At 40.5% G+C, this 144179-nt stretch overlaps 2 protein-coding genes across 5 annotated transcripts; both read left to right on the forward strand.

Annotated features, from left to right (window-relative positions):
• Nucleotides 1–6321: 6321 nt before the first annotated feature.
• On the forward strand, nucleotides 6322–61141 carry SCIN (scinderin). Of its 4 annotated transcripts, none has more exons than XM_036406437.2 (18): nucleotides 6322–6401; nucleotides 8183–10841; nucleotides 11462–12321; nucleotides 16616–16770; nucleotides 18288–18449; nucleotides 30824–30973; nucleotides 46098–46190; nucleotides 47929–48061; nucleotides 49708–49796; nucleotides 49996–50211; nucleotides 51248–51369; nucleotides 51551–51641; nucleotides 53987–54157; nucleotides 54651–54828; nucleotides 55303–55424; nucleotides 57098–57175; nucleotides 58434–58494; nucleotides 59438–61141. In XM_036406437.2, the coding sequence occupies exons 4-18, from the start codon at nucleotides 16669–16671 to the stop codon at nucleotides 59569–59571; spliced, it is 1902 nt and encodes a 633-aa protein (XP_036262330.1). In that variant the 5' UTR covers nucleotides 6322–6401; nucleotides 8183–10841; nucleotides 11462–12321; nucleotides 16616–16668; the 3' UTR covers nucleotides 59572–61141. The 4 variants fall into 4 exon arrangements, with proteins under 4 accessions (XP_036262330.1, XP_036262331.1, XP_036262332.1 ...); XM_036406438.2 differs by having other exon boundaries at nucleotides 8183–8331; XM_036406439.2 differs by lacking the exon at nucleotides 11462–12321 and having other exon boundaries at nucleotides 8183–8331.
• A 15498-nt stretch (nucleotides 61142–76639) lies between these two features.
• ARL4A (ADP ribosylation factor like GTPase 4A) lies at nucleotides 76640–78901 on the forward strand. Its single transcript, XM_036378661.2, has 2 exons — nucleotides 76640–76977; nucleotides 77199–78901. The coding sequence occupies exon 2, from the start codon at nucleotides 77264–77266 to the stop codon at nucleotides 77864–77866; it is 603 nt and encodes a 200-aa protein (XP_036234554.1). The 5' UTR covers nucleotides 76640–76977; nucleotides 77199–77263; the 3' UTR covers nucleotides 77867–78901.
• The last annotated feature ends 65278 nt before the right edge of the window (nucleotides 78902–144179 follow it).

The raw sequence follows: 144179 nt of genomic DNA on the forward strand, positions 1-144179 counted from the left end.
CACCCAGGCTTACCAATACAGTGCAGTGGCTGGATCTGAAAATGCTGCTGATGATCCATTACAACATGGAGATTGAGAGGCTCTCCAGAGAGCAGTTCTGCTCGCACTGCAGTGTTGTCCTGGTGCATGGCAGCAGCATCCAGCAGAGCCCAGCAGGAGAGCAGTGTCACTGGCATTCTGCTGTGTCTCTGCATCATTGCCCATTGCACTCTTTTATAGGTACATGTGCAAGAAGTGCAGCACCTGAGCAGAGTGCTCTGAGGCTCTTCATGTTGGCCTCAGATTAGCATCAACCTGTGCCCCTGTTACACACTCAAACTCAGAGTCCAAAGGGGCCTGAGACTGCCCTGCAGAGATGTTTGCTCTTCAGGCTGATCTCCATCTCCTCTGAAGCACTTTGCAAAGCTCTTAAACCCCAGAGGAAGCAGAGTGTGGTTTTTGTATCAAGGGCTGGCTAAAGTGATGTTCTCATGCCTCAGCAGTTAGAGATACAGGCAAAAGCTCTTCATTCTTTTTACTTTTGCATGCTCATTGTGGGGGTGAAAATGCACTGTAAGTGCTGCTGACAGCTATGTCAGCCTTTGGGCACAGAGTCAACTTCAGTGTGAACACCTCTTAGCCCAGCATATGAGTAATGCACAGTAGCCATTACCAAAAATGTCACTGGTCTAAAATCTGCTCCAGTCAGTCAGTATTCTTCCATTACCTTCAGTGTACTTTGAAACAGGCTTAATGGTGGTGAATTACTTTGTTTTAGGCAGCACTATGGAATTGTTCCTTTAGAAACTGCTTTCTGAAAACCCCTACAGCTCATATAGATGCAGAGAGAATGTGGATGCTTTCTGAAATCCTGAAAGGAAGAAGCAGGTTTACAGGTTTTAACTGTAAATACTGTGATTTCATAAATGACCAGAAGGACCAAGTGTTACACAAAAGTATGTTCAGATCTGTCACCCATACATACTGACTCTATAGAGACAAAACAGTAGATTCTGTAAGATATTAATGCTAGTATTTTGCATATGTATAGAACTTATCCTATATATCTTTATCATAAGACAAACTTTATAATAAAACAGATTTCAAGGTGTCTACTCAGGACATCCTCTGCCATCCCCCATATACTTCAAATTCAATGTTATCTCTAAAACTGTTGTACTTTGGGTTAGATTTAGCCATGTCTGCTGTGATTTCTGGAACTCAGGAATGATTACCCTGCAGGTTAAAATCAGTGTTTGAATTACATACAGGACTTTAAGGAAAGATTGGATGTGGCACTTAGGGTCGTGGTCTAGTTTCCAAGGTGGTGTTAGGTCATAGGTTGGGCTTGATGATCTCAAAGTCCTTTCCAGCCTAGTTGATTCTGTGTTCCTGTGACTCCTCGTTCTAATCTAAGATCTTGCAATACTTCTGTAACTTTGATTACATTCTTTACCCTGAATTTATGCCCAAGTTCAACTAAAATGTACTTTTCTATATCCTTCCTCCATGACAAACCCATGCATTTGAAAATGTTAGCATAAACACCCAGAGTATTCAGGTGGTCATCAAATTTTAAGTAGCCTTTGAAATACCAAATTTTATGCCTTTCCTGTGGAACAAAGTCATAAAAAGACTCTAAATAATCGACTTAACAATGTACTAAAAATCTTAATTTAAAGAATTATTTATTAAAATCTTTCTGAGACCTGATTTACAAATGATAGTAAAGATAGCAGGTTGGTTTGCAATAAAATAAATCTTGTATTGACTGCAATTAAAATTAATATACTGGAAAAAACAGAAAAAATAATTTTCTGCTAGATACTTCTCTGCTCCATTGAGTATTGCTTTGAGCAATTATACCTTATCATGTTGTGCTGATAGCAGTGGGGTAATTTTATTACCTTAATAACACAACTGCAGTTAGCTAACACTGCACTATTTAGTTCATGTAAGGAAGAAAGATATTAATTTGTTTTAAATAAGGGACTGTCTTTAATAAGGCACTAACTGCATCCCAAAAGACACATAGAGACCTGTGCAAGGCTATATAAAGGAGTGAAGCCAAATGAAAAATATTATGGGATTCCTCTTTTCACTTAGATGAGAATAATGCCCTCTTTTCCTTTGACACCAACCACTGTAACAGCTCAGGAAGTGCTGGGACTGTTCTGGCTGAATTTTGTGCACACCATGGTGAAGGACAACAAGCAAGGGTGAGACTGGGAAAAGAAGGGAGCTGTGGATTCATGAGGAGAGGGCTTTGGAAGAGGCAGTGGCATGGTGCATAGCTGGAAAGGGAGCTGTGGCTGCAGGCTGCCTGTACACGGTTCTTTTCATAGAAAGTCAGTTTAGTTTCAGTACCCTGGGATTTCCTCAAGTTACAAACCAACAGACAGTGTGTGAAACACAGAAACTCTATTCCATAACTGCTTAAAACATCAAGCTTTATAACATTGGAGTGCTACTTTTCCTCCACAGAGGCCTTTTCTTAGCTGGAAAAAGTAAATCAAGGAAGTGTCTGTCATGCAGGTTGTGCTAAAAATATGCTTTGGAAAATAAACTTATCTGTAATAACGTGTTCTTCAACTGACCCTGCCTGTCATTTTTTACTTCGTAAAGAGAAACAGGTTATTTTCACTTGCTTCTTACTTGCTTATTTGAAGACTATGGAAGTCAAGCAGTGATGGTTATTTCTTGAATGTTCATCTCAAGAGATGGATAGGAAAACAGCAATTGCCTGACAGCCAGTGGAATGTCAAAACAGGGGAGCCATAAAAAGCTGCGTTCCTGTGTGTTTTTCCTGTGAGTATAATTGTTCTTGTTGATGGTTATGTACTTTTGAAAGTAAATAAAATGTTACTAGTGAAAATAACTAAAAACAGAGAAAATCAAAGGATAACAAAGGGATTTTCTGTTCCCAACAGAGGAAACTTTTTGACCTTGTGGAAAAGGCAAGGAAGGAAAGGGGATATAATGGCCTGTACTGGAACAAATGTTAAAATATGTACCCGTCCTTCTGATTATGTCCCTCTGATTATGCCTTTAAAAGCTGGCTGGCATGGCCTATGCAAAATGTGAACTCTACCATGCAGGAGCTGGGTAAGTGTGTCATGTTGGCTACCTTGGATTGACCAAGTGAAATCCTTCTCTCGAATTCAGGAAGGGCAAAGCCTTAAGTACCTTCCATATCTGCAATTTCAAGCACACTGTCCATGTACCTAGTTTTCTGTTGCAATGTCATTCAAAAAAAAAGAGTCAAAAATTTATAAACTTATTTATTAACTTAATTGTGATGGGGTTTGGGGGGGGTTATTTGTTTATTTTGTTTGTTTTGATTTCTTGTTTTCCTAGCATCACACAGTATATCACAGTTTTGCAACATTGTAGGTCTTGTAAGATTGGACATCACCCATTCTTTTGTGGTACTGTTTAGGATTTTATTTATAGAAGTAGAAATTTGAGAAATACACTCTCAGAAGTTATATAGGAAGGGGTATATGGTCGGGATACAGATCACATTTTTGTTTGGCCTCTAGGAGGTCTAGTAAAGAAGGCTTGGAAACATGGGACAGGAAAATGTCAGAGACCTCAGAGCATTGCACAGAGGGGGTGGGATGGGATTTAAGTTAGCAGGTTAAACTGAAGACTCAGGGAAAAGACCTAAACTACTGATCTGGAAGAAAAGCTAAAGGCTGCTTGATATCTGTTCAACAGTTTTATTCTGGAAGTAGTGAATGCTGTAGATCTGTATGGGAGCACATGTATATACAATATTTGTTATAACCTGCTCCAGAAGGGGAGGGTAAGCCAGGTACTTGATAATAGATCCCTTGGGGTGTGTTAGAGTGAAATGACGTTGAATGACCAATGTTTATAAATATATATTTCTGTAGGGTTTATTTTAGAACAATTTGATTGCAATGGAAAGCACTATGTAGACATTTTGTTATTATCTATAATAATAAAAAAGCATTAAGATAACACTTAAGAAAATGCATAAGGGAAAAGAAAGAAAGGATAAGAGTAGAAAGGTACATAGTTACCATCTGTGGGTCCAGCAGCAAGTCTTGGTTGCAATTTTGATGAGTGATGGTGGCGTTCCTTATCCATTGAGAATGGGGAAAGCCCACAAAACACAAAGTTGAATGGATTAACATACTCTCCTCTTGGGGTGAGGAGTTTTACACTGTATGATGTAACATTTTGAGGGTCTTTGATGATTTATTACCCCTTCTAAGACATTACAGCTGCCTCTCATCAGCACAGTTGAGTGAATTATGGCCTGTGGGTGAATGTTCCGGTACTTCCCCAGAGAGGAGTTTTCACATCTGAGCCAATTATCCAAGAGAGAGCACTGAAGTGATAAAAGCACTATCTCACCATGCAGGATCTGCTTGTTATTGGCCTCTTCCTTTAGCTGGCTCAAACCCCAGCTTGTAGCCCCTGTGGTGGAGGTGTATGCTCTCTGTATGTGGGTGTTATTTTGCCCCAGGTCAGCAGAGCACTCTGTGGCTTTTGCAAATGGCCAATTCTTTTGAGTCATTGCCATTAACATTACGGTCTCTCACGCATTATTAATGTAAAGGAAACAAGGGGATGGCAAATATCAGAGACATTAGGTTTTAAGTCTGTTTTTAGAGAGAAAATTAATTTATTCTGGGTGTTATGCCTAATGCTAGCTAGGATTGAGAGTGTGTAAATAAACTGCACATTTCTCTGTTTCAAATCACTTATGCATTTTACCCTGTTTTATTCTATTTGGTATCTGCCCTTTGTCAGTGGACAATCAAATAGGAAGAGGAATCAGAAGAACAGGTCTGCAAAGGTACTGCAGTGTGTCCCTGAGGACATGACTTCTCTAGGATAATAGGCTCCTTAAAACAAGGTACTGAGAAAGTGTATTGATTCCTATAGGAGTAACTTTTGCATTGGCACTAAGGCTGAGGGAAATGTATGATTTACTGATCAGACTTCAGATGATAGGAAATGTGTGTTCTTCAGACTTTTTCTCTTGTTCCTGATGAGTGGCAAAAAAGCCTAACGATATATTCCTCCATGCCTTTTCTTTCATTTAGACTTATGAAAACAACTTCAAAATAAATGTTGTGTTGATAGGTCAACATTTAATGTCAAGGCACCTCCATGCTTTCTTGCTATAGTGCTAATCAGAAAACAAAGAGGTTGGGTTTGTTTCCAGTAAGTATATCTCAGACTCTTGAAACAGGAATTTGATTTAAAATAGATCTCTTTCTGTAGACCTCTTGAGCAATATCAAGATCTCATCTTGAACATGGGCTACCATGAGATAATTATTTTAGAAGCTGCCTTCAGCAGGATTGCAAATGTCAGCAGCTTTTGGGAAAATTAGGATACTTTCAATACCTCAGAGAAAAGGAAGAAGTTAATTTTATAAACCTGATGCCCCTGATGTAAAAATGGATGTTTGGATGCCTTTGTTCTTCAGAGAACTTTGCTTTCAGATCTGTTAGATTCAATGGGATGATCCCCAATAAATGTCTGAGAAAGGACTCATTTAATTGGGGAAGGCTGATCAGGGAAGCTTTGCTGCCCCGTTGAAACTGAAGCAGTGCTGAAACTATTAACTCTAAAATGCTGTGACAGGACTTTTGTTAGTGATCTTGGTGTGGTGTTGGCAGCATGGCTAATACATAAATGCTGACACACAGTAACAAAGTCCATAATTCTCAAACGTGTTATTCTTGGAGAGTTTAAAACCACTTTTATTAATTAAAGTATAACAGTACACTTGTGCTTAAAAAAATAAATGTGAGGCATAACCACTTTCCTATATGAGCTTGGTAAGAACTGGATGCTTTGAACAGTCCAGAAAATGTTTATCTTTTTCAAGATGTGTACTAAATCCAAGAAACCTTCAAGCAGACTTTTTACACAAAGTCAGAAAAGAGAAATTCTTCCTCTTTTTCTCTCCTTCTTTTCTGCTTCAGATATTCTAGTGACTTAGGTAAGTTTTCATGGTCTCTGAATTAAAAACTGATGCAAACTTTTAGAAGCTGTTTCAAATTTTATGTGAATGTTAATGAATGTTTTTTAAAAAATTAGTTTCAATACATGGTTTCCAAATCCAGGATAAGTTTATGTGTGAGATTTGATGAAAATGAGGAGCTACTCTGTATTTAGAAAACAGCCATACCTGTATTTAGAAAACAGCCATTTTATTGCAGTGAACTGTGTTATTCTGAAAATTTTTAAAAGCTTAAAGAAGTTAAGCTTTTAAATTAGTTAAGAAGTAAAACAATCTTACAACTCTTTTGCCTGGAATACAGGATCTGGCCTATTCCATGGATATCTATCACTGAAATCAGCTACCATGAATTCTCCTTCTGTGATAATTCAGAGGCACTACTTGCTAAATGGGGGTAGAAGATGCACATGCTGTGAGTACTCTGCTTTTCACTCCCAGAACCTATAAATGCATTGGCATAGTCTTCATGCAAGAGAAAAATCTATCTCAGAATGACTTTATTTCAAAACACATCTACAACTAGAAACTTACAAAAATAGATCCTTTCCTGAGGATCTTAGCTTAACATTGCACAATGGTTGTTGCTTTCTATATTAATTTCAGACAAGTTAATATCAAGGAAATAATGAGGGAAACACTATTCTACTATTTAAGAATGCAGTTAAATAAATGAAACTGGAATCTTCCCTCAAATTAGATAGCTACTATCAGTTTTGCTTATTACCACTTTTCTATAGATTTGATTGTTACCCCTTCCCTCTTTGTGAGTAGACTTCTAGAAGAGCCACTGGTTTATACAGATGGAGAAGATTGTTTTCCATGGGTTCTCTGCACTCTCCATAATGCCATATCCAAAATTTCAGGCACTCCTTCAACAGATTAAAAAACCTTGTTGGAGAGTTTGACTTTAGTGGATTTTGCATATTTAATAAATGGGTCTAGAAGATGACTGTGCTCTCTTGAAATTGTTCTTGAATTCTTGTTTCTGAGTAAAACTCTCTTCCTCTTCTCTCTTCCTCAATTTTACTTAGATGCTTTTAACTTTAATTACTGCACTGATGGAAAATGGCAGTGTGCCTGTTTCCTTGTCCCTCTTTTCCAAATGTTTAAAAATAACTTAAGTCATCCAAACCTGTGGCTGCAATATAGAATTAAGAACCTTCCATTATCACTTCTTAACATGCAAAATATCATTAGGAAATCATAGTCAGACCAAACTGACAGTATTTTCAAATTCAAAATGGTTAATCATACTCTTTGACATTTACAGAATATCAGTCTATGCAGACAAATTCTGTAACTACCTTCTAGTAGCCCTCTTTAGGCTATGGTTTTGAACTTTTGTAAATAATTACATAAATACAGAAATCAGGGTTTGATTTCCATCCTTTGCAATATTTTTTTCACAAAGCAGTGTACACTTGAGTCCCAGCAATACCGTGGAAATTTATAAAAGCATGTGAAAGAGGCTTTGTATCAATAATCAAAGGTATCACCTGATACAAAATAGTCTTATTTTAATTAAACTTTCTGACTAATACCTTCTGGCCAGTATTTCTGAATATTTCTCAATAAAGAATGGCCTTTCCATTTTTCTAGTTTAAATAAACATACACTGATTCACTAAAATTTGAACTTTTTGAAAAGGGCTGGAACTTTTTCACCATGGAACTTGAGACCACTATATCTAAATACAAGAAAGAAAACTTAAGGATCAGTGGGATGGTCTTGGTGAAAGTTACTGGGCCCCATAGAGAACAGCATGATTTATTCCTTTGGTAGCCCAAATGAGCATGTAATGTGGACAGGATGATTAATCATTGATGGGAATCATGACAACATTATCTAGATAGTCAAAATAAAATTATGAGCCTGAGAATATACTTTTCTAAATCTTATCTAATCTCATGATCATCACATGAAATGTCATGTCACAGGAAAATAAAGGAGACCTGTCTTTTGGAAGATAGGTGATTTGTGAAGGAGTGCTTCAATTCCCTCTCTCTGACTTCTTGAAATACAATAAATAATGCCATAATACTGTGGCTTGAGATGAACAGAAGATCAGAATTTATTGGTTAAACATTTATGCTGTTCATTCAGTATTTCAAGGGAAGAACATAAGAAAAATTCAGGGAGCTGTAACGTACTTTATAAGTAACACTTCACTTCTCACTATCCCCGTGACAGAAGTGTTTGCCTAGATTCTCCGACTGAAGCCAACACTCAGAGTCACTTTCTCTACACGCCCTACTGAGTCCCATTGCTGGAAGATGTATTTGGAGAGTCAGAGCTGCTCAGCTGCTGGGCACGTGGTGTCCTTGCCTGCTCAGGTGAGAGAGGTGGGTACCACTGAAAATCCCTCATGGCCTGTCCCTGACAGGCTACTTCTTTAGTGACAGCTCTCACTAAGCAGGTAGGAGCCAAGTGGGGCACACAGTATAGCTGTGATCCTGCCCTCTCCATGCCTTAAACTCCTGCCTCAAAGCTACACACCAAGGCCCTTTATTTGCTCTGGACTTGAAGGACTAAAACTAGATTCCTGTCTTGAAGGTAAAGGAGGACTTCATTTCTTTATGCCAGGTTTTTCATACCTCTCATCTGGCAACCTCATAACTCAAACCTTGCCAATAAGGAGGAAAGTTAGGTTTCAGTCTTTCTTCAGCATGTTCTCTCCAGCTGAAGCTGAGTTACCCCACAGGATGGAAGGATGATGAGAGAATGAGAAGTGGTAACATAATTCTACAGCTTGTTTTGATAACATTGCTTTTAAAGGTGTATAAACAAATTCTCCTTCAGCTCTTACATTATCAGTAATCATTATTTTTTACATGAATATTGTAATAAGAAATTAGCTTAGATTTTTGAACTGACTTACTGTACTTAGAGTAAATCTGAAATAACTATTGATTTGTAATTCAGCAACAGAACAGATGAGAAAAGAGGTTGACTTCTGTCACTGTTTGGACAAGAGTGTGCTTTTGACACATACTCCATGTACAGCAAACTTTGTTATGTGAAACTAGAGGCAAAACCAAACATCTGTAATCCCCTTGTTTAGGTAGGGTTTTAGAGGTCAGGAGGTGAAGAAGAAATAAGCTTTGTTGAAGGAAACACATGAGACATTTCAAAATATTCTCTCCCCTTTCGTTCCTTTTCATTTTTTCCATTGTTAGCTCCTGGAACTGTAAGTCAGGCTTTGTAGAAGGACTTAAACCTTTGACTTGGGGTAAACTGAAAGTTTTTTCTGCTAGGAAAGATGCTGGGGCTTTACTTCTGGGAATCCTTTTATGGTCCTTGTGTATGTCACCTGGAAACCCCACCTTGTGTTTCTTTGAATTTTCCCCTGACTGGGGTAAAAACAAGAACTCAGATTGCATTCTGGTATGCTGGTGTCTGCACACACACTCTGCATATATGCAGTATATGACAACAGTACTTTGAGGGGGAAAGATCCCTTATTCAATAAAATGGAAATAAGTGAGCAAAATTAAATGGCAAAGTTTTTCATAAATCCTTGAATTCCCTGAGTCAAAGCTTTAAATTCAATATATTTGAATCTTCTTTTTCAAGGACTAGATGAGGAAGACAGACATCTTCTAACACTCCTGTGTGATCTATCAGGACTTGGGAAAAGAGAGGCATTTAAAGGTGGCCATACCTCAAACAGTGCAGTTGAGCAGGCAGAAAGCTCCCTCTTTTCCCCATAACTGTTCCTGGGCTGTGCCTGCAGCCAACTGCTACATCTGGCCTTCCCCCGAGGAAAATGTGTGACACAAAATTATATCTCTTTGCTACTACAAAGCTAAAGCAGTGCTAGGCCTTTGCCATCCTTCTCAGAAAGCCATGTTTAGTTTATCAGCAAGATACAATATTTAGTAAATTAGAAAAAAGTTATTTGAAGTCTTAAGGTAGTCTAAAATTCCATTACAGTGCAATTTCTAATGAGTGTAGTAATTGCTGTTTGACCAAGGACTTCTGAGTCACAAAGACAATGTTATTTTTAGTCCTCTCCACTTCAATTACTATGTCAAAGGACATGTAAAAGCACATAAAAACTAATTATATATATTCTTTCTGAATGTGCAACTTTTAAGATACTCCAAATTTTCACTAAAATTTCACTTTTGATTAACCATGTTAGAAAGCTCTTGATTATTTAAAAAATTTTTGAAAATCTGTCATGTTAACAATGTTAGTCCTTACTTTTGCTGCCAAAAAAGGATGGATCACAACAGGAGACAGTACAACTTTTATTAGAAGTGAGATTGCAAAAGCAAGATTTGCAAACAGTCAAAAATTAACACTGAAGAGTACAAACAAGTATCCTGGCACTTAGGATATAAACTTCAATCCAAGTTTTTCTCTGCCAGCACTGAGTAAGTGATTACATAATCCTAGTAAGACTAAGGCATGAGAAAACTCTGCTGTCACTACTAACATCCTTTCTGTCTGAATTGTGCCACAGACACTGAGACAAAGCAATTAAACTGTTCTTGTGTCTTTAACCTTTGTCCATTGGTGTGTGATACTGGGAATGGTCAATGCTAAACAAACAGCATGCATCTCATGGCAGCAAGAGGCATTCTGCTCAGAGCAGTATTTAGTCTCTAGATTTAAAATTTAAAGCTGTAATAAGGAGATATAAACTTAACCAACCTATTCTGTGCAATCTGTGCATGAACAATTTTATTCTGGCAAGACAAGTAAAACAGCAGAAGGAGGAGACATGAAACTGTGTAACACTGGGCTGGTTTGAGCTCCTGTGTGGGCAAAACAGCACAATTGCAAAGCAAGTTCACCTGGACAACTTCAGAAGAAACAGTAAACCCATACAATTATAGAGTACGTGGTAAGTTCTACCCTCGCTGACTGAAGCAAACTAATGCACAACAATGCAAAAAGGCATGCAATTAAAAAAACTGCTTAGTGTAATTAAGTGAGTAAAAGTGAACAGAAGAACAACTGGCATAAATGTGAGGACAAATTGGAGAAATCACTTTTGAGTATTTCAGAAAATTTTGATACCATATTGAAACTAGAACTGCTGGAATGTTTTGGCTACTCTTTTTTTTTCTTCTTCTTCACATGATGAACATTTTGAGAAAGGTAATTTATTTGGGAATTACACTGTTATCAAGCAGGCTTACTGCAGCCCTGGCAGAACGAGGGATAAAATGCTTGGCTGTGAACTTGTTAAGGTGAGCTGCACCATGTTCAGCTGGACCTTAGACAAAATAGAGCACACAGAGTTTACCTTTTTAAACTGTGAGGATAAAGCTGAGGGTGCCTGTGCACCTCTGTCTGGCAAACTGATGACAGGGTGCCCACCAAAATGGGAGATGATAGTGGGTATACACAATGCAAGGTCCTCTGTTGCCTCAAGACAGTATAAAGAGAAGATGGGAAGATAGTTACACAGATTTCTTAGTTGTGGTGTTCTTTTTTTAACTTCTTTTTTTTTTTCCCCAGCAAAGATGCTCTCCAGCTGCTTTGTTGCATTTGGCAGTGCCTCTCCCACTTGCTGAGGGAGCCCTGATCTGCCTGCGGGTGGATACTTGCACTCTTCTTGTGTTAACTTGATAAAGCAACCCAGTGGGGGAATTAGGAGCTTCAAAACTCATCCAGGTGGATAAGATGATGAAGCTAAACAAAACCCTTTCTGAAATGTATCTTTTGATGTACTGACAGCTTGCACTGCATCTGCTTGTACTGTACTCAGACTGAGCTGCCTGTCAATATCAGATGGAAAACAGTGATTTGCTATAATTTTCATATTGCAATGAAAACTGCAATTGCCATGTTGATGTGCCAAAGATTTATAAAGGAGACAGACAAGTAGGAAGTGGGTTTAAAACCTTTTGGACTGCTGCACAGTTTTGGAAAAACACCAGCAGAACTCTTAATTTTCTGAGAAAGGGAAATTGATATAAATTCTGGGCTTCATCTGGAATCCCAGATGAAAGATTCCCCCCGGCCCCCGAAAGATTCCTATCAGTATTGAACAAAAGAAATGAGATTACTGGGTGAATGAGAGCTGTGCTCTGCCATTCCAGCCGCGGATGGAAAAGCGCTCCGCCGCAAGTGCAAGCTATAGAAACTCTTTGTATTCTGGTATGAGCAGCATACAAGGCAGATGTGATAATTACAGAAGCAAACAGCACATCCGCAGACACTGGATTAGCCCACTTGTACTTTTTTTTTCTTGTCTTTTGTGGGCTTTTCTCCTATTATTTTAGAATAGAGAAACGTTCTCTGTTTGCAGTGAGGGTGGCTGATTTTTTTATAACAACCCTGCTACGGCGCTGGGCACAGACGCAAAAGGGATTCCGGTGAGTTTGTTTAACAGGCGTGTTAAAAACGAGTTACTACAGGACAGCTGAGCCGGCCCGGGTGCCGCTGGAAGGGGTGGGACAGGCGCATCCCCCCGCACCCGCCCAGGCCCTGGGTGCCGCTGGAAGGGGTGGGACAGGCGCATCCCCCCGCACCCGCCCAGGCCCTGGGTGCCGCTGGAAGGGGTGGGACAGGCGCATCCCCCCGCACCCGCCCAGGCCCTGGGTGCCGCTGGAAGGGGTGGGACAGGCGCATCCCCCCGCACCCGCCCAGGCCCTGGGTGCTGCTGGAAGGGGTGGGACAGGCGCATCCCTCCGCACCCGCCCCGGGCCGGCCCCGCCCGCCTGCCCGGCGCTATAAACGGGCGGTGCGGAGCCTCCGCGGCTTCCCCACTTCCAGCCATGGCTCCTGAGCGGTTCCCGCCGGCGTTCGCCGAGGCCGGGCGGCAGAGTGGGCTGCAGGTGTGGCGCGTCGAGCGGCTGGAGCTGGTGCCGGTGCCCCCGAGCCGCCACGGCGACTTCTTCGTTGGGGACGCGTACCTGGTGCTGCGCACGGAGCGCCGCGGGGACAACGTCGCCTACCGCCTGCACTACTGGCTCGGTAGGAGCGAGGGTAGCCCGCAGGGCCCGGCCGGCCGCTGGGGGCTCGCCGGGCTCCAGGGCAGCCGGGACAGGGCTTTCCCCGCCCTTCTCAGTAAGGCTGCGGGTGCGAGGCTGCCCGGAGGGGTACTCGAGGTGGAGGCAGAAGTGGGGCTGCCACCAAGGATCGGGGTTGTGCCGAGCGTCATCGCCTCCGATGCTGAGGGACTGAGGGGTGGGACTGTGGGCCGTGGCAGAAAGGTGAAAGCTTGCTCACTTTGCGGTGGTAGTTTGGGAAAGTACTGAAGTGTTAAAGGCAAATCTTGGCTGCACCCGACAGAGGTTCTGGAGTGAAATCCTGCCTTCACTCACATGAGTAGTTTTCTTGCCTTTATTTCCATCTAGATAAAAATGTCCTCTTGGCCATCTCTCTGTGGTGTTGTTGCCCTGATTAGCGTCTGGGTGTGCCTTTTCCAGCTAGATTAATTTTGTTTGCTGATGGTACAGAGATCAAGTTTTTGACACCAGGTTTTCTTTGAAACCTCGTTAATATCAGACTGACAGCCTACAGGGATTGGAACCGGGCTGATATCTTCCACCTTGACTAGCCCACTTTACATCAAAGTTGTGTTTTCAGTGACTTCCCCATCTCCTGGAGGTTGCATGTGACTTCCCCATCTGGCGACAGGTCATCCTGCCACAGTGATTGCTGTTTAGCTGCCTGAAACTTACTACGTTTTTCTTGTTTCACCAACAAGATTGTGTTTGTAGGCAATAATCTCAATGAATGCACATAAAGATAGGTGTATTAACGTTACCGTGCTTGAGCTGCTGCAGTTCTCATTGTACTTTTGCATGCATTGAAAAATAATTGCAGATAAAGCTCGGGTTGTTTCTGCATAAATGTTTGAGCGTTGAATTTTGCATGTCTTCAGAGTTTTCCAGCTGGCAAGAATGTTAGTGTGTTTGTGTCTGGTAAGAGTATAATCATAGATGGCAGTGTGAATGAATTTCTGGCAGAGACTTTTCTGTCAGCAGTGCTGCTAATTAGTAGCAGGGTTTGGTTTTGTGGATCTTTGTTAATGAAGCTGGAACTACTCATGTTTTAGTGAAGGTCTAGTAGACACATCACAGGGAGTGATGTAAGGGCTGTTTGCAGCTCTTGGGAAGGGAAGGTAGAACAGTGACTGACATTTGCAGCAATTAAAACTTCATTGCTGGTGGCTGAAGAGCTTTAGTTGTACACATTGATGCACACGTTGTGCTGATGTGGTGCTGTCTAGGTAGTCTAAATGGCTCCAGGTGATCTGGGCACCCACTGTTGTTGTGCAGCTGGCAAGGTGGCAGCAGGGAGGCTCAGTTCTGGCAAATCCCTTCCTGCTTGCCAGATACATCAGCAGTGGGGTGGAATAATCTCAAACATCGCTGCACACTTGCTAGCAACAGGAACCAGGACTTCAAATAAGGTGTATTGGGAGGGCCAGTCACACTCAGGGCAAAAACTGTGGAATCATGTTGGTATTTTTAACTGATTCACGCTGCTGTTATGTACACCAAATTTTTCCTTGTAAGCAAAGACTGTAATCTGTGGGGAGGAAGATCACAATAGGGTCTTTCTGAAGACTTTGCCTAAGTGTCTCTGGACAGCTGCAGCAGTCACTATCACCCAGACTTTGGGATGGAAAGAAAGGATTCTTGTGATGGGGGAAACACTGCAGACTTTGGTCATAGGTACTTACAAGGGCTTTGCCATTTGGTGATGCAGTCCTACTCCTGCTTGTCACCTGTGGTATGTTACTGTGGCAGCCATGTACAGTGGCTGAGTGTGCACAGATTCTGACCTGCAAAAAGGACCCCCAACGTCAAACTTTCCTATTACATAGTGAGAAAGGTCCTCCTAATTCCTTGCTTAGACACACTCAATGGGTTAAAAGAAGGTCTAGAGCATGGGACTGTGACCTCAGTGTGCTGACAGTCTTCAGCTGTGACTGGCATCAGTGGGGTAAGGTCACCCCACAGTTGTTTTGCCATGCTGCAGCTCCTATGGGGAAGCCACTGTTTACCAGGTATCTCACAGGCACTGAGATGCTGTTGAGGTTGGATAATTTCTGAGCAAGCTAACCTGGGTGTATCAACATTGTTGGCATGGCCAAGCAATCAGTGTGGATCTGTTTTGCTGCAGGTTTATCCACTTTTAACATTGCTCAGACATCCTGACTCAGTTGTCTCTACTGGCACTTGAGGGATACCTTAGTAGCTGTACGAATCCTAAGGGAGCTGTCTGGTCTTGAAACTATCCTTAATGGAAACAGCATGCACTGTGCCAGTATGAAAATACTTGTGCAAGTGAGATTGGCTGTACCCCATTTTGTATCTTTAATAAAATCATGCATGGTGTTTTTTAACTGTTTTGTAATCCTTGTTCCCAGAGATGAAGTCATAAGCTCTGTCCATGTTACCCAGGATCTGTTTGGTAAAAACTTGTTCTTTTTTCTTTTTATGCTCTGGCTTATTTGTAGCTGTTTGTGCCTTAGACTGTAAGGTAAATTTGGTTTTCCTACAAGCCTGAGTAACTTATGTTTGGACTGATGCTCACTTGATTTTTTATTTTAATTGGATTTTGCTGAGTATTTTATTGCGTAACAGCTGTGAGACCAATCTAAGTAGTTCTGATCTCTGACTCTGTTCAAAAATCATTTTTCTTTAACTCTGAACCCTGTTATGTGTAATTGCAAGTAGTAATTTAGAAAGATCTATCGTAATGGATATGATTACCCCTATTTAGAAAAAGAACAAAAAAACCTCCAAAACCACCCCTAAAACCTCCAAAACTTTATCACCAACTTTAAGGTGGTACCCAGTTCTGAGAAAGCATATGGGAACATAGCAAGTTCTATCATGGAGTGACTGAGAAACAAATGGAAGGCCTCACCTTTCCTTTTTCTTCTGTAATTACTGAGAAGCCTGGTTTATTAGACTTTATTCTATTTGTGCTTTTCTTGAAACAATTAAAACTGCTGAAAAGACTCATCTAAAATGTATGGGCTTGCATTAAAATCTTTAGTTTAATATACAGCCTGTTTTCAGCAAGTACAGGCATCAGCATAGCAGGTCAAGAGGCTATTTCGCCACAGTCTTGGGAATAGGCTACTCTCTGTAAGGTACAAAACAAAGTGTGACCTCATGAAGCAAATATCTTAACCCCAAAGCTGCTTTTCTTTCTCCCAGCTGTACCAGGCAAATATCTTGCTTGCATTGTAGTGTCAAGAGGACTGCTATTGAATTATTTTGGCTTTGTGGTTTGGTGAGTTGTTATTAGAATAAATACATGCTTTACCATCCAGACAGTCCTTTCACATGACCTTTCTTTCTTTCTTTGAACTTCAGCTGAAAGTCCAAAACTCATTACAGCTCATGTTTGCCATGCTAAACTCAATTAAATTATTCTTTTGTTTGAAGATTCTAAGAGAAGGTGGACTTCACTATTTTTCACCATTTTTTTCCCTTATGAATGCAGTTCTGCAAGTAGTCAAGAAATGGTCTGGAAGATCATGTTACTTGGTGGTGAACAAGGTTGTGATTCAGTGCTTTGTTTCCACATAAACATGGGTTATACAATCTGCTGAAGGCAGTGTCCAGTTGTTGCAGAAATAATTTCTCCAACAGAATTCAAAATTATATTAATGTTTTACTGACATGTTTCCCCTTATTTCAGGGAAAGAATGCACCCAGGATGAAAGCACAGCTGTAGCTATCTTTGCTGTTCAAATGGATGACTATCTAGGAGGAAAGCCTGTGCAGAGTAGAGAAATTCAAGGATATGAATCTACTGAGTTTGTGGGTTACTTCAAAGGAGGAATTAAATACAAGGTAAAGAGTCTGTCAAAATACATTCTGAAATTTTATGTCACATTTTTCCCTACATAAAAATAAAATATTTTTCTTTGTAAATGGAGATTTGAAAAATAGTTTATTAATGCTTTGTGGGTTTAGATCTGAACCACCCATCTTAAACTGTAGGAGTCCAGGGTTTGTACAGAAAGCAGCAGCTTGTTTGTCAGCGCCTCTTCTGATATGTGAAAACCTTTCCCATTTTTTTTTTTCCCAAAATAAAGCTGTCCTAGAATTTCATACTTACGTGTCTAAGAGAGTTCACAGTAGGGACTCTGTCTGGGTGATGTTAAATCTCACAGAAATAATTTGTCTTGCAGGCCAAGTATTTTTGTTCAAATGCAGAACCCAGTTTGCTTAAATGGTTGGAAACATTAATAGAATGGAAAAGACCAGAACTTCATTTGAATGTAAAAATTATGCTTTCACAGTCACCTACTGCATTTTTTTTCTGAAGTAGATAAAAACAATCTCCCAAATTTTTTTTGAAAAATTTTAGCATTTGGAGAGGTGTAGTGTCAGTGTCCTTGTGTCACTTCCAGAAGCTGAATAGCTGAAAAGTTACTTTTTTTTTTTTTTTTTTTTTTTTGCATCAACTGTCTGTGGGGCTTTTTTAAGAATAAAGTAATATATCTCCTGAGGATATCTCCATAGTAGATAGAAGCCCTGGGAGCTGTGGCTCATTCAGCCTTTTCCTGCCCATTATGGAGGTTTGTAACTTCTCTGTATCTATGCAATCAAGCTTTTAACTCTGCGTAAGGTTGGCAGTGATGCACCCTAACTTTTACATTTTAATTTTTTTTTTTTGTAATTTCAAGAGCCATTCTCTGTTCCAACACAAGGTGTGGGTCTCCCAGAGGAGTGGAGAATGCTGCCTCACAGAGGCAGACATCCCAGCCAGTTTACAGGATTATGCTTATGTTTACACTCACAGATTGTAAATCAGCAGTTTGTGCTCACTTCCACTAGTTTGCTACTCTTTGCCAGGTTGACTCTTAAGATGCAAATATTCCTTTCATGAAATTGCAAGCTGCTGTGGAATTATCCATCCATCTACATGTAACCAGGGACTAAAACCACCTGAACCTCTGAGATTCAAGTTTGAAAAACTTCAAAAGGAGCTGCATATATTATCTGCTTTTCCTCAGTTCCTTTTTTGTCCTAACAATGGCGTTCAGTATTATCTCATCCTCTGAAGGAGGCTGGAGAGTCCTGTAAATTCTGTGCTTTTACTTTTGCTATTTATCTGAAAACCCTTTGAAGGAGGGTGATATCTGCTCCCTTGGCTAAAGGTTCACACCTGAGAGTTCAGCAGCAGTGGTGTCTATCTGGTCTGTGGTCAGCACTCTTAAACAGTACATTACTTTGGCTTGCTTCTCGCTACATAAGCTATTTTTTCCCTCTGCTAGCTCCTCAACTGTAGCAAAAAAAAAAAAAAAGTAACTTGCAGAAATGAAGCTGAAATAAAGCTGACTGCTTTGTTTTGTTTCATTCAGGCAGGTGGTGTTGCCTCTGGATTTAATCATGTTGTTACTAATGATCTGAGTGCCCAGAGGCTGCTGCATATCAAGGGCCGGAGAGTTGTAAGAGCCACAGAAGTCCCCCTGGCTTGGACCAGCTTCAACAAAGGAGATTGTTTCATTATTGACCTGGGAAATGTAAGTATTTTGTAGAGCAAAACACTGAAAAGCAAGAGCTGTATCCCTTCCAAGGTCTGAGTCATCCCCTAAAATGCAAAACTGACTTTGGTCACTCATGTGAACCAGCAGAAAGAATCTGCTTTAGAAAATTGTTTTTAGTGTCACACCACTTGAAAGGTTTCAAACTGCCCTAAATGTTTCCTGAAGTGTGCACAGATTATCTGTCAAGAAACAGTTCTTTTTCCCAGAGAGGAAAGGCACTGGGGTTTTTCACTACTGGTGTTTGAGCAGCTTAAACAGTTCCCTCTAAGTCCAGTCTGACTTTGGCACTCTCTACTAGATGAATGGGATCAGTGCTAGTTCAGAGCAGAACACAGATTCAACCATTCTCTTAAGAGCATTATCAAACTTGATGGTAACAGTAGAACCTAAAGAAATGGCTACAAAAGTGATTATAAAACTACTTGAATATTTCAAGAGATCACTTGAGAAGCAATCATGTGCTTCAAGGCTTTCTGCTGAAAACAAGTAGAGACAGCACAGAAGAATATCGACACATAGGAGCAGATAATTCTGCTTGCTTCAAATGCCTTAAAGTGTGGTGTTGTCACCTCAGAATACATGAGATTTTCTGATTCTAGGAGATTTTCTGATTCTGGGATGTAGTCCACACTAATTGGATGCTAGTTACCCATTTGAAATTATACTCACATGTATAAATGGAAAGCATGTGAAAGGAAATAGTTTATCTGCTGTTGATTTTAACTGTAGTGTTTCACAAGGAAGTGGTCAGCTGCTTCAAGATCTCAGAGTTCCTCTGACCTATTGAAAAATGGGCTCTTCTGAATTCTTGGTGTGCATTTTCTCTGAAATAAGAAAATTCATGGTTCCTTTTTTCTCTGAAAGTGTCCCCTAGTGTGATAGTTGAAGATAATCAATGTAGCTACTTGATACCAATATATCTTTGATTTTTATTATGCTTCACAGCCTTCAGATGGTGATCAGTATCCAAAGTAATCTCTCAATGTCACTTTGCATAGAAGACCCAAATCATCTATTCCCTGTGAGAGTTAACGCATGGGAGATGGAAGGTTTGGAAGTAAACATTGCTAGATAATGCTGCTTTTGCAGTAAGGCTGTAATTGGGCTTGAGTTTTCTGGAGTCAGCCTTCCATGGACATGGTGTAGAACTGGGTGTACTCCATGAATTCAACTTGTTCTGACACTTACTGTGCTGCAGTTACCCAGATGACCTTGAGTAATTACTCAGGCCACACTGCAGGCATGGCAGTGACACTGATGAAATGCACTATGGATGTGTTGCAGTGTTACGTGTTTAGCTTGGGGCCCATCCCTTTTGGTGAGAGGAGAGTGCTCTCACTAAGCAATTTAAATGAAATATGGCTTTAGAGTCTTTACCTGATATTGAATGTACAGTGGGAGCCTTTTACTTTTTTACCATGTAACATCACTGGTTTCTGATTCACTGTTTGACAAGACAGAGGTCAAGCAGCAATGCAACACTGTGCCTTTGCAGGAAGAAAGATTAGATGTGAACAACACCTAGATCCCTTTTTTTCTTTTTTTGCCATTCTATGGGAAATGTCAGTCAAATCATGTCTAATACAGTTCTTGGTCTCGTCATGTCAGTTGTGAAAGAGAGATGGGTTTTTCTGGATGTACTGATAAGTTAAGGAAAAGAGTGTTTTAGCATCAAGATATTCATAGTCACAGGTTATTGCGTAAACCAGACCATGCTTGTGGGAGATGAAAATGGGTGACATAGTTCAGGATGATGATATACAAGTCTAGTGAAGTACCTCTAAATAAAGGAGTGTGGTAGAAAATACAATGTCACAGGAGAAACCTTGCTCAAGTTTCATAAGAACTGTACTTCAAACTGAAATAATTGTACTTCAGATTGACATTTTCCATGACGAAAGGCCCATTGTAAATGAGGGAGGCTTATGAGTCCTTACAGGAGCTCTTAATTGAATTTAAGGTTCCTTTGAAAAAAGTATTTTCACTAAAGTAGATTCCATTACTTAACAATTGAAATAAAATTAATCTTAAACAGGTTGCTTCTGAGTTTTGGTATTTATTGCAGACCACTTGCAGACTCATTGTCTAAGAGTAATGGGCAGTAATTGCATAAAATAATGAGCTTATGGTCAGTGCTTTTAATATCAAATTATTGTAGTGTATCAAATGAGAAATTTCCAAGATTTACTTTCCCCAGTCTCTTAGCTAACCAGAAGGATGGTCTCCATGGAACTGAGAAATCGCTTGTGCTGTCCATTTCCTGTTATATTTTATCAAGCTGCTTATCTAATATAATAAAAAATTATGTCAGTTTTCCCATTATTCTCAATTACTGCAGTATTTTAAACTCATGGTTTGAACAGATAAGGGAAAGTTATGAAAGATCATAATGAATAGGAATAAAATCTCCTTTACAGGGATAATGCTTTAAGCAAGAAGTGTGTGTGGGCATTTCAAGCTAGGTTCACATATTTACAGTTCAAGTTCTGATGTTTATCTCATACCTAGATCATAGAATAGTTTTGGTTGGAAGGGACCTTTAAAGGTCATCTAGATCAGCTCCCCCTGCAAAGGGCAGGGACATCTTCAACAAGCTGAGGTTGCTCTGAGCCCTGTTCAGCCTGACCTTGAATGAAGGTTATCCTATCTTGATCCAGCCTTCAAAGTTATTGGAGTCAAACCTTGGCTGGAAATCAGATCAAAAAATAGTGTTGTAACTGCCTCCTGATAGTCTCTCTCTCTCTCTTAAAAGTGGTTGGGATCCTTGGGGCCACGTCCCATGTGCACAACCCACACAGTGCCTTGGCTGATCTGCTACTAAACCACATTTACAGCACTTCAAATACCCTGCCCAGGTCTCATCTTGCCTCCTTTGAACTCTCTTGGCTGGCAGAGAAAAGAGCTGCAGAAGGCAGAGAAAGCACTGTCTGTGCTAAGAGGGGAGTTGTTATCTGTGGGAAATGCATGAAGACCTTTCAGTCAAGCAGGCTTCTGTAACACCATGAGCTGTGACTGTAGTGATCCTCCTTAGAGGGAGTGACCCAGGAGAGTGCTGGGGTGCCAGACCCTGATTTAAGTTGGGGTGTTTTTGCTACATGGGATTTCCATGGCATCTCTTTGGTGACCCCAGGAATCTCTCTGTAAGGGAGCCTTTGGGCAGGCAAGACAAGTGCAGGGCGGTTGCTGAGAGGGCCTCGAGTGGGGCACACCTTCCTTTGTCAGGTGCTGCTTAGAGCATCTTGTCCAGGTGTAGCTCTGCTCAAGGCCTCCCAGGAGCTGCTCTTTTCTGCCACACAATCACAGAATATGCTAGGTTGGAAGGGACCTGCGAGGATCATTAAAGCCTAACTCTTAGTCCCACACGTGGCAGCCCCAAGAGTCAAACTGTGTGTCTGGGAGCATTGTCCAAATTCTTCTTGAACTCTGTCAGGCTTGGTGCTGCAACTGTGTCCCTGAGGAGCCCATTCCAGAGCCTAACCATCGTCTGGGTAATGAACCTTTTTCTATATACAACCTAAACTCCTCTGATACAACTTCAGGTCACTCTCTCAGGTCCTGTCACTGGACACCAAAAAGAAGAGATCAGTGTCTGCTCCTCTTCTTCCTCTCAGGAGGAAGTTGTAGACTGTAGTGGTGTCTTCCCTCCATCTCTTCTTCTCCAGGCTGAACTGATCAAGTGACCTCAGCTGATCCTCATACAGCTTCCCCTCAAGGCCTTTCCAATCCTGTCCTGGACTATTGCTGGTATCCCACCTGAGAGGCACCAGGATGGGTTTGACAGTTCTTGGTGGCCTTAAACTGCCTGGCCTTGCTCTGTGCTGCCCTTTACCTCCAGATGCAGCTCTCCCTGTTTCACCCCATCCTCCAGCCACCTCCCCTTAGACACAGTCCTTTTTCTTCCTTCATCACCAAGACAATTCTCAAAACAGCAGGGAGTGGGTAGACATGGAAAATGGTCACAGAAGGCAAGGGGAAAGATGAATCACTGTGCCATTTAGTTAATAACACACAGTTTTTGAGGCTGTTTTTTAGTATTTATCTAGATGCATATGTAAACATACTGTATATGTGTATATTTCTGATAAGATGTGCTAAAGACTTTCATATCTTTTATCAATTTTCCTGGTTTAAAGTGGGAAGGAAACTTGTCAGTATTGTGAAATTAACCCTGTGTATATTGACATATGCTGGTTGTTTATGGAACTGGAATGTTGAGATGTGTCAGTAATTTGGGTGATTATCAAAACATGGAGCAGAAGTAATGGGAGTAACAATAAAATAAAGCAACATTAATTGATCAGCTGATTTTATTGAATGCTTCCCAACTCAGCTGTATGAAGGCTGTCAGAAATTGTATCCTTAGCGACCAGCAAAAATACTCTTTCTGTGTGTATTTGGATAAAGCTCTGTGAAATGTAAGACTTGACTCTCTCTGATTAATCTCTTGATGGGGGGGCAGCAGCAGTGCCATGAGCTAGGTGACTGCAAAGGGCAGGCAGAGAGCTGTGCACTGCTCAGCCTTCCCAAAGAAATGAAGAGGCAGTTGTTAAAATAAGGGGGTGAAGGGCAGTGTGTGATAACTACCACTGAGGTTTCAGGGCCTGATGGCAGCTGGAAAGTTTTGTCAGTACAATAAAAGTTCTCCAGGCAGAACATCATCCTTCTTCCAAAAGAAGAGTGCAGAGGTGATAACTACAGCTCAAGCTAAATGGAGTTTGAAGGTAAATTGTACTCAGTTGTCCATTCTTCCTATTCCTGTAGTGGTCCTGATTTGTAAACAGCCAAGAGGTTGCTGGTTTGAAATCTAAGAGTCCACAATATTCTTAGAAACAGATTGTGCCATATAGCAATCAGTGTATGTATTTCTCAAGGGCTTTGTGAATCCAAATGAAAATTATGAAGTTAGAACTCAAAAGTATGAGACTAGAGTTTTTATCATAATCTGTCAGTATGTTCCTAACAGAGCACATAATAAGTTTGTCCGAAGAAGAAAAGAAGACACTTGAAGAAATACAACAGGCAAAAAGGCTGGCTTTTATGACAGCTGCTTTTCATAACAGATGTTAATTTGGTGTAGATTAAATTATGTTTACAAAAAGAAATGTAACTTCTGCTTTTTAAAGAGCAAGATAACAGAAGCTTGCTTTATGGTTATGACCATGGGATGTGATTTAGCATCATATTGCAACCTTAAGCACAGTTGTCTTGGTGGTTTCTGTAATCTTCTTCCCTCACTACTTCTTTTAGGTGGCTTTGCTTCTCTTCCATTGGATAAAGCAGCTCACAACAGGCATATTAATTGCTTTCATAAGCAAAGTCACTGTTAAGGTATAAACAGGGCTGGAAGAGCAGGTTCTTGCATTTTTCCATTCATCACTGTACATTTTTAGTTGCTTTCCCTGGCTCTAACAACTGACTCATGTAGGTTTTCCATTCACATGTTTCCTCCCACAACTAACCTCTTCTCCAGTTTCCCCCAGCTGAGAGTTAAACTATTGCTCATGCTGCAGCAGGGAGCTGCCAAACAAGTAAGTAGCTGAGCTTGAAGAACTAAAGTGATTAGGTTCTTTATTAACTTATTAACAGCATTAAAATGTTGTTCTGTCTATAAAATGTGTATCTTGGTAAGCACACATCTTAATTTTTCTGTAATTCTGTGAACCAGTTAGCCAGCAGTGTAAATGCCAGCATTCTGGAAGTTGCTATAGTCTCAAAGTCATCAGATGGAGGGGGAAAAAAAAAAACCAAAACGTCCTTTTGCCCCCTACTTCAGTGCAAGTATTCAGAGTATGGATTTTTCTTCATACTCTATGGACTGGAAAGTTCCCCCTCACTCCCCCACTTGTGCACAGAAAGGTAGCTGAACCAGAGATCATTGTTTAAGCCTCAGGTGGACTGGACACACATGTATCCACAAGGATTCAGTTAAGTTACTGTTCTTCCTGATGTGGTAGGAAATCCAGATGTTTCGCTTGTTTTGCAGCTCCTGTTGTTTAGCATTGAGATTATTCTGGTATTGGCCCCTTAATCCACTGTGGTATAGCAAAAGCTATTCCTAGTGCATACTAGCAAAACAGGTTTGAGAGGAAAAATGAATGTACCAAGTGCATGACTCTGCTATATCTGACTTATTTTTAGTCTGAAAATTTGTTCATTTGAGTCAAATGGGACACTCCAAAGACTGGTTACAAAGACACTATTGTAATTTTACTAGTAATTTTAACTTTTTTTTTAGCTCATGGTGGCCTCAGAGGTGTTCTGGCTGAATGAATTTGGAGTTTGTTTTGGATTATCAAAACTCCACAACTTTCAATGGTTCACTGTATTGCAGTTTCAACAAAGTTAGATTTTATGGATAGGTGAAATGAGAGGAATCTTTTCCTTGCCTGTGTCAAGAATTTAACAGTCAAGAAAGGAAAAAGTGAATAATTTAAGGAGAAAAATGCATTTAGCAGCCTATATTAATCTCGTTGAATCCAAACATTCTTAATACATACATATTGTTAGTTCCTTAAAAATCCTGGATGTCAGTCAACTGACAAAAAGCGCTGCATTACAGTTGTTTTTATTCAGTAATTTTCCCCACCATGTGGATTTTGTTTTCTTGATTTAGCACTTTTCTGTACTTCAAAAAAAAAAAAAAAAACCCATAAACAAAATGCTCCACACTCTTGCTTTAGGGCTCTCTGTTTTATTTCCAAAACCTTGGCGTTTGAAATACAAATACCAATGTAATATGCCACCATTTTACAAATACTTAGAATTAAAGGCATTAGAAGTATTTCTGTTGTTTACAGTTCATATATATACTTTTTTCCCCCATTTATTTCTATTTTGTATTGGCATTTCTTCTTTGAACTTAATAACTTTAATCACAGAACTGGACTTTTAACAAGCTAAAAGGATCTCATGCCTTATCAGAGCAGCTGTTCACCAATGACTGTGAAGAGTCTCAGCTGAGTGCCTGCCCATTATTTTGTTAGTAGCATGATAAGATGTGCCTCTAGCTTTGCCAATATTTGTGTGTGTTCCATCTGCCTCTAGCATTGCTGGGCTTTTTTTTCTGCTTCCTTCGGGAGGTGAGTGCTGCCTCTTTTGGTGTTTCCTACATCACAGCTCTTCTCCTCCTGACCCACCTGTCCTGAGAAGCCTCATTAGCCTTTCTTCCTGTGTGGGCAAAGGTGGACAGGTTTAAAGTGTTTCAGGGCCTCCAGACAAAGAATAGAGGCATGACAGCTTGTGATGCTTTGCTTAAGTTCTTTTCTAATGAAAATTTAAAGTTTATTTCGATATTTTAAGGTTAATGAGACTTTAACATTTCACTGTTATTTTCTGCCTAAATGAAAGTTTCACCACAAATTATTTCTAATTAGAGTTTTGAAACCTTTTTAATTTGTTTAGCTTTTTAATATCTCTTCATGTAAGAGAATGCAAATCAGCAATTACTGTAGAAGCCTGGAAATTAGTAGATATTTCAAGAGACATACAGGTTTGAAACACTTGCATGTTTAGGGCATGCTTGACTAGAGAAAAACTTTGTGGATTTAAAAAAAAAAATCAAAATTACTAGTAAAATTACAATAGTGTCTTTGTAACCAGTCTTTGGAGTGTCCCATTTGACTCAAACGGAACAAATATTCAGACTAAAAATAAGTCAGATATAGCAGAGTCATGCACTTGGTACATTCATTTTTCCTCTCAAACCTGTTTTGCTAGTATGCACTAGGAATAGCTTTTGCTATACCACAGTGGATTAAGGGGTCAATACCAGAATAATCTCAATGCTAAACAACAGGAGCTGCAAAACAAGCGAAACATCTGGATTTCCTACCACATCAGGAAGAACAGTAACTTAACTGAATCCTTGTGGATACATGTGTGTCCAGTCCACCTGAAGCTTAAACAATGATCTCTGGTTCAGCTACCTTTCTGTGCACAAGTGGGGGAGCGAGGGGGAACTTTCCAGTCCATAGGTATGAAGAACTTTATGGATTTAAGCTTCTTGGCTTTTCCTATCATTATCCTGGCTAAGATCCACAGAAATGACCACAAAAGATCTAGAAAAGAGAGTATATTTTCATGTGCCTCCAGACTAAGGAGGCTGCCAGTTGAATACAGAGGTGGCTATGTGTTGGAAGGGAAAAATTTGGTTTTTATGTCACTTTTGAAATAAGTAATTTTTTGTTTGTTTGTTTTTTCCTCTCTTGCTCTGCATGCCATTTGGGGCTGGAGTAGGAGGCAGGAGGTGTACTTTCACAGTCCCCCTGCATACCAGGAAAAGTGCCAAGGTGTTCTTGCTCAGGGTTCCACATGAGCCATGCATAGTCATCCTGACGCACAGCCTCTGTGTAGAAGCTAAATGTTGGGTCATTTTTAATGTGCTGTAGAAATCTCATGTGACTTGCACAAGGTCACTCTGCAAGCCAGAAGCTATTTGGAGTAAGAGCAGTGAATGCTGACACTCTGTGGGTGGAAGACCAAACTGTTTCCCCAAAATGTGCAGTTGAGGGGAGGGCTCATTCTGACCACAGTGTGCATGGCATGAACACAGCTTGCCTTCCCAACCTCACTCAGGAGCTCTAGGGTGGTCACTGGTGTTCTTTATAACATTTTTCATTATAAGGTTATATTCATTACAGTGTTACTCATTATTTTATATTTATTCAATATTACTCAATATACTATATTCATTAAAATGTTAGTTTCATTACAACATTATTCGTTACAATGTTTTCTTGCCCTTAGCTGTTAATTGTCCCACCATGATACTATATTGGTATCAACATACATTAATATAGGGTATCTCTCTCAGAATTCTGTTTAAGAGGTTTAAAAAAGTAAATACCACTAGTGCAAACTTCTGAAAATAAACTGGGCTTGGCACAGGAATTACTGATGAATGAAGCTCTTTTATTTTGAGGGGAGTGAACACTTGAAGTCTGTTTTCATTTTAATGGAAACATTTTTTGTCAACCTGCCAATTCCAAATAAAGTTAGCAAAGGAAACCTAAAAATAGTGAAGGTGTAGTAGAGCTAGGAAATTCTGAAAGTAGTGAGTGAGCTGAAGCTAAGTACCATATTTTGCCCCTAGCTGAGCATTTTATATGTCTAAAAAATAAATACATGAATAACAAAGTACAACAGAAAAGCTCGATGATTTGTTGGATATGGTTAGATTACTAATTGATTGTATTTCAGGTAAATCCAGATCTAAATATTAGCCTTCTCAAGAAGTGGCTTTAACTTCTAAAACTATTCTCCTGGCTTTAAATTGTTGAAAAACTGAATCTGCCTAGAGGTTGACATGGATAAGTTATATCAGGAAGGCAAACTTGTAGATATTCAGCTTCTCTGCTGAGAGGCCTTAAAATTAGATACATTGAAAATGAGATTATTTGAGTTCAGAAGAGAAAATTAATTAAATCCAAGCTCCTGGAAGCTTCTAGCACTGAGTGCTTAAGATATTTTAGTGATCATAGTAAATACATTCCATACATTTTGGGACATTTTCATGGCCTGTGGCTGCTCATGTCCTTCTATTTGATTATACAGTACACAAAGTTTAACTTTCAGGCTTTTAATAAAGAATAGTGTCTTTATTCTCTAGTGCTAAAAAGAAGCAGATTATTATTTCTCTAGCTTTTAAAATCAAATAACCATGTAAAATGGAGCTTGTGAATCTCCAGATCAAGAATGTTTTCAGACACTGCTTGTTGATTCAAGTGGTGGTTTATGCACTAGAAGAAAACATGGAACACTATTTTTAAGGAAAATAATGAAGCCTGCAGTTTTAAAATTTGAAATCCATGACTGTAGATTTTTTAAAGGTCCTTCTCCTTCCTCAGGTTTATTTAAAGCCTAGAGCCTGTGGACTGTAGGAGAGCTGTTTGGTCGTTTGCTGGCTGAAGGCAGACAGGGAGAATAACTGTGATTGTGGAGTAACTTGGGTGCAGTGGGGCCTTTAGGAGAGGCTAAGAAAAGAAAATGTAAATTTATTGTCCAAGAAGTAAAGGTCTTTGTAATTTGCAGTGGCAGTTCAAGTCTCACAATATCCTTTGTGGTCAGTACAGCAAAAATACTCATTTTGTAGATGCAACTACTTGTTTGAGGTTCTATCACCAGTTTTACCAAAAAACCAAGAGAAGGCCCATGGGTACAATTGAAGCTGCACTTCCAGCCTCTCTGAATGAGCAATCTCCACCTCCATCTCCACCTCCATCTCCACGTCAACACTTAGATAAGGCAATAGCTGCCCTTACCTCTTTCCCTATTTCCTATGGGAAATAAAGAATCCCTGTTTCAAATAAGCTCAATTAGTGGGATGTAGGCCAAGATGAGAATGATGCTGAGGAGTCTGTGTTGTGGAAAGTCTCCGTGAATTTGGCAGAAAAGGGCTGAGGCAGTGCCTGGCAATAACAAAGGTATTAAAAAAATCTTCTCAGATTGGAACATTTTACTTTCTTCGCATTCAGTTCTTCAGAAAATTGTTTCCCTAAGTTTAAACAGGCATTTTGTTTTCCTGGGGAAATATAGAAAGTTGGATTTAAGATCAGGTCCAGACCTGACACCAGCTAGGTGTCCAGATTCTGGATGCTTGGTAAACTGACAGTATTTAAATGAGAACTTAGAAGCAGTTTTTTAATTTAAGCCTACAGTCAGGTTGTTAAAGGCAAGCTGAAAACCTCAAAAAAAAGCTTTCACTGCATAACATCTGCAAGTTGAAAGGGATAGAGTTCTGTGAATCTGTGGTGCAATCCTGACAAAGCTTAAAACTTTGTCTTTGAAGAGATGCTTTTGAAGGGGGGAAGAGAGGTTGGAAGGGAACAGTGAGATCACTGAGATCTCACTGTGGGGGGGGTTTGTGTCCATACTGGTGAGAAGTAGCTGTTGGAAGTTACTAGCTCTGTTTTGTATGCAGATGCTGTGAATGTTAGCTGTCTTCTAAAAATTTGCATCTGCTAGTACTGAGAAGCTGTGCTTCATCCCTCACTTATCTCAATCCACCCTTTCACGTACTCTTAAAGATCAACAGTGGTAAGCAGAAAAAACTTGATTTTTTCTTTTTATGAAGCAGATTTTCATCTGAAATCTTAAGTTTTATACAGTTGTATATACAACATAAAACTAAGCCCAAGTAATTTATTCAGTGAAGGCTCTGATTAAAATTTGCATTGCAGATGAACACAAACCAGTTGAACCTTATTAAAACTGAGAAAAACTGTGTACCTTTATTGCTGTACTGTTTGACAGAATCATGTGAAGAAGCAAATTACCTTCTTCCAGGAGAAGGTGGGGGAAACAACCAGCCAAAATGAGTAATTTCCTTGGACTTGCTCCTTCTAGCCCAGCCTCTAGCATCCCTGCAGCTTATGTTATGCCTTTCATTAGTAATTTTCATCAAGACCAAAATCTAAATTCTTTGTTCTGAAATGCTTCAAGTTTTGGCAATCCCTATTTTTCATCCAGAACTTGGAGCATTTCAGACTAAAGAATTTAGAGTTCTGATTTTAGATTCTGGCTGAATCAGGGTGACCTGTCTTAGGCTGGTTCTGGTGTCTCCTTTTCCTGAGAGGTGCCCTGGGAACATGCTGCATTCTGCAAAAGGTCAGCAAATAAAATCTGGATTGAAAGATTTAACTGTGTTTTAGTAATACATACAATCTGTTTCTTCCTTGAGATTTTGAAATGAATTTGTTTCTTACACAGGTGAGTACCAGCACTGCTGAAATACCATAGAAGAGGAACTGACATGTATAAAATTTGTAGTAACAAATTTAGGAGTTCCTGATTCTTTAATTAGCTAAAGCTCTATATGTAATTGGGATGAAACTCAGTCAAACCAAAACTCTGACTATTCTGAGCTCTAGTGATCTCCTAGTTATGTGGAAGCTGAATTATGTTATGTAAATACCTTGCATATTACAGCATCATGGAATAAAATAGGTTGGAAAAGACCTCTGAGATCACTGAGTCCAGCCTTTGTCTGAGCCGCATCTTGTCAAGAAGACCACAACACTAAATGCCCCATCCTATCTTTTCTTAAACACCTCTGGGGCTGTGACTCCACAACCTCCCTGGGCAGCCCATTCCAATGTTTACTCACCCTTTCCATGAAGAAATTTGTTCTAATATCAAACCTAAATCTCTCCTGGTGCACTTCAAGATGATATCATAGATACTCCAAATACCTACGTGACGGAGCAGCTCTCTTCTAGAAAGTACTTCTGAAAGATGTAGATTGACTGTTCTGGTGGTTTAGATCCAGTAGGATAATTATTAATGAAACTAATTCCATAATTTTGCTGTGTTGAATCCTGTTGCTAAAGTGTGTGTTCTTTTCATTATTTCAGGAGATCTATCAGTGGTGTGGCTCATCATGCAATAAGTACGAGAGGCTGAAGGCCACACAGGTTGCTGTTGGCATTCGGGACAACGAACGAAATGGAAGGTCCAAATTAATTACTGTGGAAGAAGGGAGTGAGCCAGAGCACCTCATAGAGGTACTGTAATGTGCAAACTTGTTGCTGACATAGTAGTGAATAAAAAGTTCTTGCAGCTCAGGAACTAAATCAGATTGGGCTGATGTTATGAGTGATGCTGGATAAACGGTATAGTAGGCCAGTCTATACCTTTTCCTTCCTTCCTTACCCAGGCAGTATTAAGTTATTTGGGCATTACAGTCTAAGATAATTAATCATCTGAGAATATTTTTGCAAGAATAAATTTTTGCTCTATTGAGTTAGCTGTACAGTGACTGAATTAACACTATGCCTCACACCAGAGCATGCCATCAGCTCTGTGTGAAGAAGGAGCATCCGTTTGGGACAGCACCAAACAAAGACGCAGAATTACTGTATGTAGAAAGTAAAAGAATGTGGCAAATTGCATATTGATTTGGCTGGGGGCCAAGCACACTGCTTTACTTCATACTTCACACTGCATACTTCATCTTCTATTTCAAGATCATATGCACCTAGCCTCTAGTAACCCCAGTGAGCCCCTTCCTCATATGTTTAGAAAGTTTAACAATTTACTTAAAATCCCCAGATTTCAGATATCACAACTAAGCTGATCAAAGTAGAGTGGAAGAAAAATTCCCAATTTATGGATTTTTCAGATCTCTAAAAGTTAACAAACACTCATGTGTTGTTACAGGTGGCCTACTAATGAAGGCATTGGCACTTGACATTTGTGTCCTAAATTAAGCTTCTTCCATTCATTCTCCAAAGAGAAGGAAGAGGGAAGCAGGGTCACAAAGCAGTACTTCAATAAAATGGAATATGTACAGCTAGGATATTGTCTTGTAGTCCATACTAAGTTCAGGAAGTAAAGCTAATGGTGCATGCAAGAGTGCAGTTAGTTTTTGTGCTGTTTTCATTCAGTGTGGTCATTCATACTAGTCACTGCCTGAGAGCAAAACAGGGGCTGAGCCACCAGCCCGTGGCCATGCTGGCTGTGGGGACCCCTTTGGGTGGACTGTCCATATCCTTGCAATGACCTTTTCTCCTGTGGGTGTAAGTACAGATGTGGCCACGTTCAGAAGAAGGGAAGGTGGCACACAGTGTACCAGAGATTTTTGAAGAGGGAAGAAACCCAAGCAAACAATGCTCTGGTTTTTTACTTCCTTGTACAGACTTTCCACGCTGGCTCTGCCGTGTTGCATATTTTACACGTATAGCTCTTTTGAAAAGAGCACAGATTGACAATTAGAGAGCAACCTCCTGCTCCTGATTTGAATCACAGCATTGGGTTGCATCCTGCTGCAGCTGTGGCTGGGGTGCCTCTGGGATCCTGCCCCTGGCCACAGCTGCTGCTGCTGCCAGGCCCATCCTGGGGTTACCTCTGGAGGCTCTGAATGGAGCTTCTGGTACACTCATGTGTGACTTGGGAGCACTGATCAGAGCAGCTCCCTGTGCTCCCTGCATGGTGCAGGCAGATAAGTTGGACTTTTGTGCTAGCCCAGTGAGGACATAGGCCAGCTGCAGACTGCCTCCCTGCCATCCCCCTCCATAGGCTCTGAGGGGAAGGGATATGCTGCCCTTCCCCCTGCATCTCTTTGCCAGGCTTCCATTTATTGTTTTGTAGCAACCTCAACACATGACTAAGAGCAGGAAAACACCAAGGTGGCATTTTGATCCTGTACTGCATTGTTATTGTATTGGGGTATAAATTCTTTCTTCACTTGCACAGCAGTGTATGAAGAAGATTCTGCTTCTGTTTTAGGATTCTGAATATGGAGGGAACAGAAATGGGTCGTTCAATGCAATCAGATTAACTGCTTTTATTGCTGCCACTGTGATGAGCCCAGTTTGAGTGAGTGTGTCTGCAGTCAGGGTTTATTTTCTATTCTGCATTGTGCTATCCTTGCTTTTTGTATGTGCTGCTTCTATAACAGGGTCTGCAGCTCAACTGTGGCTGTCCCAGTCCACTCTGAAATGTGCTGCTAATAAGTCAGGAGGGTAGTTAACCTCATAAACATCTAAAATTTATTAATCCTTATTCCTGCTCAAACTGTTTCCAGTTTCTGGTACTCTTTGTTTGGATTTCTCCTTCCTTGCACAAAATCGTCTCTTAACTTGCTGTTACACTCTCCCAGGCTAACTGCTGTTGAGCTAACATTGTGTTTGTTTCTTCCCTCTACATCAGGAAGGGTGGATTTTTGGCATCTCCAGCTTTCTTAGAAAAAGCTTGATTTATTTTCTGTGGAAAAGAATTACATACTTTAAGTATTCATTTTGTCATCCAGTATGCCACTGAAATAAAAAAGAGATTTCCTAAAATTATCTCCTCTGACAAATGTCAGGAATGATTCCCCTTCCTGTGAGCTAGAAATCTGCGTTCATATCAGTGGCCAAACTTGCTCATGTAGTGCCAGTAGACGCTTCAGGCAGGGGCTGACATACCCATCATGAGTACCAGCAGAAAGAGCCAACACTGATCTCATTCCTGCTCCATAAGCACAGAGTTGTGACTCCCTACAGAAAAACAAAACTTCTGTGCCTGCACCCCACCTCAGAGGCAAGACACAGGCTGGCTGAACTAACCCTGCCACACTTCTGTCCTGCTCTAGGATTAACAGAGGCAGCTGTGCTGTGATGAGGAGGTGTTTCCTGGCCAGCCCACTGTCCTGCTGGGAGCTGTGGTGCTGTGGGTGAGGTGAACTTGTCTGATGAGGGCAGTTACTGCTCCCAGCTACCATTTTTAGCAATGGGAAGAGGCTGCACTGCTCGAATTTTCCCATGGGAGAGAACTGTCAGGAGCTGCTGTAGGACTGGATGAATTGCTGTGGCAGACCAGCAAGACACAGCTCACTCACCCTAGGAAAGGAGCATTACTAGAAGCTGGGTATGTGAATAGTTTTGACAGCAGCAAGCCCTTTTTCATCTGCCACCACAGGCCACACAGTGACCATCCTGTGCTTGCACTCTGGAAACACAGCATGTCTGGGAAGCTCAGACTTGCAGTGGGTGTGCAGAGCTTCTCAGAAGATGCTTCAGGGATCACTAGAACTCTGACTGTGAAGACAAGGCAGAAGTTTTCTGTGCACATCAGAGATATTTGTTATCTGGCTTCGCCTCCATGTTTGGAAAGTGAAGCCAGATACATAAATCTGGCTTTAGGTGCCAGATTTGGGTGAGGTAAATTTAGGTGAGGTAGTGACTGGCAGGTTTAAAGAAGCAGTGTTGTATAGGGTTGCTACCTTGGAAAATTAAAAGAGAAACTGACCACCTTGGCCAAATTGCTGCTGTTGCTGTGCCTGGTCACCAGTCTCAACAGAACATTAAAAAAATCACCAGATGCCAACTCTGCTCTGATTTTCACATGTAAGCAGCTGAATAGTTACCCATTCTGCTGAATCTTACACTTGAATGTTTGAATTGTGTTACAGGAAATTTTTGACTTTCATGGGACCAATCCAAAAACAGATCTTAGCAATGCTTGACACAGTTTGGTAGCTGCTGCCTGTGCTGATGCTGATACTCATCCTTCTCACTGCTTGCAGTGGTAAGCAGGGATCTCACAGCGCTGCTTTTAGTTGCCCAAGAGATCACTGAGGACTGAGAGCAGCCAAAGTAATTGGCAGCCAAGCTCAGGACAGACAATTTTCTTACTCTAGTTGGAATCTCTGCTCTAATTTTGAAGAGAAGAGAAAATTGGAGAAGCTGCATTTTAAAAATTTTCCCATAATCTCGTTATTTAATATTGTGGAGTAATGGCAAACTAGAAAAACTAGGAATCAGAAATTAGTGTATTTGTGAAGATTTCTAGTCAGCCAGCAAGCTGAGGGTGCTTGTAGTAATGCGGGAAGCATAGAAGCATTCAGTTCTGAGTCACTCAAGGGAAAGATGGAAAGCATCCAATCTTCCATTTGTTGTGCAGCAATCCCTTGATCTGGTATCATAACTCTAGAAATGAATAGAGGAGAGGAGAAAGTCTTAGTGTATTTGTTTTCCTCTATTTGTGTAATTTGAAATATTGGACACCCTAAAATATGTTTATGTTGATGGTACTTTCTGCCTACATAGACTCATCTCCCTGTGGTACATTTCAAGTATGTTGGGCAGCTGTGTCAGTCTGCAGGGTATGAGAGCCAATGAAAAAGTAGGATAGACTGAGTTCTACCTAAACTAAGTGTTAAGCCTGCATCTGCTCCCTCTACTTAATATGTTGTGTTCAGCTAACACTTTTCAAGATGCTTCTGTTTCTCTGAGCCTGTCTGATTCATAGAATTTATTGTTCCCTTACACATGACTCCCTTAAAACTGCAACTCTTGGTACTATATGATTGGTGTGGTTTTTACTGCTGACACATTCTGTTGTGGTTTTGTAAAGGTTTTTGATTTTCATGATTGAAACCTGAGAAATGTGACAGCTGAGGTTCAAAACCACAAGAAAATGAATAATCTTGTTAGTATGCATCTTTGGAATCACTCCTCTGCCTTTAAACATAAAGCTCTGCCACTTTTATTTACTCAGCATTTGCAGTTGTCACGTGCCTGTTTTTCTGAGTATTCTAGAGCCCTTACAGCAGGTGGGTCCAAACCTCTCATAAAATACTTGTATAAAGATTCAGCTGGTGTAAACACCGAGCAACGGGGAGAACCTCTTCCTCCTTGCTGGTAGAGCAGCCTTTCTCCTCTCTGCTCTTTCTTTAAAGCCCCTAAGCAATGATTAGTCATGAGAATTGCTGAGTGCCATTGTATCCAGTGATGATTGTTTTTGCCTGTGGTGTGAATAAATACTACAGGTGAATGGTCTGATCATATTACAGGCAGTCACACCTTCCTACCTTTGTAGCTGGAAAGGGTCTGGCAGCACTATGCACTGCTAACTCAGCCCTGTGGATAAAATCCCAAGAGCACAGACAATAAAGAGTGCATTGCAAATGCAAGTTACAGAGGCTCTAGACTCTAAAGACCCAAATAATGCAAACATGTTGAAAACATGAAGCTCCAGTAACCCTTAAATTAATTGGATAGATGTCTGCCCATATGGATAGAAGAGCAGGATCACTTCTTCCTTTCTTATTAAATTCAAGCCCTTAAAAATTATTTTTTACAAACCAAAGATCATTTCCAAGGACAGCATGGAGCACAGTGAGGTAGCTGGGGAAAAGTGAGGCCTGCCTTGACATGTAGGTGGGTGTGAGAGTGCAAGGACATGTTGCTCTAAGGAGCTGTGCAGGTTCCTGCAGTCCCTGGCTCTGTCACATGGATCGTTACCTAAGGCTGGAAGAGCAGCACGTGCCCCACTGCTGAAGGTACTGGTTTGGTACCTGCTGCTTTCCCAGAGCCAGCAGGAGCTGTCATCACAGCTCTGCAAAAGCAAAACCTGCTCTTGCCACTCTCAACATTTGTGTTCCTTCTTGTTCCCTTGCTTTTGGTTGTATTACGAACTTAGTCATGCTAAGGGGAGGTTTGTTTGTTTTGTATACAGAGGAGTGAAGGAACAGTGGGATGGATGATGCAAGAGGAGGAAGAGGGGTAACTTTTTAGAATAATATTTTATTCTAACTTTTTGTGGACTACAAACTCCAGGCATTTGTTAGGGATTAAACAATTGTTTAATTGTGTAGCTTGTACAGTTTTAATCAAATGCTCATAAGCTCTGAACTGCATGTAACTGTCAGGCCCCAGCCTGAACCTGTTCACAACCAAAAAAAATCCCCAATATGAAAAGTAATGAAGCCCTGTCTATGGCTTTGGAAATATGTAAAGCAAAGTTGCCTGTTATCATCTAAATTGAGACAGCTGGAATAAAATAGACATTATTCCAAGGAATTTTGTGAAATAAATACTAGAAATTAATTTCAGTCCCAGGGTAGAGGCAGTATTGAACAGTCATGTACAAAGGAAAATGAATGCCTTGAGAGAGGGGTGAGGACAGTGGAAGTTGTACCAGACCCCAGTGCCAAGACTCAGTAACACGGGCACACAGAGCAGTCAACTACATTTTCTTGAGAATACAAAGACTTAAGAAAGCTAATGCACAGAAAATAGCAGAACTACTAGCTGTAGTTTCTATTAGTAGTTGCATTGGCTACTCAAATGAACAGACAGTTTTCTCAGGCTGCTTTGAAACTATGGGTCAAATTTATCCCTCAGGAACACGAATATGCTGCTTCACTGGAGTGATTTTGGGCATAAGGTAGGTGCCAGCAAGAATTTGGGTCCTGTCAGTTTGATCAGTTTGTTGGATACAACCCAAAATAGTCCAGGGGAATAAACCTACAGGTAAAAATCTTACACATGACTGTGCACCTTTCATAGCAACACCTGCTCAGTGTGAGGAGTGGCAGTTTACCAAGCATTCCAGTGTTTGTTTAAGCTTTATGATGGGCTGTGAAAGTGGGTACAAAGTGCAAACCCCTTGCCCTTCAGGGTGCCAGTTTCAAACTGTCAAAACCAGGAGTTCTGTGTTCTTTACAGCGAAGGAGCCTATCTCCGTCATTAAGGACAGTCCCTTTCCTTGATACAAATTTACATTTAAATGACTAAATTAACACAACTCAGACAAAACTTGCATGGCCTGGATTCCAGTACATCTTAGCTGCTCTGCACCAGCTGAGCATTTGGCCCAGCGTTTTTCCCAGACCCATATAGAAGATCAAGAGGGGTTTGGCCAGAGAATGGTAGAGGCTGGTAAGGAGAATCTTCCTAAACCTTGGGAGTTGCCCATAATATTCTTCAAGCTGCAGTTTTCAGTCATGGCTGCCTGAAGCCACTTACTTAAATGACAGGGAACTGAATAGGAGCTGCAGGTGGCAAACACATCTGTAAGCCAGGCTTCTAATTAAGTCTCTAAATACGGATTTCAATGCCTGCATTAGAAATTTAATTTCAGAAAGAAAATGTTCAGGTGTATCACACTGCATGGCATGAGCTAAATTCTTTATGAACAGCTCTACTAGCAGGTGGTTGAAAACCTAATTTCTTATGCTAGGAAAGTTGCTTCTAAACTAGGTATTTTAGGGAATTTCTAAGATCCTAATGATTTCCTGGAAGTACTTGTGATCAAATGTGTCTCATTTGCATTCTTGTGGGTGAGAAAACCACTCATCTTTGTTATGTTTCCTTCTTTAGCAGCTGTAGCTCGCAGGGCTACCACATAAATCAATTATAATCTTATAATTACATGTTAGAATATGAATAGAGTTTGTAATGGCTTTTTTCCTTTCTGTGCTATACTATCAAGAAATCTCTTGGTGAAAAAGTACTATAATTTTCACTTATTAAATGAGCATAATTAAGAGAAGGCCAAAGACAAGAGATGTTAGCACTTATCTCCACATGGGATTGTTAGCTCTTATTTCAAGGTACTTCCTTGCAACAGGGGAATTTCATGGAGAGGACCTGAAAGGGTAGATTTTCTTTGCTGTATAAAGAGCTCTGAGATAGTTTCTTCCTGGCATCCTGCATCTCTCTAGCAGAAATGCACCTTGAAGGGGTATTTTTTCTTGTTTTTTTCTGCAGGTTTGTCTCCTCCCAGCCCTTTGCAGAGCAACTGGGGTCTGTGTGCAAGGTTGCCTATGAATTTTCCTTAGTGAAAGTTGTGTAGTGCAGGAAGGGCTTAGGGAGGAAAAACTTCGTAGATTTTGTTGGTTTTTTTTTAAAAGAACTCCGCATGTGCACAGATTGCTGTTCCCTGTCCAGGCCATGTAAAACTGGAATAAGAATCCTCTCTTTGGGCCAAAGTGAAGCACAGCTGTATGGAAGAAAGCATCCCATGTGTTGGGGGATCAGTTCAGTATTTTCACCACAGTGATGTGATGCTGAGGAAATCTGTAAATACAATTATTGCAGGTACTGCAGAACAGGCTGTTAGGGCCAGGTCTTCTGCTTACACAGCTGCTTATGACTTTGATACTGTCTGGCTTTACCTTTAAAAATAAATGGTAGGTAAATTAAGATTTAAATACTGCAGTAATGAGTGCTGCAGCTTCTAACTCTGAAGAACTGTAAATCATAGCTGAACATTTTGGCTCCTTTACACAGAATTTTAGGATGTGTAGGAACTTAAAGACATGAATCAGTTAGTGGAGGGCACCTGAACCAGCAGGAGGAAATTATTTTCAAAGAGCTAAGCAGGATATATCTCCTAGACAACCAGGTGAAAAGAACATTGCTACTCTCTCTGTGCTAATAAATATTTAATTTATTTCAAGCATCAGCGGGAGTCATTAGAGAATATCTGTCAAAATACTCTCTGAATTGCTTTCTTAAACATTAGAGTCCAGTCTTTGCTCTGTCTTGGACCAAAGAGTTTGGTGTCATGTCAGGGAGGTTCCCCTGCCATATCTGGTCTGTTTGCTGCATGGGAGTGGAAATGCTGAGCTTGTGAATACAACCAGCATTGCACTCCAAAAATATTCCAATGCCCTGAGTGGCTTTTCCCATGGTCTAAGTGCTGAAACACCTTGCTGCAGCTCCTCTGCTCACCCTGATGTGTTACAGCTGCCTGCTGCTGTGCATCCTTTGGGAACACTGATTTCCTAGCAGGGTCTCTGCCTGCCAATCGTGGGCTGCTGCCTCCAGCTCAAGCTTCATGGAGTGTTTGCCACACTCCTCTTTTCACTCCCATATTGGTATGGTCCAGCCACAGCCTTGGGACCAGCTGCAAAACCAGAGGCACTTAAAAGAGTGAAAAGCTGGGAGTGTTGTGGTTTTGTCAGATAAATATTCTTTATGGCTGAGGCTCCCTGTTGGCATTAGTTACTGATTTATTTCATTATTATACAACACATAAGCATGCACTGTCACGTAGCACATATTTTATCCACAAGGCCTTTAAACAGATCTGCAAAGCTGCAAAGGCTTCAGTATGTACCTCAATTTATGAGGTAAATAAAGCAGAAAAAATGGGCAACTCAAGTACACGTGCAAGTGTCTGCAGGCTTTGGGTCCCATATTTTTAATACTACTTCTGGTATCAGAGGATGATGTTAACAAAGCAATGAGATTAAAAATTTAGGTAGAAAGAATTAGTATAAATGCAAAAAGATGTGGAGGTGATCGACTAGATTATTTTTAATTGTGCTGCAGGTAGTCAAGTGCTGAACAGCTCAATTTCCTGTGTTCGTTCAGCAGCAGTGATGATTAGAAAAAGACTGAAGCATTTCATACTTACTGCCTTTCACCCTCCTGGTTTCTTTTGGCATGGGATCATTGTTCATCTTGGAGGCATCCTAAAAGCCAGATATTCGAAGATAACGTAGGCTGGGGATTTCCTCATTTCATGCACACCCAGTCTTCAAGTAAATAACTAGCTTAGGTACTGCCAGCTGTGCAGTCCCAGCAGGACAGAAAGCAGCCTGTTTTACCTTGCACCCGAACTATCAAAAAAAAAAAAAAATCAAATTTTTACTCTCAAGACTGATCTAGACACCTTTTTGTGAACATGTTATCCATGGCCAGTTTCACAGAACAGACAAATAATGTTAGAATATTCTTATCATGTGAATAAAGACTTTATATTCAAATTATCCCAGACAGATATGCAAAGTTGAAAATATCTTATTAAAAGCTGCCAAAGCCTAATGCCCTATTTTTAGGCAGTTAAGCACAGAGCTTTGAAAAATTATGATTTGCATTTGAAATTCCTGAGACAACAAAAACTGGCTAAAAATGTCGGCCATAATTTATGCATCAAAAGTGCCATGAGCAGCTGATGTGTTTTGCTGTTTAATATCAATCTGAAGTCCCACAGAACAGATTTAGACCTTAATGCTAGAAAGTCCTTTTGATAAATTACATGGTAAATGCCTGGAAACTAACAGCATGCCAGAACTATTTGTTAACATAAACCATCCTTTTGCCCACTTCTCAGTGCATTATGGCTGTTTCCATCTTTTCAATCTGTGTTCAGGAGGGTGGGAGGTTGCCTGCTCAAGGTGAGCATGTAATGAGATCTCTTGTTGCTGGAATTGCTAGTGAGAGGCCATTTCAGGCAGAAGCCCTGTGAGCAGTTCAGTGAAGGGAGAAGTTTTTCCTATTGGGAGTGTAATTTTTTGTAAGGCAATGAATATTAGTTCAAATTGATGGGAAGAGTTCTAGCTTACAATAACCAGTAAAATAAGCCTATTTGGTTATTCATTATGTGACAAATGTCAAAAGTCATTTTTGTCTGGTTCAGAATATCCTCAGCAGTGGTTGTGCTCTGCCAGAGGGACCAGTAACCCCAAACAATTAGAATTTAAGCTGTGGCTGTTTACTTCAGCAGAGAAGGCCTAAAGCCACCTTTGCCTGATGATCCTCTGTGCTGGGACCCAGGGTCAGTCAGCCAGGTGGTTACTGGCCTGTATCGTGATCATCCCTTCCTTTCTCTGATGGATTTTTTTCCTGCTCAAGTATATATTTGAGAGAATACTTATTTCAGAGAGATGTTTCTTGTAATATTCTTCTCTGCTTTGAAGGTTAATAAAAATCTAAGCCATTATCTACCAATGAGTTCATTCTGTGTCTGTTTTTCAGGCCTGTAGTCCTGTACAGTGGCTTTATTCTCTGTCACAACCTACACGTGTACCTTGAATTTGGGGAGCAGGATATACTTGCTTGTGTCAAAGCATACAGGAAAGTAAATTATGATCTACTACCCTGACTCTTTTCCAAAAGTATTAAGTAATAAAATGTCATTTAGGCAGCTTTAAGCTGTGTCAATTTCTTGCTTTTCTTTCTATTGGTGTAAGCATATAAAGGTGGGAGTTTGAGAGGTTTTGAGATCTGATCTTCAGGATCACAGCCACAACAAACAGTTCAGTTTCAGTCCCAGAAACCTAACCCAAAGTGTTTATATGAAGAAGAAAATCAAACACAATGCTAGTGTACACAAGTTAAACTGTATAAAACTGGTTTTCTTTCTTAATTGACCTTCACTTGACATGCTGTTCAGGTATTGTTTTCCTAGGTGGATTTTCAGCCTCACTGAGCTCCTTAAACTTCTTGCTCCCATTAAATCAATATCAACTATTTTATGATGCGGGGCTGGCTTCTCCAGTTATGAAGAAAATACTTGCCAAATTTCTTTTAATGACTTTATTTTAAATTATTTACCTTGTCACATTCCTTCAGATTAAAAACTTCTTGTCTGTATTTCTTCTGTTCTTTTTTTAAGGTGGAGTTTCACTTCTGAGTAAAAGCATTGCCTCAGTATTTTGCACTTATCTGAGGGGGTGCAGATACTTACAGAGAAGAGCTTATGCACATGCAAATATGAAACAGGTTTTGCAGGCAGGATAAGCTACATTGCATTTACCACAAGTGAACTTGGGCAATTGTAGAGGAACTGATGTTCTGTTGGTTTGCATAATGGGAGTCTTGTACTAACCTAGGAGTGTCAACACAGAAGTCTAACAGAGCTTAAAAACCCCAACATTTTAAGATTAATGCAGACTGACTTCCTGTTATATGCCTTCAGACAAGGTCTAAAGCTATGGAGTTAATGAATACTTCTGCTAAAACAATGCTAAGCCCAAAGAATGAAGAAGGTGGGGCATGGATATGCTTTCAGGGCCCCTGATTACTCTTTATATTGCTGTTGCTGATACTATGATAAACATAATAATAATGATTATTTAAAAAGCGGTTTCAATGTCTTTGTGTCCAACTGTGCATTTATGAGATTTAAGGTGGGAAGTTTGCCAGGATTGTTGGTCATCTGGGGAGCACTGTGGCTAGGTTATCTTGTGTGTACCCAAAAGAGCATTGCTATTTCCAGGTGTGTAGGTTGGATTTTTGGGTCTGAGTTCTTGGCATGTTTGTGAGTCAGGGTCTCGCACCTCAGAGCACGCAGGAGAGCCAGCCTGGGACTGTCAGCCCACTGGGCCATATGGTGTCAACACCCAGAGGAGCAGCCTGGCTGTGCAGAAATTAATATATGAGCACAGTTGTGTGTAAATTGCTGCCATAAGATTTGTATGAAACTAAGAGTGTATGTATATAAGTATCAGAGGACCCAGTGTCCTTCAAATGGTCTGTTGGTATAAATCATTGGGGTACCTTGCTGCAAAGCTTTGGGAGCCTATGACTGCAGTCTCAGTTGGAGTGATTTGTTTTCTTTTTGATACATCACGTGAGAAGTATCTGTAAAAAGGGAGGTGCTCCAGAGAGCTACAGCTCAGCCAGCAGGTCCTTATGTAATGATACAACCCAGTTTCAGCATAGCAGTTAGCTGTTGTTTCAGTACTGTTGTAATCTTACTGATAAAACTATTAATTTTCATAACATGCAGACATCATATACATGTGGAGCCATAGCATGGGAGTGTGCCTTAGGAGGAGTAAAGATAACTTCTCTGGAAGGCATTTCTTTGGAAAGAACATTATTTCAACATTTTTTCATGCTTTGTGTTTAAGTATGGAATTTTTCCTTCCACGATCTGTCTCATCCTCCAGCCTGTAAGACAAACTGGCAACAAATACATGTTGGAAGCTGCATAAACTCTTCCTAGCAATACAGATGTGTACTGACTATATATATATTTCATACAATATCACTTTATATAGTAAGTATATCTATATGTGTGTATGCTACCTGTCTTCACAGTTGGTGCCTTCACAGGCCCTAGGTCATTTAACCTTGTATCATCTTCAGGTTTCGATACCAACACGTGCAGGTACCACTAGTGATTCAGCTCAAAGCATTTTCTGACAGCTGTGTTGGCTGCACAGCCCTCCTCACAAGTCCTGGCTTTTCGTACCTGGTGGGAGGAGAAGCATGTCTTGTCCTTTTTAACAAGGGTCACCACAATGCCAGGATCTACAAGCAACTGTGACTTAAAATGCAGAAGAGGACACTCTCAAGGCCCTTCTCCATTTGTTTTTGGGCTCTTCTGAGAAAAAGAAGTACAGAAATTAATAATTTGTGTTTTCTGTTTGCCTGTGCTGAAGCACAGGGCTAGAGAAGCTCTCTTTGGCCAGAGAAGCTGCTGTGTAATGAGTTGTGGAGGGGTTTCCCTGGAACCAGAATGTCTCATATCTATAACTGCACCTGCACAAAGGGGGTTCTAACCCCTCTCCCTGTGGTAGTACCCATGAATTGAGATTTCCTAAGACCAGCTTTGTGAGTCTGACAATAATTCTCTATCTACTTCAGAAAAACATTTCTGCATTTGGTTTTGAGATAGCAACAGGTCAGGCCAGCAATCTAACCTGTGCTGGGCCCCTATAATTTAAAACCCAATTTTTAAATGATAGGGGCTGCTTACTGAATTGCCACCAGAATGCAGCACCCAGACCTTGCTGTAATTAGAGAGGCTCCTTCTGTCAAGGTGCCTTCACAAAGACCAACAGGCACTATTTGCATTGAAATATTCAGAATGACACTTGCACAGTTAAAAGAAAAAAAGGGATTTTGTATCAACATGCATGACTTACAAAGATGCTACAAAATAATTGTGGGGCCACAGGTATTCTATAGGCACAACAAGGGAAAACACTGACTTTAACTGTGTCAGAAGCCAACATTTTTGTGGGGTTTTTTGGGTCTTTTGTTTGTTTGTTTTGGCGGTATTTTGGGGTTTTGGTTTTTTTTTTTTTTCTTTTGTTGTAAATGCCTAATTAAACAGAGCACTAGTGAGTAGAAACTTCTGGGAGTTTTATTAACAAGAATCTTTTAGTTACTGAAAGTCAGATATTACAGAACCCACAAACTTGTTCAGTGTCTGTTCAGGTAAAGATGTATGCCTATTATTTGGCAGTTTTGTGACCCTGGCGTTACAAAGACAGGTAGGGAAGAAAACATTTTTAGAAACCTGGTGCCAGTAAACTGCATATGCCCTTCTGTTCTAGCTGTTCACCAGTACAGTGGCACTCTGTTGTGGACATGGAGGCCAGCTTGGCCTATAAAGCAGTAAATCTGCAGCCATGTAGTGTAAATTCAGGAGATGCTGACTGAGAGCTACTGAAGAGCTATGGGCAACATCTTTCTTAAAGAGGACATTGCTTTCTTGTCTTCAATGAGTTGCAGATAAAATTTACTAGCTTAAACAGCAGCAATCACATATGAAAAGGCCATTTTAATTTTATTTTATTTTACTATTTTATTGACTGTACCAGGTAAGAAAACTCCACAGATGGCAGATTTATATTAAATATTTATTCTATATTGTTTTTCTTTCCAAATTGTTTGCAGCTGTATTCTTTGTTGGGCTTCCCTGTTATCAAATATTTACAGGCTTTTTCCCATGGCTCCACATTATATTGCACAGCATTTTATACAGATAATGCACAAGTTCACAGGAGGCTGGCACTGCCCTTGTACTTTATGTTAATATTTAGTCTCTCAGACGTATCAATTACTACCTTCACTCTGGGACATAATTTCATAGGAATCCATAATATTCTGTACGTAACCTTTGGATCTGTCCACATATATGAGTCATTAGGGAAACATCATCAAGAAAGGATAACTAGGACTTGATAATGACTACCTGATCTAACATATTCTTGATGAACCTCTGTAAATTTCTTATAGTGGTAGTTGTTATAATATTGCCCATGGTGTAAAACTACCACAGTAGTTAAAATTGATTTTCTACTGGTAGAGCAAGAAAATGTTTTTCTCACACCATAAATTATTTTCAAAATCCTAGCTAAATTTTCCCCTTAAAATGGGATTAAGAATCTGGAATTTCTAAGATTAATGAACTCGTCATATGATATTTTATATTACTAATTTAATTACTTTATAATTTCAGCTGATATATTTCATTCCGTCAGTTTTAATTTTAGTATTGTTAAACATTTTAAGAGTAATGTCATTCCAAAAATTACAAGATGTGCTTGAGAACAGTTCAGAAGTTACTGGGAAGAAAAAAGGAAGACAGACAGGTGAACACACACATAGAACAGGATCGCGTACACCTTTCTATGTGTATTTTGTAGTGCATAGACAGCCAGCAAATTGTCCTGAGGAACAGACATCATGTAGGCATAAAGTTACTGGAGATCTGACACAATTTTTAAAAATTATCTGTATGTTTGTGTTACTTATGAGTTTGGTTTTAGATTGTCTTATATATAAAGATGATCCCAATTATTTGATTTCTGCAACAATACATTAGTGTACAGATATTTATGCTCCAGCACCTACTCTCTTTCTTCACTGAATTTCTTATTCTCTTATACAGGTTTTAGGGAACAAGCCAGAGCTCCCTGAGTGTGGTGATGATGAGGATGAGCTGGCTGATATCACAAACAGGAGAAGTGCTAAACTATATATGGTAAGTTGTTTATTTATCTACTTTTAATTAGGTATGCTCAACAGTAGTCATGCTTTTATTCATTCCTTCCTCATAAATGGAGTTCTGGCTTCATTACCAGAACTGCTCTTATTTTAGTTTATTTGCAGCCAATGAACAAGTTTCTCAAAGGATGTCAATCAAGGTAGTCCAGGTAATTTGAGGGGAAAAAATTGATTACTTTTCTGTATACTCAGGAAACAAGTTAAGCATGGCTTATGAACCATGCACTGCAGGTCAAAGAAGAGTTAACTGCTCTTAAATCATCCTCTCTTCTTAATTTTAACAGGGAGACTTTTAGTAGTCATATATGACTTAGTTATTCTTAGCAGAGTTTAAAAGTTTCATTATATTTTATATTATCTGTAACCTTATTCCTTTCCCCATCATCACTTAACAAGGAGGATTTGGCTAGCAAGTGGCACACTCTGACAGCAAGGAGTGCTACTGGAGCCCCATGTGTGTGATCCTGTAGGTGCCATCTACACTAACTTTGGGGCTGTTGTGAAGTGTGAGAGGTGACGAGTCACTCCCTCTGCAGCTTGTGCACCACACAGACCACAGGACAGAGCCACCTCTCTCCCTGCCTCTCGCATGATTTTTCCACTGCCCATACATAGGTGTATGTGGGGTTTACAGGAAGCCTGTATGATGTGATCATTGTTACAAAGCCACTTGTAGTCACACTTGTCTATGTGTTGCGTTTAGTTCACATTAGTTATTCCTTTCATGCCAAAAATCTGGTGTATATTCCTCTTCACAGCAGGGATTTAAGGGAACAAAATGGAGAGGAAAGAAGAAGGCCTGCACATATATATATATGATCAGGAGCATTGAAGTAAAACATAACTAGAGAAGGGAAAGTTAATTTTTGAATCCTAAAAGTCTCTGAAATTTCTGTGGTTATCTGATAAATTAGTGTAAGTACGCAGGTCCTGCTAACAGAGCTCGGTTAGCTAGATTTAAATGTGTTGCAGTATAACAGTGAGTATCAAAGGCAGGAGACAGGTCTGGTGAGCCCTCAAAGTAGGTATAATGATTGATTTTTACTTGTTGTGTGCAGTGGTAATTTCCTCTTTTTACTTCCATAATATAAAATGCAAGATACAATGATGTGTTTAAAATTAATATTTAATTATTAAAGGAAATAAAGACTGATAGAAAAGTAATTACAATAGTAATAATCTATTTTCACTAGTAATAACTGGTCTTTTCAGCTACACAGGAGTGATTTTTAAAAGGTTTTAAAGGTCTACATGAACTTACAGTGGTGGTAGAGGTTACAAAGCAGATTCTGGAACAGGTCATACATTAGAGTTTCCAGTTAAAGAACAGCAGGTTATAAATGTAGGCAATTCACCTGTTAGTGTCAGTGTAGGACTATTTTATTATGGTTCCAAATACTATTGTTCAGCATGTGCATGTGCCTTTGGCTTCAGTGTGAATTGCTATTCCAGTGGACGAGAAACATTTATTTTAAGAAGCTGCAAGGCAAGGATCCCACAAACTCCCTAAAACTAAGAATACATCTCCCTCTATTGGATGTAAAATGAACTGAAACAAAAAATAATAATCATGAGCTTACTTTACTTCCCAGCAGTACACCAATTTCATACAGCCAGTTATATAGGAATGGCAGCTGATTTTTATACTAATTTCAGAAATTTATTTGTCTATAAAAGCCAGAGTTGATCTAAATTTGAAATTACTGTTTTCTCAGGTGTCAGATGCGAGTGGATCCATGAAGGTGTCCTTGGTAGCAGAGGAAAACCCCTTCTCTATGGCTATGCTTTTGTCTGAGGAGTGCTTCATTTTGGACAACGGTGCTGCTAGGAAGATCTTTGTGTGGAAAGGTGAGAGGTCACTTGTACTGCGCATGCAGAAGCTATGCAGAGATCCCTAAGGAGTTGGCACAACACCCTTAGGACACTAACAAGAATTTAATACTGGCTAGGCACCGTACCCTGCACACAGCTCTTCCCTGCTACGGGCTGTGGACAAGGATTACCCACTTGTGTAAGGACCTCAAGACCGAGTCTTGTCTAAGGGCCCTAGTTTTGAAATATTTGTAAGAGTGGGTGATGAAATGCTTATCTAAATGGCAAGTACAAAGCAAACATAAATAATTCTATGAGTTCTGTATACTGTCATCAAATCCCTATCTTCTGGGACAAAATCTGGACACTGAACATTCCATTTGGGTAGGTAATGCCACGGAGGTGTGAAATTGAAAGGTGCGTGTCTAGAGCATAAACTAAAAGCATAAGCTTGCATATAATTTAATATCTTTTTTTTTCTTGCAAATATTTCTCTGAGGTATCATCAGTTGGCAATTGCTTTGTCTGCGTGTTTCCCTGGGGAAGAATACTACGACTGTGGAATTAGGTCTTGACACCTGGATTGCTGTAGTGCTGCCCTTCAATCCAGTGCTCTTTTTTTTTTTTTTTTTTTTTTTTTTTGGTCTGAGGCAGCTTATTAATTATTCTTTGGCATTTTTATTTTGTTTTACACTAAATGATTACTTGAGGCATTTGTCAAGTCTCTCAAGTCAGTCCAGGAGGCATTGTAAGCATTTTGTTTGAAAACATTTGGGGAGCACTGTGCTCAGATGGCTTATGTCTGTCTGTCCCTCTGATTCCCAATTGTCATTCTATATGACAGCTCCTAGAAGAACCAAGCCAACAGAGTCAGGCATAAAATAAATAAAATATTATTTAGGTATCCTCACTTTGCTATTGCTGGTAAAAATAATGTGTGGAAAACCCCTATTAGGCTGTGAGTCTCACCCTTGCACGGGAGGCTGCAGCTATCATCTCTGCAGGAAACCTTCAGGCCGCTAAACTGAGAAGTGTGAATTACTTCGGTAATGGTCTCATTCGAAATGGGATACAAATGAATACCTTATCAGAGCACCTGATTAGACTGTGAGGTCTTTGGAATGCAGCCACTGCAGCCTGCTGGGACACAGACCCTGTGGACAGTGTCAATGCCACAGAGACTTCATCTAATACTGAGCAAGGCTGAACAAGGAGCAGTGGATAGGGAAATGGATAAATTGCAAAGCTCGGCTATACAAAACAGGAGTTTCTTTTACTCTTTTGCACTGCCTGAAGAAGTGGAGGCAGTTCAGCTTTATTGACCATATTGCAGCCCAGCAAAGGAAGAGTCAGAAAAAAGACCCAGGGTACTTTGAGCCAAGTAGGTATTATTAACCAGTTTCTGTTTTTGTAGAAACACTCAGTAAAACAAAATGACCCCTTTTTCTCTCTTTCTGTTTTTTTCCCTTTAAATTAACTGTTTCCAAAGCTATCAAATTACTGTTTTGGCCATTCAACGTCACAAGAATCTTCTTGCTCGTGCTACGTGCAGCATTTGTGTTTATTCAAGACTGAGGGAAGAGCAATGTCAAAGAGAACCTGGCTTGAGGATTACTTGTTTTTGAAGGTTCTGTGAGCTTATTGCCCTTTTCCATGTACTGTTATCCTTCTGTTTTAATCAGGCAAAAATGCTAACCCTCAAGAGAGAAGAGCTGCCATGAAGAATGCTGAACAATTCATACAGCAGATGAATTATCCTGCCAACACACAGGTGCGATCTATTTGTGGAGGTGATACCAAGAGAGCTTGAGCTCTGTTAAACACATCATTTTTAAGTCAGCAGAAAAAATATTTTTAGTGGCTTATAAAACATAAGGGCAATATTTCACATATGATCTAGAAAAGTTTCTGTTTGGGTAACTGTGTCAGTTCTGTTTTCCTTCTCTTTCATGTGTCTTCCTTCATTTCAGATTCAAGTCCTTCCTGAAGGAGGTGAAACACCAATGTTCAAACAGTTTTTCAAAGACTGGAAGGATAAAGATCAAAGCAATGGCTTTGGCAAAGTCTATGTCACAGAGAGAGTGGCTAAAATTGAGCAGATTGAATTTGATGCTACCAAGTTACATGAGTCTCCACAAATGGCTGCCCAGCATAACATGATAGATGATGGTTCAGGGAAAGTGGAGGTAATTTTCATGTTGTAATAAATTTTATCTTATCTATTCTACTTGTAATGGGCAAATCTGCTACTTGTAATGGGCAAATCTGCTACTTTGTGTTTTAATTTTTGTACTGTTGTTTAGATTAGCACTCTATTAGTGGAATGTTCTTTTGGTGCTTATGAAAGTCATCAAGAGAAATCAAACACCAGAAATATTGCCCCTTACACAATACCTTGTAAATATTTACTTTAAATAGATTCTTAGTCTAAAGGAGAAACTTCAGGCTTATTTCAGCTTGAAATCTGGAATGGGAAGACTTTCGCTTGGAATCAGAAATCCATTCTATGTCTTTATGTAGGTATCCAATCTGGTTTCTAGAGGAACCTTATTTGTCCCTAGAGTGTTTCTAAGGTAGAGAGAGAAAAAGATGACTGTACAGTCTTTCTAGACCTTTTCATATCCCACTTCAGGACTATCTTTGGACTACACAGGGCTGGCATGGCATTGTATCAACATGACCTGTTGCATGCAAATTACATGTTGGGCTTCTGGAAGAAAAAGAAGGGATGAATACCTACACTCTCATCAGTGTATATTCTAGATTTCTAGAAAACACTCACACTTGGGATGGTCCATGGGCTTGAGCAGCCAATTGTTTGCTGAACTGGGCTGTAGTGAATGAAATAGGAAGAAATCTGCCTAACACCATGTTACCTGACTGCAGTGTGCCTCTCCAAAATGATATGTTAGTTTTATGATGGATCATAATGTTGTGCCATGTCATATTGTCACTGTAAGGTATTAAGAAAGTTCATCATGGCATTGTGAAGTGATCATGTGTGAAAAAAGCATCAAGACAAAGAGAAGTGTGTTGCAGCCCCTTGTGGATGGTCCTTATTAATTCAGGATGTATTTACCTACTTCATGATAAATCCTCCCTGTATCTATTCAATAACACTTGGGAACAGAAAGGACACTGAAGGGATAAGATAGTAAAACACTTTGTGAAGAGTCTCAGGATGCAGTTCAGCAATCTGCAGTGGTTTCCCTGTTTCCTCAGATCTGGCGTGTGGAAAGCAGTGGCCGAGTTCCTGTGGGACCTGAGACATATGGACAGTTCTATGGGGGTGACTGTTACATTATCCTCTACACTTACCCCAGAGGGAAGATCATCTACACGTGGTATGTTTGGCTGCCTTTGCACAGACCTGCAGTGTGTGGATATTATTTTATGTTGACTTTGTCCTTTTGAGTAGAATACACGTAAATGTAAGATTGTTCACTGTGAGTTTGTCATACAGCACAAGCTCTGGGTTACTTTGAAGCTAAATTTAACCATTGTCTTTCTCCTTGTCTTCCTCAGGCAAGGAGCCCATGCTACAAAAGATGAACTGACTGCTTCTGCATTTTTGACTGTTCAGCTGGATCGGTCATTAAATGATCAGGCTGTGCAGGTTAGTCTCTTGTGGATAAAATCCAGCAGAGCATGTGATACATGCAAATTTTGATGAGAATTGAAAGGAGGAGCTAGCATTTAAAGAATAGAAATGCCAATTGTTCAGGTCTGTATCAAGCCAAGCACCATGGGATCCTGTTAAATTTGCCAGAGATTGCCCATTTGAATCGTCCTTTCTGTATGCAGTTGTCCAAAATATGCCAGAACCTAAAACTGCAAATCTTTCCTTTGATTTGCATTGTTTTAAAATTAGGTTTCAGTCCTGCCAAGACTCACAGACCCTGTGTATATCCCAGTGCAGACTGAATGATAAGACTGCCCAGGGCAACTCACTCCATGCAGAGTGGGACAAGTCAATAGCCAAGGGGGAGCTCTCCTGTCTCCTTCTGATTGTGGAGGAAGTTGTGATATTTAGCTCAGACAAGACACCTGACTTTTAGAGGGCCAAAACTGGGAGAACTGAAAGTCACATGAAAGACAGAAGAGGAAAGCCTACTGGAATTGTGCAACAGGATCTGGCTGTTCCTTGCCTCGTTGAGAAACATAACTTGGGTTTTCCTGTCCCATAGTGCTTGCAGCTCCATGAAAGCAGGATACACATCCTCCTGTGCAGAAATGGGGTGTGCAAAGCAAGGCACAGGACACTGGCAACTAAAGGGTTTGAGTAGATGAGGTAGTCCTTAGCTTGACTGGGTGTGTTCTCCTTGTATCACTACTGAGAAGGGACAGGTAGGTGAAGAGCTGAGAGGTCTCTTTTCACAGAAAAGCTTGTAAGATGATAACGGACAAGCAGAGATCTTCTAGGCAGCAGAAGATAATTCTGTGATTCCCATTTCTTAATTACAAAAGCAAGTCTTCCCCCACCCACCAAGGTAGAGTTAATTCAGTTGGTAGCCCAAACTTTTAGCCACTAGTCAGTTATGATTCTGATTGGAATGATACTAAGGAAGGATTAGAACATGTTTAGATAATTACAGCTTGAAATATTCCTAACAAGTGCTCTGTATTTGGACTGTGTCCAGCACAATGTGGTCCTGCCTCATACCTAAGGCTAATGTTAATCTTAAAGTAATAACAATATTACTACCATTGCTAACAATATTACTGTTTAAGGTGCTTAGAAAGTGTTTTTATTAAAGCTGAAGGAGTTCCATTTCACTGCAGTAGACATGATACTCAAAAGTACTTTCAGCTTTCAATGAGTTAGGAATGTATATTACCTGTGCCTGACATGTCTATCAGCATTATCTGGAAGCTTTAAGTGTGCTATTTTGTGTGGTCACTAGATGGCACATCAGTACAAGGGACTGTTAAAACGTTGGGCTTGCAAGAATATGTTTTACTGTGCTGTTTGGGTCATTTGGGGTTTTTTAAGTTTATTTGGGTTGTTTTTTGGTTTTTTGGGGGTTTTTTTGTGGTTTGAGGTTTTTGTTTTCCCTTTTGTAGAATCCTGCTGCAGTTTGTCCCTTACAAGTGTATGTGTCCTAGGTTATCCTTACCAGACAACTGCAGCAGTCTATCTACCTGTGAAATAAGTAAAAACACTTGCTTGTGCCCAGCTGCAGCTGTTCCTCTGGGCACCCCGGCTCTCAGCTGCCCCAGGCCTCACTGAGGGCTCTCCGTTTCTCCTCCTCTGCTGGCTACACAGTATGTCTCATTCCCTTTTTTCCCTTTCTTTCTGGGAATGAAGGCAGGGATTTGTAGCCCTCTACCTTGGCCAGTGGTACTTTTATAAAGGAAAATTAAATGGTTGCATACAAATAACTTTAATAATACATTAACTTAAAAATAATCATTCTTCATAGCTCAATGTGTTTGTTTTAGATGGCAGTAGCATCTTTTACATCCGTAATGGAAGTTCATTTTCATCATCCATGTTACGCTCTGGATGAGAAATTCATGATACTTTTTTCATCCTCTTGGCAGATAAAATACATATAGAAATGAATAAAATTAATAACCATTCTCTTCTGCTTAAATACAGGGTACCTAAACTTTCAAGACAGTTTTTCAGGAGAATTAAGTCATTCTATAAAACACTATGAAATGACAGTTCTTTTGAAAATGAGTGATTTTTATAGCAGCCATTTTAATCAGCTAAATATTGTGTTGGAAGTTTGAATCTTATCTTTGTGTCACTGTGATTGACAAAAAAAATCTCACAAATGCTTTAACTCTGTATGTCTGGAACTGTATTTTTAGATCTTTTCAGCTTGCCATTTCTCGTTTTTGTTAACATACTTAGCATTGTTGGCTAAGATCCCCATAGCTGTTCGGCAAAGACCAAAAATAACCACGTGTGTCCTTTTGTTTCTTTTATTTCATTTCTTTACATATCTACAGATCCGAGTCAGTCAAGGCAAAGAGCCTGCACATTTACTGAGTTTGTTCAAAAACAAACCACTCATAGTCTACAAGGATGGGACATCCAGGAGGGAAGGTCAGAAACCTGCTCCACCAACACGACTCTTCCAAATCCGCAGGAACCTGGCATCCATTACTAGGATTGCAGAGGTAAGGTCACCTGCTAAGTAAAGCAACCATTCCCAGTAGGAAATGATAGAGCTGCTATGAGGTTCTCTGACTAATCTTGTTAGGTAGTCGTATCTGGTAGGAACACAGAACTCCAAATCCCACTCCAGCCCACTGCTCTATTTGATGAACCCGTCCAATAAACCAAAGAGAATATGCTGTAGCTGGCTGGAATCAGTCTGCATCACTCAGAGGAGCTGTAAGAATACACACAGTGAGCAGTCAGCTGACAAAGAACAGACAAGAAGTCTGCAATTCCTTTGAGATGGTCTTTCCTACTGCAAACAGTCCTAAGTTCTGCCCTGCAAGTCAGCTCCCTGTCTTAAATCTAATTTGTATCAGTAAAAAACTAGGGAAGAACTGAAGACCAAAAGCATAGCAGATTAACATGTCTACACATTTTATATAAATATACAAAATAGTAATTACATTATCTGAAGATTTGAAGAATAAAACAATTTCTTTTTTTATCTAGGTTGATGTTGACGCAGTGTCACTAAACTCTAATGATGTCTTTGTTCTGAAACTGCCAAACAACTCTGGCTACACGTGGGTAGGAAAAGGAGCAAGTAAAGAAGAAGAACAAGGAGCTCAGTACATTGCCAATGTTCTCAAATGCCAGACTGCAAAGATTAATGAAGGCCAGGAACCAGGTTCGTATGAGGCCACATGGCTGCTTATAGACAGCTGAGAATACACAGCACTGCATGGAGACAGTAGGCTTAGATTAGATATTAGGGAAAAAAATCTTTACTGTGAGGGTCGGGAGGCACTGGAACAAGTTGCCCAGAGAAGTGGTGGACACCTCATCTCTGGAAGTGTTTAAGGAGGGTTTGGATGGAGCTCTGTGCAGCCTGATGTACTGAAAGGTGTCTCTGCTCATGGCAGGGGCATTGGAACTAGATGATTTTTAAGGTGCTTTCCAACTCAGGCCATTCTATAACTCTATGATTCTTCCTAGGTATGCAACTGATTCTAGTATTTTGACAAACTGCAGGAAATACTGTAAGAAAAGTCATTCATCTTTGAGACAGAAAAGAGATTTTTTAGGGATTTCTGAAATACTAACAAGCTAAAATACCAAATGTTAAATCAGCTGGTGGATAATTATATATTATGTATTTTAGAGGAATTCTGGAAAGCACTTGGAGGTAAAAAAAATTACCAGACTTCATCACAACTCTTGACAAAGGCTGAAGATCATCCCCCTCGCTTGTATGGTTGTTCTAATAAGACAGGCAGATTTATTGTGAGTATATTGTGGATACTTTCTGTTTAATTATATTGTTTCTGGTATATTTTGCCTTGGAAATCAGTAGTCATTCATTAAATGAATTTGGGGATCTGGCTTAGTTAGCCAGGCTTAGCAAGAACTAGAGAACGGACATTTGATGCTTTAAGCTATCCAAATGCGATGGATGAACAGAATAATTATTACTGCAGAAGTTTGCATCCAGAGCCTGCTCCAGCCTGGAAATAGAGGCTTGCAGATGCAAAATTTGCCCAGTCAAAAGCAATTTAATTCTTGCAGAGCATCACCAGATTGCTATCAATTTGCTGAGAAGGAGCAGGTCAGTGCCTTGCCCCTTACGTGTTTGACAGTGGTGGCAAGGAAAAGAAATGCTGCTTGCCAAAAATCCCTAGCTATCTGATATTTTCCATAGAGATTTAAGATGTGTAATTATGCCTTTAAGGTATTGGCCTGTGCTCAAGGAGGTAGGAAGACCTACTTCCTTGGCAGAAGTGCCCAGAGCTATGCACTGGGTATTAAGTCTGTGATTCAGGCTTAATTACTTACCCTGTTCTGGAGGGCAGTGCTCTGTCACCAGTTGGCAAGGACACACTCATTTTTAGGTAGGGGACATAGCTGGCAGTCTCCTTAAGGCACAGCCCAGTCATTTGGAGAGGGATAAAACAAATAGGATCCTTTAATAAGGACTTCAAAATCTTATGAGAATAGGCAAGTGTATTCTTCTAACAAGCTTCTAAAATACTTCTGGGAAATACAGTAATAGGAACCAAACTCTCTGCACTAGTCTGCTGGGAGCTATGGATTTACTTTTTATTTTAAATTCCCTCCAAATTCTGTGAAATCCCCTCTTTCCTGTAGCCTTTCTCTAGTAACTTAATCACCACCATTAGAGGTCCCAGAAGAGGCAGGTGGGACCACTCTGACCTTCTGGCCACTGTAGCACAGGGTGGGGAAAAGGAATGTCTTTTTCACCATCTGGTTATCATCCCTTAGCACTCCCACATGACCACACATAGCCAAACTCTTGACAATCCTTTAAAAGTAGGAACTATTAGCTCCATTATTATCTCTCCTTCTCGCACAGAATAATATTAAACTGCCTTCTGCCTTCCTGCATGTCCTTGGAAGAAGCAAGCAGTCTGCCTTTGGGGACTAATCCTCAATGGCTTAGTCAACTGTAATGTCCCATTGTCAAGTGACTGGGAAGCTTGGTTGGGTGTGTATTTAATCTCTGAGCTCACCCACTGCAAATCAAAGCAGTTTCTTTTCCTAATTAATGAATATAAGCTGCATGAATGTATCAGCTTGGTTGGCTCAAGGTTCAAATTTCTCTATCTCCTTCTTCTGGCAGACCTCAGTCCCAGCTTAACAACAGTCAATAGTTATAAAGTAGATCTTTGCCTCTCCTGAGGATATCTTACCAATTCTGAAAATCTGAGAGCTGATTTTATGGGACATGCCATTATGTGATTTGTTTTGTTTCAGAGAAACACCCTTAACGCAGTCATCAAATCAGTTTAGGGTTTGATCCTTTAGGAGACGAAAGAACTGTTCATCAGCCTCTGCTCTTAACATTATAAAAATAGGTTAGGTCTTTGCAAAATTGTATGCCTTGATGAATCATTAAAAGCAAAAAAAAAACCACCCTCAAAACATATCATCCTTTCTAGATTGAAGAGGTCCCAGGAGAATTCACTCAGGATGATTTGGCTGAAGATGATGTCATGTTGCTGGATGTTTGGGATCAGGTGAGTTGTGTATCACTGCTTTTTGTGAGCAGGATAATTTATTCTTAATCACTTGGTTTGTAAGATGGGAGGAGCAATCATCTTGACAGAATGGAAGCTGTTTTGTTTTCTTTAAATTATACCAAAAGGAGCTATATTTTTTGAGCTGTACGATGTGCTGGTGTTCACATATGCCATTGAATTTCCAAGCACGTGAGACCATGGCAGGCACTTCTTATTTAAACCAATGGAGGCTGCAAGAGTATAAGCCCCAGCAGAGTTTTGGAAAGGTTCTCAATAGTGTTCTTGACATCATCACAAAAATTTATTAATTTAAAAAAAAAATTATTTCATTAAATATATCTAGAATCCACTAAATCCTTGTAGCAGGAGCCACCTACAAAAAGTCCTAGTAGAGAAAGGGACCAGCACTAGATAGACCCTTACAAAAATTTCTTCATACTAGAAAATGAATGGAGGGTGACAGAAATAATCTCATTGTGCAGTTCACTGAAAACTGAAAATGTGGAGACCTTTGTGAATGACAGGAAAACTCACTGCAGATTTAGAGAACACATCTGTTTCTCACAGTATATTCTCTCTACCCTTCCTCTCCTCTTGGAGGGAAAGAGGAAAAGGCCCACACCCTATTTGTCTTCTTCAGCCTAACCCTTAAGGAACAAAAGACTGAGGTTTTTGGAAATAAGAAGGAATGTCCATGGTTCATGTGAAAAGGAGTGATGGGGGGTGGTGGGGAAGAGCTGGATGGAAAGTAGTTGGGACATAGCTACTGAGATAAGAAGTCTTGGGACATGTAGCTCGTTTCCAAGCAAATCCTGGAGAGAAGTAAAAAGTGTGTGGGGGATTGCAGATCAAGGCTCTAGTTGCTGGGTTTTCCAGTTGGCTATCTAGCAGTCACCCAGGGTAGCACATGTCACAGGGCACAAGTGTTTATGTGCACACAGAGCTCAAACCAGAGAGACAGTATTACTACCTGCACCCAAAGAGAAATTAAAGGTAATTAGAGATCCTATCATCAGACTGAATAAAGGTCTGGCCTTCCAGTGTCATAGAGAGCAGTGAGATTTCAGAGGGCAAAACTATACTTTCTCACAAGGGAGAAAAAAACATCAGTTGTGGTTTGTGAGAGTTCTGTATCTCTACAGTCTTTTCATAGCATATATTCTTTCTCCTAGAGGAATCAACTATTTTGTACTTTACCAGCTGTACACAACATCCTTATAATGCCTGGGGAGTTATCTCTTTCCTCTGTTTGCAGGTTTTCATCTGGATTGGGAAGGATGCTAATGAAACTGAGCGACAGGAATCTGTGAAATCAGGTAAATCAAATGAATTTGGCACATTTCTGAGTGAAGTAGCATCAGTATTACTTAATGAAGAGGAAAATATGATGTAGAAGAAATCTAGTTATGTTTACAGTGTCTCAAAGTGTTGATGAGCTTATTAGGATTTAATACAGGAGATGACTATTTTCACCTTTAAATGCACATTTAAATCTGTAAGTTTATGAAGGATAAAATTAATCAAAATAGCATTATTGGGCTGCAGAGCTTTTTAAATAATATGTAGGAGAGCTCTATGAAAAGTAACTGCACTGAAGAAGGAATTTAAAAGCAGGTCCCTACTGACCTTCACCCTCAACAATGTATCTAGAGAAAGGATTGCCAGCAAGTCCTTACAGTGCCACCCTTCACTCAGTTAAATTTGCAGGAGGAAATTCAAATTACAGAACAAACAGAACAAATCAAGACAATTTACATGGCAGTACCTCCTTGAAAAATCACATGTCATCCCTAGTGTGACTTAATATAGCTGAGCTTCTGACAAAGTTCATGCTGAAAACCCTTGCATGTTTCCCTGGAGCAGCTGGGGTTACCTGGCTGTGTTTCCATATGTATTGATGTCATGTTGAGATGTCATCTAGAGAAACTACCTTCACTGGCTTTTACATGGACAAATTGGGAACAAAGCTTGTGCATACTCACAGCACCAGCAAACACTTTCTCCTTTTTGAGCCAAAACCCAGCTGTATGGCAACAAACTGCTCAGAAAAGCAATCCCTCTGTTTTACCTTCATGGAAACTTCGTTCACTGCTGGTTGGGAAAAATCAGCCTTTACCTGATCTTCTCATTGCCTTTGAAATAATTAATTGAATAGTGTATTATAGCAACCCTGTGTTCTTTCACTGTGGCTTTTAATGCATTTTTTATACCAAAGGAATTAACTAATCATTCCATGTTTTATTTCCTCTCTGTTTTTAGCCAAACGCTATATTGAAACAGATCCTTCTGGCAGAGATAAGGGAACCCCCATTGTCATTGTGAAGCAAGGGCATGAACCCCCTACATTCACAGGCTGGTTCCTGGCTTGGGACTCAAACAGATGGAAGAACTGATCTCTCCAAAGAGACTCCAGCTTCAAGCCAAAGAATGACCAGAGCCCAGCTACTTTCTAGTATTTTTAAGCATAAGCTTATGCAACAACACGATGCATCTGTTGTTACACTTTCCTGAGCTTTGATGTATTTCTGTGAATAACCTAGAAATCCTTAGCACTGGGAAGGATAAATTATAATTGTAAACTGGCCAAATGGGGTGAGTGGGGCTCTTCTAGTAGTAAATACAGAAAGTGCTACCAATCTTTAATCTTAAAAGAAAGAAATACATTTTCTTTAATCTCCTGATTCTCTTTAAAGAGAAGCTGTGGATCAGTTTATTTTAATGTGCTAAAATGGACTAAATTCTGTCTTCACTTAAAAATCCAAACTAATGCCACAGAAATTCCTTTAGATTAAGGTCAAAATAATAGTGTGCAGAATTTGAGGAATAAAGGAAAGGAAAGGACTGCACCTGATTTAATTATTAGGCCCACATATTGCTACACTCATTGAAAATTTCAGATAATGTCTGATCCACAGTGGGAGTTGTAGCTCACAGGGGGAAAATATGGATGGATATTTGGAGAAGGCTGTGCTTAACAAGTTTGTTTACCCTGTTAATCCATATATGTGTGGAGCCTTAGACTGAGTACTGTCAGAATATGAAACTGAGAAAGGTTTTTTTGAGGGACTGTCCAGAGTATTGTAATGAATTCCTTTAGATTTATCTCGGAACCAGCTCCACCTCCACCAGGTCTTTTTAACTAAAGCTCTTAAACATGGTGTAGTGCACTAGTGCTTTGAAGTGGAAGCAGAAGTAACAGCTTTGAAAACACATCCTCTGCCTTAACCAGATAGCTCTTAAGCCATCCTTCACCTCAGTTGCCTTACTCAGCAGTGCTCAGTTCTTCCTCAGCATGCAGACTGTTCACCTTGTCAGGTGCAGGATGTCTTTCTAATTTTATCTGCAGGTGTTAGACAAACATCAAGCATGTCAAAAGCAAGGAAACCCCTGGTTTCAGTAGCATTTTTGGGAATTTGGAATGTGAGTATGCACCATGGAATATGGCCTTGTCTTTTCTCTCAGGCACACTTCCTTGAGCTTTTTTTTTATTCTGGTGAATTTAAAAGTATGTTTTCAAAGTGGCTTTTATTTGTAACTTAGCCAGAAGAAAATCTATTTAAGGGCAGTGGGAAAACTTCTTCAGATCTTTAGTCTGCTTTGATCACTTACCCAGTAATGCTTGTTTTAAACAACAATTTGTACAGCTGTAAATCATATTGATGTGGCTTTTTAATGACAGCATTTCAGCAGTTTTATTATTCTTATTTTTATTTTATTATATAAGTTAGGTTGGAAAGTGAAATTTTAGACATTTTTGTATTTTCTAACATGCTTGGGATTTTAAATCAGGGTAATGCAAAAGAGTGAATTTAGTCTGAGCTCATAATATCAATGACAAAAGAATCGTGAAGCTAAGAGATTAATTATAGGAGTTAGCTTTAAACATTTGTTTAAATGTCTGCTAATATAGCTGGGCTGTATCTGAATGTCATTTCATTTAAAATAAACTTACAAAAACCAGTATTCTATATGCCAAACTGATCTTCCTCTCTCTGACATATTGTAGGGCAGTGCTTCCACTGAGTCTAGAAAGATTTCCTGAAAACCTTTTAAATGGATAGTGCAGTAAGAAGTTACTTGTTTTGACTTTGGTGCCATTTTACCCAATGGAAGCTTAACTCTTCTCACCAACTTGACAATTACAAACCTAAGTGAAAATCAAAGAACTGGGTGCTTATTAGGTTATTTTCATCTTTAAGAAAAAACACCATTGTTGTTAATCAAGCTCTCTGGTTTTATAACTTTTTGCTTGCAAAAATAATTGAGTACAGAAATAACTACTTAATAAAATAGGAGGAAATAGGTTTATGTTTGTTTTTAAAGGATGCATATTGCTTCTTATTTGTGAGAGTAGATAAGATGTCCTCCAGCTGGAAGGAGCACAAAGACCTTTTCAATGCCTCAGCCACTGAGCAGCCTTAAATTATCTGATTGTTGTCTTCAACACATACATATGATTCTTCTCATTTTTAAAAAATAACAGTTATAGTAGCTTCTGAACCAAGGATTAGACAAGATTTGTCCTTCTTGCACATAAACATCTTCCGGGACACTGAGGGCTCTGAACTGGCAGAGTCTGCCAGCATATTCTCCAGCACTGTGAAAGCCTCTTTTCAGTTCCCTCACACAAGACAGAGGAGCTTTTGTGGTCTCCTGGCTTGGGCTTTTGAGTTTGTAATACATTGTTCTGGCATGTTGATTGCTGATGTTGAGAGGAGCATTGAGAGCTCATAAGGGAACAGTGTTCTCCATTGGCCTTTAAGCACAACAGCTGCTTGCAACATTGTTCTTGGGCTTGCTTGCCAGTGAGGAAGTTTATTTTTCATAATATATGTGCAGTACACACAAAGATGTATTTCTTCCCCTCGAGAGAAGAAGAGAATGAGGGAGGACAGACAGGATGGACTATGAGTGCTTGGAAATGTTAAAGATTAAGCTGTTTTTAAGAAAATATTTAAGCACCTAACTTAAGGAATACACATATCAAACCTATCTGCCTTGTTTTCATAATAGAAAAAATTTTGCAGATCTGAATACAGTCAAGTTCAGTCAAGAATAAGCTGTGTCTTGCAGTATTATCACCCAGTAATAGTATGTTCACTCTACTTGCAATGGCCAAATTAGACTCTGATTTACGAGTTTCATTATGCTACTACCAAACAGAAAGCATTCATGTTCTATTGGTTGTAAACACAGCATCATTTTTCATCTTTATTTCATTGCAGCAGAAAGGTGTTAGGAATCCCTAGAACTATCAGGACATTATAGTCCTATGTAGTATTCATATTACATAAAATACCATGATCTTAGAGTATAACTACAGATTATGCACAGCACAGGAGTCAGCTTCTGGAATCATTGTTCTAAATACCCATTTTCACCATAGCACATAGTGCTATAAAGAATTAGATCTGCTGTAAATGACTATGTTAAATGCAGCTAAATTCAGTTGAATGGTTTGGTTTCTTGCCAGTGCAGACTCACACAGGCTTCAACTGCAGCAAGAAGATGCTGGTGATGGGATGTGGTAGACAGTAGGATTATGGTTCCCTCTCACAGGAATCATACAGAAAATGTTTCGCTCACTAGACTATAGCCGGAGATGCTCTCAGACATCTTTAGACATCTTCATAGGCTACAGGAAGACTTCTTGTTATTAATCTTGTAATCTTCTTGTAGTCTTCATTTTTACTGAATGTAAAAGAATTTAAAAGAAAAAAAAATTAGCCCAAGCAAAGCTATTCTTTTCCATGGACTGAAATTCTTCTTCAGAATTGACTTCTCTATAGGAAAGTTTCAGAAAAAACCTTCAAACTTTGCTTTAGGATACAAGTGCTTCAGCAGCATCTCACTGAAGTTCTGCCTTTATGGCTTAATTGAGCCAAATGCAAGTATATGCCAACTGCCAAAAAGTTATTATCTAATAAAACCAAAGCTAGATAATACTTTGCTGTAATGACTCTACAAATCCTTGCATTTTCTTTTTTAAAGACAATAATGTTGTCTTTAGATAAAGAAACAGTACACTTTTCCCTTCTTACAGCTAGGAGTTCAGATGCTAAAATCAAAGGAACTTCTGAAAACAAAATCAGATCTTTAATCTACTACCTGTCCTTAATGCCTAGTTACATCCTCTCTTGACTGGCCTAAAGCTACTTTGACCTTCTCTTCCTGTTAGCCCATTACCTTATGCTGAAAATGAATATACTACACTCACTTCAATGAAAGCTTCCAAGATGCAGGGAGGAGAAGGGCTGACCAATGGGAACTAGGAGGCCCACCATGGCATAAAATTAACAGATTATTATTTGGGCCTTTCTCCTTCTGCTTGTCATTTTCCTCTTGACATTAAAGCATATTTGCATTTCAAGGGAAAGAAGTTGTCCCTACAGAACAGCATATTGTGTAAGCTTGTTTTTTCTTTAATAATAGCAGAGTTATTCCAGATGAGCAAGCAGAAGGTGAAACAGTCTGTATCAGGCTTCTTCTTCAACACATGCACACTTCCACCCTGTGAGTGTTCTCAAAGGGTTGTTAAGGGTGTACTGAGAACCACAACACTGTACATTTTACCACCACATTTAATCAGCCAGCTGTGAAATTTGGGCCTCCGTGCACATGAAATGAAGGCATCAAGTGAAAACATTGATTTTTATTGTTTGTTAGACTGCAGATCATTGCCTCAAAAATCAGCTGCATGAAGCAAGCAGGGGAGACTGGAACAGTATCCCACTGAAAGGCCCAGAGGCACACGCAGCAGCAATGCTCTGATTACTTTAAAAAAGCCTCTTAACGGTGCTAGAAGAGCAAGGTCTCCTTGCTGCTCACTCAGGGTGATTTCCCAGCATTTGGCAATACTAATATCAAGGCTGGATGCAATCAGGTAATTTTAGTGTCACTTGCCCAACAATTCACCATGCTTTGTGTTGTCTGATACCCTTGCTACAGAACAAGCAGCTACAGAAACAACTGTGATTAAAACAGACCGCTGATTGGAAGATTACAGATTTCCCTCGAGGCTTAGATTTTCACAGAGGTGTCTCAGAAAGGTCACAGGTTTCCTGCAGTGGGCCTTGCAGCACATCAGAGTGCCCATGTAACCAGCTGAGTGGGGTGCACTCATCTCTAACAGCACCAAAGATTGCTGTCCTTCCCAACACTAACCAGCTACTCTCCTACTATACTTGGGTAAGAAGTGGCAGTGAATGTCCTACCACCAAGAACAGGTAAGAAGCCCACTAACAATCCCCTCCTCTCTTTCTGGATAGGCCCAGGCAGCCTTCTGCTGCCAGACTAAGTCCCATCCTAGCATCTGCAGATGCACTCCAGCATCCAAATAATCCCATGTGTGAATTCCAGAGGCTCAAAGTGATCTTTTTTTAAGATTGTGAGAGGAAAGGTGGTGAAAACTTGTCTGATATTCAAAGCAGCAAACAGGGATTCTGGTACCTGTATTTCCTGTTGTCTGTGTGAAGTGAATCACTGAATTCACTGTCCTATTCTCTACCTATTAAACAAGGATTTCCTCAATCCTTTCCCTGTTTATTTAAGCTGCTCTGTCTCGTACTGTGTGTTTGTACAATGCCTGACCTAGTCAAGTCACTTCTCACACTGTCGTCTTGTAGGTGCTGCTCATAATCCAGACAGGGGCCTGGGTTATTGGTGCCAGGCTGCAGAGACTTGCTCAGAGCAGGATTAGATGAGGTGAGTGTGGTGCCTCAGAGACCTGCTGAAGAATGGGTGCAGCTCCACCAGCTGTGGCATCAGGGCAGCAGAGCAAGGGCAGAGGCCAGCTCAACTGAGAAGTAAAGCTTTTATGGTATAACACAATATAAGCTAAAATAGATCTCTCATCCTCGCCTGTTCAGCCTTAACACTCCATTAAAGCTGTAACTATGGGTGTATCTGCATCCGGTCCAAAAAATTCCTCTCCAGGACGGGAGCAACTGCTCTGGGGATTGTAAGTATGAAGCAAAGATAAGGCTCTGCTGTGTTTACAAAGAAATAGCAAAATCCTCAGGTGCTTCTTACTTCAACTTGGAAAAAGAAAAGATTGGCTTTTAAAAGGGATGGCATCTTGTCTGATCTCCCATGTCCTGAAACTTTTCTGCTGCTGTTGTTAAAACATGAGGCCTCTCTGCAGCGCAGCTCATTTTGTTTCTGGGAAGTGGTGTTTTGTGGTTGACTTAAGGACTGTGAGTGTTGATAATGTACTGGATCTTTCTTTCATTATTATTGAATTATACTGGGTAACAGACATGGCTTCAATCCAGAGACTGAGCACGATGAGTCCTGTCCATAGTCAAGGGTATGAACTGAGAGAAACAAAAAGTGCTCACTGACTACAGATGGAGGGATGAAGATTACCAAATTTCTTGTTATTTTGAAGCTTTGGTTTTGCATTTAAATGTTGTCTCTGTTCTCCAACAAATGTCTGCTGGCTGCTGCTGTTGGTTTCACACAATTTCATCACGCTGGCCCAGTGAAAGCTTGGAGTTAAGCCTCTGTGGTAGCAGCTGATGGCTCTTGTTCTATCTTAACTCTGACTTACCACAGGTCTGAAAACCACAGAAACACATATATCCTTTACGTGCCAGACTGCTGTGCCTTCAATCAGTCCTCAGCAAGGACTCAAAGATGAATGATTTGCAGGGAGTGCAGTGATGCTAACTTGAAAATCCCTGTATCTACAGTTGTGCTGAGATGAAAGACTGTGCAGATATTGGTGTCCCTAAGCAGAAGGGCAGGGCTCTTTAAGTGACCCTCAGCAGGCAGAATCTCTCAGATTTAGTAACAGCCTTTCACACAATGACCTATGGCTTCAGAGGCCTTCCATCAGTAAACCAGGAAGAAAGGATATAACCATTTGTCCTCTTTAAAGCTTTCTCATGCTTCCTCTGAAGATTTAGTTTGGGGTTGCATCTACTCATGTGCTGTATGTATCATATATTTATCATATACCATCTGAAATACAAAATGTTCAAAGCATGAAGACTTCCTTGAATAGATTCTTTCTGTTTATGATATGTCCATGCTTATTTTTTCCTTACATAAGGAGGTATTATTTGTTTGATTTTTCTTTTCCAGCAGTGGAAAGGCCTTGAATAAAATAATTCAATTAGAAAAAAAATTGATTATGTTCATAGTATCCCACTGCTGCTTCTGCTCCCTAGAAGTCCTGCTCGGACTCTTAATCTTCTATGATCAGTCCTGGGAGAGGTGAAGAGGAAGGCTTCAGAGAGATGAAAACTGCAGAGCTTACCCTTGCAGCACTTCAACTACTGCCTCTTGCAGTATTGCCTCCATTCACTGGAGTTCAGTTAAAATCTCAGCTAAACAATCTGTTCCTCCACAAGTTTGTTTATTTGCCTTCCTTACTTTGTTTAAATCCTGCTAAGTAGTGTGGTATGGCCATGAGAGCCAGAGAATGGGAAACCTACATTCTGATAAAATGCTGTGATGTTAACAAAATGCTTTAAAAAGTGTGCATTTTAAAATTAGTATTTTGCCAGGGTTTTATGAGAGTTTACAATTCTAGTGGCAGAAGCTGTGCCGAATTCTCTGAAAGGTTTCTCTTTTTCAATATTATGGAATTGGAATGTATGATGTGGTTTGTTTGAATCATATTGCCTGGGAGAGGAAAGCAAAAACGATTTTGCAGGGACAGGTTTTATAAGGTTTTCAAAGTGAGTTTACTGTTTTTTCCCTCCAAGAATTGAAACCTAGGATGTGAAAGAAAGCTTTCTGCCTAACACCCCTGGGTTTAACTTTCAAATCAATTTTCAAGTGACTTAGCTTTTAACATTTAGCAAGCAGTAGGCCTAATCTTGCATTCACTGAAGTAATTTTTAGATTTGCTGTTAACTTAAAAAGAAGACACGGTGAGCTGATAAGATTTAAAAAATGTAGACTACAGCTGAGCAAGGAGATGAAATTACTCCTCCCCACCCACACAGTGTTTGTCTTCCCTGAAACCATTCTTTCATCATCCTCTCTTTAGTTTGTTTCTTCTTCTCTTTTTCATCTAATCATAAATACAAACCTGGAAGCTCCCTAGGATAAGGGTTGGTTTTCTTTTTGCTAAAGCACACTGTAATAGGCTCAGATTTCACATTGAAACTCTTGTAACTGAGAAGAATTATCTTTTTTTTTTTTTTTTAATTTGGCTATTTGGCTTAAGTTTTAGAAACTGCAACAAATATTCAGTACTTAAGTATAAGGTGCCCATCATTTCTCAATGGAAGAGACTGAAACCTTCATGCCAGAGTTGAGGCTAGCTGGTGAAACTATCCATGTCCCTGGGGGGAAGGGCTCCTTTGGAGGCACTGAAACTCTGTAGTTCTTATGACTGGCAGCCAAACAACTCTGTTTGGGCTTGAGAAAAATCCAATCTAGAATGCTTAGCTCTCATTCATATTCTGCTGACTGAAGTTTACTTTTCATACTAGAAATCAAAGCAAAGGAGTATTTGCTCTTTCCACTCCCTCCTGGAAAGCTGATTTTTAACACCCTCTTGCTTCAAAACAAAATTTAATATATTAGTCAAAATCCAAACATGCACAGGGACTGGATGCAGTTGCCACCCAGCTGGCAAAGCTGTAGGACCTGCCATATCAGGGTTTGCATGTACTACACTTGGGAGTGCTGTTGTGTTGGAATAGGGGCAAGCACAGTAAGTCTTAGCTCAAAACTCCTAGTGCCTGGGAAGCCTCTGAATGAAAAGCCACTCAGAACTATGACCTTCTTTGCAAGCAAAGAGTTGGGTTATACATAATTCTGAGTGCAAATGTATGTTTTATTTTGCTGGGCCATATTAAACATTTCACTGTGCACTTCAGATGCCTGTTGACTAAAAAGACAGGTTAAAGATCCAGCTAGTGACACAGTTTTTGAAAACTCACAAATGCCTCACAACTACAGAGCCAGAATGAAGTGCTTGGGAAAGGCTTCTGGTAGGAAGCAAAGCAAGCACTGCAGAGAATGAGACCAGTGGGCTGCACAGATGCTCAGTAAGCTTCTCCAGTCTTCTGTGGTTTAAAAAGACCAAGTTAATTTATCTGTTAAAACATGTATTTGTTGTTTTTCTTCAGGAACATTGTTAATCAATTAATTACCTCATTAAAGATATTACAACTAATTTGAGCTCAGTTATCCTACTAAAATTAATAATAAATTGTTTCTTTCTTTAAAAAATAAAAATAAACCCTCCTCTCTATCTAGGGAGCCAGCAGGTCTCTCTTTTCACTCATATAAGAAAGATGCTTTCAGAAAGCCAGAGAGTAGTTACATTCCATACTATTTGTTCTATATGCAACCAGGAGTTATAAGCAGCACTCACAAGCTCCTATTATTAGAAGCACTGATAAATTACCAAATAGTGGGTGGAGAACATCAGACAAATTGTTTGTGGTATATTTCACTGTCCCAGTGGGGACTTCTCTTAGCTGTTGCCTCTGAGCACCAGGCTCAAGGAGCTGTGACATTATCACTGTACTACCCACATTATTATACACTAAAGCAGAGACTTTAGATTTTTCACAATCCTCCTGGGAGCTTAGGCATATCTCCCATAAAATTTTATTTCCATGCAGTGCAATCTCTGTGAAATCTGTTTCTATTGCTGCTGTGCCTTTTAGGAGAGATGAGCAACTGAATTTCCTCTTCAAGGTGTGCACTTAACTTGATTTACATAAAGTTATTACAGATGAACAGCCTGCTCATTCTCACAGTGAACCCTGTATATTGGATGGGCATCACCTCTCAGTTGTTGCCAAAAATGGTGGGAACACATCCAAGACCCAGATGTGCACACCACACAGGCACAGGCTCCCTGCTTCAGCCAGCCACAGGAACAGGCCAGTCCCTGCAAATTAGTGGAGCTTCAGTGCTTTATTTTTTGTCACTATCTTTGAAATGCTCTCATGGCAGGTTTCAGTGCACCATATTTGTCATTTAAGCATTTCATTAACCATATGCTAACTCTGACTCTGTGAACTGAGTGCTGTGTGCTTCTTCCTGTCCTGGTACTTCCTCTTGGATATATGCAGCACCTGAAGAACAAAGCATAGCTTTTAAATAAGTAACTGTTGCAAGCAGATGGATTGTTAGGAAAGAACTGGCTTAAATGAATGTTTCATCCCATAAACACTTAGTCAGAAGCTTCAGTCAGAACTTGTAACTTTTTTTTTCCACCACAGAAAATCAAGTGAGATACAAATTTACCAAAGAAAAGCCTTCTTTGTTGTGATGTCCAAGGTCTGTTTGTTTTTTCCTATCTATTACAATTCCAGCAAATGTCAGCAGCTTTATACATGTTAAATAGTTATACAATATTTATATAGTTCTTTAGAAAAGAAAAATATTTAATAGCAGTTTTTTCTTTCCTTCATTGTTACTCTGTGCTAACAACATTTCAAACAGCAGTAGTTATACTACGAACATTTCCATTATTATTCTGGAGCTGGGAAAATACCTTCACATATTCAATCCATGTATACAGGGGCAAAATAAAATATGCTGCTCTTATATTTGTAATTGTAGTACTTTTAATATGCTTGCAAACTGCTCCCATCATATTAAAGCATTATATTTAAAAACTCTGCAACCCTTTTCAAAGGAAGCAATGTGAGAAGATTGCAGCTGATAGTGAAATCTCAGCCTGATAGAATTTTAAACTGTTTAGAATTATTCTGGTATAGAAAAAAAAAAAACCAAAAACTAAAACAACAACAACAACAAAAACCAACCAAAAAAAAACCCCAAAAAACCCCCAAAAAACAAAAAAAACAAACCAACCAAAAAAAACCCCAAAGACAACCCTAAAGTGCCCATAGCTTTTCTGGGGGAAACAATACTGGGGAATAAAAAAGATATTGGAAGCCATTCTCTTAACTGGCAAGATTTTCAATGTAGCATTGAATTACCACTACATTCTAAGCAAAAGAGTGTGATGACTCAAGTCACTAGTTCCAGAGGGGGAAAAATCCCTATAAAAGCAAAAGTGCTGTCACAAACCTGGGGTAGGAAGTGGGGAACCTGTTGCTGAGGTGAATGTAAGTCTTTGATCAGTATAAAACCATTGAAGAAAACATGCAGACCAAGGCTTGCTCATGTGTTGTATCACACATTGAACACTGGAATTGCTCATGATGAAGTCTTACCTCATGTAATGAAGGATTAAAGTAGAAGGTATTCTGTTCATTTATTAAATAAACATATTTGCTCGGTGTTTTTTAGCACCAGCTTCTTAGTGAAGTAGGAGTGGAAACCAGGGGTTTCTGTAAAAATAAAAAAACAAACAACTTTTTTCCTTCTTTAAAACTTCCCCATAACAAATCCTATGTCCAGGTTTGGATTTTGTGACTATAAACTTTGTATCATATGAAGAGGGGATCTATGTTAAACCCTTATGAATTACACTCTGCTATTAAATGAACACTCAGTGTGGCTGAGAGTTTTGTCACACAAGTCCTTAACACAAAGATGCTGTTGGGCACAACCCTTCTGCTGTCCCACCCTGTCACAGAAGGTGCATTTCTTGTACAACCACATGTACACAAAGTGGTCAGGCTGTTCCCTGTGTTCCACAAACATGGAGTCATCACCATTACAGCCATCCCATCAGACGATGAAACAACCAAAATTCATGGAGCTTGGAAGGCGGAGGTTAAAACTTCAGTTACCCTGAGCCAACACTTGCTCAGTGTGACTAAGAACATTTATGAGCTAGTACAGCTTTCTTTCAGCTAACACACCTGAATAGAATTGAAGATGCAACAAACTCTTGACTGCCAGTATCAGAAGAGGCTTTTTGTCTGTTAGTCTGCTGTATGGCATTATGTTTATTTATGAAAATGAAAGTAGCAAAATACAGATGTTAGTCTTCATGTGAAGGTTAAGTATGAAATGACAGTAAGTTTAATTAACTGGTCTACACACAGCAACTCCATCTCCTACTGCTCTAAGCTTATTTATTGTGAGGAAATAAATTAGATTTTCTACCACCAACTACTTTTTAATAATCAAAGCAAAGTAGTTAATGCACCATGTAAGTTATCAGAAAAGAATTCAGCAGATGTAGCAAAGATGATAAAAGGCTTCTTTGTGCAAAAAATTTTGTATATCAATTTAAGAGATAGTCTTAAGAGCAAAAACTTTTGTTGAAATTTGTCAGCTATTTAATTCTCAGTGCTCATTTTTAAGGGGGTTTCAAAATTCATGGTGAAACTGCTGTAATATTTTATGTACCATGCAACTACTCAAAGCAATACTTTCAGAACCATGTAACAATTCAAAGCAGTACTTTTTCAGCTCTGAGATCTAGAGTATAGTTGAAGAGAAGTAACTTCAATTTTTGAATGTACAACTGACCTAGAGTTGGTTACTGTAATAATAAACATTATTGCTATTACACAAACATTAATACCTATTACCCCAGCCTAGGTTTGCCATGTCATTGTACTGAAATGCAATTGATTTTCTCTTTCATACACATTGAGAAATCTGCTCGATTTCCACATGGAGCAGTAATAACTGGTGGTGTGAGGCTGCTAACACACCTCCCTCATGAAGATGGGGGTAGGCATCCAATTGCTGTAGACCAGCTACCTGTAGCTGACAGTGCAGAGTCCTTGCAATAATTCTATTCTTCCTACGACTTCATTCCTTTGTGTCTGACAACTAATTCAGCTCTGTGATGCAGCTGGTTCCTTCCTATCCCTCCTTCAGCATTTGTTCATATTTGCTTCTGTCTTTTGCTGTTCTTTAGTTCTGGCCACATCCCTCTGCATCTGCAGTACATGGCATCAGGATCATTTGTCTGATGTTACATTTTTCATTTGATTTGAATCAAATTTGCTGCACATAACATGTGGTGCTATTAAAAAAAATGACTCTAAGGTGATTAGCTATTGGTATAGGATAATAAATGCCATTAGCCTGTTCTTCAGAATGAAGCTATTTAATGAAAACAAACGGAATATGGTGCATATCTGGCCATGGAAATTCAAGCCCACCATCTTTGCTTTGGAAGGAATTTCTCATCTGCTGCATCACTAGATGTGGTTGTATAACAACAGTCATACCTACTTGACTGGAATTTAACTTTAAAATGACCAGCACTAATGAAATCTTTGATTTAATGTCCTGCTACAGTAAACCTCTCATGAACTGCTAGATTTAATTTCCATGAATTGTTATTTCCATATGAAAGATGATTTCTTATGAAGAATACACACAACCTTGCAAGTAGATGTTTGATGATCCTTTGCATTTTTATTATCTGGGCACTGTGAGACAGCTCCTGCAGTGAAGGAGGTGATATGTATTAAAAGGTAATTTAAGTCTCTGTTGGGTAATAATATTAAAATTTCCAATAATCTTATCTTTCTCCTGTAAGCCAATTCTTTCTTGGCAACACTTCAACCAATTTCATGGTCCATATCCCTAATAAGGACTATCTAAGTTTCTCAGAAGCAGTTAATAATTGCAGCATTGGAAGCCTGGCCCCCTCAAACCTGCCCTGAACCAAAATTATGCCTAGGCCATTAAGGAATTAAAAAAAAAAAAAAAAACAAACCAAAAAACCAAAAACCAAACTACTTTATCATAGTGAAGAAGCTGCATGTTTTACAGGTACTGCTTCTTTTTCTTGAAACACAATGATTTGTCCCTGGCCCTGGCCTCTTCTAAGTGGAAAATATTTATAGCACATATGTAAGAAACCTATGTAGAAAATAATATATTACTATTTACACTGGTGCACTGCGTAAACAGGAAAGGGGAGAAGGTTTTTAGCCCATAGAAGCTGAAGCTGCAGTTGTTTTCATGAACTAAGGAATGCTGAGCCAGAAAGAACTCAGATCTGTAGAGATTAGATAGGAAATGAGAAAAGTATCAGTATGTGAAATTACCCGTACACAGAAATTAGGCACCTCCTTATTCTGCATTGAAAATTCTGCACATGGCTTGAGCCTTTCACCATTGTTTCCTCTTACATGTATCTTGCAGTTATTTTCTGCTGTCATCTAAGAACAGCCCACTCCCCCATATTTAGCTACACACTTGGAAAGTGTGAAAGGTGCTCTTTCTGTACAGCTCCTTCACTCAAGACTTCTACAGGATAATCAGAGCCTTGCTTTACCCTTACCTTCAATTATCAGAGGTTGAATGTGTCAACTCTTCTACACTCCCACTAATTTAGATAGCATTACTCCACAACACCTGCCCAGTCTGCTCATTTGACTTCTAAAGCAGCATGAAGTGTATGGGAGGAGCTGATCCATTTGGATTGTTATTTAATAGCTGTTTTGCAGAAGTGCCTACAGGCATTAATTAAGATCAAGGTGCAAAGAAGACTTACAGTGAAAAATAGTCTCAGCCCCAGAGAGATCATAATTCACTTCATAGCAAGTTACAACAGGTAAATGTGATAAATTAACTGTAGGGAGTGTCCAGGCATTTTCTGGAGAGCACAGATTATTTCCATGTATATATTTACAAATACAGGAATGCTCATGTTGTTGAAGATACTAATTTCTGTCTAATCTTAAATGACCTCCCTGATGTCATAAAACTCTTTTCACAAGATTTATGAGATTCCTTCCCCACCTACTGTGTTGGATACGTTATACCTTAGAAAAAAACCATCAGTTCTTTATCCCTCCCTTTCCAATGAAATATTATGTATTGACTGCTTTTCAGCAGAACAAGAGATAAAAACAAGCCTCATGCATCTTATGTTCAAAATCAAAATACCTTCCATGAGGGGAGGAGCTAGCCAAGATCCATTCTCATGGAATTAATTGTAAAATGTATTATTAGGAAGCTGTGTTAAAGTTTGAATGGACCTTGGTAACAATCAGACACAAAGGTTAGGAGACCATAATATCTAATAGGGTTATTTTTCCATTAAAAATAGGGGATAGTTAATTTTGTACGTGGAGATAAAGGTCAATTTGATTTATTTCAGCTTGTCAAACTTTATGAATAAATCTATTATCTGCAGTAATATTCCTTAACAAGGTATTTCTAGCTGATTTCCTCCGAATTTTGAATTACTGAAAACCATCCATTAAATAATTAAGGCCAAATTTTCTCTCACTATAGATGTTTTTCTCTTACATTGTATGCTATGCAGTTCTTTATGTTATGCAAAAGTACTGTAAAATACCGCCAAATCAAAAACCTTACCAGCTGGCCTTAGGGGTAGTAACCTACCTCTCCTTTCCATAGATGTAAAATCACCTTCCTATACAAACAGGCCACTTCCTCCAAAAAGAATCAGCTGCAAGATCAGGATGTAAATAATGAGCAAAGATAAAGTAGGGAAATATTAATCTCAGATGTAAGCAAATTAGAATTTTGCTATTTTTAGTACGACTAGAATGGGTATTTTAACACTTTAATAACATGAAGCATTGCCTACAGCACACGATGGAATTTTTTTTGCTATTATATGTCCCTTTACTATTCAATTACTTCTCTTTTACATAAAATTACCTGTGATTTAAAATATGGACTACAATGCTTTCAAAGGGAAAAAAAAGAAATATGATCATCCGAATATTCTTGTAAATGAACCCTTTTCAGCAGCCACATCAAGAAATCTTGAAGTCCTCTAGACAAAAAGGCAAGACTAATATTGAAAATGACCATTCTCTTTTACTGAAGCTCAGCTGGTCTAAGATTTGGGTGGTTGCCCAGAGAAGCTGTGGATTCCCCATCCCTGGAACTGTTCAAGGCCAGGTTGGACGGAGCTCTGAGCCACCTGCTCTAATGAAATGTGTCCCTGCCCACAGCAGTGGGGTATCACAAATCAAAGGCGACTCCGACGAAGGGGAGAGAATGATGCATCTGACTCCACTGATATCAGAAGGCTAATTCATTACTTTATTATACTATAGTATTCTATACATCTAAAACTGAATCTGCCAAGCACTCAACCCTGCACACAACTGCACAGTCCACACACTCATGCACTCTTGGCCCGGACAGGCCAAGTAAACAAAACATCCTCACTTTGGATAAACCATCTTCATATTCCATTCTACTTTGGCACAACACAGGCACAGCAAGCGATAAGAATTGTGCTTTCCCTTTCTCTGAGGTTCAGAGAATGTGAATCTCAGAAATCCTTGGGAAGAATTGTGTCTTGCCTTTCTCTGTGAAGAGGAATGTGGCAACACCGGGGCTGTAACTAGATGATCTTTAAAGCTCCTTCCAGCACAAACTACTCTATGATTCTACGATTGTGATACTAACTACGGAAAAAACATACACTTGGACTGGTAGAGTTAGCTAACCTTTAAATATATGCTTTTATTGTAAAGATTGATTTATTAATTTTTATCTAAGGACTGTAGATGAAGACTTTTGCAGCATGCTCTGCTCTGATCCTCCTGTGTGCTGTTGCACACTGGTCCGGGCTACACCCGACACAGGCACAGTGACCATCTGCATTGGCACAGCCGCGCAAACTGCACTGGCAAAGGCCTAAGTGAACCTTAGAGCACTGGGGGGAACAGAACCATGGTACGGCAGCAAGAAGAGCTGAGAGAAAACAATCCTCCTGCAGGCCTCCTCTAACACCTGTATGCTCTGGAAACAGTAAATGTAGTCAATGTGTTATCAGACACTCGTAATTAGTTCTGGGAAACGTTTCACTGCTCCAATCTGCCTGAGATATGAAAATGCAGGATTACCTAACATGTCTCTGTGCTGTGGGAAATCTTTCTTGCAACCTTTCTTAGCCAGGCACCAGTGCGTGTTCACTCAGACCCGAACACTGCTGCCATCCCTGTGCGCCACGCGTCCATCAGAACACTGTCACCCACTACGTTATTCCCGGCCCCTCCCGGCCAGTCTCTCCGGTTTCGCGGGGACAGGTCAAAGGCACATACAGCACGTACGATGGGAGCACAGAGCCAGGCTGGCACTTTTATTTCAGAAGCAGCTCCGAGCCCGCCCGTGCCGAGGGCGCTCCCGGGCCCTCAGCTCTCCCGCCCCAGCCGGGCCGCACGCGCCGGGCAGTGGCGCAGGTGCGCGGGGAGGCACCGCCCGGGGCCGGCAGGGGGCGCGCGAGAGTGACAGCAACTACACCCAATGGGTGTGGAGAGGGGGCGGGGCACAGCAGAGCCGGCCCCAGGGCGGCCGGGACCGCGGTGGAGTGACGGCACCCGCGCCCAATGAACGAGGGGCGCTGCCGCCCGCCGCGGGGCAGGGGGCTGCCGTAGGCGGAGGGCGCGGCCGCGCCGGCCTGCCCCGAACGGGCCGCGTGAGGCAGCGGCTCCGCCTCGGGGGGGGGGGGGGGGAGGAGGAGGAGCGGGGACTGTTCAAGGCAGGGCGTGGGCGGGGAGCGGCCCCTTCCTGCGGCCCGAGGCGCTCGGCTGCGGACGGTACGATACTCGGGTACTCGGGTTCTCCATGAGCGGCCGGCGCCGCCGGCCAATGGGCGAGGGGGAGCTCGGCTCGGTCCCCGCCCCCCGAGCGCGGCCTGGCCAATGGGAGGGCGCGGGGAGGGGCGCGCGGGGCTAGGCGCGCGCTGGGAGGCGCCCCGCCACCAGATGCAGGGGAGAGTCGAGCAGGCGGCGGAGGCAGCAGCGGGAGACGCAGGAGCTGAGCGGGAGCAGCAGCAGCAGCAGCGACTGTGGGAGCCGGAGCTGGAGCCGCAGCAGTAGCGGCAGCAGCAGCGACTGCGGGAGAAGCAGCGGGAGCCGCAGAGAAGCGGCCGCGGGAGCAGCGGCGGCGCGTAGCCATGGGGTGGCGGGCAGCGCGCCCCTCCCCGCGCTGAGGGAGCCGCGGTAGGCTTGGGGCGCGGCGAGGGGCGGCAGGGGCGCAGGTGCCGGGCGAGCCGCAGTGCCGGGAGCGGCCGCAGCCGCCGGGCGGGGCGGGGGACGTGTGGCGTTCCGCGTCGCACTGCCCGCGGCCGCCCCCGCAGTCGGGGCGGCGGCGCCGTGGCCGGCGCGTTGCGGGCGCGCAGCGCCGGCGGAGCGGGCTCTAAGGCCGCTTGTGTCGTTGGCAGGATCCGAGCGCAGCCGCGGGAGCCGCCTCTGCTCGTGGCAGCCTGCTGTCACCTTCCCTTTGGCAATGGGGAATGGACTCTCGGACCAGACGCCGATCCTCTCCAGCCTGCCTTCCTTCCAGAGCTTTCACATCGTCATCCTGGGGCTGGACTGCGCTGGGAAGACGACGGTGCTCTACAGACTGCAGTTCAATGAGTTCGTCAACACTGTCCCCACTAAAGGATTTAATACGGAGAAAATCAAAGTGACGCTAGGCAACTCGAAGACGGTCACTTTCCACTTCTGGGATGTGGGCGGCCAGGAGAAGCTGAGGCCGCTGTGGAAGTCGTACACAAGGTGCACGGATGGCATCGTGTTTGTGGTGGACTCCGTCGACGTTGAGAGGATGGAGGAGGCCAAAACAGAACTACATAAGATTACTAGGATATCTGAGAATCAAGGAGTACCTGTCCTTATCATTGCTAACAAGCAGGACCTGAGGAACTCTCTCTCCCTTTCTGAAATAGAGAAAATGTTAGCAATGAGTGAGCTGAGTTCTTCTACGCCCTGGCATTTGCAGCCTACCTGTGCAATCATTGGAGACGGACTTAAAGAGGGACTGGAGAAACTACATGATATGATAATTAAGCGAAGGAAAATGTTGAGGCAGCAGAAAAAGAAGAGATGAGTTCTTTTTTGACCTTTCTATTTTAGAGTAGTTACATGGTCAAAATTTGACGTAAGACAGCTTCCAAAGCCAGGCCTGCCTGTTTGGATGCCGTTAAGCTTAGTTACGTTGAACAATCAGTTGCACAACCTTACTGTGTACAGGAAGGCTGTGCAGTTGTGGATTTTTATTTTTTTTTAACTAGTTTCTTCTGAGTTTTTTGGCTCTGTATTATTTCAGAAGCCCTAATAGATGATGTAATGCTATCAGGAAATGGATGGGTGGGTATATGTGACATGGATGTCTAAATAGCCAAATAAAACGAGGGTTTTCTGCTTAGTGTTGTAGTCATATGTTTGAGGGTGCCCTCTGCAAGCAATTTGCATTGAAGGTGTTCTGTATTTTTAAATTTCTAATGCTCGTAAGTGGAGTGCTTAGGTGAACATTATACAGCTTTAAAAACATGTATGAAGCTAGTAACCCATAATTTTGTTGAGGCTGGTTTTTTACCTTGTTTGAGGATTTTTATGAAAGCTTGGCTACATGTGTAGGGTTTTTTTTTTAATTTGGCACTTTTTGAAATTGAATCACGTTCAGTTCAAACACTTGAAATTTTAAGTGCTGTGGATTCTTCAACTGGTAAAAGAAAGACTTTGACAAGTAAAAACTGTAAACAACACGATGGAGCATGTAAAAGTGATTTCTCAACATATAGCATGTTTTTTGGTATATAAGGTTCTTATTTTTTAGAAGTAGCCATTCATCATTACACAGTGCTAATCCGGTTTAAACTGTTACTCAAAATTAGTAATTTATTTCTGAATGGTGAGTTTTATGTCCTCCTAGTATCAAAAGTCAATGAATTGCAGTAAAGGAGCTGTAAAGAACAACTCTGGCTGCTGTGGTTCTAACCAGTGCAGCATTCTTTGCCCTATTGGTGACTTTCCTGGCAATATAACATACTTAAAATGAGGTAAAGATGGAGTTATAATTAGCAGAGCACATCTTGTATCTCCCCAAAATATCCCATTTTATTAAAGCAGTATTGCTATGTCACTTTCAACGTATGCTTTTTTTTGTTGTGACTCTTACAGTATTTTGTGGTTAGGAATGTAATAATGCTTTATACACTCAAACATTAGACACTACCAGGGGTGGGGGCGGGGGGGGAGGGAAAGGGGGAAGAAGATTTTCAAGATGGGCCTGTGTTCTCCTTTAATTATGCTTTAAGCTGTTCTTGTTTACAGAGTGTGCAGTGTTAACTGGGCAGGATAGTGCTTGACAGAAAAGGGAGGGTAGTTTTTCTTACTGGTACAGAGCTTCAAGTGACTTTAGATACTTGGTTAGCAATTAAAAGGGCTAAAGCAGAGCCTGGATTTTTAAGACTAACTTTAGTGGTGCTGTAGAAATTCATCAGAATGTTAGGTTATCTTTAAACTTTTGTTGGAAATACCAGACTAAGAAAAAAGAAAAAGTAGAAACTAGCAAAATCAATTTCCTCCTCTCAACCAGCAAAGTAATACATTTTTCTTACCTGCTGCCATGTATCAGGAGGATGACAGCTACAAACCGAATGTCAATCAATGTAATTTAGCTATGTTAAAAAAAAAAATCAAGCTTTTTAACCAGCAGCTGTTCGACCAGGAGATAACCAAAAATGCACTTTAGTGTCTTCTATAACTGAAAGTGACAGCTGTTTCGTTTTTTTTATGACATCTTGGTCCTTTTTGAATAAACTGAAGTAGCTTCCAGTGGAGCTTTTGTATGTTGGTTATATATGTACCTGCACTGGTGACATTGTAAGTCACTTACTCAAGTAATGTCTATATTTATAGAAATGTGGATGACTTCTTAAACCTCAATAAACAATTGAAAACAAGCCTGCAGAGAGAAGGTGTCTTGACTTCTTGTGCTGCAGTGGTACTTTCTTATCAACCTCTGTGCACATAGTTCTGCTATTACTCAAATCAGTATTTCTGTTGAATAACCAGTCTTAAAATGTGGTGAGGCTTATAAATGTCACAGTGTTAGAAACTGGAGTTATCTCATTGAAAACTTTGGATCAATGGTATGTCTTTATATTCATGGAAGAAATATCTGCTGCCATGACCCTTCCAAAGTGATGGCTCTTGCACAATTTGAAACATCTTGTATAGAGCTGAGCCTGTTTTGTGATACGTGCAACACTAAATAGGCAATGTTGCATACATCACATGTACTCTCAGGTGGTACTTGATTTAATGTCTTCAGCCTTGTGTATCTGAAGCTGTCTGAGGAATCATCTGCAGTTAAGCCTTGGGTGAATTTTCTTCTGGGAAGTTACAGCAATGAGTAGAATGTGTTGATATGGCAAGCTTCTAATTAGTTTCAGGACCCAAGCATAGACAAGAAAAACTTTGTTTAGCCTGCAAATGAAAATGGCTAAGTTTGAACCAGAGCACCCACATGCCAGAATACTCTCTCTCAAAACCCTGATATTTTCATTTTTGTTTATGTAACTGATGGCACATCAAAATGTTGGTTACTCTTAGTCCTGAGGAAAAAGCTGTATTAGTGATGCTGAGTCCTATGAATTTGGTGTATAACTGGTATAATCTGGCTAATACTTTCCTTCCTATTGGATGCACTGTGCTCCTGGGCTAAGGAAGGTGAGATGGCAGGCTGGCTCTTTGTACCAGGTAAACAAACTGATACCAAATACAAATTGCTCCATTTTCAGTACTCATTAGGCTTCTGTTGGGAATAGTTGAAAAGGCATGCTGCTTGAAAAAAAACAACTGTGTTTTGTTTTGCATATTAAACATCCTAGTGTTTTACCTGGTGGCAGTCTCTCTCAACTCTTCTATGCATAAAAACAGCAGTGAATGATTTTAATTACAAAGACTTGACAGATCTGTACTCTAGCACTCTGGAGGGAAAAGTGAGAGAAGGTGGAGAGTACTGTTTCTGAAATGTCATGGTTCTTACTGTGTTAATACGGGCTTGGAAGTAGAAGACTCTAGGGGATGATTTTTAAATTCAAGCTATGCCTTTATCTGTATTACAACTGTTTTGCTGGAATTTTACAGTGACAGTCCTGAGAGTACAATATACAAATGTGGTAGCTTTACCTCTGAAAGTGTTTTCTGAACTATGAACAAAACAATGATTGCAGGAGAGCATTCAGCATCTGAACTGATTGAGTTCCTGCTGGCACGGTCCTGCCAGGTGTGGATCACATTTTTCCATATGATGAATTGTTGGTTCTGGCCTAAATACTGGTATGTGTAAGAAAATCTTCAGAGTAGCTGAGTAAGCAGGTATCACGTTGTTACAATGCTGGAGTTACAAATCTTAAATTGAAAATGCTTTTTGCTCAAAGGGCTACAGATGAACGCTGTGTTCTGCAAGATTTCAGGTGACTATCTTAACCTGCTTCTCTGAGGAGGTAAGAAATTGCATCTGAATCGGTGCTATTGAACAAGCTATAAGGTCTTGTCACCTTATCACTTGTTTTAGCTCATGAAAGTTTGCATAGCATTGCCTCAGCTATTTATACACAATCACAGTTAAACAGCCTTCAGGTCTCTGATTTCTAGCTGCATAGCTGTGTGTGAGCATCAGACTGTTTCAGCTAGGAAAAATACTGTGGGATGATGAGGCTCAGGTTCTCAGATCACTTTTAAGTTGCACTGTACTGAATGTGCATTTATATTTGGGAAAAAAAAAAAGTGAAACATTTTGCTCTTCAAATTTTCATGTTTTAGTGAGACATGATTGATCCTTTGTGTGGAAAGCAATACCCACAGCCAGCCCATGCTTCCCAGCCTGACTTGGGTGCTTCTGTAGCCTTTACAGAGCACTCTGGGCCTGCAGGAGTTCATTACCCAGGACTTTGTGGTCACAGACCATCAAGGAGCTGGAAGCAGTCAGGTGTGGGCTAGCTAAGCCCTTCTGGACCTCAGCCGGTCTGAGTGAAGCAGTTTTGTCTCCTTGGGGGATGTTTTCTGTATCTTGGATCATTTGTTTACTAGTAGCAGAGTGTTAATTAGTGTCTGGCTGAAACTTTTTGAGAGGTGAGTGTCATTCTTGACATGGAAGGAGGATTTAGATACTACAAATTGATGCTACAAAGGGCTTGGTAAGGCAGAGTGTGTAAAACACAGTCGACCTGCATCCCCCACGTATAGGGCACTAGTCCTAACATGCAATCGTGAGTCAGTTGTCAGATTGCAGTGCATGAAGGCTGGCAAATGTGTGCTCATAATGCTGCCTAACTTCTGAGAGAAATCTAGGCATGAATCAGTGCTTTTAGGATCAGTGTTTTCACTTTACTGCTGGGTGACTCATCTTTTGAGAGGGTCACAGTTTACAGCCGGCTTTGATAGATTTGTGTCCCCAAGCCAAAACAACCCTTGTTGCTGCTGGGAGAGATGTGTAGGGTGCTGTTTGTTTAGTCTGGGGGTTGAGGAAAGCTCTTTTTTTTTTTTTTTTTTTTTTTAAATCCTGACTGACATAGGTATATGTGAAGGCCTGCCCCTCATGCTGCTCTGCAGGCTGTGATTATTTTTAGGAGCACTATGAGACTGCAGAGCTGTGTGAATACACTGAAGGGGAATACACAGCCTGGCTTCACAGCAGGCTGGTGCTGGGGGTTGTCATGTGGGCTCCCACAGCCATCCTGCCTGTCTGAGAACAAAATAAAGCACCAATACATAGCTGGTGCCTTGCCCTTCTTCAAACCATTAGTCAGTCTTCTTAAACCATCTGTAAAAAAAAAAAAAAAAAAGAAAAATTGCAGTTTTGTAGATCTAGCTGACCAAAGACCCACACAGCACATGAAGGACTTCAGTTTCCTCCCTGCCAGTGTCCCATTCTGTTGGTGCTGGCTGGGAATGAGCCCAGAGCCTCTGGGTGGGTGGGTGATGCTGCCTGCCTGCTCCCCATGGGACTGAGTAGTCACATACTGATTTTACTCAAAGGCAAACCCAAAATCTAAGGCGAAAAAGTAGGCAGGGAGGCTAGACAGTACTTCCAGGCTAAATACCTGCTTTCAAAAAGCTCAGGAAAGTAAGGGAGAATAATCCCTGAGCTTTGAAGATTATGGTTTCTTAGTTCTGGCTATATTTACACAGCTGCTCCACTAGAATTAAGAGCTAAAGATGACAGAATAGTTAGAAAGGAGAAGGTCAAGTACAGTTGTTGGCTGTGGGGTGTGTGGAGGGAGAGAGGATTTGAAACTGTTGTGATTTCCTAGCTTTTAAAGACACATTGAACCCTAGGGAAATAGATATGATTTTAGACTGCTTAATTGGTTCAAAGTCTTTATTATTTTATACACTGTAGCTTTCCTATTGCTGAAATGAAACAATACCTCATTTAAGAAAGTCACCTAATCACTGCATTAATCTCAATTGACAAAAGAGAAAGTTAGCAGGGCTGTTGAGCCTTGTTAAATGTGCTGAGGGCTCCTGGCTGGCTCACAAGCTGCCGCATTTCAAGGTTCTTTCTAAAAATACCAGAATGGTAGAATTTAGGTCAGACAAAGTAAAGGTGTGAAGCCTGATACCTCAGACCCTACATGTAGTCCAGAGCCAGCCCTGTAGCCACTTATCTTCTGTTACCAGTTTATGAATGGTAATTTAGGATGATTTCCTTTGGAGCATAACATCTTCATCCCTTTCCTGTTCCAGTGTCATTTGCCTTGTAAGCTTTAACAGGTTGTTTTGATATTAGAACATGAATGAATTGGGCATCAAAAGGATGAGTTTGTGAATGGAGAGGATCAAGAGTGTTCACCTCTGCTTTAATGACTTGGTTAGGTAAAACCAGTCTTTTTGTAAAGCAGGCTTAACGGGATGAAGGTGACCTTTAAGAGGGAAATTTTCTAAAAATATCCTCTTGTTTCTAGCATTAGCTGAACTATGCTGATCTTAGAATTATTGTATGCTGTTGAAGCATGGGCTGCTGTTCTCTTGACACCAGTTGCATGATGACCTCTAAGATGCCTTTAACAGCTTGCAGACAAAAGGTGTAAAGTCTCCACAGTATTTCTGAATATATATATATATCTATATCTATGATGTATGTTTTCAGCTGTTTTGAGGTGTTTCTGTGGTCAATTTAGTTTCTAATAGAACCTTGATTCTTTGGGAAACATATCCATGTCTCTGCAAACACAGTTTATGCCTATTTGGTTCCTGTTATAAGGGATACAGTAAAATGGCAATCTATGGATTATTAGTAGCACTGTTCCCCTTGAACTCCAGCCAATGAATTTTTTTTTAAATCAGAGATATATATATATATTCCATTGTTCTTGATTATGCTGAATTTTGCTAACCTTAGAAGTACTAGCCTCCCTGATTTTAATTAGCTCAGAAAATGGACTTGTCCATTTAAAGTCACTGTAATTTAGCTGTAATAAGTCATGTTACACAGGAGACAAATGGGATTCATGGACTGTGCCCACACTGATGCTTTCTGACAGTTCTCCTATTGCCACATCAATACACATCCCTCACTGCTTGCTGTGGTAGCACTGGTACCAGCAAACTGTGTTTCTACATGGTTCAGCAATTGTGTTTCTGCTACTCTGTCACAGAACTGGCTTATGAACAGAATTAATTTTTGTCCTGCTATTGCTGTAAACATGAGAGGAGGCAGAAAAAATTCTGTACAAAGACTCAGGTGTGCATTGCAACTTTAAAACAAATACATCAAAGAATTTAAATTAAAGTCACAGAGTTAATGCAGGAAACTGGAAGTTTAAGACTGAAGATTAGTACATCCAGCTCAGCCTCTATCCATTGGTCATTTTATTTCTGAAGTGTCTTCATCTATGTGTAAAGCAAGAATCTCGTAGTTGCTCTTACATTTAAATTCATGCTTAAAACTGCTGTGAGATATTAGGATATTTAGAAATACAGTGAAAAGGAAAGTAATAAACTGTGACACTAATTCAGATTTTTCAATTGACTTGCAACATATTTGTGTTCATTAGTTATGCATCAGGAAATCATACTGTTTCAAAAGTAATGCATTTTAGAGTTTAAAAATACAAGTTCAACATACTTTATTATCTCTGACTGCGTGCACTTCAGCTTCACAGAAAACAAAAATATTACCATAGTTGAAAATAATAATGTACTTCATATACATCAATGAATAAATCTTCATAAGCAGTATGAACATACTATCAGTATCAGTATATGAGTTCAGTTTATGATCAGTTTATGATTTCCTGATTTTTGTTTGAGTTTGACCATAGCTATTAAGCAAAAGTGGTCAAAATTATTTGGTTTTATGTCTAAATTAAATTGGGATGAACATATGGTCTTCCAAATCAGGCATATGAGTTAACAGTGATTTGCAAGGATCTCGAGTTAAAATAACATATTGTCTTAAAATAAGCTTTTATTTGGAATAATTACCAAAATGAGTGGCAATGCCTTTGAAAAAGTAGCTTTATTTTATATAGTGCACTGAGAGAACTATGATAGTGTGATTTCAGACCTCAGGGTTCAGAGGGTCTCCTGCTCTCTCAGCCTTTCTTGGCTGTAATGAATCAGTCTGCACAGGATGTGGCTGCTAACAGATGATAATGCAAAGTGAAGGGCTGGGCCATGAAAAGCCCCAGGGTGGCTCAGCGTGGTGCTGAGTTCTCACGAAGAGCTGATTGCTTTCCAAAAATAAGAACAGGAACTAGGGCAGATAATCCATGTAAAATGCACTTTCCACCCTTACCCCTTCACAACAATTTATTATTTCCAGTATTACAGAGCTTTACATGTTGATTACATACATAATCCATCCAGTCACCCACATCTACCTACACACACTTCTGCTGTATTCTTGCAAACCCTGTTTGTGAGAATTTCTCTGGGATCCTGTTTTGTGGGTGTAACTTGAGAACATATAAATAGATTTGTGTTTTCCCATCTTTTAAACCCAAATGTGACAGCAAACATGACAGCAGAAATATGATTCTTGGAAATTATTTCCTCTGTTTTAAATCCTTCATTTTATTAGGCTAAGGAGATCTGGGGCTGTTCACATTGCATGGGAACCGTGCTCTTGGTGGTGGCATTACCACTGCTCAGAGTGCAGGTTGTGTCAGCACTTTTTTTATAAATACAAATCCTTATTTCAGAAGCTTAATAACATAATAAGCCTTGAAATTTCATACGTATTTGAAACTTGGCACAGGGTACTCTTTTATTTTGCCTTTTACCACATTAAATAAAAAAACTAATATATATATTAGAGGGGAATGTAAAACAAAAAAGAAGTTTGTGTTTTGCTACTTCTTCTATCTCAAAGTTAGTTTTGTTTATGAAATGAAATGGTTTGAACTTGCAGCTTCAAATGGAAACCTTTGAAATTTTTTTTTAAGTCACAATAGTTAGCATTTGCAAATCAGGCCTACACACATCATACAGACTTGCAGAGCTCACTCACAGCAAGTGAAATTCTCTCATCAGTGTCAGTAGAGCTATTTCTGTGCAGTAACAGTTGTAAAACTGAACATGTGCAGAGAACAAAAAGATGAACATGCTTTTCCTTTGTTTTTTTTTTTAATTAATAATTTCAAGTCCTCTCCTTTACAAAGTACATTTACAGTGGTGATGTTGAAGTAAATCAAATGCAGGTTTTTCTCCATCTTGTGGAAAAAAAACCTCATGATTGTAAAATTTCCAGGCTGTTTTCTACACATTAATAAAAAAAAAATGGAGCAGGCTCTAGTCTCAATAGAAGTATTGAATCTTTTGATGTTTGCTTGCTCCTTCTAGAAAACCCTGAAATTATCCTGAGGGTCACTAAGGGCATAGCTTGCCTCGCTATGGTATCTTGCATAGATGTCTATTTTTTCTTAAAGGCAGAACTAGTACAGAAATCCTGTATTAATCATAGCTTTAGTCTGACCTAAATCACTTCCGGCTCCTTCCTTATGGACTCACTTAAGCCTCTGCACAGGGGGTGAAGGATCCAACTGTTTGAATCTGCAATACTTTATTCTTCCTCTGCATCCATTTCATCTGCATGTCCATGCCTGCACAGAGCACTCTTCCTCACCAAGGAGCATTGATCTGCTCAGAAGACTAGAAATACTCTTCAGTCTCTCTTTGCCCAGCCAATTTTATAATGGGTACAAAAACTTCAGAGGTAAAAAACAAAAACAAACCACTTTTTTTTTTTTTTTTTTCCTCCTTCCATTCAAATCCCATTTTCAGTGGGATGGCCATAATTATCTACTTTGTGTTGGAAAATCCTTGCTCACTTCAAGCACTTAGGGTCAGTTTTAGAGAATTGTTCCACTCAACCTGATTTCTTTCTCTTATTTACCTGTGGGAAGTTTACCACATCTATAATATCCTTGCTGAAGAAATGCTGTGCTTTTAGTATAACACAGGCACAGCAGTCAGGATTCAAGACACTTAATAATACAGCTATAAAAATGAAGTATTCTTTTTCAATTTAGGCATCTCTAGGTCTTTTTAGAATTAATGGAAAGAAACGTGTTTGTCTAGGGTGTGATTCATATTAGTTCAGGAGTGCTGAGGGAGGTCAGCTAAATCATCCTGTGCTGTGGCTTGTTTCTCTCTCTGCTCTACAGAGAGCATAAACTGATTAAGTCAAATATAGACACCTGCCTTTTACACCAACTGTCTATATCTGAAATGATATAGCCCCAATTCTGTGCCAGCTCCTCTGCTGGAAAATGCAGGTGTCTGCCATTTGAAATCTGTGTCAATCCACGGCAGCTGAGCTTAGCAAACCCACCCCAGTGCTTCTAGGTGTCATTCCTCTTGTAGAGGAATATACAAAGACCAGGATATGAAATAGTATCTATTTTCCAAAGTGCAGTGAAACGTTTTATTTACCATGAACACTACATTTCACAGTCCAGATATTTTGTTAGAGAAATTATAAACCAAATTACTTCCTCTTACAGTGTCTCAGTAAAGCTACTTGTACATGCAAAGGTAAATTTTCCATCAAATTCAGTGGGTGGGAGATAAGGCTGTATAAAAGGCTGTATAATTGTGCAACATAACTGTTGTCTGGAAAATCATCTAGAAAACTTTTAAAACTCTTAAGTATTAAACTTTCTTCTTTTTCTTTTTTTTTTTTTTTTTTTGGAAATGCAAGTAGATCCCCACCTACTCATTGATACAGTAATTGAGTCCAGCAGCATCTGCACCTGCTTCTGCACATGTTGGGAGTTGCAATTGCTCTGGTGTGACCACAGAAAGGCTACTGGCAATCATCCTGAAATCATTAAAGGGTGAGAGGGAGGTGCTGAAGGAAAGTTTGTCAGCTGGTCTTTAGGGCTGACCCGAGCATAGAGACAGTATTGAGTAGAGAGCTCCATGAGCTCCATAACCTGCTGTGGTGCCTCCAGATTCCTTCTGTCTAATAAGGTATGAGTAACTGAAAGCCTTTCTTGTGAGAAACCCCTAACTTTGGGGGTGTATGAAAAGGGGGCTTCCTTGTCCCTAGTTGTGAAAGTTGTGGTAGTTTAATATTTTCTAATGTATCCATTATGGTCAAACTTCTTGTTGTCTGAAAGGTTCAAAATCCACTACAGATGATACTCTGGAATTACATATGACTCATTTCTCATTACATATAACTCAGCTGGAATGCTGGAAGCTGGGGTAGAGGGAGAAGGATACCTTGAAAGTAGAGATTTTAGGGTATGGTGTTATGAGGTTTAGCAAATGACTAAATGGAGCACACTGTGTATTCTTGTAGGCTTGGAGAAAGCGTGAGACTTTGTTTTGTTGAAGTGATTGCTTGATCTTAAAAGAAAGCAGTTGTGCAGGCTTATGGGGATTTCTGCATCCCCTAAATCATCCTATCATCATGTGAAAGCACAGTGAGGGTGTACCTCCTGGGGGCTTATCTCTGATGTGAGACCAGGTGCTATGACACCCTATCAGTTATCTCTAGTGAGAAAATAACTGTACATAGTCTCCAAAGCAGATATTATCTGCTTCCCTAAACATCCTGTTCCCTCTGTGTATTGTGTGGATTAAACTGGGTTGTGAAGACATCGAAACTGAACTGAGTCTCCTGCTGGAAACCTGCATTGTTCCTGTTAGCTCTCCTTCTCTCTTCCACTGCAGATGTGCTTAGAAAACCTTTATCTATTGCTTCTCAGGCCTGGGGCAGTGAATTAATAATGCATAGCATAGCAAATTCAGCATTAGTAAGTGGTTGCACCGGCATTCAAAGAGTTTTCAGTTCTGAAGAAGAGGAGAGTGGTTCAGGGGTTATATCCCTGCAGAGAACTAGAGGACCAACAAGGCTGCACTTGGATGTTTTGAATAGAGTGGTTAGGAGTTGTTTTTTCCTTAGGATTTGAACCCAGCAAGTGTTCATCACATTTCTAAAATAGAGATTGTTGGGCCATTGATTTTTTTTTTTTTAGCATGTTTTAATTGTTGCAAAATGAAAGTAGAGATGTGGGAGCAAAGACTTAACCCAGTCCAAAAAAATACAGTCTGCAAAAAGATGTGACAATTTTTGGGAGTTATTGTTAAAAAAAAGCAACAACAACTGTCCCCTTCCTTCCCCCCCACCCTAAAAAAAAGAAAGTGAATTAAAAAGAAAATAAAAAAAAAACAAAGCCAACCAATTTAAAAAAAAAAAAAAACACCAAAAACACCCTAAAAGCCCAAAAAACCCTTCACCTAACAAGTGACTCTAAGTTTTGTTTGGTAATAGTAACATTTCATAGAGTGAGGGGTGTGGGTTTTTTGCTGGGGCATTTTTGGTGAGGTGTTTTTTGTTTTGTTTTGTTGGGTTTTTTTTTTTTTTTGGTTTGTGGTTTGGTTTTGGGGTTTTTTGTGTGTTTGTTGGTTTTTTTTTTTTGGTAGGGGTTTGTTCATTGCTCCAAGTGAACTACAGTTGTACTCTTTCTGTCAAGCCGTTTAGTTCAGCAGTAAAGCTCCATGGATGCAGTTTGGAACAGGGCTGGCGGTGAGCTTGGTGGCAAGCGCAGGGGAGCTGCTTTTTTCCAGCGTGCTGAGCTGATGGAGGTGTTAGGTTACTTTTGTTGCAAAGCCAGAGCTTTTTACTGGCAGCCAGAAACCCTCCTTTTAACAAACTCTGGCATGGCTTGAGTTCTGCCAGCCTGCCTTACCCAGCTCCGTGGTGGGACTCCCCCAAATGGTGTGTTCTGAGCAATTAAAAGTTCTTTCAGTGCCAGCAGCAGTTCACCTGTGAGCGAGGATCCAATTTTGTATTCCCCCTTACGTCTCAGACTCCTGTCCCCGGCAGGGCTGGTGTTGGACTCTAATGCATTTCCATCCATGTGCAGTACTGCAACTCTGACAAGCTCGATTTAAACCCTACCCCCATATCCAAGCAGAACGCTGAATTTTCTCCCTCTTTCTTGCCTTTTAAAGCTCAAAGAGAACACAGAGTATTTGCAGTGACCTTGCTACTCTTCCATAAGGAATGGAAAACCAGGATAGGATCTCTTGAGAAATATTTTGATGGGGAGTTTAGCGATTAATTTATTGTTACTGTGTTTAAAGAGCCTTTTGCTGTGTTTCTGTGGTCAGCTGTCAGGGTGTCTAGAGGTGGAGACTGTCAGTGTGGGTGTCTCTGGCCTGCAGAGCAATGCTCCCCTCTGACTGAGCACCCACAGGCTTCATCTGACCTGTGAGCTCCAAAATGTGCCATGCTGCTCACAAGCTTCCTGGGCAAAGGGATTAGAGCCACTCTGGCATGAACTATTGGTAGGGTGGCATCACTGCTGGTGATTTGAGCTGATTATGACTTTTCTGGGCACCATGGTGCTCTCTTTGTGCTGGTTTGGAGAAATGATTGGTTTTTGCTGAAGTTAATATGGAAAAAAGCAGTGGCTATTCCTTGTGATTCCCTTTTGGATACTTTCACTGGCGACTCTTTGGCTGGTAGGTGTTTGGGCAGGCTCTGGTTACAAACGGATGTGTATGCTTTCCTCCAGGGAAAATGGGGAGAGAAGGGATCCTCAGGAATTCCCTCTGGGTGATGGGGCTGGCAGTTCTGCCCTTTCCCAGGGTAAATCCCAGGTTGGCAGGGTCTCTGAGGTCGAGATGACCCCGAGGTGTTAGAAAGTCTCTTTTTTCCCAGCCCGGCGACTGAAGAAGAAGCTGAGATGCGCTGGTTCTGCTTTTTAAGGTTGTTTATTTTTCCTTATCTATTACATTCTTTTTCTGACCTGCTGAGGTTTGTTCAGCAGGTTTGTGGCACACTGACCACCCTCGGGGCGGTGTTATCTTTTTATACTAAAAATTATGTGTACTTTATTTACAATAATTTTCCAATACCTATCACCTATGTTAGATAGTTTGTCTCTCCTCTAAACCAATCCAAAAGCGCCACCATCACAGCAGAAGATGGAGGCTAAGAAGAAGCAGGAGGAAGGACAGGACATGCCCAAATCTCTCCATTTTCCTCCTGAACCCCCATTCTAAAACCCTAGAATTCTACTTTTCTTCACCCTGCGATAAATTCACTATCATTCTACTCAAACCCTTGTAGCTTGTAACTCCTCGCAGGAAGTTGGTAATTGTTTCCATGGGTTAAAATCGAAGGCACGGGTGTCTTTGACTCTGTGCCAAGGTGTCCGAGACCCCTGCCAGGGTCTCGAGTCCTCCAGGGCGGTCAGAGGAATGTCCTGGGTTCTGACACCAGGTAACACCAGGCTGTCCTGCCTTTCCCCAGCATGGCCCGGGTCTCCTGGCAGTCCCGTGTGTGCCTGGAGCGCAGCGCTCCATGTGCGGCCACAGCCCGTGCTGCAGGAAACCCAGCGGTCCAGAGTCCTCTGCTCCGTGGAACAGCCACACCTCGGGCGTGGGACTCAGGAGTCTGAGGTGTTCCAGGCGCTACCAGGAGCTGGGATGGGGTATTTGGTGTGATGCTTCTGCCCAGCTCCTCAGCAGGCAGGGCTGGAGACCAGCTCCGTGTGGATCTTACTCTGTTGTTTGGGGTATATTTGCAAATGACAATAAACTCTTCTCGCTTTGGAAGGTGTTCAGATAGAGATATCTGGCAGGGACAAGCCAGCCTTCCCTTCCCCCTCCCTGCCTCTCTGCCCTTCTGATAATCAATTGGAGCAAAGCACTTCCTTTGGAAATGCAGTGCCAAGCCTTGCCCTGAACAGTGGGTCCTATTGCAGCTTCTGGCTGAAACATTTACAGATCTTATCTGTGAGCTCCGCATTCTCTGTAAGAGCAGGAGATGGATCTGTTCTTACTCGCTGCTTATCCAAGGCATGTGGAGAGGTCTGGTCTGGGCAGTGTGTACTTGACACCTTTTCCTAGTGCTTCAACACAACACAGTGCCATTTCTGTGGTTTGTCACGTGTGAATGGTCTTTTTGTGGCAAGTTACTTCAGTGTCTCTTCTTACAAACTTGTCTGTGGATTCCAAATATTAACAGTCTCTACATTTTTCCCTGTGATAAAGCAAAAGGGATATAATCCAATGGAGTGCTGCTTCTCCCAGGGAATACTGTCTGGATAAAGACAATCCTGTAACCAAAGTTTGCCATCTTTTAAAGGTGTTATTTCCAGTATTAGCATTTCCTTATCAATGGTTTTAATGGTCTTTAAAAGTAACTTGGGAGGTTTATTCAATCTTTGGATTATGGTGTATTTATTTCTTAAACTCAGTATTAAGGCTAGATTTTATTTTGTAAATGGAATCTCTGACTTGTGAATATGTGTAGGATGAAGCAGAAGAGTTTAAAAGTTTTTCAGAAATGTAAACAACTGGATTCTTTGGCTCTTTGGTATGAAGCATTCAATAAAAATGTTGATTTGCATGCTGTAGCTGTGCTGGCACCGTTACCTGTGCAGCTGTATTGTGGCCCTCAGTGAGCTGATCTGGCTTCAGTGAAATTCCTGGGTTATCTGCCAGTTTCTCAATTCAGACTGCAGCTGGCTGGACTCCATGCCAGCACAACTGGAGGGAGGGAGGGAGTCATGTGGAGAAGATAGGAATGAATAGTGGGAGTACCTTAAACTAGTGCTGCTGCTGAAGAATTCTGGGTCATGAAATCAGGGCCTTGACGTTTGCTGAGTAGTAACAATGTGCACAAAACATAATTCAATGAAATGGTACTTTGTTCTTTTGTAAAAAAAAAAATGTTAAAAAATGCTGAAAAAAAATGTTACCGACTTGAAAGCCTTCCTAGACAGGTTTCATTGGTCTCAATGGCTGTCATCATGGAAGTAATGAACCGGAATTGTTCTAAGCAGAAGTAAGAGATGAACCTTAATTCTTAACAGTGCCTGCCTTAATCTAAAAAAGTTTCTTATGAATATTGTTTTGATATTTTTTTCTGTCATATCACTGTGCAGCGTACTGGTGGCATTTTTTTTCATTCTCAAAGGAAAGACTCTAAGTTTCTGAAAAATTAAGTAATATTGCAGTTTAAATTCTGATGTGAAATTATTTTCATTCAGTTTATGAAGTGATATTTGTAAAATCTAGTAGATATTGTCTACTGGCAGCTTCAACTCAGGTCTTGGCTAGAGAATTTTAGATGTGTATGAAAGCTTATGGTGATAACAAAGCAAAATGTCATTTTTACTTCCAGTTTCCTTAAGTTTTTGAATTGAATGTTTGAAGTGAGACATTATTTGTTTGGCTCAGATGGTGTTTATTTTCCTTTCAGATGGAAGTAAGCTGTAGCTTCTTTTGAGATGGATATAAATAACTCTTTAAAAGATGCAGTCAGTAATGACAGCGTTGGCTACTGTTCCTCTGTCAAATTCTTTGATTAGTAATTAGATCACCTAGTAATCCAGGAGAGGAGGGTGCAATTGATCTCCCCTGGTACCAGAGCTTTGCCATTCTCTTCCTTCCCCAGCTGGAGGGGCAGCCCATGAGCCAGGGGCTGCTCCTGGGGCTGGAAAAGAGCCGTGTTCTGCAAGGCTGCTGCATCTGGGTCAAACTGCTGCCTGTGAGCTGCTACCTCCAGGTGGTTTGAGTGCCTTGGGTGCTCTCACTCCAGCACGAGGAGGTGCTCTGGCAGACAGAGAGCGTCTGTCTGTCCTGCTGGTCACATCTGACCCATGGGAACTGGTGACTCACTGTTGAGGCCTCTCTATCTCTGGTGACGGCATAAACTGGGGCTTACGCAGAGGAGCTCCCTCTGTTGCGGTAAACCATCGGCTCACTTCCTGTGTGTGGATTTATTAGGGTTTAAAGATGTGTGGGTGTGTACTTAAGGAAGTTTCAGCCTTTTCATTCCCTTCTAAATTAACAACTTGTTGTGACAGCACTGTGAGCTTGGGCTGTCCCTGTTGGATGCTGCATGTTCCTTAGCCTCCCCTGGCTAAGGAATTCCCTGGGGGAATTGTCTGCCACCCATAGCATCCCTCTGTGCCCTGCCCAGTCAGCTTGGGGCTCAGCCACTTGCCTTCTCTGGTGCTGCCTGTATCAGGCCAGACACCTGGGCTAATACAAGAAAATAGTAGTAATGTATTCATTGTCTTATAAATACAATCACAGCTCATATTTGGTCCCTCATAGGCTTCCACCCAGTCTTGCCTTTTCTAAATTTACTTAGACAAAAAAAAAAAAATTGTGATGTTCTGCTGTATTATCTAAAGAGAAAACAGTCTTAGCTGAGGAATGTGGTTTGCCTTTAAATCTGGCTGACTGTGTTGTGATTTCTGTGTCTGTTTGGATAGCAGAATGACAAAAGATCTTGAAATTTCTGAAAACAAGCCTGCTGAGATATATAATAATAATAATAAAAAGAACTGGTATGATTCTCCTTACCTTAATTGTGTGTTTTGTGATGTACAGGTAAATATCTGTTATGTTCTGCTTAGTCTGTTTTGTATGAGGTAGTTGTTTTTTCTGTCACACTTTAGAAATCAGGAATTTATCCTCAATGGAATTGACTAATAGATGCCATAATCCTGTTAACAAGAGTAGCATGTCCTCAGCACTTCAATAGGAGGCTTCATCATTTTTATCTATAAACCATCTCTATTAGGAATTGAATTTATGGTAGTACAACACCATCTGTTAATGGTTTGGTATAAATAGATATTCATATATACTTTGTAGGGCATGATCATTTCCTTAATATGCTCAGCCTCCTAAAGCAGAATTTATTAATGGTAAACCATATATATGTTACACATGGCATTTCTAGGGACATTCTAGTTGTCAACAATTAAATTCAGGTTTATTATGATTAGCTACCCTTGGTGCCTAGTCAGAACACATCTGGGCATTAAAAAGATGCAGTACCTGCTTTAAGCTTTGCAGACTACTGGGCTAGACTTCAAAATTAGTAGGAGGGCATTGAGGCAAAACCGGGATAGCTGGAGGAAAGAACAAAGGCTGTGCTTGTGTGGTTGTGTGGCTTACGTCACTTTGTTAAGCAAACAGGGTGGTTCTGCTAAGCCCTCCAACTTTGTAGTTGTGAGGATACGTGCCTCTTGTACCATGCCAAACCATCCCACTGATAGAGAAGTTAAATTGTTCCCCATCTACCTGTCCTCTTGCCAAAAACAATGCATAGATTGTGATGTGGGGGATAAGATCAAATGTAAGGGATCAGTAGTGCCTTTGGGAATATCTCCCTCTCTCCTTCTCGTGGGAGACTTGCCTGCTCTCTGTCCCCAGCTGTAGTCTTATCATTGCACTGTTAGTATTTCATACACCTGTTCTTTTTGTAATCTTTTCTCCAGCAATCATTCTCTGATGGGTGTAATGGGTATCAAAAAGGAAGATCCAACAAGGATGTAGTTATATCTCTTACATGCTGGACTTTGTGCTTCCGTCTTTGAAATTTCAGCTGGCAAAGCATTGATGCAGAATGACACTTTGGCGTTGTTTTTATGTGTGCTGGTGTTGTGGATGTGATCACAACAGACAAAAATGCTTGTGCTGGTATAATTTTGCTGGGGAGGTAAGTGAAGTTAAAGCATTATACCACAATAAAAAAACCTTTACTCATAACACGAAGTTGCAGATAAGGAAGGATCTTCCAGTTTTACTAGTCTATCTTGGGGTATGTATGTCTGTGATCTTGGTGGGTCTTTCTCATCCTACATAATCTGAATCTGATCATATAAACTAATGGAGATAATCAGTTAGAAAAGATTAATTTCAAAGGGAAGATTGTCACTTATGCTTGAAACTAGATGTTATCTGGAAGTGTCTTTCCTTCCAAAGTTTGTGAAGGCATATGGGGCCAATGCTGGTGCATTTGTTAGCACTGCTAGAGCCGCTTGCATGTATGGAGGAGCCTTTGTCAGTGCCTTAAAAGTTATCTCTTTCCTTCCAACATCTTTAGCCTGTCATCTGCCAAGGTGACTACAAAGACTTGCTCCCTTGATGTGTTACTGTCTTGATGTCACCGCTCTACCTCCACCACATGCCTTCCTGGCTGTGTACAGTGGACTTGGGGCTTGCCTCCAAGACTCATTTATTGCCCAAGTCTGTTATCACCCTCTGGATTGTGCTTGGGGTGACTCTGGCACACCTGGGAGGAAATGATGGACACTTTGCCCCCATACTGTGTCTGTTATGGCACATGCCAGGGTACAGCAAAGGCAAAGTCCTTTCATCAGTATCACAGGACTAGGTCAAGCAGCTATAATAGCCCAGGTCTGCTCTATACAGACCAAGCACTGCATGTTTCAAAGGCAAATGGGGCCTGTAAGGAGCCTGAACAAAACTAAATAATGAAGCTGGACTTCTAGAAAAACTGTGGGCTTTGCACACTTCCTTGGTCAGTGTAGATGAAATAGTTAATTCTGGTTAGTTTGCTCCAGACAGACAGGTAATAGTATATAGCCTTTGTTGCTGAAATTAAATTGAATTCTGAGGAAATCTGTCTTTTCTTTATATCTGAATGTGCAGTAGGCTCTGGACTACTTGTAGCAGGAGCCTTGGACTCCTATTTGCTCTGTCTGATGCAAATGACTACGAATGGTGTCCAGCACTGTGTGCTGGGGCAGCTCTAGGTTGAGGAAATGATTCTGGAGCAGCTTAGCTCACTAAACCTGGCAGCTGAATTATGTTAATCAGCATTCCTTGCTTAATGAAAACCAAAGTGAGTTATTGAAATATCAGTCACGCTTCTTAGTGCCACCTCAGCTGATATGACCACTTTTTGGATGTGATCCGAGATCTCTGCTTCAGCACTTGCTTGACAATCATCCATCTCTTATTTTTCCTTAGCTGTGAGGAGGTGCAAGTATGTATGGCTGTTACTACAGTAACACTGTAACTGAATGTTCTAGTAGGAATGTGTTTATCTTAAAACCTATATTTATCTTTTTGTGAACAGTCTCAATTTAGCTAAGACCCTTTCAAAGTGAAAGTTTAAATTTATTGCACTGGAAGATGCTTTCTTGTGACAAACTTAAAAATATATTATGAACAAATTGTGTGTGCAGAGGGGGTGTTTTCTAAAAAATGTTCTTTTTAAAAATGAGCTAGATGCCTGAAATATCTACCTACAGCAAGCAAAAAACTATTTAACTGATTTTCTCAACCAGAGCAATATGATAACAGATTGAACTAAACTGAAGAAGCCAAAACTGAACTTCTGGGCCTGATTTAATGTAAGTGGCCAAAAATATGTATTTTGCTCACTTCCGTATGCTTGCACTAAGCCTTGAATTAGAAATGGAGACAAGGAGAAAAACGGTGAGCAAAAAAGGATGGGAGCCTTTCCACCACTTTCAGCAAATGTTGACTCAGATTCTTATTCTATGCCCTCTTAGCAGAAAGACTCTCTTGTGTAAGCTAAGGAGAACCACATCCTATCTCCTTCCTTCCATCTGTATTAAGTCTGTGGGCCTGCTACAGCATGAGCAGAAATCAGCAATCCCCTGAAGCCTGTGGGCTATCTCCTTGTTAAGTACATACTGCCTATCACAGATCGAGCTTTAGGCTATTAACCAAACTTGTCGAGCACTGGGAATACTAATGAGCAACCATGGTTGGCACTGATGGAGACAGCACTCTCAGGCTCATGAGAGCTAGGATTAGTTTTCCTTTGGAGGAGTTTTTGACTGAAATCTCTTGTCCTTAGTTGGCCACTGACTGTATTTGGTTTCACTTCTTGAAGCCGGACTGTTTGCCTTTGTTTGAGAGAGAAGTTCAGGTGCAGAGTGTGGGAATATGATTTTATTGCAATTCATGTAATCACTGGAGTCTTTGTTCTTAAAATTGAGACTGCAAGTATATTAGAACTTGAAACAGGACCAGTGTTGTCCCAGTTAGTTGATGTAACTGGTCTAATTTGTATGAACATTGTACTTAAGACCTATTTAGGGATCTGCACATAATTGTGCATGGGCTATGCAAACACAGACCAAAATGTCAATACTCAACCTTGTAATTTCAATAAAATGACTAGGAATTAGAGGAATACAGGATGATAGAAAATGGGAAGAAGAGAGCAGTGAGCAGATACTGGTGTGCTGTATGAACTCATGTAAGATACCCATCCTTCAGAAGTGGGATGGAACTACATCATACTGGTAATGAAACAAAACGTGGGGGCTACTCTGCCTTCTGAGGTTTCCTACTGCTAACATCTAAATGAGACCTATCCTAATGGGAATAAAGTGATTTGAATATTATATTGGTTTTTTGGGGTTGTTTTTTTTTTTTTGCCACAAAATTAAAATGCCTTAGACAACCATGCTGAAGCCTCTTTACTCTTAGGTTTTTGTCTTGGAGACTGGAGTGGGTAAGGCAATTCCAGAGGATGAACAGGAAGGAAATGGGAGATTTCATTAAGTTCTGTTGATGTTCACTTCTGTGCTAATGCTTTTGACTTTGGAAAGAGGTGTTAGTAGTCTGTGAGAATTCATGCAGGTGCAGCGTCTGCAGTCCCTCCCCTGGGAAATGGTTTATCAGCAGCCTAAAGCAATAACTAAAGCAGCCACCTGCCTTATGCCATTGCAGTTGGCAGTAATGTTATTGTGTGAAGACTGCTGTGTGTGTAGAGAGGCCATGGTCTCTTTCTGCCCTGACCAGGAAAGAACTGTGCTGAAAGCAGAAAGTCTCTTCCATGCTACTTGAAACTTCAAGTTAATGATTTGTTTGGCTGACTGGCTTGCCTGTAAGTGCATTGTCAGGCGATCTTATTGGAATGACAGGCAGGGGAGCTCTTACGTCTCTACTATTACTGTTTGTTTAGGCATGTAGGTATTTCCTGCAAAGCCAGCTCAACAGAGCAGCTAGAGCCTGGCTGTGCAATCATCTGTAGTGCAGGAAAGCTAAAAGTTCAAGCTGTTCTGCAGTTTGCATAGTTTACTCTTTTGAACTTGGCAGTATAATCTCTTCTGCATGTTTGTGGATTCTGCTTAAACTCTCCAACACACTGGAGTTTATCTCAAAAAGTAAATGACAAGTAGGGAGAACAGAGTGCCTCTGAAAATCTTATTTCAAGTTATTTCTTCCCTTCTTTAGGTGAAAGAAACTTCATGTGAGGTTGTGCTGGGGTATCTTCTTGATCTTTGGACAAAAAAAGCCAGGATCTTGGCATTCATGATCCTTGAATCAAACTCTTGCAGGATGCACGGTCCAGCTCCCAAAAGCACAGCCAGCTCTGAAGTTGGGTACTGCTGCTCAGAGCCTTGCCCAATCAAGTTGTGACTATCTCTAAAATACAAAACCAATAAAACACAAGAAGTTCCACCATAACATGAGAAAGAGCTACTTTACACTGAGGATGGCAGAGCACTGGAAAAGGCTGCCCAGATAGGTTATGGAGTCTCCCTTTCTGGAGATATTCATACCTCACCTGGATGCATTCCCCTGTAACCTGCTCCAGATGAGTCTACCTTGGCAGGGGACTTGGACAAAATGATCTCCAGACATCCCTTCTAATCCCAACTATTCTGTAATCTCAAAGGATTGAGATAATATGAAGGGTACCCTAGGCTAATATTTGGCCATCTTTGCTTTGACCCCTCCCCATGAGACTCAAGGGCTTCTGATGACTCTTTCAGCCCAGTTAATGATCCTGCAGTTCTCTACTTCCCTGATATGCCAAGCATTCATCCCATAGGTCTGACCTGGCTGGTATAGATACTGAGGGAGACTGTTGGAGAAGCTTTGGGAGAGCCAAGCTAAAGGATATCTACTACTCTTTCTTCAAAGGCTCCTTTTTCCTCATAGAAAGAGATCATATCAGTTGAGCACTATTTCCTTTTGGTAACTCCCCGTTGCCAGTTCTCCATGACCTTCTCATTTTTATTGTGCTTAGAAATGGCTTTGAAGACTTGCTCCACAGTCTTTCAGGGACTGTGATGAAGTCTGTGATTTCCCAGTATAATCCTTCTTGAAGAGGAATCTGACCTTTTTGCATTTCTAAAGTAATTGGGCCCTCCTAGAAGTGCCATGGCCTTTAAAGGCAATTGAGGATGGCATCTCAGTGGTGCTGGCCAGCAGTCTCACTGGCCTCATGTGCCACATGGGCCCATTGGACCAGACAGATGTTCAGTCTGCTCTCCCAGGCACTCGCATTGGGCAGAGGAACCAGAAAGGCCAGAGATCAAACCTCACCTCTTCTGGCCTTTCAAGGCCTTTTCTGCTTCTGTTAGCACCAAGTTCCCCCAGCCCACTCAGCAACAAAACCACATTTTCTATAATATCGCTTTTTATAGCTCTGTGCCAGGAGAAGACCTTGTTGCTTCCTCTTACACTTTTTTATTAATTTTGGCTCTGAGGCAGCTTCAGCTTCTCTAGGACCCTCCATGTACACTGGCATTGTCACGTTTCCTTAAACCTTCTGCTTTTGGTGTGCTTTTGTGACATTTCACTGACTCATTCACAGATGAATTTAGTTTTTTTCAAAGCTAACAAAGTACAATACCTGCTTGGGACTTTGCTTCAGTAAAATAAATACTTTTAAGGTTAAAACTCAGAAATAATACCTTGACAGCATATATGAATACCCAGGGCTGAGGTAACTTGCAGTGCTTGAGACAGAAGTACTGTGTGGGATTTGTGGGTATGTAAAGGGACTGCTAAAGGTAATCTTATTTTTGATGAGAACTTATGAATATTCACTCACTTCCTTTTCAGTTTTAGTAGCTATTTCCTATTGCAGCCTGTTGTGCATTGAATTGTTGGGGGTGTATTCTACGCCCACTCTTCAGGTGTTGCCAACTCTCACAAGCATTTGTTCTGATTAAAGGAATTGTTGGGCTACATTATCTGAATTCTTTTGGCCTTATTCCTGTTAGCCTGAAGGAGGAGGAAGAAAAAGCCCAGTTTTAGGGCTTCAGAAGCCACAGCACAGGCAGCTCCTACTGGTGTGGTACAGGGCAGGAGGAAGGTCAGGTGTTACAGCCAAGCTCCCCATGACTGGTTCCAAGTCCAGGAAGCAATGACTGCACTGCTGATGCTTCTCTCAGGAGAAGGGGTTTAGCCTGTGCACTGCTTAACCCACTGCCTTGGTTTTGTCTCTGTACAGCCTGCAGAAATGCTTCTGGCTGCAGAACCTCCTGCAAGTAGAGCATAAAGGAAGAAAAATAAAATTTCTCTGAGCTAGAATGAATATCAAACTCAGTTGTGTGTTACTTGACAGATAGCTCTGTTGGAGATGAATGGCTGAATGAGAGCTTGGAGCTGTAATGAGGCTCTTAGTGCTTGAGCATGTTTCACTGGCACTGTGTTTAGCTTTATTTAGCCTGGGAAAACAGACAACACTGTGACGTCCATTTTATAAATCTATTACTAAAACTGACTTTTTTACAGCTTCTGCTGCCTTCAAGGCTGCTAGAAATCCCCAGGATGAAGCCAGAAAGAACATAATCTGTTGAACTGTGATGCTGAAGCAGATTTGCAAACATCAATAGTGAATAAAATATTCTGCTTAAAAACATAAATCTCTACAATCACTGAAATAGCTGACTATGATAAAAAGGCAATGAATTTTTCATGAAGTACAGCAATAGCACCAGATGGCTACTGGGCTTTTGGGAGAATCTTTCCTTTTCACATTAATTCTGAAAATCAGTGAACTAAAACCAGCATGCAGTAATGAACTGGTCACACACAATGTTAGTTTGGAGCTAAAATAAGTGGATGGAGTCAGATTTGTTTTCAACTGGCTTCTTGTCCTGGACTGGTACTTGAGATCTGGTTCCATGAGTTCTTGCCTGCACAGGTCTCCCTGCAGTGTGTAGGTGGGTGGTGTTTGGTTTAAATTGCTTTATGCCCACACAGTTGTCTTCTGTCCTTTTTAAAATCTTGTCAAATCCTGCTAAAATTAACCTGCTTTCAAAGAGATGTTGCTTCAACACAGAATGGATGAAACCACTGAAAAAGTTCAGGTGAACTTTACCCATGTCATATGAGCTACAGTGGCAGTGTCTGCAGTGTATGGCTTTGTTATTGGAAAGTCCTGTTAGTTTAGTGTTGTACTTTCCAGTGTTGAAGCAATATTTTTATTAAACATTGGTGTGTGCCTGTTACATTTATGGCAGTTTCTAGCCAGGAGTGTATTATGTCTAGCATCTGCTGCCCTTAGTCATGCCTGCTGACCTGCTTTGTCATCCCTAGTAGGATAACAAACTAGAAATCTTAGAGTAAGAGTACAAATTACTGCTGATGTAATGCTTAGTGAAGGAGTAATTTCGGGCTCAATACTGCGAGCCCTCTGAACACTGTCAAAGCCAAAGAAAAATGCTTGATTAAGGATTCCTCGAAAAGAAAATGTATTGTCCAGAGCTTTATTTTTCCCTTCTTTTTAATTTTTTTTTCTTCAAACCTAAGTAATATTCTGGACCTCCATTTGGAAACATAAATTAAATTTTAGCCACCAACTGTGATTTTTGATTATTCTTTTTCCTATCTTTTTATTTTCATAGTGGCATCTCAGCCAGAGTAACAAAAGCAAAAGATGTTTTTTATCTCTTGTACATCTGACTGCTTTACCTCTGATTTGTGGGAAATGGATTTGAATAAGTGGTGGCATATGCACAAGCAATCACTGACTTAAACTGTTCCAGAGTAAGATTTAATGAACACTAATCTTTATGAAGTTAAAGATTTTTTTTAGTTATGTGACTTTATTTTACTGACTTTTGCCAAGTACCCTTGAAGTTTACACCCCCCAGTAGGAGAGCCTTTTTATCTGTATGTACTTTGCCCTCATCAACCTGGCAACACATGGGTGTGCCCAGTCTTGGAAGTGAAGCTCAGAGTTCCTGTTCAGCTCTGTGGTGGCTGATGTCCACATGGTGCAGCACAGGTCATGTCAGCTCTGAGGAGAAACCGTGTAGCTGCACTAACCCAATGCTACTCCTCAACTAATGTGCATGTGTTCCTGCAGAGTCAAGCACTGAGGTTTCTAACTAGGTCTACTCTAACTAATCACAATACACCTTCCTGAATGGACATTTCAAGAGCTGCATGCACTGATGAGTGAGTACACACACACATAGCAGGGCAAGGTATAGCTTATGTTTGTGCATAAAATGGATTAAGAGAATTGAATTTAAATGTTAAGCTGTAACATTGCTTTAGATTAGCCCCCAAATTTTGTTAGTCTGACGCCACTGTACTCTGGTTGTGTAGGAGATTAGGGTGTGTGGCTTGGCAGATGGAAGTGAGGAGGGGATAGATGATGTCCAAGTCTGGATCCACAGTATGTGCCTGGATTGGGCTGGGATGCAGGAGGCTTGCACAGCCCCTCTGGGGCAGGCAAGGCACTGCACCAGAGAGCAGGGGTTGTCTCCCAACAGCAGCAGTTTGGGGGCAAATTACTGAGTGGTATTTCATTATGGGCTGTTTCTGGCAACAGACTTCTGGTGTGGTTGGTGGTGTTTTTCTTGCCTTCTCCAGAGTATTGTTCTGCAGTATTATATAACCATTTTTACAGGCCTTAGGCATGCTGCATGCTGCAGAGCTGGCCAGTTTGGATCTCTGGGGAGAGAGAGAGAGCTCGTCAAAGCTGGGACTATGGCAAGAAGTCCTGGAGCTGCAGGGAGAGTACTGTGTGTCCCCTTCCTTTCAGGAAGCGAGCATAGTTTACGTGAAGTGTGCTGTTATCTGAGCTGCAACTCCTTGTTTCTGAGTTCATGAGTCTTACCTAAAAGCAACTGACCTGTAACTCCTGGGTTTTCTTTTGTTTAATTTAAACCACCTCACCTATGACCCTGAAACAAAGTGAAACAGGAAGATTTAGGAGCAGACTTGACAAAGCCTATTAAAAAAAGAAAAGGGAGAGGGAGGAGAACTGAAACTGTGCCAAGCATTTATGGAGGGGTGAATGGACTAGAACAAGAGTGGTTTGAAGTAGAGGAAGCTGGGCATTATGCAGAAGCAGACTTACAAGCAGGTAACGTTACTCCAGTGTAAATATGCGCAACGTGCTAATCCAACCGAGCTCTGCAAGATTCTTGTATGAACACAAGGTTCAGAAACTCACCATTCTGTCGTGTGCCCCAGCAGAACCAAGCAAATAAAAGAAGCACCCTGTCAGTGTTAGTCACTGTGGCTCTATCTACGTGTGTTTGTTGATGATTGCATATACAAGCTCTATTTCAGACGTGTTCAAGTCTGTGTTGTAACTCCCTTGAAATGTACTGTGAAGACTTTATTGTCATATTTAACTGTATAAAATTAGTAACAATGCAACTGTTCACTGCCAAAGCCATTCCACCTTAAACAAAACAAACCATTATCTTCCTCTGTCTACATTCTCTGGGTATAAACACAGGCCTGCTTTTGCTGGCTGGAGAACGGCTCTGGCTATTTATAGCATTGCAAAAATCTTTCCAGATTCTTGTTACCTATTAACAGGCCATTCTTTTTTGATATGGGACAAAATAAAAAGTCACAATGATCTCAAGTGGACAGATAGGGAAAGGCTAGAGAATCCTGAGAGATGCAGCATTTCTGTTGTCCTTTGTGCTTTTTGGCAGTCGCTCCCAAATCACACTGCTGATCTACAAGATACTCATGAACAATTCTCTTGTCTTGTGAAAATACTCTCTGAAAAGCTTCACGGTTCAGAGAAGAGGAAGATAAACACCTCTAGGGCTCTCACTGCCCCCTGATATCTTGTTTTACTGATGAATGCTGATTAGCCAGACCTGAGAAGTTGTGTTCTCAGTAAAACACAAGCAGGCAGCAGGAAATGTGTGGTTATGCTCTCATTTAATGTTTCCATTTTGTTTTGGATTTTTTTTTTCTTGCTTTCAAAGTCATGTCTCTGTGTCTGCTTGCATAAGATATGTAAAAAAATACTGTACTTTAGTGGGAAGAAAACAGCTGAATATCTGAAAACCTGTCTAAAAGCGAAATGAGACTTTCTGAAATCACATGGGAGAACTTCGTATTTCAACTTCATATTCCTGACCTCTGGCACCTGTTTAAAGCACACTGAAGGAATGAACTTGTGGTGTTGGTGGCTCAGAGGTCTTCAAAGGTAGTTTACAAACAATGGTGCGTACACGTGCATATGCAAACACACACACACACACACACACACACACACGCGTGTATCTGGGGGACTGCGCGGGGTCCTGTGGCTGCCCCTCCCGTCGGGCCCTGCCTGCTGCAGCTGCCCAGGGCTCAGGGCAGGGCGGGTCCCGGGGCTGGCTGGGTTCCCATGGCCCTGCCGAGCTCCCTGCAGCGGGAGGGACCGTGTGTGCCTCCGTTCGCTCCTCTGAATTGTGCAGGACGAGCGTCAGCATGAGGTCAAAGAAAGAGTCAAGTGCATTGATGCTATATAATGGTTTTCTTCCAAGTGGTTTGGGTTTTTTTTTTTCCTTCCTCCTCCCTGACCTTGTCTGATTTTTTTTTTTTTCCTTCATCCTGGCAGTGCCACTTTCCTCCTTTGCTGTGACAGCGTGGAGCAGGGCAAGCGTGGCCTTGGTGGGGTTCGGAGGTGGGAGCGCGTTTCCTTTCCCAGCGCGCTGCGCTGAGTCAGAGCGGCCCCGCACGGATAAACAGAACAACAGAACACTCTGTCTGTCTGTCTGTCTGTCTGCTCATGGCTCTGAACCTTGGCCAGCTCGGGCATTCCTTTAAAGCTGCGCTATTGTCGCTTTGCCTTTGATGTGCAAAGCTGAGCAGGAGCGGGAGCGCCTGTTTCTGCAGCGAGGAGCTCGGGAGATAACAATGTTATCGGAGCATGAGATGAATATCCGTGTAACGCTGCTAATATTCAGATAGCACCGGTTTCCAGGAGATAATGGAAGACTTTCAGACTTTCAGCCTGTAACAAGTAGGTTGGACTAACGTACTGAGAAAAAGGGATGTATGTGAAAATTCTGACCTTGGTTTAGTGTAGTCCTTAAGACAACCAGAACCAACCCAAACTCAGCTGTGTATTGGCTTCTGTACGTATTTAGGCAGGTCATTAGAGGAAGTTCCACATCAAACAGATGCGTATCACTGTCCTCAGCTAAGCAAAACACACTGAGGACTGCTTCCCTGCTCCTCCTCATGAACAGGGAAGCTGAGGAAAACGTGGTGGGCTAGAAGAGTCAACAGCAGTACTGTTGATTTTCTTACAGGGAAGAGGTTATTTTCAAGCTTTTTTCATCAATAGAATTGGGGTGAGGTGTGTGGGGACAATGTCAGGTGGGAGTAGGACCAGTGCACCAAAATTTTAGGATAAACTACACAGTTCTTCTGCTCTTTGGGTGGATACAGCCCTTGAGAAGGACATCTTTTAGGTCAGTGGAAAGATCAGAGGATATGTTCAGAGCTTGCTGTTCGTGCAGAGAAAATGAAGCTCCAGCACAGTTTGCTGTCTTTGCAAACCACCCGTGACTCTGGTGGCAATCTTCAGACAGGGTATTTTTTTATTTTGATTTTGCTTTCTTTTTTAACCAAGCTAAGCTTCCTTATTGTCTATTAATATTACTTATTACTTTTCCATTCTGTGAACAATTTGAGAGATGAGCAAACATATTGTTCTAGAAGTTGAATAGGTACATTGCCTAGATTATTTCTGCAACTTCAGGGCTAACTGAAGCGACAAACCCATCCAAGATCTGTATTAGATGATATAGTCCTGGTGCCTTTGTGTTAGTTCCCTTGTCCTTTGGTTCATAGAGCAAGGGGAACTGGGAACCTGAGGCACACTTTGCTGTGCAGGCAGCAGGTAGTGCAGAGACACTCGAGTCTCTGAAACACCTAATATAAAGCATATAATTGTGTTATGTGTACACAATACTTTGGTTAGATTTCAGAGAGGGAAGCAAGGCATTAGGACTGTGCAGTCTCTAACAGCCATTATCATTAATAATGTATTAAAAAACAGGTTTATAGCCCTGAGGCTATCATCTCAATGCATAATCAGAAATGTCAAGGTGACTCAGGATGATGTGATGGGCCGTGGCATCTCTGAACTGCTCTGAAATGTGTCGTTCCAAATAGCACACGTGGCAAAATGCACAGGGTGCCCAGACAAAAAGCCTTTGTTGCCCTTGGAATCACAAACACTCTTCTCCCTGGCAGGGATACATAGCAGCAGTGGTGTGTTTTGTCTTTGCCTTCTGAAAATGTGGGCTTATTTTTATGGGTCTGCAGCTAGTTTGGGATATGAAAGATTCTGTAAGCAAATAATAATCTAATCCCCCCCTTTATTGGGGTAGAAATACTTTTTGCTCATGTTCATAGTGGGGGAAGTTTAGTAAGGCTCAAAAATATTTGGGCCAATGGGGACATATTTTCCAGATTGTTGCAGTCTAGCAGAAAGTCGATACAATTAACAATGTCTGTCTGTGTTAGTTTTTGGCTGTGTCACCATACCTCTCTCAGATAACATTATTCTTTTGAGGACAGCAGCCTCTTTTCACACAGTGGGTTAACCACAACGGAGTTCTTGTTTGTACATTGCATTAGAGCAGCTTTGAACTCTTTCCTGGTGTCAGTGCAAATCAAGGTTAAGCACTGATGCCAAAATCTCACATCTATTCTTTGACCAGTGGTGGTGCGTTTTTTAAAATTAGATATTTTGGTGACACAATTCAATGTAACAAAAAAAAAAAAAAAAGCTGATGATGTGAAGGGAATTGTAGGAAAAAATTAATTGGAATTATCCAGACTATAACAGAAGGTTATCTGAAAAGGATAGTTCATCTGAGCGTCTTCATTTTGAGTATATAGTTGCAAATTCTTAGGAAATAGCATTCCTAGTAGGGACCAGGTGCTTGAGCCACTCCTTCTACCCTGTGACCTGATGCTTTCATTTTGTTTTTACACAGCGACTTTTAACAATAGCCTTTTATTATGTTTAGTGGACTTCTTTTCCTTTATAATGGGCTCAGCTTCCTGAGCAGCAGAACATCTACCTCCCTTGATAATTACCCAGGAGTTTCTCTCAGAAAGCTCTAGAAAGCTTTTTTTCTTACAGCACATTCTTACTCAATAAACTTGATCTGCCTTTTGCATTCTAAGTGGGCTCAGTCCATTTGAGCACCAGTTGACTTTCTAAATTAAAATAACCTTGCTGGTATAACAGTGCAGGTGCATATTTGTCGAGTCTGGAACAAAACTGAGAAGGACCCTTGCCACTGGCAATTTTTTATGCTAGAGGACTCACAGCTAAGCTGTTCTTGGGCTCTGGTGTGGCTGAGGTTGTGCAATGGGAAATTTGTCTCTGCCTATTGCATGTTACAGCACAAAGTGACTTTGGGTACTGTTAATGTGAGTCACAGCTCTGTGGTGAACATCTGGCTTTTACTGACTTAGTAGTCAAGCTCTCATTAATTTCTAATTTCTATAGAGTCAGGCTTGTAAATCTCTTTTTCCCTTCCTCCTCCAGCATCTGACACAAAGGCACACATGAGCACAAACCTGCCTGTACTTTCTGGTTTAAAGCCAGGTGAGCATGTTAGCTGAGGTAGGGCCATGCCTGAGGCTACAAAGTCATGGTGAAAGGCTTTCTCTGCTGGGCTGGGCTTGGTGCTGTCCTGACATGCTCATGCAGGCACTTCTTCTCCAGCATGGCACATGAACTGAAAAAACTCTCATCCACTTGGCAGAAGCCTGCAGTATGCAGTGCAAACAGATCCCTGTCTGCCATCCAAGTGAGAGTGAGTTATACACCAAGTCTTCATTCCTCACTTCTCCTCAGTTCTTCTCTGTAAAATGATGGTAATTCTTTCATCCTTTTGTAAGATGGTTTGGATGAAAGGTGTTTAATTGATGTAAAATGTAACTGTTAGGGATGTACCTCATAGTTTCCAGCTGCTCATGCTGCTGACATACAACCCAATTCTTTTCCTCTCAGGGATTACTCCAGTGGGGAAGAATGAGTTTTGACTGCTCTTCAAGCAGTCATATCCCACATTCATGATATTGCTGCTGCTTTACCACCCTAATGAATGACCTTGATTTTACTAATGCTTTTCCTAATCCTGACAAGAAAAGTAACTTTTGCTTCTGACAGTTGATTCTGAATGTGTTTGATTAACTACCAGTAAAACTGAGCCTTTGTCTTTAGTTAGGAGGTTTTCTTAGCAAGGAGCAGAGCTGTTTGTGTCTGAAACAATCAGATTTCTTTTTCTGCTGGCTTTGTCTCATTGAGACTCTGCTCACTGAGTGTGGGGATAGCAACTTGTTCTAGAGGCCATTGATCCATCAGTAGTGTCTTGCTGTAACCAAATTGCCTCTGATGCTCCTTTTAATAATGTCTTTGATTTCTTTTTTGGCCAGGAAAGTTTGCTGTAAGTGCAATAAGTAAAATCCTATCAGATAGTGTGTTTAGAGCAGTTCTAAGTGTCTATAAGGTTTAATTAGCTGGTCTAGTCCACAGCACAGTTAGCTCTAGGACTTCTTATTTCCTATGCATTCCCTCCTCAGAAAGGCATGGATGGTAAAGTCACAGAAGTGGTATGGAGATGTTACTGCTTCCAAAAAAAACCCAAACCAATACCACCACCACCACCCCCTCACCAAAAAAAAAACAAAAAAACCAAAAACAAACACACAAACAAAAAAAAAAACCCAAAACAAACAAAAATCCAAGCCCAAACCAAACACCCAAACAAAAGAACTTCATATATAGTTCTTTCTAGCTCTTTTTTCTTTTCTCTCATGGGCCTGTTCTGCCCTTGTGAGAGACCTGTTTGGATTGCAAAGCAGCAGTTTGCTCTTGGCAGGTCCAACAAGAGCTAGATGAGAGAGAGAGGAGTCATTATCTAGTATCTGCCAGCAGCTCCTGGAAGAGAGAAATGGAATTTGGGTCTCCCTGAAGGTGTCTGAATTAAGAGAAATGCAGCCTTCAGGTTCTTATTATGTATAATCATATAACCAAGGGTTAATTAGGAAAGCCCCTGTGGTATTTCAAATGTTTGAGGGATCTCCTAAGGCTGAACAAACCAGGATTTGGGATGGAGACTGAAGACTTAAGAGGTAGTCCCGTGGGACTTTTACAACCCCACGTGATTCTCACTTTCTCTGGCTCAGCTCGCTCTTTTCTAAGCTGTGACGCAGGTGTTGAAGCAAGAATAGGGAAGTATTAATGCCTGATAAGCAGCATTTTGCAAAGTCTCTAAGTAATTGAATTTGAAACAGATTAGGGTTATTCACAGTCTGAGTGCTAGCACATACAGCAGCACAAATACAGCCTTGTATAAACAGTGACAATATTAACTAATTTAGTACGTGTTCGTCAGAGAGTGGGTATTGTTTTCTCACCAATGCCAAACTGCAGGCCAGCTCTAGCAACACAGGATGTTTTTAAAAAATGGCTGAGGCTGTGGGAATCAGTGAGGTAAAACCTTTAGGTATCAATAATTCACCACGAGGAGTCCATATGTACTGTAATGTATCCTCTGCACCAGGTACCCATCAGGTTTTTGAGCATTGGCTTGATAAACCTAGGAATCCTGACTACATCCTTGAAAGCAGCTGTCTAAGAATAGTCTGTATAAAAGTCCCTTTTGTAGGAATATACTTTGACAGCTGTGGAGCTCCTACAGGAATAAGGCTCTGTTGTGGATTTTTTTGCCTCATCAGATAATCTTGACAGAAAGTCCTCAATTCATTTGCCTAATGACATAAGATATTCAAACACTATAAGGCACTCCAGTAATTTCTGTTTGTCTCTAGCTGCTGTTCTAGGAGGGTGCAGGTCTCATAATGTCTGATTAAATACACAACCTTAGGCCTTGGACATGCCAACAAAAATAGAAAGCATAAGGGAATTAATTTCCTCTTTTAGTCCAGTACAGTGAAAAACTGTGGAGTAAAAATTTTTCAATTTCCTAAAATATAAGTTTATCTAGCATCTTATCTGCTTGAGCAGCTGAAAAGTCTCTTCACTAATGGTATAAGGGCTTTGAGGGTGGAAAATGCTTTGTTTGTTTGTTTTCTCAATGCTGGATACTTTTCAGCGTCTCCAGCTAAGAGTTTCCAACTGTCTAGGACGTAATATTAGGTTTAGTGGGGTTTTATTTTTTAATAATTTACTTTGATCTCATAATTTGTTTCCTAAGTTTTAATCAGTAACGAGTTAGCCCTGTGTCACTCAATTCTCAGTTGAGATCTGTGTGTTAATAAAAATCAAGCTGCAGCAGTATTCCCTCCCAGAAGTGTATTATGCAAGACAGCAGCAGTGAGCTGTGCTCAGGAAAGCTGTCTGAGAGCAGCATGAGCTGCAAGCACAGGGCCATAGACCACGGGGCTGCACACACCAGAGCAGGGCTCCAGCAGCACAGAACTGCAAATCTAGGCAGATGTTCTTTAGCAAAGGGTTTGATGGGTGATGTTTATGACAAGTAAACTCGTTTAAACTTGTTTTCAAAATCAGTTGACCTTAGATCCTACACTTGAACACTCCCTCACTGTACTCTGCTTAGTCTCTTTACTGTCTTCCCAGTAGGAACTATTTCTAAAATTGTTGATGTGAGCAGGGGACTTTCCCTGACTTTAACAGAGGTTGGACTGGATATCTACTCTTATTTTATGCTGGGATTTTATAAACAATTTTAGCCTGACAGAGCTTGTGCAGTATCTTCAGAACTATATCAATTGCAACCAACAGAGGATCTTACTGTTATCTCATCATGTTGAATAAAATAAGAGCACACCCAACTTGCAATGATAGCAAGATGTGTCCCTGGAAGGTGTAGGCACAGAAAATTATGTATTTCTCTCTGTTTTGGTTCTTTGGTCAAAAACATACCCTGCTCTTGAACCCAGCCCTGCTAGCTATTATTCAGGGAAGTTGTAAAGACAGATTCTCAAACCTGTTACTGCTGGGGGAGATGTGGAGGGTGGACGTGGGGAGGAAAGACTGTGAGTTCAAGCTTGACAAAGTCCTGTGTCTTTGAAAGCTGAAAATGTGAAGATTTACTCGATGGATTAGCAGCTGTCATTTTTTCATTAAAACCAGTATCAAGAGGCAGCTAATTGCATTCAATGCAACACTCAAGTTTCTGTGAGCAGGATTTAGTTTGAGCAGGATGGTTCCTAGTCAGGGCAGCTCTGCTGTTCTGCAGCTGTTATGATGTTTATTAGGTTACTTATCCTCACAAGGCTGAAGCTGCAGCTAATTAGACTGTTACAAATTCAACATTAGCTTCTTGTAGACTGTACTAATCCTTATCATACTATTCTATACTTTGAGTGAGCCAAGCCTAGAGTGTGTTATCCATCTTTGTTTTTTTAATCATTCCAGTAAGTGGATAAGAAGGATAGGTCAAACTGGTTATTTGTCTGTTGTGATAATGTACTCTTCAATAGCCCTGGGTTATAGGTGTTCATTGGTGAGGCATCTGGCTAAAAAAGAGGTTAGAGTATTGCAAAAGACGTTTTCTATAGAGTTATGGATAACCTAAAAGTGACCTCAGTTTTGTCGGAGTGAAGAGGTTAGAACCCGAGGAAATGGTTGCTCTGTCTCCACGAAGCGGGCAGTGGGTGTTTCTAAGGGAAGGGATCCGTGCTTCCCTCCCACAGACTCCCTCCAGCCCAAAGCCACGGGCTGGGGGTGGCAGTCAGGCACAGCATCCCAGATGCAGGCTTTTGCCAGGGCGCCTTTTTGTTTTGTGAATTGCTTGCAGGCAGGGAGGGGGCTCCGGGCTTCTGCAGCAGGGCACAAGTACCCGCTCAGCTCTCTCAGTGTCTATTGGCCTGGGGCAGCACTGCTCTCTGCCAGAGGTGCCTCCAGAAGCTGTTAGCCGCTGTTTAGTGCTGCTGAATGACGATCAGCTATTTTCTTCTTTCTTTTATTTTCCTTTTTTTCTTCTGAAATTACTTCCTTTGTGACCTTCAGCCTTTCCACCCCACACACAATCTGTTGTTCTCTGTGTCTGTAACTTTTTCCCAAGGTCTCTTTCTGGTTTTGGTGAGGACTTCTTAGGATATATCTTTTTGCTTCTCTCCTACGTATTTTTGAGATGGACAGTAGCCAATGCCAGATATCACAGGGAAAATATAAAGACTCTTCTAATACTTCTTGTAGCTCTGGAAGAAAAAAAAAAATTGCTTTACTGTAAACCTCTGCTCATGAGTTAATTTTTCACTTTCCCCTGTTGCCCTATTTGCTTTCCTAAGGGCACTGCCTCCCACCTAATGCAGGTGTGAGGCAGATGTTCCTTATGACTGAAGATGGACTATTTGGGGCATGTGTCAGCCAAAGTTCCCACCTGTTCTTCAGTGTCAAATTCAAAGGATGGCTTGAAGGTCAGAGGGGATTTTGTGGCTGTTTGTTTTTGGTTACGTGTCAGCATCCTTGTCATAGTTATCAGAAAAGTCAAACTGAGGGAAGTACAGATAGCTGAATTCTTGACAGATGATATAGTTTGAATGTGTTTATATATGTGTAGAGGGAGGCAGTTTCATGAAAAGTGCAAAAATGGTTCTATGAGGCAAGATAGGCACAGTTGTTAATATTGGATATCTGGTGCTGGTTCTGGCTGGGGTCAATTTCCCCCATAGTGGTCAGTATGGAGCTATTTGTATGTAGTAGGTCAGTATGGAGTGATTATTCTAGGATCTTTCAGTTCCTACACTGAGCCAAGGCTGCTTCTGCTTCCCTTCCCAGCACTGAGCAGCTGGAGGTGCACAAGGATTTGGGAGGGGCATGGCCAGGACAGCTGACCCCAAATGACCACAGGAGTATCCCATACTGCATGGCATCATGCTTGGCAATAAAACTGGGGGAAGGTTCATTGGGGAGCCACTGCTGAGGGACTGGCTGGGTATTGGTGTGTTGGTGCTGATGATTGTTTTCATTTGCATCTCTTTTATTTCTTGGGCTTTGTTTGTCTCTCTTTGTTGTTTTCATTTTATTATAATTAGTTGTTTTTATTTTATTTCAGTTATTAATTTGTTCCTATACAAACCCATGAGTTTTCTCACTTTTACCCTTCTAGTTCTCTTTCCTCCATCCCACTGATGGTATTGAGTGAGCAGCTGTGGGGTGCTTAGTTGCCAGCTGTGGTTAAACCATGGCATAGCTATACCTCATAGCTTTCACTTTCTCTTATACTAGAAACCTTTTATTTAACTGCTCTGGATTTTCCTAGAGAAGGAGTTTGGCTTTTCTTTCCTTTTTTTTTTTTCCCTTTCTAGTTTTTTTTGTGGTGTGGAGACTGTTCCCTTATTTTTCTCTTTTTTAATGGGTGTCAATGCCAGTGCTTGCACCCTCTGAAAGATCAAATTTAGGGGATGTCTTGATGAGCAAAATGAACAAACACACCAATTCAATGCGTATGGAAAGTTGTAGTGTAGCAAATTTTTTAGCCTTCATTCTAAGTCTGTCTCAAATTGATTGTAACACAGACACGTGTTCATTTCCAAACTCACTGGTTTCTTTTATTTTGCAGGATCTTGGCATGCATTATCTCACATATGCAATCATGCTACCAGGAGTCTGAATACATATTACATTTTGGTTAATTTTCTATGGAAAGTTAAAGTCTCTGAAGAGAATTTATTATTAGAGCAGAATGGAATTAGAAACTGAAACATAGCAGTGCTGCATTGAGGACTAATGTATATCAAGGGCAGCTCCAAAATGATTTGCATAGCTTCAGTTGTTTTCTGCTACCTGGAAACCTCAGGAGGCTGAATATATTCTTACATACTTGCAGTTCATAAGGGCTATAGGTATCTCTAATCCACAGTTTTCTCTTCATAGAACTATGTTTTCTACTCCTGAGTCTGGCCTCCTGCTATATTTGTGTAGATAAGTAAGAGGTTTTTTTCTGCAGTATCTTGGGCGTGCCTGGAAAATGTTTTCTTTTGATAAAGAATTAATGGAGTTTGTTTTTTTTTTTTTAGAGCAGCCCTCGCCATAGAAACATGTTTTCAATTTAATACTTGCAGAAAGATGTTTATTTTTTTAAAAGTTACCAAAAAAAATCCCTTTTTTCTTTTGTAGTCACCTGAAGAAGGTAATTTGCTAACTCACCTGAGTAGGACCATAGGGTCTGAATGACAGTACTATAAGTTTGGAGGTCAGTGTGCTCCCTTGAGAGGCCACTGCTGACAGTGCCACTCCAGCAGGGTTTTGCTGAAAGCCTTTCCCAGTGTTCCAGCCAGACATGGTGCTGGTGAAATCCTGGTTGTCAGAAGTGCTGCTGTGGCTGAAGAGCTCTGTGTACGGCACTTTTGGACAGTGCACTTGTGTGAACTTGCTGATGGAGCCCGGGAGCTCCTGCCCTTGCTGCCCTGTGCTGGATCTGCCTGGTGCACACTACCTCTTCTAGCCATCCCTGCAGTCAGGAGAGAGCTCACTGCATAATCCTGTCCCTTTCTTACACAGGGAAACAAGGGTGGGAAGGAATACACAGATGAAAATCCTGGCAGGAGCACCTGAGCAGGGCTGTGCTGCAGCACTGGGATTCAGCTTCTGTGTCTCATCTCTCTCTCCTGGCCCTTAAAACTGCTTTAGTTGGTGGTCTGGCCCCACACAACAGTAATCATTGCCATCAGAGTCCTTTTGGTGTCACTGGTTTTGATCTGCTTCTGGCTGCACAGAGCAAGGCTGCAAGCCTCAAAGTATGGGGCTCCTTCTTTGGAATGGTTTCTGAGCAGCTTTCCATGGAAAGATCATTTATTCCCAAAGGTATTTTCTCTGACTTTATAGAAAAGGCCTTGGTCTGCTGCTGCTGCTTTCCTAAGAATGATTTGAAAACCTTTGATATTTGAAAGCTGAGCTGTTATGATCAGACAGATAAATCACATGGGTAGATGGGCAAGAGTGTTCAGTGTTAGATAATACTCCAGAAAAACACTTCACTTCCTTTCACTGTCCCTTTCAGCAGGGCTGTTCATGTAGTCTGGGACTTCAGTTTTGGATAAGGTAACTATGGGAAGTCCTATACATATTGCGATTACTGCATCAAAATTTGCTTTTCCTAAATGATCTTCAGTATTTGCTTTTAATTTACTCTGAATGTCCACGTTGACAAACTTACTCTGCCATCTATTTATAAAATATACATGCAAACAAACCCCTGAGGCTCAAACTGAAAAGTTTTTGCAGACTTCATTGAAGTGTGTTTACTTTTTATTTGCCTTTTATTGGTTTATTCCCTTTTATTAAGGTGCTGAGGCAGTAGCTTGGAGCATTTTTATTTTGTTTTTCCCCCTGTTTTCTGCTCTGCATCTCAGAAACACAGGGAAGAATACATAGGAACTGTGGCAGAAGACATCATTTTTCTTTGCTTTGTGACCAGAAAAACTGAGTTATGAATTTCATGAAAATGTGTAGTCTGAGCTGCACTGTGCTTTCCCCCATTCCAAACATTGATATGGGATCCATGGACTCTGTACCTGACCATACTCTCCAGAGTGCTACCATGAGATAGTTGAGTAAGAATTAATGAATCAACACCTCAGGAACTTTGTTTCATGAAAAGAATATCAAGACAGGTGTAATGAGAATAACAAACAAATAACCTCACTTCTTAATCTTGAAGCTTGAATAATTCTGTATGCATTAGCAAAATAAATTACAAAGCAAATGTGCTCAGGCACTGCATCCAGAGGGACTTAATTTTGCAGCAAATTTATTACTTGTTTTCATGTCAGTTGGCCTGTCAGAAGATCTACTTATCTCCTGTATGAAGCATAGTCATTCTTGCTAAATGCTGTTCTCTGCTAACAGGAATCATTTTTTCTAAGTCAAAGAATAAGATCCTGTAAAGCCAGTGAATGAACAGCCTAGCACAAGGCAAATACCATTTACCTAGCAAACAAATGTGCCTTTTCAAGTGTATGTGATTGTCTTAGGTTAAATTTTTCCCTGATAGTTCATGAGCTGAACATTTCAGAGTTGAAGGTGAAGGGACAGGACCATTTAAAGCACAGGGTCCTAAGGAAAACCAGCTCTTGTGTGCTGGCAGGAAGCTTGTCCTGCTGAGTCATTGGCTGTTTGGGTTTTGTCCTTAAAGCTTCAACTTCCCGAGTCAGGGAACATGTAATTAGCACAACGTTTGTCTTTTGTCTGGTAATTGTACTGTTGGCAACCCAAGAGCTTTGCACCGTTTCAGTGCATCTCCCTCACCTGGATGATGCAGTAAACCTGAAATACACTGTTAGAGGGTTGCTGGGTTTTTTTACCCAACACATATAGTAGCTGGGGCTTGAAGGGAAATGTAGTATGTTCCTCAACTTGCTGCAAAATGATCAGAGCTGGCATGCTGGGTGTAAACAGCCCTGCACAAAGTGCAGCAGGGTGTGCTGGGGGGCCTCCTGCTCAGCATCACGGCAGCACCCTGCTGAGAGTGAAGGAGAAGCCCAGAGCTTGTACCCCATGCTGGAAATGCAAGAGAGCTTCATTTCTGAAACGGGGTTTAAATCTTGTTCTTGGTGGAAGCTCTGTTAAAGCATTTTCTTTTAAATGAGCAGGAGCAATAGTGTGGCCATAGCTTGTTCAGGCATCTGGGTCACTGCTAGGATGTCAAGCATGAGGGAGCACGAAGCTTAAGTCTCCCATAAGACCTCCATGTGAGATTGAGTTTAGTGTGCATAACAAAACTCTTAAACTCTTCCTAGGTGAAACTGATGATTCATTCTAAATGTAGTATGGCAGCAGTTCAGACTTAGAAGATTTTCCAACTTTATTCTGTTTTGGGGTATTTTTTTTTTGCCTTTATTTGTATTCATTGCTGGCACAGTAGAGGAATGTGAATTCTTTCTTTTGTTTTTACTATGAAGCTTTGCAAGCCTCTTTGCCCAAAGCAGGTTTGTTGATTTCAAGTGAAGCAGCATCATTTAAGTGATAATCTCTTATTTTCTTCCAGAGAGGTGTAGATGTAAATAAATTAGTCCTGAATTACTATTGGCAACCCTCTCTTCAAGTTCAGGCATGCTCCTGGCACTCATGCCTGCATGCCAAAGAGTTCTTGGCTAATACCTGTCAACAGAAACCCTCACTCAATGCAGGCATCATGAGTTACCAGTTCCTAGACTGGCTCAGATGGAAAGGATAGTCTTTCACCTCTTTTCCCTATTAATTACAGGGCCAGGTATTGAATTATCCAGAGCCCTGTTAGGAGAGGAGGCCGCTCCCCTAGGAATGGAATGCTGTTTGCCCATCATTCTGAAAGCATCCATTGCCACCTTAGGCTTATGGTTAAAAATAAAAACCTTATACATCCGGTGTGTTGACAGCAGATATATGCTAGAGACAGGTGTGCAGGAACAAAGCAGTTCTTTCCTATTTCCAAAGGATAAATAAAGTGTTAATTTATTTTTGAGGATACTCATGAGAAATACGAATGCATCATGCTAAAACTTGCCTGTATTGAAGGGGACTTGCAGTTAAGGTGTTGCATGTCCCCCTTCACATGGGAACTGGATAATTTGTGTACTTGACATCCTTCACTCCCCTGCTATAAATTTCTTCATCAATTAATTAATTAGTCATGACATTTGTTTTAGCATTCTTTCTACTAGGTCACTGACCTCTCCACTTTTTAAGGCTGGGACAGATTGATGCCATTTGGATCAGAGTAGAGTTGTTCCTGTCAGAGTACTGACTTTCCTGATGCTTACTGAACTGAAAACAATCCGCAGAGTGGATCTGCTGCCTAGCAGGGCCATGTTTACAGCAGAGTAGAAGCCTAGTTTGGCACAGAAGGTGTTTCACCACATAAACCTATAAAACAAATGTTTTAGTATTATGGTGAGTTTCGGTGATTTAACTCAAATATGAAAAATCTCCAATGTTAATAAATTTCTAAAACCACAAAGACTAGAATTTAGGAATCTTTGGAAGTAAGTGGATTTTTTCATGTGTGCTTTTCTTTCTCGTTGCAGAGAAGATTCTTAAAAATATTAATTACTCTGGAACTTTATAAAGTGGGTTGCTGTGATTTTTGTATTGAACATGTTTGGTATGCTTTGTGCCAGTGGTGGGACAGATGTGGGATTGAATTGAAGGTGTAGTAGGACATGGAAGGCAGGAGAAGGAAGGACTTATTCGAAGGCTGACTCCTAACATAGGGAAAAGAGCTGGCACAGAGCTGAAACTCCAAAAGAAATGCACACCAGCTGTGAGTGACAGGGCAGGAGGTCAGTGCAAAGGGAAAACAGCAGGAAAAGGGATGAAATCAACAGGTAACACTTGTTATTCAGGAAAGTTCTGGGAAATCTGCTTGCAGCAACCATGCAAAAAGGGAAAGCAAATGTTCTTGGTGACCCTGAGATATGCAGCAAGGAATGTGCAAGTTTTGCTGTATAACTTCAGTCATGTTGTATCTTAAGTCCTGTTGGAAGAATAACTTGAAAGGTCTGGTTTGGATGAGACAGAAAATGAATTTTGTAATGAAGAAGTCATTTGTAATGCTATGCACATACAAAGAGGTCTGCAGGATACCACTCTACACAGGCCAAAATGGTGTGGGTAACTTCAAAGTGTATAAAAGAGACAGAAAAGGAATGACTTAGATCCCTTTTTATGCTTACAAATAATGAGCTTAGAATAGAGCTGTTTATCTTCACTGTGGGCCTGAACTTCCCTCCCAAATACAGTTAGTTAAGATAGTATAAACTATTTCTGTTGCTCCTTCCTTGCTGCTTGCAGGACAAATAGTATTATTGTTGTTGTTTTTTAATAAACTGTAGGTTTGTGATTAGCTTCATGAAAGAAAGCTAAATCTACTTAATTTTTTTTGGTGTGTGATCCTTCCTCCACTAAGTTTTCATATCCATGTCAGAGATGACGCTCCAGTCCTTGGGCCAGCTGCATGGAGCAAAACTGAAATTTACAGATTCTTTTTTCATGATTTCTTTTGCTGAACTTGCTAAAGAGCCACACCTTATTTAAAACAAACTACTTGAGGGTTTCACAAGGTTTCTCCACAAAGTTTGCAAAAAGGAGTTGAAATTTATGGTATGAGTGTGCACTGAAGCTCTCTGTTGATTAATGAGGAGGAGCGTGTGGTAGAAAATTACTTCAAATTACAGCAGAAATTTCTGTTCCCTTCTTCAGCAGCAACGTTGAAAGTAGCCATAGTTTGCTGACTGCTTTCAAAGATAACCTGATAGCAGAGGTAGGCATATTGTGTTCCTTGAAGAAAAAGGAAGAACAGAAACTTGCTTTGTTCTTTAGATAAGACAGTTCCTATTCTGTCTTTTCAACAAAGTCTGGAGCTGTGTGCTGGGGGGAATGCCAGGGACCAATTAATCTGTGCTAGTGTGAGGTCAAGTGTACTGAGCCCTCCTTAGAACACATTCTGCTAGTGTCTGCTCTTGAAAACCTTCAGGAATGATTTTCCAGTCTCCCTAGCTAGTCTTAACTTTGTGTTTCAACCCTTTCTCAGTGCCTTCAGAATTCACTCTAGTATTTAATTTTATTGGAAATTAAGCTAGCATTCTTATTTTCCTGTTCCTAGTGGCTATGAAAAATAATTGCTTTCTGTCTTATTTTATTTGGAAACTGATATTTTATCTGCCTCTGGCATGATTTTTTTTTTTTTTCCAAATCAAATATGGCAGTTGTTTGGTGGTTTTTACTGCTTTTGTTTGCCTCTGAATTTTCTATATGAAGTTTTGTTGCAGAAGAAATGGGATCTCACAGATCAGGTCAACTTTGCTGAGGTTTTTTTAGAGCTGTAAACTGAAGATACACACTTGTAGTTATAGTATACTTACAGCTTCCATTTTTGGATTTCCATTCTAGATATCCAAATGCCTTTTCATTTCACTCTGTCCTTTCCAGAGCTCTCTTGGATGCTCTCGCTTGGTTTTCCTATACCTGTCCCAAGGGTGAATTTTACTGTAGTGTTCCTCTGATTTAACATGAACTGCTGCTCAATCAAGAAGGCAGAGGGAGAGCCTGCTGAATGCTAAAGGGAAACAAAATGCCTTAGCAGCCTCTTGACTCCTGCATTAGCATAAACAAAAAAAGTACACCAGACTTTGCTGTGGGATTCAGGAGGGGCTCAGAGGTGTGAACACCAGTCAGACCATTATGATCAGCTTTAAAATTTCACCCTGCATTTCCTACAGGCATCTTGGTTCTCATGGCTGAGATAGGCAGGAATATTTAACTTGATGCCAAATGTCTCTTTCTGAAGGCTTCAAATTATTGATGATATCGTAGTACCCATGTAGATTTCTTGATTAAATATGGAAAAACAGTGGGAAAACAGTGTAAATGTTATTTCTAGTTTGGGATTCTCCATTAGTCCCTGCCTTTTGTTGAGCTACTTTGCACTCCCTTTCAATCCAACGTCCTATGCTCCTTATTAGCATTTGGCAGCAAACATTTGGTTTTGCCCACCACAGGTATTTGTTAAATTAGCCAAAAAGCCAGGAAATCCCCCACTATATCTGTGGTCAAGGTTTATAATAAAGGCTTAACATTTGTAAAGGATACACCTCAAGACATCCCAAGGAATGTCTGTCATAAGGGAAGAAAATTGACTGAACTAATGTTCTTTTAAGTGTGTCTCTCTACAAAACAGGATCCCTTGCTTGTTTATCCTTGTATCCCTGTAGCTGTGAACAGTGGCTGTAGCAAGAGCAGAACAATTTAAAAATGTTGGTTGTACTCCTAAGTGTTGAACAGAAGAAAATATTTCACTTATGCTGTGTGAGTGGAACAGCCAGTTTTTCTCCCAAGGAGAATGAGCACAAAGCTGAACAGAAATTAGTCATTGTTTGTTGCATTTGCATTCAGCAGGAGTGCTGTGCATGCAGGGCCTGTGTTGCTGAATACTGACTGTGTTTTGCTTCCCTACAATAGCGAGAGGTGATGGGTATGAATAATGCTAAGGTCTAAATGTGTACAATTCTTATGCTGTCTTTATTCTCATGGATATGTGGGACCTTGCCATGTCAACAGCAATTCCTCTCTTCCCTGCTTCATCCCCATCAGTCATTTCTAAGGCAATTTGCATGTGAATCCCTATGGACACCTCTGGCACCACTGGGGCTGACCTGCTAAAATAAGGTCTCCTAGGCTTTCAATCATCTTGCCCACATAATAATAGCTACATAATCCTGCCTGCCTGCAAGGAAATGACTGTACACTGAAGGAGAGGGCAGAGCACGGTTCTTACTCTGACTGCTCAGATAATCCATGCTGGTGGTGAGCAACAGATCACACAGAAGCTATGAAGATCAACTTCCTGACCTGCTGATACCATCCACCAAATTGCTGAGGTTATTGACTGTACTCATTAAGTTAAGAAAGGGTCCATATTCCCCTATCTATTCCCTGGGGACTCCTCTGCGGTTTCCCTGGTTTTGAGCTTGTATCTCTGCTGACAATCACAACTGCTTAACTGAGTCCATTCTTGCCCTTAAGGTGGGTGTGTTGTTCGGTCTTGGACATTAGATAACATCACCTGACAGCTGAGCCAAAGTTTGGCCCCAGAAACCTTGTCTGAGCCTCGGCTGGTAGCACAGCATATTGCAGTGGGGAAGGTGCAGGTTTTCAGAAGGGTAATGTCAGAAAATGTCATGCTAAACACTTGGGGATTTGGAGCTCCTATTTCTGCAGAAGTGGAGCTTCACCCACAGTCTGCTGTAACTATTTCACCATAGACAACAAAGAGAAAGCAGAATTGTGGCATTTGTAAAACTGTTTTCACTTAGAGGAGGGTGCTGTGCGTGCAGCTGTTGCTGGCAACAAGAGCAGCTTGGAATTAGGTGAGGCAAAGTGGCATTCATGTAAGGAGTGTGTGTGTGAGGAAAAGACTTGTGAAATACAATTGTAGGAAATACTGTTTGGAAAAGTGTCTCCAGATTCATTAACGTGCAACATAATTAATACTCTGCCTGTGCTGAAGCACTTGTGGTTACAGAATAAATACGGGTTTAATGGGACAATAGGTAGTGTTGTATCAGCAGGATAATTCCATATCATGGAGCAAAGAAGCTGTCTATGAGCTGGTAGTTTTAGATACTGCCCTTCTCAAACTTTCTAGACATTGCACGGTGCAACGTGGTGTATAGAGTAAGAAGTTAGGAGCAGTATTTTTTTCACTTTTAATTACAGGGCTAATGGGTTCTTGTAAGTTTTGATGAATGCAATGCCCTCCTGGTAATTTTCCAGTTGAGTAGTAGAAGTCAACAAAGCTTACTTTTCAAAGTGTTCACTTGGTCTTGTTTGAAGGATCATGAGAGGATGCTCCAGAACATTGTTTTCTGAGTGCAAAGGATAATAGGATAAACAGATAAAGAGAGGGGGTAAAATGATCAATTTACTTTTTCTAGAAGCACTTATTCTTGGTTTCCTCTTGGAGGAGTTTACAGAATTGTGGGGATAAAAAAAGCAAACCCATAAACTTTGAGGCTATGGAGCTGCTACCACTACACCTTCTGATACTAAGTTTTTCCATGTTCTGGATGTTGACCACTTTATTCTGACTCCCTTTTTTCTGATAGGATTTCTATGGATTTTTCTTTTCATGGGACAATTTTGGTCAGATCTATTTGTGGATATAACTGGGGATTGGTTTTTTCTCCTAGCTCACCTATTTAAAAAAAATTTCAGGGAATTTTAACTTTATTAGGAACCAAACTGACTTTTCTAGAGTTCTTGTGCTGGTTGTAGAGAAGCATTTTGCTTCGTGATTTGAGAGATGTTTGATAAATTGCTTATTCATGTCAGCTTAGGCTCTGAAAATAAGAGCTCAACTGATGTCTTTCAGCATGGAAAACCTTGTAATTTTCTTGTAAAATAATATTCTTTTCCTCAAACAACTTCCTCAGTATTGTTGAGTGGATTTCCTGTGGGATTTTTTTTCATCATCTCTGGGAGGTGAGATTAGCTGTTCTACTCTTCTAAAAGTAGGACTTCTGAAAAATAAAGTGAAATAATTGGACTATATTAAATTAGAAATAAAGTTATTATTTTTAAGCGCTTTAAAAAAAAATTACGACACACACATGTAAGGGGTTTTTTTCTATGGTTTAAATAAATAATTTGGACTGTTGATTTTTTGTTTTGCCTGCTCTGGGCATGGCTTGGGAAAATAGAGACAGTTTTCTTAAGGATGCTTCAACTTTTGCATGCAAATATTCTCATTTACTTCAAAGATAGTAGCAACCTGTGAAAGTTATAGTGCTGTTCAGGTCTTTGCAGAAGCATGGTTATTATTTCTGTTCTTTGAATCCTCAGAGGGTACAAGTTCCACATCCTCCTTAAACAAACTCTTCTGAAGCTGTTCTGTACTTGCAGGTAGATGTCAAACCTTATGTTGTTTGCAGTGATGCAAGTCCCTCTTGCTGTTCACCTCAGAAATAACAAACAGACTGCAATAACCACTGTGTATCAAGAACACCACAGTTTTTCAAGTTCACAATTCTCTTCCATGTTTCCTGCTCTCAGCCCCACAGTCTTCTTGAAAATTAAGGAATTGAGTGTCTGTCAGGCTACATGTGCTGTATCCTACTTGGGACAGGAAGGAATACTGGGTGTTGAGTTGTGTCAATTATCATCCTTTTCCTTGAAAAAGAAACGTCATGTCTCAAATTCTTGTGTGCATTTTGTATGTGTGCTTAGAAACAATTTTTTTAGCCAACAGGGAACAGTGAATTTTCTGACTGTTAATTCTAGAAGTAATAATAAATATATATTTATATAATAAATATAATAAAAATATAATAAATATATATAATCTGATCAATATTACAATGAATTTACAATGCATTTCAACAACCAAGACTCAGTCACTAGAATATCTTATTGAAATTCTTTGCAGGACTTATTTATGGAGAAAAACAATGGGAGAGTAGAAAAAATCTCTATAATTTTTTAAACAAGGAAACAATTTCTGTATTGTAAAGTTTCTGGCAAAAAGGGGGAAAACCCCTCAAACACCAAACTAGATGAAGAGAGAGAATAAGAATGGTAGAACCTGATATTCTTTAGCAGTCAGCAAATCATCTTCTTTCTGGTCATCCTTAAAGAAGATAATATTGTTCTAAAAATTCTGGAAATGTACTATTGTTTGTCTTGTTAAAGGATGATATTGAGAGAGAACAAGTAAAAGAGGTTGTCTGTTTTGTGCATATTCTACTACTTACCACATAATGCCAATTTTGAAGACAATGCCTAGATGGTATAAAAAGACAATTGGAAATCATGAAGGATCTTTAAGCTTTCTGCTTTGAGAATGTTCTTTCCTGAACTTTAACAAAATAAGGTGAAACCTAATTTTTTTTTAACTTCCCTATGGGGAAAAAGGGTATTTACAATATCAAATACTTCTACAAAAAATCTGCTGGTTCAATCATGCTATCCAAAGGATCTAAATTGAGTGTTGGGCATTTTGTGGGCTGTAGGTAGTACCTGGCATCTTTCTTACAGAGGATTTTACTTCCTCAGGTTGTATGATAGAAGTGGTGCATCCATCTTACAGTCCAAGGCCAAAGGTATGTTTTTGCAAATGTGGGATAAATATGCAGGTGTTTCTTTATTACTTAACTTATCACAATCTACCTCAATTACTGAATAAAGTTAATTCTACTCAGAACCTTTCAGGCTTTGTATTTCTCTGGTGAATAACCATTTTTTTTCACTGGGAAAACCTGTTTTGCACAAGGATCCTCTTGGGAGTCTGTGCTTTCTCCCAGAAGAGATGGGTCTGACTGTTGCAAGAGGCTCAGGAGACAGTGCAATGCAGGATTTCTTCTGAGAGAAAACACAGCCTGCCTTGTGATTGGAGGAAGCAATTCCTGTTTCCATGTTATTTTATGTGCTGTGATGATGGATAAATGCATTAATATGTATACTTTATCCTAGACTAAAGAGAGAGAATAGTGTTAACAACCAGGCTGTGCTTTCTGAAAGTCCAATAAAAAAAACTTCTCAACCTTTAAAACAAATTGAAAAATTAAGGGTTGTGTGTCAGAATTCTTGGAATGCTTTCATTCCTCTGTAAAATCTACCCTTGCCAGTAAATGTTTTAATTTATTAAGAATGATCTGACTATTTCTCTTTGAGAACTAGTTGTTTTTTTTCTCTTTGCTATTGAGCCTCTTAAATTCTCCTTCATTTTTACTGAATATTATGCCCTTTAAAGTAATTTACAGAAATATTTAAACCATTACTCTCTTTCTCAATAAAATGTCATTTACACATACCCTCCTTGAACAAGTATCACAAAATACATATTTTTTCTCTTTACCTATACCTTTGAGCAGTCTTTGATATTCTCAACCTTTTGTTTACAAGCATAAAGTCATAAAGCTAGAACTAATTATTTTCAAATTGAACTAAATGAAAGCTAAAGTGTTCTTGTAGATACTCTAAAAATAAAATTTTACTCCCCAGCAAACTCAAGTTATAGGATTTGCAATAAAATGTTAGCAAAAAGATATTTAAGGGTGATTCAAGGAGTCATCATGAGTTGACATCCAAGCTATGAGTTACCCTAAAGAATTCTTCCAATAGATTCCTGAAATAAATACGCTGCAATACAATAGATAAACCTAATTTATTTTAAGATAATGTTTTTTCTATCTATATGGACACATATAGATAGAAATGATGACCTCATCCTACATTTTATATTAAGGGTAGCATTGTTTGTTACATTTAATTTTTTTTTCCTAAATTTTGCTTGCAGTGGTCTTTCAGTACCTCTTCCAAACCTCTGGTGCCTTGTGTATATAACAGAATTGCAGACTGTGGCTGTGCCCTGAAGGACTGTTTTCTCTCAGTAGTGCTTTGGAACTGTGATGGAGTTGGACTCTTTTAGAAGAGCAAGCTCTGAAAGAGAAATGCATAACATACATCCTATGGTTAGTATATATTTCCTGTGATAAATAGTCTGAGAAGGTGGTGAATTGTAGTCAAAACTTGATGCCACAGGACCATGCTGTGCTGGTTTTGGGTGGAGTAATTTTCTTCTCAGTGGCTAGGACAGGGCTATGTTTTGGACTTGTGCTGAATCCAGGGTTGGTAATGTAGAGATGGTTTTGTTATTGCTGAGCAGGGCTTACACAGAGCCAAGGCCCCCTCTGCTTTTTCTACTGCCAGGCTAACAAGGATGCTGGGGGTGCATGAGAGGCTGGAGGAGACACAGCCAGGACAGGTGACCCCAACTGACCAAAGGGATATTCTGGGCCATGTGACATCATGCTCAGTGCGGGGAAGGAGCAAGGGGGGATGTTGGAAATGGTGGCGTTTATCTTCCCAAGTACCCATTGCATGTGATGTGGCCCTGCTCTCCTGGAGGTGGCTGAAAACCTGACTGCCCATCGAAAGCAGCAAATTAATTTCCTGTTTTGCATTGCTTGTGTGTGTGGCTTTTGATTTCCCTATCTTTATCTCAACCCATGAATGAATTCTTCATCTTTTACCTTCCTGACTTTCTGCCCAATTCTCTTTTTGGGAGAGTGAGTGGCCACATGGGGTTTGGTGGCTGGCTGGGGTTAAACCATAACACATTTATAGGTAAAGTAACTGATCCAGTCCTCAGAAGGAGAATAAGTAGGAGAAGGATCTACTATTGCTGTTGATTTTTTTTTTTCAGTCTGTGATTCTAATAATTCAAAGAAAAAACAGCTGCTTTTTGTGAATATCCTCTGGCATCTAAAGCCTGACTCCAGCTTTGCACATCCTTTCTCAAGCATGCTGAAGGACAAGAATGTTTGTTTTAAAATATAGCAATAATCTTCCCCTGACTTTAAGAATAACTTCTATTCACCTTCAGCTACTGAGGCTATGTGCCTTTTTTATCTGCTTAATACAGTTTCGTTTCATCTGTCTCCTGATGCAGAAAAATCAAAGATCAGGCTAAGTCTCTCTTCCTTGCTGTTCAGTCATCTAGTTGATATGGACTCATTATTAAATTGTTTTATGACAGAAAGGTGGGGAGAAAATAAATGCAATACAAAGAAATCTATTATCTTAAAGCTGTGGAGTGCGTGTGTGCATTTCCCCTCTCCCCTTGTAGTGCAATGTGGAAGGATGCCTGGAAACTACAGTTGTGGGGCAAACAAGAAACCCAACAACTTGGGGTAATAGAAACTGGTTCTCCTCTGTCAAAGGAACAAAAGCAGGGGAAAGTCTGCTAAAGCAAATATCTTGGATTGTGGCAGCAGAACTTGAAAGACTGGACCTGCCTAATGACAGTCTGCAAGTCCTTGCTGAATGAATTTGTACAAAGCCCTAATGAGGACAAACAGTCTATTTAGGCATGCTCGAAGGCTCCCATTCAGCCAGCAGCTGGCATGAATGTTGTCAGTCAGAAGACACAAGCAGATGACAAATAACTGAATATATGGAAAAAATGAGATGACAATGAGCTGATTTCTCATTAACACTTCTTTTCTTCTTCTTTACATATTATAAACACATTATTCAGGGTTGGTTGTAATGGCCTCCTAAACGCCAATAAGTCATGCTGAAGCAGTGTGCAGATGGGAGGCTGCTGCTGGATGGGAGGACAGCCCCTCTCCACTGGAGCTGCTGGGCACTTTGCATCCCAACATATCCACGACTCTCTGTGCTCCAAAATAATTTCTGTGGAGTACAAGAAAAGAAAGTCCTATGTAAGCAGGGTTGCTGTGAAGTACTCACCAACTTTTTTTGCTGTGATTGCAAAAGAAGCACCATTTTTAATGAAAATTAGGGGTAGGTTTACTATTAAGAGGAGAGATGGCAGAATACTTTAAAGAGAATTATCAAAGTAGAACAGCCTTCTGTATTTTTTCTTCAGTATTCACAGACTTTTGCATGTTCTTTTTCTTAGAATAATGGAAACCATCAAATAACTGAGAATTAAAAGTAATTAAAATTGTTGAGGAATTGCCTGGAGAGGCTTTCTGCTGTATACCAGCAGTATAAATGGCCCTGGCCTTCAGTGTTTTGGATTCAGCCTGACATCCAGTGAGGTAAACAGGACTATTGGGTACCATGGCTAATTACATCTTCTAGAAAGAGGGGATTTGATGTTTGGTTCCAGTATCTTGGCTTTCTTCTTCCCCTTGACCCCATATCTGTTAGACTTGCCTTGCACAGTCACGCTTCCTTTTACAGTTTGGTCCTTGATATATATTCAGTAGGTACCAAGCAGATAAATCCCCCACTGATGTGCTGAGCTGCTTGTGGGTTTCTCAACCTCTTCAATTAAGGCAAGAGATTGTATTGGGCTACACCTGCCCATGATATCCATGTCTGATGTTTGGCTTCATTGAAAGTTTAAACCCCAGAAGCAGAACTCAAGAGTCTCTGCTTCCTTTACTCAAGTGGTCAGTCCAGCTGAATGTGGCATTTTTTCAATATTTACAGACCAAGTGTTTCTTTTCTATGTGGGACTTTTTGTTTGGGACTTTTTGTTTGGTTCTTTTGCTCCTCCTTTATCCCCCATATCACTGGAGAACTGCTCTCAAAATATTTTCCTCATTGTATTGTAGGTTCTCTAGTTTAACAGGACTGAGGTGTATGTGTATTTCTGTTCATGCACATAGATTCCTACATGATCAAAATGTTGCTGATGCTTCCCTGCAGAGAGGATTGCAGTGGTCAGCTGGTAGATCCAGTCCTTTCATGTGGTTCAAGTCTACCACAACTGACTCAAATTATTAGTTATCCAGGATTCAGAGTACTATTTTCTCTCCCTTCTCTCTCTGTGTAGCCCTCAGTGGCCTGAAGTACCTACAAGCATTTGAAAATCCCACTTGGTGCTTACTTACTCTTTTGAAATCATGTTGAAAGTATAGCCCTTGGCCTTTTTACACCTGTGAAGGGTGATGACACTTTGTTTAATGGAGGAATTTTTCACAGCTGGGGGAACCTGGTCTTCCCCAGTAATACCCAGCTTGAGGTTAAAAACCAACAAATCAACCAAAAGATCAATTTACTGGGCCTCCTTTTAGTGCACTCTGCTGTGCTTGAGTGCTGAGTCTCTTTCCCTGTGTCGGGGGAGGCACCTGCCTTGGCTGCACAGTCATGCTGTGGAGGTGTTTCTATTTTTCCAACTTTGAGAAGTCCAAATTTCACAGTGCACTAGAGATGATGTAACTTCAGACAGCTGCCCACAGCTCCTTTCCTGTGTCTCCTTCCCCCTTTCCAAGTAGGTTTTCTGAGTACTGAGCCAGCTCTGCGCAGGCTGGGGCTTGGGGGTTCTGCCTTCAAAAGGGTGCTTTTTTTCTGCCCCTGTCTGCACTCATTGCTGCTTATAATATTCCCACATGCCTGCACAGATGCTTTCAAAAGGAGAGAAGGACTCAGGCACACTTATTTGCAGCACATCATCGGCAGGTTCCTCTGCCAGTCTCTGCTTCCATTTGAATGGATGCTGGTGCAGCCAGACCTGGTCTTTGAAACTTCTCTTTCTCCTTTTCAGGTTGAATTTTTGATGTGTTGTGGTCTTATGAATACCCTGAATGACCAGTGATAAATAAAGCAAAACACCCCCCCAAAATCCTTAGACCTGTGTTTTCCTCCTAAAAAGCCCAGTGCTCCTGAGAGATGCTAACTGGTGCTCTGTTGTGTGCTGGATTATGTGGGGATTTAGATCTCTGCATATTTTAGCAGTATCTGTAGCCATGAATGCACATCTGCCCCTTTTCCCTCTGTGTCAAAATACGTGGTGACAGTTTGTGAAAATAACATCTGCCAACAAGAAATATCCCAGGCAGTGAAACAAGAGCCACACTGCAGGCACTGAACTGGGCCTGGTTCAGCCTTTTACAGGATGGCATATTTTTTTTTGCACAGTGAATGCATAACATATCTTCATAATAAAAAAGGGCTGCTGCAGTGTTACCTTTTTTAAAGGTTTTTGGTGTCAGTTCTGTGTAATTTGTTACAAAGCAGATGCAGGCCTTCACTATCTGTGTTGTTTTAACAACTGCCTTTGCCTTCACAACTTTTTATTCATCATAAAACCAGTTTAATTATTGTTCAATATTTTTGTACCTTGAAATCCAAGATACGTTTGCACAGTAAAAAATAAGCTTAAAGTATATCCCATTCTCAGATAACTTGTACCCCATCCTGCAAAGACTGTAGTTCATTTTATTTCTCTCTAAGTGATGTTTCTCATCGATTTTAGTAGCACTCTGAGTAGCAATTACATGGTTAAATAAGTATATTGAAATTTTATTAATCAAGAAAATAATCAAATGACAGAAATAATGATAATTAATATAGGGAGGATGGATATAGGGTTAAATTGCTGCCTAGGAAGAGCTTTCTTTGCTTCCTCTTTCTGCCATCAGCTGCCTTTGTGCTCACCTTTTAAGCAAAAGAAATGTAAAAGGGACCTTTTTTTGGTTTTTTTTGGGTTGATAGAGTTTTTATCAGATTGCATATTCTTCAGCTAGAATATCTTGGTGTTGATGTGTATGCCTGGGAGTACATCCTGGGGTCCTAATTTGGTTACTCAAAATAGTACAGTAATAATGTTTAATGATGATTGTGATGGGAAGATATAAGTTTAGTACTACACATAGCAGATAAATTTTGGGAATGCTGTTGCTTTTGTGATATGGGTGATGTTGATGACATTCCATCATTCTGACTATCCATAGGCACTTTTTCCTCTCATTTGGTTTAGGGCCATGCTTTTTGTGATAATTTTTTTTTCCCAAAGGAAAATGCTTGTGCAGTCCTAGAGAATTACACTAAGGGGAAATTAGCTGAAGCTGGTCTTATCTAAAACATGCCTACAGCATCATGAATTCTGTGGGCTGTGCCAATGTGTGGTTGGGACTATCAGGAATTTCCCAGGTTAGACTTAAACTTGCAAGCAGTTTGAGTGATAATCTTGTAGATTTAAATATCTCTAGGGTACAAGCACTGGAATAGTATTAAATTATTGCTATGAGAGTGAGGGCAAAGAGCACATATGAAACAAAGAAAAATTCTGTTAAGTGGCTGATTTTGGTGGTAAACAATACACAAACAGGCATGTAAGCCTTTTGCTGGAAATAAAAGAGAAGCAGAAAACTTGAAGTTTTAAGATATAAACTCACTATAGCCTGTCAACAGGAATATTGTCATGAGGAATTGGGAAAAAAAATCTCCTATAGCAAGGGCTCTGTCCCTCGGAGTGCATGTGATGTGATAAAGGGTTTTCTTTTCTCTGTGTGGTCCCATTTGATTACAATGCTAGGAGAGCCTGGCTGCATTCCACATACAATTAATTGCAGCTTTGGTTTTAGATTGCAGCGGGGCCAGGCTGCCTCTGCCCCTTGCCTTGTTCACATCTTTAGATATCCTTCCACCGTGCCAGCTGGTGGATGAATGGAGCCTTTCACAGCAAGCCTAATAGGCATGAATGGTGGAGTCATTGTCCTTGCTGGCACTCTAGTTAATCTAGTGACAAACAAGGTTGGAGCTGCTGCAGTTGACATTCTCTTTATCAACGTAAACACTGTGTGTAAAGGGATTTCATCTTCTTGCCAGCTCGTTTCTGTTTCTTACTGGTTTTGGAAGGAAAGTATTCTTTATGAAGAGGTAGCTGTAAAAACCAGTATGTGTTAGGTTCATTTGTTTACTCCTAGTTTCTGGCAAAGCAGACAGTTGAATGCCTCAGGTTGTGTGTTTAGGTTCTAAGTTCTACAATTATTTTTTATTCCTTCTGAGGTTCAATTCTTTCTGCATTGTATGTGAAATGAAGTTACACCAAGCTATTTCTTCAGTTCTTGCCTGGTTGTAGGGATGTGTTTCTGAACTCCTATTTTTTTTTGCAGTATACAAGCTTAAATAAAAATTTAAAAGTAGGTTTATTTTCTTAGAGATAAGTGTTATAGATGTGAAAAAATATTAATTTTTAGCACACTTTTTGATAGAGTCAAAAAGTGTGCTAAACAGATAGTGTTATCTGACTAGGAAATTCTATAACAATAGAAAATGTCCTTTCTATGAGTATTTTCAGTTGATTTGAAAAAAAACCCACATTTTTTTCTGAAATGCTTCTGATAGTCCTCTTATTAAGTACTAAAACTTAAGCTAACTTTAGATAGTATGTAGTAAGAAGACTTGTCAGAAAGGCAAATTACTTCCATGGAGTGTCTGAAAACCATGCGTGTTTTCATAAATTGTTTTGCTTGACCATGATATCTAAAAAATTTGGGTCTTTTTTAAGTCAAGAAGGAAATGGAATCTGTATCAATTTCTCATTTCCCTATTTTCTAGTTCTGCCAAAATGAAAGAAGGGAAAGTGAGTCAAAAGGGCTGAACCTACATCCAGCAAAACTTTTTGCTGAGGGTCTTGTCATTGATGGAGCCAGGGAACAAGAATGCAGTTCTGGCAGCTGCTTTTCTTCTATAGTGAATTGTGTGTAGTACAAAACCAACTGAACAGAAAAAAGCCCAAACAAAGAGAACAACTCAATGACCTTTTCCTAGCTGTCTTACAGGAGAAAACTGTTTTGAAGTGAGGAATGTTGTCACTGTAGTGATGTCCCTGTGACCCGGGTGTGATGTGGGGAGCGGCCTTGGCACTCTGAGGGGCCTTGAATGCCTGGGCTCATCAGTGCCACCACCAACATCGCTGGGGAGTCACTGTGCTCTGCTCTCCCTTAGCCTGCAGAAGCCTGGAGGGTGGGGAGTATCCTGAACAGCAGCACAGGGGTGTCTGGGCTTCCAGGGAGAAGCAGGATGTGTTCCAGAGTTCCTTGGACAGAGGAGCCATGCTCTGTGTTTGTGCTTTATGAGCACAAAGCTTTACAAGCTGCAATTGCAGCTCTTGTACACTTGCTTCCTTGTTTTAACAATACACTTCTGAATTTCTGTAATCTCCCTGGGCCTCTACCTATCTCTGCAGTTATAAATGAACAATATGTGTGTGTCACAGTCCTTAACAGGCCCAGTCTTGATTCACACAAACACACTGCAAGTTGAAGGGCTTGTCATGGAGCAGGTGCTGTCAGAACTGTACTGTAGAGGAACTGGAAGCAAAACTCTCATTAATGCTAAAGGAGAAGTTTCCCTTATTCCCTGCTAACCATGCTGAAAACCTTCCCCAGGAGACACAGTTTAATAGTCATAATTTAATTTCATTTGCATTAGTCCTCTTTGCCCAATTAAAAATGTATAACAAAGCAGAAGGCACAGAGGAAAGAAGTGTTAAACTGTTTAGTATTTGAGGCTCTCTATGACATTTCACCATTGCACTAAGAGCAGGAAGACACAGCCCATGTTGCCTTATTTGAACATTAATCCCCTCCTTCAAAATATATATTTGAAATGTGGTGTTCCAGAGTAAAATGGGGGATGGGGGTGCAAGGGGGCATGGAGAAGGATTCATTCCTTTCTTCATTCTGTGAGGGAGATTTCTCAAGGGCTGCACACGTGGTGTAGCCTGTGTCCTTCAGTCTTGCTGTACACCACTGATATAAGGCCATCTGTTCCAGGAGTCTCTGTGACTAAAGGTCACAGGCTAAATATGATTTCATTCTGTATTGGAACTGTACAATCTGAAACTTGACTAAAAGAAAAATCTGAAATCCAAAGTTGAATTATACTCATAGCTATTGCTAAAATCTCAGTGTATGAAAGAAGAAATTTCTTTAAAATTCTGCCTTTTCTGCAATAAATAGCTACTGGAGCAGGCATTACATTCTGCATAGGAGTTTCCTGCAGAGGGTTCAGTGCAGATTTGTTACCATTAAGGAATACCTTGGAAGGATTAGGATAAGACTCTTAGCAGATTAAGTCTCTAGAGGACATTCTTGATGACATGTGACTGGCTTCTGACTTTTGACCTTCCCCTTTAAAGTGTTGGCATCAGGATAATTATCACAAGGCTCCATAGAATGTCAAAAATTTAAAATATTTCCTCCAATTAAGATTTGGTTAACATAGAAATGAAATATGACATCTGTAGAAGTCCTTATTAGTGGTGATACTTCATGTTGACATAAAAATAGTGCTTTTCAAACCTTCTATCTTGATCCAAAGAATAACCTTAACCTAATTGAAAGATTATTAATCAAAAAGATTACAATGAAAGGAACAGAGTTCTCAATCTGATTATTCCCAGACCTCTTCTGATTTCCCTATCTTACCCATCACCCTTTGATTCCCACTAGGAGGGGGATCTAAAGGATGGTTGCCTTGCATTCATGCTGCAAGACATCCCTTTTTCTTCACTGTCAGCACTGATGCATTTCCACTAGTGCAAGCACAATCCACTTTGAGACACTTTACTCTCACCTTTGTGGAGATGAGCCAAAAATGTTTACATGAGGCTTAGAATTAAGGTCTAGCAGGCACCTGACATGCTCCCACTTGTTTGACTCAGAGGTGTTCCCGAGGTAGCAGCAGCTGACATCTTCTCAGGAGAATAAAAAAATACTGGTCACACCCCAACTACCCTTAGAAACAGACCTTCAGAAGCAAATACAGAGCAATTCTGCATTTACTATTCCTATGCTGTTTTAAACAGAGCTAGTAAGTTTTTGCAGGACTTTTATATTTTTCTTCTTATTTTCTCTTTTTTTCCCCACTGAAAGCAATCACGTTTTCTCTGCCTAAAGAGAAGATTTTTGTTAAATCCCCTTGCAAATGGTCCCTGATCTCTGTTTATATTTCCAAATCTTTCTTCCTTCCCAGCAGAGTGCGTTTGAGGGAGGAGCAGAATCACTATGGCAGCAGGCTGCTTCCCAGCCGTGTCAGAGAAACCTGCCAAGTTTCTTGGGCTCATTGTGAGCGGTGCTGAGATTCCCTTTGTGCTTGTCACGTAATCAGTTGGAAATAGCAGTATTTGAATGAGGATTTCACACTCCCTTCTTCTGTCCCTGGCAGGGCCACTTGTGTTTCCTCGTCCATGTCAGTCTCATGCTTGCTCCTGGGAGGATGGAAAGGAAACAGTGGGGCAAAAGCCTCCTTAATTTGCTTCTGAAGACAAAGGTCTCATCATGCCTCTTGTCCTGGAGCACTGGTACAAATCGAAGCAGCAGCCCCCTGAGAGTGTTCAAATGGGGTTTGCTGGAACTGTGTCTCATTAGTTGCTCATTGGAAGGTCAGAAGGGCTCATGGAAATTGGTAGCAATGGATCAGTCCTGTCGACACTGCAAGTCCCAGCTGATTTTTAAATTGTGTCAATGGTCAGCACCCCCAGCAGAGCAGCTATTGCTGTTCAGCCAGCCAGTCCTCCTGGGAAGAGAGAAACTCTCAGACATAGATGCTCCTCTTGGAAGTTGTGTTATTGACATCAGGAAAACACTTCCACAGCTTAGGCATGATCTGCTTGCTTCAACCTTTCCTTAGGGTCATCTTTTCAAATTGCAGCTGAGAGATGCCACACCTGGTCTTGGATCATGCACTCTTTCAGGCTGAATGTGGTAGTACTTTTGAAACACCTACCCCTCAGTGCTGTGGATCCATGAGGAGTACCCTTGTGTCAGATTTTTGTGGCATCCTCACAAGCATTCAGCTCCACAGTGTGGACAAGTCCTCAGCCTCCAGCTGAGCCAGCTGTTTCTTGTGGTGATGACACCACGTCAAGAGAATGACATAGCACATTTTCTCATAACTGTGTGTGCTTTGTTTTTGGGATATCCACTGGAAAGCATAGGTGTTGCTCCATGCCTGTACACTAGGTTTTGATGTGTGCCTGTGCTTTAATTACTCAATGTACATTGCAGGCTACTCTGATTGCCTGTGAAATGGAGCCAAAGCTACCTCTGTCATATTCTTTAGAATTACTCTCCAAAGGTATCCAGTTCTTTCTATAGACTGTAGGGGAAACATAAATTCCTAGCATAAGTTTGTGGAGTCACCCTGTTGGTCTGTAAACCTTTGCAGTGCTGAAGTAAGTCATCTGAATTCACCCCACAGTCTTTGAAGTGCCTAATTTAGAGGCTTTTGTGGCATTGCTCATTTGTTGCTTGCCATTCTTCTCCCTTTTGCAGCGATAGCAACAAAGAAACCCTTATTTCATTGCAATTCCATCAGTTGTGTATAGAAATAGAACAAATACTTGGGAAATCAGAACAGATCCCAGAAGGGCCTTGTGGCAATTTCTTTTCCAACGTCAAAAGGTACCATTTACATAATGCAATATCTCCACTGAAAGGAATAAACTGTAATTTAATGCAAGACCTTTTGTCTTTTATATCTTACATTTAAATAATAGATGCATAAAATTAAAATAAAAATATTTAAAAGAAAGATATTTAACCAAACACTTCACTTTAATGAAGCTGTGAAGTTTGAAGCCTGTTTCTAATGCAAGCATCAAAGTTTTCACTCTTGTTTTAGCAAGCAGTAAGAGGCAGGTTCATATTAGGTGATCTAATCCAGTCTGACTTTATAGTGTCATAATTCTGGCTGCTCCCCCTGCTCAGCTTCACTTTATGTAGTACTGGGCACCCCCTGGTCTTCCCCGGTCTCCTTTCCTCCTTCTCTCTAAAACTGTAGACAGCTCAGAAAGGGTCACTATCTGCTAAGACAAGCATGGAAAGGAAAGCTAAGTATCTGTACTTTTCTTGCCTTAGACTCATACCCCTGCTTTGTTAGAACCTCTCTAGGATCTCTGGTTATTATAAGGAAACAGTACTTTTTTCCATTAAAAGTGCTTTCCATATTGTTTTTCTTTTTTTACCATGATTAGATAACCCTCTGGAAGTGTGGAGGGGTGTCCCTTTGTTGTAACAAAGGGAGGCCTCTGTAGTGAGGCTTTAGGCTCCCTGCAAAAGCTTCCCTGCACAAGAGTTTTACAGCCTGTAAGCCCCTATAGGTTTCTTTACACAGGTTTTCCAAGGAGTTATTCTGTTTTATTGGCTTGTTGGGGCTCTTCCCCTCAAGCTTTTGAGCCAACTACCTGTATTAGCTTCCAACTCTGTTTCCCTCATTCTCAATTCCCTCCTAACCCTTCCTCAATGGGAGAGTGTTTTCTTTATAAGCAAGGAGCAGCTCAGAAATGCAGCCCCGCAGCTTTTACACACTACAACTGTCACATGTACCTCCCTGAACAGCCAGATTAAAGGAAGCCAGTTTCCAAAATGTTAAATGTTAGCAAAGATCACCCAGCACATGCTTGATGTGCCATCTGTTACAAACAAGAATGAGGCTTCAATGGAGAAAGAAAGAAAGAATAAATCCTCTTTCTTACTCTGTGCTCAAACCACTTCAGGTTTCCTTTACAGATTTGACTTTCAGCCTTTACCTAATATGTGTAAACAGACTTTGCAGCTGCTTCTGTGCCACATCTCAGGCATTAGTCATCTCTACTCCACTTCTAGCTGGAAGTGTGATGTGAGGAGTCCCTAAGTACTCTTAGAATAGATAAACTTAAGACTCTGGTAGGAAGAAGCAAAAGTCTTTTCTACCTTCCCAAGGCTCATTGTATCCTGGGCTTCAGTTATATCTTTCCAATTCTGAACTGGTACTCCTTATTTCCTTTTGGTCTTATTGTTCTTAGTCAGATGATGGAGGACAGGCCCATTAGTGCCACCACTAATTCTGTTTACAATGCCTTATATGCCCCAACTGCAATAAATCTCAGACTACATTGTGCTTTGGTATCAGAGCATATTGTATTGATGCTCTGAAGAAGGCCAAAAAACCCTGCAAAGAACCTCTGCTCTTCACAGGGAGATATTTCTTTGGCCCTTGCAGTTGCTGTCAAGTGGGTAGCTGTAGCCTGGGTTCCTATTTTCAGTTTACTCCCCCCCTTTTTTATTTTTCACTGAGTTTGTTCTTAACAAAAGGGAACTTGACTGTCTTTCACATGGGAAGCAGAAGTTCAGATTCTGGGTGCTGTTCTACACTCCCTAGGACTAGTGGTTTTGGTTTTTATCCTGCAGGTGTTGAGATGTGGATTTTCAACAGGTTCCCCCTTTCTCTTACAGAATATTTTATGTTCTTCTAAGAGAAGCATTCTTCTAGAGGGTGAGAATTTCACAAGAAATACCCTTTCAGTAAAGGACTTTTCTATCTTCCTGTGGCTCCCTGCTCTCTAAGTCTGAGGTGTGGTGCCTAAAAGAACAGGGTTCTGTAAAATAGGAAGTGTGAAACCATGTGTAACAGCATACATGCTTTTGATAAATCTGAGGAAAAATGCTTAAAACCACAGAAAAATTGACTGATCTTTGCATGGCCTTACTGAATCCTGATAGTGCAGGACCCCTTTGCACATGTGCAGTAACTCAGGAACTTCTGCTAAGGGTTTTGAGAGAGGCTAGACAAACTTTTTCAAAGTTATTAATCTGAAATCAAGTTTTTCGTTTGGGAGTGTGTAATATTTTTTGTCTTTTCTTTTGTTGTTGTTTTGGTTTGGTTTTCCTTTTTTGTTCAGGTCAGCTAGTTAGGATGTATGCCAGAAACCAAGAGGCTACTGGAGCATGGCAGCAGTGTTTGACTGTTGTGTATGACTCTGGTAGTAGCCAGCTTTCAGACTACTTCTGCTGTCAGGAATACCATGTATCTGATTGGAATATGAATATTTGTAAGTACACAACTACTTGCTTTTTCTATATTTATATAAAAAGAGATTTGTAGTTCTTGATGGTGAAGCTGCCTTTCTTTCAATGCAGAATTTTACTTTGCTGCAGTTTGAGGGAGCTTCAGACATGCTCTTACAAGAGCAATATCCTACATTACAGCAGGCTTGTCACAGTTAGTGGGTGCTTGAGATGCAGATGAGAGCAGAGGCCAGGTTGTGCCATGTGCTGCACCTCTCTGTCAGAGTAAGGGAAATTAGCACCTTCCTGTCTGGTTACCGTAAGACTGGTTCGTCATTAGGAGTTTTGCCAGGGGAAATCCGTATGTCTGCCACTTTTGAGAGATCTGAGCTACATTAGAAACTCTTCAGTTGCAAGAAAGCTGTTGAATCTTATTGATGAAGACACAGGGTGAAAAGATTTTGGTAGCGCAACCGACTGTACTTCTGTACTTAGAAATGTGCAGCACTGCAGTTAAAGGCACCTGCAGAATTTCAGGAGTCTGCAATGCTTCAGAGGTTTCTGTAAGAAATAAATTACAGAGCAGCTCCAAATAAGGGGAAACTGGAAGATTCTTTTTCCTGTGTTTAGAATAGAGTCAAAACAGTCTGCAAAAGTGAAGAATTTTTCATACCTCTTCTGAATGCATAGCTCTTGTTTCTTTCTAGTACGTAACATAAACTGACAAATTAATTTGTTTTTAAGTGGTTTATTGTTTTGTAATGTTTCTTTTAGATGTGGATTGTCTATCCTGGAAGAGATTACTGCAGAACTGGAGAATAAGTCCCATAGGATAAGAATTCAGCAAGGGAAAAGGATATTTCATTGGGATGCTAGATTAGATTGAATTAATTGCTCATTTACATTGCAGGCAAAAGACTCGAATGTGAGAGGTGCTGGGTCAGCAAAAGGAAGAAAGAATGATGGGAAGGAAAATTTTATCAGTTTGATGCTTTTCTGTATGATTGCTGCTCCCAAGTGGATTAGAAGAGTCCTACTAGAAGAAGAGAGGGTGGGCAGGAGGGAATTTCCAATTAGAGATATCCCCAATCTTGTTTATAAACAAGATTAATAACAAAGCAATTCTGATCTGGATGGACAGAACACCCCACTTTGGCATTTTGCCTTAGTTATCTCCTTAGATGTTCTTCGTAGAATCAAATAATTCACTTCAAAATGTAGAATAAAACTTATTTCATAATTTCCTTGAAACATCAAACTGCTACTGGGAAGGACTAGTGAAAACAAATTGCATTTGAAACTCTCATAGGGATCACACATGGCAGCCAAAATACTATCACCATTTCAATATTAAAAGACTACCAGGGTTTTGTCCCTGGTACTGCATGTTTATGTCCCTGGTGTTGATGTGGCTTGTTGTGTAATAATACAGAATTATGAAAATCCTGAAGAAGGTGTCACATTTTTACATAGCACTTGAAACTCGTGTAGGGAGCAATTATTGTTGTGTTTATATTTGGTTTTGATAAAAATGACAGCCATATCTAGACAGATGTGTTGAGTGAGCCACAAAACAGCAGGTTCTGATATAACACTTCTGATAGGGGGTGTTGTCTGAGTGCCCAAGGGGAATGTGGATGATGTTGCTACTTTCATAAGAAGTCAAGCAGCACAACAGTATCCAGTCCCTCCTAGAGCTGGAAAATTTTTTTCTATAAGGAGGAAAAAAACCACTCAATTATTGCTAACTCAAATAATTCCATGAGACAAAGGGTCTGGCTGTTATGTTGTGGCTTCTTAGGGTTTGTGTCTCTAAATGAATTTTCTGATTAAAGTGGTTTGAGTTTGAGGGAACCTTTTTCTGGTTTTGAGGCATTCATCTTCCTCCTATAAGGATTTCTTGATTATAATGAGGTTTTCTTTTCTGTTCTCTGAAATGTGTGGAACTTTTCACCTTCTGGTACATTTGGTTGAAACTGGTCAACATGTCCTGGAATGTGAACACACATGAAAAATCAGACAGCTTGGAAAGATGTAAATGTTCCAGGCCAGTAACAAGAATAGGAACATTTGCATTACATTTCATTCTGCCAGGCTTGAAAAAAAGCCATTGTCAAGATTGACTGGTAGCTTTAGCCCTCATTGAAACAGCTGAGCCTCTTTGTCTGAACCAATTACTATGGTTTTAGTGGGATTGGGCAAAAAGGCAGCTCAATTCAAACTGCTTTATTGGCATGACTAGTGTCTCAAGCTTTGCCAAAAGGCATGGTGCCACTAGGGATTTGAGAGATTCAACATATCAAAATGATTTTGGTCTTAAAATTTGATGCGTGATTCTGCAATGATTAGAACTGGAGAAGCTTTAGATCTCTGCTTCTGATCTTAGGGGTCTGGAGAAATGGTCATAGTAATGGTTAAAAAAACAATAAAAACAATAAACAAAACAATAAAGCTCTTTCTAGTGTCTAGAGAGAGTCTAGAAAACAGAACTGGATTGAGGACACAAGGCACAAATCTCCTCAAGGTCTTTTCTAAAACTGAAAGAAAGATCAAATCCTTCCAAATAGTCTGTAAATTTGCAAGTAATTGCTGTAATGGTTAAATGCTCAGTTAGCTGTGATATTTGGGCACAATTTAGAATGACAGGACAATGAGTTAAATCCTAGTTTCAATCCAATATTAAGGCAACATTAAACAGTACCCCAGAATATGTATGTCAATTATAACCAGGCTGTTTGTACTTCTGAGAGTCTAGTGGTGTGTAGTGGAAAATGTTAAGCTGATAAAGAGTAAAGAGCTGCACTATTTTGGGCTCTCTTATCCAGTTAGCTGACTAAAACTGTTTTATAGCTAGAACAGAGCATCTGGGCTGGTACACATAGCATTCATCAGAGACTCTAAATCTGTGTAAGAGAGCAGGGAAACAACAAGCTTGGAATAGATTCTGTCAAGCCCACAACATCTGAACAATTTGTAGTTAGAAAACCCCGCTGCTGCTCAGAAATCACAAGTATCTGCCAGTCCTTTGAGATTTTTTTTTCCTCTGTGAGCATGTGCTGTTTTTCTGAAGTTCCTATGTGTCTTCTTAAAAAAAAGTGGAAGATGGAACATTCTGTACTGAGCAGCAAGCCAGTATTCAAAGAAGAAAAACAATTCAGACCGGGATGTTTTTGCTATCTCCCAATTTACCATAGTTTACATATAAAAAGGATGATAATTTAGGTTGTTTCTTTGTTCCCTTTAAAGGTTTAATGTTAATACAGGTGACTGTCTAGTGCCCTGTTGGTCCCATTGAAAACCTCCAAAGAGGTCATGGAGTTCGTAAAGGATTGTCAGCTGGGGCAGGTCATTTACTAACTGTAGTAGCGATGTAGACCTTAATCTTGTCTGGTTTTTAACCTGAGCTGTCTTCCAGTCCCTGTAAAAGGCTCAGTAGTGTGATAACATGTGTATTGGTTTTCAGATTCTTAATAAAGTAAAAATCCAGAAATTTATCACTTCAGTATCCTTTCCTGCAAAGAGCCCTAGTGAAGCACTTAGATTTTTTGGTCTTAACAGAAGATGTTTGACTGCACTGATGTTCACTAGAATGAACTGAGGAATCCTGAAACTAACTCTGCATTTCTTAAGTTTAAACAGACCTAAATTTAACTAAGAATATTTAATTTATTAACCCCACAAGTACAACATAACAAAATCTTTTTTTTTCCTTTTCAACATCTAATTATGTTTTGAACTGCTCAGTTACATTCTTAAGGGAAGTGTAAAGAAGGTAATATGAATTTTGCTTTGGGGTGGCTGTGTAATTTTGGGTCCTTGCTGTTTTATGGGTTTTATTTTCAGATTCCAAATACTTTTGCAACTGAACTTGGATATAACACTCTTGAGACAATAAAACATGGATTTTCAGAGAAAGAGAAAAGGATTTTCAGAGAAAGAGAAAAGGATTTTCAGAGAAAGAGAGTGAAAGAAGTTGAAATAAAAAGGTGCTATAAGTGATAATGCAGTGGTCTGATGGCACTGTGACATTTCTGCTTTTGGTCTTGAAAGAAGCAGGAGTATGTGGAGGGGAAACATGGTGTTGGATAGAAAATGCAAAAGTCACCTTCAGTGGTTCTTTTAAACTTACCTTCTTTATAGATTTTTCACTGCAGACATTTGTTCTGACCTTTGCTTTCTGAGTACTCCACTGTACCAAACTTATGGGAAATCCCTTGATTTAAAAAAATATTATTGTTCCACTCTTCAGCCTCTTCCCACTGCCTGGCTGCAGGGCTGAGATGGGGAGAGGCTGCAGAGTTTGTTTTGCATGACCCCAAGGTCAGGGGCAGCCTTGGTGGCCTTGACCAGAGGGTAACTATCAAATGGTTGAGCATCTCCACTGCTGTGGGCTGAGGCTATGTGTCATGGTTCAACCCAGTCAGCCACCAAACCACACAGGGCCACTCACTCACTCCCCCAAAAACAGAATTGGGGAGAGAATTGGAAGGGTAAAAGATGAAGAAATCATGGGTTGAGATAAAGATTCTTTAATAGGGAAATCAAAACCCCCACACACAAGCAAAGCAAAAGAAGGAATTAATTCACTGCTTCCCATGGGCAAGCAGGTGTCC

This window comes from Molothrus ater, chromosome 1 (assembly GCF_012460135.2).
Source record: "Molothrus ater isolate BHLD 08-10-18 breed brown headed cowbird chromosome 1, BPBGC_Mater_1.1, whole genome shotgun sequence".
Classification (NCBI taxonomy): domain Eukaryota; kingdom Metazoa; phylum Chordata; class Aves; order Passeriformes; family Icteridae; genus Molothrus; species Molothrus ater.

Coding starts and splice junctions, on each gene's coding strand:
- SCIN (XM_036406436.2), top strand. CDS start 12,724: ATGGCTCCTGAGCGGTTCCCGCCGGCGTTCGCCGAGGCCGGGCGGCAG. Junction 16,771..18,287: donor AAGGAGGAATTAAATACAAG/GTAAAGAGTCTG, acceptor TGTTTCATTCAG/GCAGGTGGTGTTGCCTCTGG. Junction 30,974..46,097: donor AGCCAGAGCACCTCATAGAG/GTACTGTAATGT, acceptor TCTCTTATACAG/GTTTTAGGGAACAAGCCAGA.
- ARL4A (XM_036378661.2), top strand. CDS start 77,264: ATGGGGAATGGACTCTCGGACCAGACGCCGATCCTCTCCAGCCTGCCT.